General features: G+C 52.2%; 6 protein-coding genes across 10 annotated transcripts in view; 5 read left to right on the top strand and 1 right to left on the bottom strand.

Annotated features, from left to right (window-relative positions):
* The window catches only part of POLA2 (DNA polymerase alpha 2, accessory subunit), a 25,432-nt gene extending 8,294 nt beyond the window's left edge, over positions 1 to 17,138 (top strand). The window contains exons 6-18 of the mRNA XM_079708587.1: positions 2,211 to 2,404; positions 3,027 to 3,115; positions 4,362 to 4,517; positions 5,440 to 5,502; positions 6,210 to 6,252; positions 9,674 to 9,798; positions 10,380 to 10,418; positions 11,113 to 11,186; positions 14,136 to 14,244; positions 14,521 to 14,627; positions 15,451 to 15,510; positions 15,774 to 15,900; positions 16,650 to 17,138. Of these exons, the coding sequence (XP_079564713.1) occupies positions 2,211 to 2,404; positions 3,027 to 3,115; positions 4,362 to 4,517; positions 5,440 to 5,502; positions 6,210 to 6,252; positions 9,674 to 9,798; positions 10,380 to 10,418; positions 11,113 to 11,186; positions 14,136 to 14,244; positions 14,521 to 14,627; positions 15,451 to 15,510; positions 15,774 to 15,900; positions 16,650 to 16,799 (1,336 nt within the window). The 3' untranslated portion in view covers positions 16,800 to 17,138. The remainder of the gene's footprint in view (positions 1 to 2,210; positions 2,405 to 3,026; positions 3,116 to 4,361; positions 4,518 to 5,439; positions 5,503 to 6,209; positions 6,253 to 9,673; positions 9,799 to 10,379; positions 10,419 to 11,112; positions 11,187 to 14,135; positions 14,245 to 14,520; positions 14,628 to 15,450; positions 15,511 to 15,773; positions 15,901 to 16,649) is intronic.
* Positions 17,139 to 37,030: 19,892 nt separating this feature from the next.
* On the top strand, positions 37,031 to 38,184 carry CDC42EP2 (CDC42 effector protein 2; the record flags this gene model as incomplete). Its single annotated transcript, XM_079709231.1, has 1 exon — positions 37,031 to 38,184. The coding sequence occupies one exon, from the start codon at positions 37,031 to 37,033 to the stop codon at positions 37,673 to 37,675; it is 645 nt and encodes a 214-aa protein (XP_079565357.1). The 3' UTR covers positions 37,676 to 38,184.
* A 9,702-nt stretch (positions 38,185 to 47,886) lies between these two features.
* On the top strand, positions 47,887 to 60,017 carry DPF2 (double PHD fingers 2; the record flags this gene model as incomplete). Of its 2 annotated transcripts, XM_079708074.1 has the most annotated exons (12): positions 47,887 to 47,918; positions 52,413 to 52,573; positions 52,952 to 53,059; positions 53,386 to 53,549; positions 54,390 to 54,482; positions 54,662 to 54,740; positions 55,248 to 55,289; positions 56,308 to 56,445; positions 56,573 to 56,701; positions 56,854 to 56,966; positions 57,825 to 57,906; positions 59,941 to 60,017. In XM_079708074.1, 12 exons carry the CDS (start codon positions 47,887 to 47,889, stop codon positions 60,015 to 60,017), a joined length of 1,218 nt encoding a protein of 405 aa, XP_079564200.1. The 2 variants fall into 2 exon arrangements, with proteins under 2 accessions (XP_079564200.1, XP_079564201.1); XM_079708075.1 differs by lacking the exon at positions 55,248 to 55,289.
* A 4,106-nt stretch (positions 60,018 to 64,123) lies between these two features.
* TIGD3 (tigger transposable element derived 3) lies at positions 64,124 to 65,874 on the top strand (the record flags this gene model as incomplete). Its single annotated transcript, XM_079708033.1, has 1 exon — positions 64,124 to 65,874. One exon carries the CDS (start codon positions 64,124 to 64,126, stop codon positions 65,537 to 65,539), a length of 1,416 nt encoding a protein of 471 aa, XP_079564159.1. The 3' UTR covers positions 65,540 to 65,874.
* A 10,039-nt stretch (positions 65,875 to 75,913) lies between these two features.
* Positions 75,914 to 81,017, bottom strand: SLC25A45 (solute carrier family 25 member 45; the record flags this gene model as incomplete). 4 transcript variants are annotated; one of them, XM_079708216.1, is made up of 6 exons in its annotated part: positions 80,930 to 81,017; positions 79,565 to 79,608; positions 79,304 to 79,375; positions 78,825 to 79,010; positions 76,338 to 76,596; positions 75,914 to 76,182 (listed from the first exon to the last, which is right to left on the bottom strand). In XM_079708216.1, exons 3-6 carry the CDS (start codon positions 79,328 to 79,330, stop codon positions 75,914 to 75,916), a joined length of 741 nt encoding a protein of 246 aa, XP_079564342.1. In that variant the 5' UTR covers positions 79,331 to 79,375; positions 79,565 to 79,608; positions 80,930 to 81,017. The 4 variants fall into 4 exon arrangements, with proteins under 4 accessions (XP_079564342.1, XP_079564343.1, XP_079564345.1 ...); XM_079708217.1 differs by having other exon boundaries at positions 79,565 to 79,609; positions 80,991 to 81,017; XM_079708219.1 differs by lacking the exon at positions 78,825 to 79,010 and having other exon boundaries at positions 79,565 to 79,609; positions 80,991 to 81,017.
* A 7,373-nt stretch (positions 81,018 to 88,390) lies between these two features.
* FRMD8 (FERM domain containing 8) lies at positions 88,391 to 110,516 on the top strand. The gene is made up of 12 exons (XM_079708355.1): positions 88,391 to 88,508; positions 88,813 to 88,897; positions 90,340 to 90,507; positions 93,166 to 93,267; positions 93,612 to 93,670; positions 93,800 to 93,966; positions 96,448 to 96,672; positions 99,006 to 99,129; positions 100,057 to 100,200; positions 106,698 to 106,902; positions 109,779 to 109,912; positions 110,352 to 110,516. Exons 2-11 carry the CDS (start codon positions 88,813 to 88,815, stop codon positions 109,895 to 109,897), a joined length of 1,398 nt encoding a protein of 465 aa, XP_079564481.1. The 5' UTR covers positions 88,391 to 88,508; the 3' UTR covers positions 109,898 to 109,912; positions 110,352 to 110,516.
* The last annotated feature ends 28,748 nt before the right edge of the window (positions 110,517 to 139,264 follow it).

Here is a 139,264-nt window from a genome sequence, read left to right as displayed (position 1 = left end):
CTCATCATTAATTCAGCTGCCAGGTAGCAGGCCTGCCCTTCCCTTTCTCTGGTTATCTGGTGGCGGCTGACTCTACAGCGTGACTTAATGAATATGAGTGGACGGTTACCTCTGCAGTGAGCTGGCTGGAAAGCCTACGGCTGTCTGCCCTCCCTGCTTTCTTGTCCTGTGTGGAAAATTACTGTTTCTTACGGTAATTAAGGAAACTCACTTTCCACCCGCTTTTCTGGGGCTCATTTCCTAGATCAGGAACTGATATCTTCTACTGAAAACAACCTGTCTATTCAGAAGTTGGGAGGCCTTCGAGTCTTGCCAGTAGAGGCAAATAGGTTTCCACTTGCTTCTGTTAGTTCGTGTGTTGTCGGGTTTCTTTTTTTCTTTCATCTGAAGTATTTATTTTTAAAAAAGAAAAGCACGTATCTTTGTTCATAATGTTGCGTAACCTGTTTTTTGTCCCTCACTCGGGTTACAACTAGTTTCTGAGAGTTTTCTTGTCACTGTGAATCTACACCAACTTAATTGGTATTTTATCTCTGCCACCTCTGCACATAAATCCACAAAGATCACATGTGACTTTTGGACATTCATAAATGACATGTCTTCTGTGAGAGAATTCCATAGATGAGAGCTCTACTGAGGAGAAGAAAGGTTTCTAGGCACTGCCACATCAGGATGAGGCAAAGGAACAGTAACGTTAACCAGTTAGGGAAACACTTGGCTGCTAGGAGTCATTTCTTCTAGACTGAGCAGAGCTTAAGACTTTCTAGCCCTGTCACATTAGAAAGGAGATGATAGGGAATTCCCTGGTGGTCCAGTGGTTAGGACTCGGTGCTTTCACTGCCGTGGTCCTGGGTTCAGTCCCTGATCGGGGAACTAAGATCCCGCAAGCCACGCGTCATGGCCAAAAAATATTAAAAAAAGAAAAAAAGAAAGGAGGTGTTAGCCGTCATTCAAGCTGAACGGTGGTTGGGTTCTGAGGGATGATGTGACTTTAGTGTGGTCCCCTCCTGCTTTCGGGAGTTTTCAAACTGCCTTCCGAAGTGAGCTTTCCAGACTTAGAAGGGCATCTTTGGATGCACAGAGATGGTTGGTGTGGTGTACAGAGATGGTTCTCATAGGTGCTGGCACCATGACAGCAGTTCTATCCTCTCAACAAGCAAGCCTTTGCAACTCGTAGATCTGTCTACAGCTGACCCCCTGTGAGTGACCCTCTGCATTAAAGGGCCGGCTGTAACGCCCACCCCGTGGAGCTTCACAGGGAGGAGCTTGGAGCAGTAGGCGATGTGCCGCCTAGTCATTTTTTAATGCACGCCAGTGAAGCTGACATTAGAAACTGGCTTTGTAGTTTATGAAAGTAACTTCTAAATTATTCAGGTAGAGGCAGCATTGGAGATAGAGGTAATTAATCAAGCTCACTTTCTGTAGCCTCCCTGGAAAGGAGGAACTGGTGGCACCCATTGCAACGGTGCCCCCATAGAACTTGTTCCTGCAGAATTTCGGAACATTAAATGAAGCCTGTTTTAATTGGACCTCTCTGTATGCTGTGTTCATGACCGAAGGGTTAGAAGACCTTGCTGTCCTCTAAGCAGATCCGCAATACCCGTGTGTCCTTGGAGGTGGAATTTATCAGTCACTGAGTGGAAATATGAGAACTTGTCGGTTGAGACTCGGAGAATGGGAGTGTTTGTTCACCAGCTGACAGAACTCATTATGCGTCCACATCCAGAGACACTGGGGAAAGCTGATTCATTTCATTTAACTTCATTTCATTGCTGTTTCTACCTTGCACTATATCATGAGGTCTTATGTGTATGCACAGCAACTTTTGGCTTATCCACAGTTCCAGGCTCTGATGATGTTCTAACAAATGCTAAAAATTCATAAGAAAATAGTACTCGGAACTTGCTTTTTAATCAATTCAGAGTTTTGTTTTGTTTTACTTTGTTTAGTTTTAAGCCAGGAGAAGACCTTTTAAAATGTGTCCTTGCATCTAAACTTCTCTGAACACGTTTGGTATTCCTTAACCCCCGCATTCCTGAAATTCCTTAAAGGTCCAGAATGTCCAACCCCATTAAGCTGATTAGATTTATAAAATGTGAGGCCAGCCTGACGTTCCTCCAAATCTCCATTTTCAAAAGGTAACCTCATCCTATTCCTCTCTCCTTTTAGATATGAACACACTAACACTAATGTCTTTTGCTTCCAATTAGTGCTACTCCCTCTCAGAAATACAGCTCGAGAAGTAACCGAGGAGAAGTGGTTACCTCCTTTGGCTCAGCACAGGTGATGTCTTGGTCCGGGAGAGAAGGAGCCAGTAACATCAGCCTGAAGGTCTTGGGGTATCCAGAGCCACTAACCGGGAGCTACAAATCCATGTTTCAGAAGCTCCCAGACATTCGAGAAGGTAATTGTTTTTCTCTTTGAAATTCTGGAGGATATAAAACCACCCGGAAGGGTCTTGAGTCAGTAGCAAAGCTTCAGCTAGGCTGGTAAAACAAGTTTCAAGGTTGCCTTTGATAGATGTCCTCCGGGTGCCCCTATTAGTAAAAGGGTATGAGATGATAACTCTCAATAATTCTCCCAAATCACATGACTTTGCTAAAGAGAAAGCACATAACCATTTCCCAGTAACAACCACTTGAACTGTGTAAAGAAAGCCAATTAAAGTGTTAAAGGAAGCAAAGACATTTATGGCTTCTTCCTTGTGAAGAATGGAAGGCTCTCCAGGTTGGGCTTGGCTTCCCGTATACCTCCCTGACGACCTGAGTGAGAAGAAGGCTAGGGTGGGAGCCGGACTGACTCTGGGGTTGTGCTGCGTGACCCCCTGTGGCCAAGTGGAAGGCCGGGTTCAGCAGCCCGATATCAGGATATCGGCTCGGCCTTCAGAAAGTTACAACCGGCCGGCGTCCTAGGTACCCTTCCTGCTTCTGTAAAATGACTGACTTTAATGTTTTACGAGGTGCTATGTTTTCTCTCCTCGGCAAGTAAAATGTCTTAAACACACTTTCTGCCCTCTGGGATTTCAGTTCTGACCTGTAAGATAGAAGAACTTGGCAGTGAACTCAAGGAGCATTACAAGATTGAGGCTTTTACTCCTGTTCTAGTCACAGCACAAGTAAGAGTTGTTCTCATAATCTTTCCTGAATGATATTGTTTTTTTAAATCAATGATGAAAAAGCAGCCTCCTGCTTCCTTTTCACTAATCGTCTGCCTTCTAGTTAGAACATCTATCTGGGATGAATTTGGTAAAATGGGTTATACGTGCTCTCTGGTTTTGTGACCAGAGAAAGTCATTTCCTTTGCACTTGGATTAGAGTCTTGCATGTAAACGAAGATTGAGGGCCTCAAGCATTCAAGTGTCAGGATATGAGGACAACAGCAAGGTGAGGATCTCCAGAAACGGTGACTCACAGTGTCTCCCCTTCTCTGGCCTCTGTCATTAGGGACCAAGTGTTGTCAACCGTGTCTTTATGTCATAGTTTAATCTGGCACGTGCACCAGTGCTTTCTCTCTAGAACGTACTTTAAGGGGAGACGTGTTCTCAAAGATTCTTTATGGTGCCTCTGTCATGTGTTTGCATTCAGAGAAGAATGGCCAGTTGGGGAAGATAGGCAAAACCATGTCATATAAGGAAGTTTTGGGGGAATTTGGGAGGAAGTAGTGGAGGGGAGGCTGGGATGTACGGTCTCGTGGGGAAAGATTAGACTTCCTCAGTTTGCCCCCGGGAGTGGGAACAGGATAGAGGAAGCCACAGAGAGAAATTTCAGCTCAGTTTAACGAAGAACTTCCTGTTAAGAGGCACTCTGGTGTGTGGTTCAGGATATGGCCCTGGAGCCAAACTTCTGGGCTTCAAACCCAGGCTTCTCCCACCGTTTGACCTTGAGTAAATTATCTAACCTTTCTGTTACTGGTTTTTCTCATCTGTAATATGGATGCAGTAATAGCATCCACCTCCGGTTGTTGTGAGGATTAAATGAGTTAATACACATAAGCCTTTAGAACGGTGCCTGGTGTTTAGTGAGCTCAGTAAATGAGAGCTATTGTTAACGGTTATCCAGGGATGCGGTGCGTGGGCTGCTGGGGGGGCGAGGGGGCAAGTTCCCCTTAACTAGAGGTGCTCTGGCTCAGGCAGCCACTTAGAGGGGCTCAGGCATTAGGTGGTGGGCAGACTAGATGCCCTTTAAGGGTCCTTCCACCCCAAGGAGCCAGTGATGATTGTGGTCGCCTCAGGCTCAAAATGATGCCCCGACAAAAAAAAATGTGTGTTGTTGTTTGAAAAGGTCTGTTTTGCTCTTCATCACTTTGACCAGATTTTGAGCTCCTGTCCCAAAGACTGTCATTCTTATGTGTACCTTTGGCAGGAGCCCGTCACCCTGCTGGGCCAGATTGGCTGTGACAGCAACGGGAAGCTGAACCACAAGTCGGTGATTCTTGAGGGGGATCGGGAACATTCCTCAGGCGCTCAGATTCCAGTGGATCTATCTGAGCTCAAAGAGTATTCTCTGTTTCCTGGACAGGTGAGATCAGGGGTGTCTCCCACTGGGCACGGGCGTGCTTGTTTGCTCCGTAGTGTGCGTAGAGGGCTGTGGCTCCCAAGAGTGAGCGTTCCGTCACTGGCCAGCTGCCCCTCGCTTGTGACGTCTGATGCCGTGAGGTGTAGCTGGAGCTCAGGCCCAAGAGGGGACACCAGGATAGGGATTTCAATCTTCCCCCATATGCTCGGACCTTGGCTCTGGGATCTGCTGCCAGGTTCAAACCCCAGCTCCACCCCACAAGGCGGGTGATTACAGAGATGTTACTAACCTCTCAAAACCAGAGTGTCCTTGCCTGTGAAATGGGGATGATAATTCCTACCTCACAGGAGAGAGGTAAAATGAGGTCACTCGTGTAAAGTACAATTATTATTACGCCAACATAACCCCCTTGACTTGTTTTCTAGAAAAATACCTCCAAGTTTACAATTACAGAATGAGAGTAGCTGGACAGTACTTCTTTTTTTTCCTGGCTATGTTGGGTCTTCGTTGCTGCGTGCGGGCTTTCTCTAGTTGTGGCGAGCAGGGGCTACTGTTCCTTGTGGTGCGCAGGCTTCTCATTGCGGTGGCTTCTCTTGCTGCGGGGCACGGGCTCTAGGCGCACGGGCTTCAGTAGTTGCGGCACATGGTCTCAGTAGCTGCGGTGCGCGGACTCAGTAGTTGTGACTCGCGGGTTCTAGAGCACAGGCTCAGTAGTTGTGGCGCATGGGCTTAGTTGCTCCGCGGCATGTGGGATCCTCCCGGACCAGGGCTCGAACCCGTGTCCCCTGCATTGGCAGGCGGATTCTTAACCACTGTGCCACCAGGGAAGTCCTGGACAATACTTTTAACTCTATCAGTGTAACTTATTCCAGACCTCCCGTTCATCTCCCCTGTGATGCAAGCCTGTCTGCTGCCTGTCTTTCAGGTTGTGGTTATGGAAGGAATCAACACCACTGGTAGAAAACTTGTTGCCACCAGACTCTACGAGGTACCGGTGTCCCCTCACCTTCCCCCCCACTCCCCCCCGGTTTGCTGCAGGCACAGTGTGTGCAGTTCTGTCTGTCCTAGATCCCGTCCTTTGTAATGGCCCATTTATTTGCTTCTCAATTCTCTGTCTATGGAGTGGGACTTACCTCTAGGTCAGGGCCTCGCAAACTGTTCCCCTAAAGGGCCAGACAGTAAATATTTCAGGCTCTTGCAGGCCATATAGTCTCTGTCACAATGTCAGCTCTGCCATCGTAGCACAAAAGCAGCCATAGGCAACCCATAAACCAACGAGTGTGCTGTGTGCTAGTAAAAGTTTACTTACAAAAACAGGCGGTAGCCAGATTTGGCCCATAGCCCGTAGCTTAGCAGTCCCTGCTCTAGCAATAATCCTCCACAGATTTCCAGAGGATGCAAGGAGAAGTAGCAGGATCCTACTCTCCCATCCTCGCCTAGCAGGACCTTGATCCTACAGGCACCTGTTTTGCTCCTGCTTTTTGCTGGGTGTTTTATGAGTTTAGCTGTGACCTTGTGCTACCCAGGTTTCTTTGCCACTCAGTAAAGAAAAATGGCAGGACCATCAACTCTCTGGGCTTTTAGCTCCAAGGGGCAAGACACCCGCAAACACAGCACCATTCAGTGCTCACCCCATTCCTGACCAAAGACGATGCCGGGCGCAAGACCTCACCGTAGCTTCTCTCCTGTTTGAAGGGCGTGCCACTTCCGTTCCATCAGCCCACTGAAGAGGATGGAGGTAAACTTTGCTTCAAACATTATTTTGCTAACAGTGCGGGTAGAGGGTGGTGGACAAGGGTACAGGAGCGCAGTTCCTCAGGCCCCAGGGAAGCTACACAAGCTGTTTGAGAGCACCATGCCGGAGCTCCAAGGGCGACTGTGAATTGGTGGGTTCACTGGCCCTTTGTGGAAGGCCAGGGGTCTGAGCCTACATGGCTTTGTCAGCATTATCGCCTGTGCTCTGACTCCACAAGGCCTGTCGTTTAAAGACTAATGTTTAACAGGTATTTGAAGGTAGCTTTGAAAAGGGAAAAGAGCAGCTATTTATTTAAATTAAAAAAAATTTTTTTAAAGAGCAGCCATTTTTAAAAGAATTTCTGTAAATGCCATGTGATCTCCTGGACTAGATCCTGGAAGAGAAAGGGGACATTAGTGGGAAAACTAGTGACATTTAAATAAAGTCAGGAGTTAGCAGTAATATACCAGCATTAATTCCTTAGTTTCAACAAATGTACCATAGTTATGTAAGATGTTAGCATTAACATTAGCGGATGCTGGGTGGAAGGTGTACATGTGGGAACTCTGGACTATGTTTGGAACTTTTCTACAATTCTAAAGTTATTCCAAAATAAAAAATGTATTTAAAAATTAGACAAATTTCTCAGGAAGCCTAGAGTTATTTGGTCACTAACCTAGATGGGAAAAGACGAACATTTTAATAAACTTTGCTTCAGAACAATTCCAAGCATTTTTGTAAGCAAAGCAGAAGACTGCTGAGGATTAGCAGGGAGATGACTGACACTAGCACATTGTCAACACCCTCTCCATGTTAATATCGTGTGAGGTCATTCTTAGAGGCGGCCTGGAATCAGGAACGAAATCTAAGAGTTTGTGACATTGCACATTCTCTCAGAAAATAAGTGTTTACGGAAGCAAGAGTGCTGGTACTGGATCGACTTCAGGTAACGAAGAAAACAGACAGGGCTGAAATGCCCGGAGCCTGAGCTGTGCCAGGGAAGCCTTTGGAAGCAGTTGAGTAGGTTGTTAACAGACAGTTTGTGAGCAGCGTCTGGGCTCACAGCACCCTGGGTGTGGACACACAGAACAGGACATGAGCCTGGCCCTCCTGGCCCTCACCGTTTACCTGGGATTGACGTCTCCTGTAGGCGCCTCAGAGCCATTAGCTGTGTCCCCTGCCCCAGCACGGCACTGCTGGGTGTTGCGAGTGTTACGCTCCCCCTTGAATTCTCTGTCTCAGTTGAGTTAGTGCCGCTCTGGTAGGCGAACAATGGTCCTCATTCCTGGAATATATTCCTGAACATATTACTTTATATGGCAAAAGGGACTTTGCAGGTGTGACTGAGTTAAGGCTCTCGAGATGGGGATTGTCTAGGTGAGCTCAGTGTAATCACAGGGGTCCTGATAAGGGAGGGCAGGAGAGGGTGAGAGTCACAAAGATTAGAAATGTTAGGCCGCTGGCTTCAAAGGTGGGGGAGGGGCCGTGAGCCAAGGACTGCAGGCAGCCTCTGGAAGCTGGAAAGGGCAAGAAAACAGATTCGCCTCAGAGACTCCAGAGGAATGCTGCCCTGCCCACCCCTTGATTTTAGCACTTCTGACATCTAGGACTGTAAGATGATAAATGTGTATTGTTTTAAACCACGAAGCTGGTGGTAATTTGTTACAGCAGCCATAGGAAACTAATAAAACTGCCTGTTAAGAGGTCAGGGGGGCTTCCCTGGTGGCGCAGTGTTTAAGAATCCACCTGCTGATGAAGGGGACACGGGCTCGAGCCCTGGTCCGGGAAGATCCCACATGCCGTGGAGCAACTGAGCCCGTGCGCCAGAACCACTGAGCCTGCACTCTGGAGCCCGTGCGCCACAACTACTGAAGCCTGTGCACCTAGAGCCTATGCTCTGCCACAAGAGAAGCCACTGCAATGAGAAGCCCACACACCTCAACAAAGAGTAACGCCCGCTCACTGCAACTAGAGAAGGCCTGCACGTGTGGCAACAAAGACCCAAAGCAGCCAAAAATAAAATAAATTAATTAAAAAAAGGAAAAAAAAAAGAGGTCAGGGATCTTTGGGTTTTGTTGTTGTAAGCTACAGAACCAGGTTCAGACTAACTTAAGAAAAAGAGAATTTGTTAGGGGAAATCCAGGTAGCTCACAGACTGGACAGGTGGCTGGAACAGGCTTACAACCCGGATTAGGGCTTAGTAACTCTAGGTGTCCAGGTAGCAGGGAGTCCCCCGCTGTCTCTTCCAGGCACCTCTGCTGGGATGGGTCAGCGCCAGTCTTTTTCTGTCCTTGGATAGTTCACCTTGAGATTCCAGAATCCAGAGGAGAGTGTGAATGGCTTAAGCTGGGTCCCGTACCTGCTCCTTGGCTAGGGGAGGACAGTGCACCTAATTTACAGCGCCCCCTGGTGGAGGGGGGCGCTTATGGAGGACGAGGCTGATTCTCCAAAAGGAAAGTAGACGCTATGAGGAAAAGGGTGCCCCAAAACAATGGCCCTGCACCCCATCACACAAGTCTTCTGTCCCAAGCCTTGCACCCCAGCCTGTCTTTCTGGACTCCTCGAGGTACGAGATTCTCTAGCTGCACTCACCACTGGATGATCCCTTACACTGAGCACTCAGATCTCAGGGCCATCGGGACCCTGCCTTGCCCTGGCTTCCGGCACACTCTACTTACAAGTGTAAGCAAAGTCACAAAAAGGCAAATACCACGAGATTCCCCTCAGACTAGGTTCCTAGAGCCGTCGGAATCATAGAGACAGACAGTGGGAGGGTGGGAGCCAGGAGAGGGGAGCAGGAGTTAGTGTTTAACGGGAACAGGTTTTCGGTTTTACGGGATAGAGTTGTGGAGAGGGGTGGTGGTGAGAATTACACACCGTTATGAATTTACTTCAAACCACTGAAATGTTTACTTAAGATCAGAGGGAATTCCCTGGAAGTCCAGTGGTTAGGACTCCGCTCTTTCACTGTCAAGGGCATGGGTTCGATCCCTGGCTGGGGAACTAAGATCCCGCAAGCCTCTCAGCGTGGCCAAAAAAAAAAAAGGTTAAGATGGTAAGTTTCGTGTTATATGTATTTTACCACACCCCCAACCCACCCCCCGGAAGTAAATGTTGGGAGGAAAACCATGTAAGCAAATGCCACTTTGATCAAGTCTCTCCAGACTCCCACTTCCCTACCATGCCTCATGCACTGCTGCTAAGTATCTATCGAGTTCTAGTTGTTTGCATACTTACCTGTCTCTGCCAGCCATGGAGGGTTCTTTGAGGGCAGGATGAGGTCTTGCTCCTCCTGGATTCCTGGAGTAGCACACGTAAGGAGACTCTCAGTGAACTGAGTCCTGTGGCATCTTTCCCTAATTGTCCTTTCTCCCACCATCCCAGTGTCCTCTCATCAGCATCTTAACCACCTTTTCTTTCTTAGATTCTGAGCAGATCATGGTCCTGGTGGCCTGTGGGCCATACACCACATCTGACAGCATCACCTTTGACCCCCTGCTCGACCTGATCACCATCATCAACCGCGACCGGCCCGACGTCTGCATCCTGGTAGGAGGCCCTCCTGGGACAGCTTCACCGGGGGAGGCGCCAACGGGAAAACTGGGGGGTCAGTCTTAGAAAAAGGTCTGATGAGGTTCTAAATTTTTAGGAAGAGTGTGGGACTCTCCTCCTTTTTAAAAATATTTTTTAGTGCTCAGCCTACATCTTTGGCGAGGTGAGGTGTGCATGGAATTAATTCAAAAGCCCAAGCTGTCTTGCCACCCTGCGTTGACTTTACAGTATTCTCGCCTCTGTCTCATTACTCCAGTTTGTGAACTCACCTCTTCTGAAAACTCAAAATACAACTGCATGGAGGTAGATTTCCCTTGCTGGGCTGAGAAAGAAAAAAGCCCAGTATTGTAGGAGGCAAAACAGCTAGCATCCAGGAGTCAGGTCCTTCTGCCTGTGCTATTAGCTGGACGCCTTTGCCCCATCTGCTGCCTGTCCCAGGCTGTACAGATGGCTCGGAGGGACAATGGACCCTGGACAGAGAACTGCTAGGAGAGGATATGTGAGGGCACTCACAGACACGTGTGGTTCTGATTTGTTCTTTTGGTACCTTTGTTTCCCCCCCTCGGGCTTATTTGCAGTTTGGACCTTTCCTGGATGCTAAGCATGAACAGGTAGAGGTGAGTGACTGGGGTTGGGAGGGGGAGGTACCGGATACTCACATTCAGTCAAGCCCCCACTGTTACTTTCGTTTCTTGGAGTTTATCCTGCATCTGTAACAACCTAAATGAATCCCTGTGGCTGATCAGGAAAACATTATCACAGGGCATTTTAAATAAAGGTACTGAATTTGAGGGCTTCATTTCACCAGAATACAGAGCTGTTTGGAAGCTGGGGGAGGGGGGTCCAGATATCCGAGTCCCGGTCCTCCTCGTGCACGACCGACCCTTGGTGCTGAGGCAGGTGCCCGCGGGTCCCAGACGTGCGCCTGTGAAAGTACCTTCCTGACTGCTACCCTCAGCTCCATGACCCACATCATCTTGCCATCCTTTGAACTTAAAACACGAATGACCCTTCTGAGGACATTTCTTCCCTTTGTCTCAGGAGGTTTTACCTGCCACAGAAAAGATTTCAAAACGCTCTTCTTCCTAGTCTTCCCCTCGGCTCACTTTCAGGAGGACTGATCTTCCCCCGCCTCCTTCCTGCCCCCAGCTAGACTCAGCTCCTGGAGCCCAGAGACCACGTCTAGTGTATCTTTGTGACTCCTTCAGCTCCTCGCTCAGGGGCCGGCCCCCAGGGTCATCTGACAAGCGCTCAACAAGTGAATAAACGCCAAACGTCTCCCCTGTAAACCTGTCTCCTCTTTTCTTGCAGAGCTGTCTACTGACAAGCCCATTTGAAGAAGTTTTCAAGCAATGCCTACGAACGATTATTGAAGGCACACGAAGGTCAGAGTTCAAAATACTGGGCAGAACCTTACGCTTCCTAAGTTTCTCCAGGGCTTCTCGTTAAGAAACTGAAACTGTTCAAAAGTCGTGGTAGTTCCCATCCTTATATCCTTTTGAACTACAAAGATCAGATAGAACCCTTGAACTTCAAGTGCACAGATGCTGAGTGAAGAGGCATCTTTGTAAAACACAAAGATAAACACACTTGAAAAGGCTGCACAGACTTTCGCTCTTCCCTTGCTCGCTCTTTACTTCCTTCCTCCTCTCACTCCCTTTTGTATAAACTCATTCCACGGGAATCTTCCCAGGGTGGTGCTGAGGAGTGTTGGATGACTTACACCACAAAATCCCTTGTGTGAGTGAGAGTTTGGGGTGAGCCCAAGTCCTTTCCCGAGTCAGTGCTTCCCTCGTTTCACGGGCGCCGCCGCCGGCTTGTATGAGCCATTGTAGAAACTCACGAGGGTGGGGATCTTGAATGCTTGCCCCAGACCCTAGGGACGGGACTGGGAAAGGTCATAGCCGTGATGAGAGATGGGCAGTTCTAAATTGAGAGAAAAGCCTCTATTCCAGGAAGAGTCTAAGCTAGAAGTAGAAAGTTTTTCAGGAAGCTGACACCTCCACTTCCTGTCCCTTCCCTCCAGCGCCAGGGTTTGAGAGAACTCGCCCTTGGTGATGGATCTCCTCCTCTGGGGATCTGCCTCCCTGTAGCTGAGCTCATCAAAAACAAACATTCCTGAGGCTAAGCTTTTAAAAATAAGTCTGTAACAAAGGTGGTTTTTAAAACAAGATGTATAATCTTCTGCCCCTTGGCCGTGAGAACTGATCTCAGGCTTGATTAGCTGTAACTCTACCTTCTTGTGCCAGCAGCACGGGGCCAGTGTCGGACTGGGGAAAAACACCCGCAACTGCCCCAGAGTCAGGGGGCTTGAATCGTGGGGATGACAGCCTGCAGCTGAATCTGCCCCTCCCTCCCTCCAAGTGAGATAACATAGGTGCCTTCCCTCTGCCTCCCAGGTTTGTTGTGACCCTGAATGAGTTTGTCAGACCTGGAGGCTCCTAGCACTCCTCAGGGCTGGTGTCCTTGTTTTATCAGCCCTCAGGTCCCCTCCGGGATAGGCAGGGACTGCGGGGCAGTGCCCTTGCGCTGGCTGGGTGCTTTCAATTTGAGATGGGGTTCTGTTTTTGGTTCCTCACCCCATATGATATTGACAGCAGTGCTACAAACAAAGAACAAACCAGGCATTGTTACCCTGGGGGTGAGCTCCCAGCACCACCAGGCACTTTCATCTGAGGCCAGTGTGTGCCTCGGGGGAGAGGGGCTGCCCCACCCTTCCCAAAACAGTATAAAAATGGCCCTCCTTTGGGGGGAATTTATTTTTATTCTGAGAGGTCAGAAACGCAGAGCATTAAGCTGATTTATCAGTGAAAACCAGAGCCAGTGGGGAAGCACCTCCCCTCGCAAGAGCCCAGCAGAGCCTGGGGAGCTTGAGGGAGCTTGAGGGAGGGAGCGGCTGCAAGGCCCCTCCCCACCGTGATGTATGAAGTTGTGCAATGCTCAGCATAGTTGGAATTTTCTCTCAGATCCCTCCCCCTACAGCCAGCCTATAACCCTGAGCCAGAGGCCCGTTTCCTCCTTAACTGTTGCTCTGCCAGAGCCTGCACAGAAGCAGAGCAAGTCCATCTCTTAACGGCGGCCAGCCGTGCCTCCGCCCTTCGTGTCCATTACGGACTGAGCCCCGGGGATCTGAAACACAGACTGTCCCCTTCGGGTCACCCCCCGGCCTGTCTGCCAGACTTCAGCACCCAAATCTGTAGACTTGGCTACTTACAGGGACTTAACTTTCAATGTCAAAGGGGCTATAACTAATTCGCAAAGTGCCTTTGGTCTCAAGACTCTGAATTTCCGCTGCAGAAGTCTCAGTTCACGCTTTGAGTGGGCATGACAAACAAGTGACAAGTGTGACAACCATCACCAACACCTTTATCCCATGTGAGAGGCAGCCACATCCCTATACCTGCACAGGTGCCTGTACCTGCCTCTGGGAAGCCACTGCGTCTTAAGCAAGAGAGGGTGCTAGAAGTGAGAGCTATTGGTGGCTGTTAAACTCGCCCCAAAGTAACACTTTCCGTCTTTACAATAGGCCCCACCCTGCCAAGGACAGGTTTCTTTCCCCCTTTCTTCTTTTGCGTGGCTGGAGAGGTTAAAGAGTTGGCCCCTAGAGTTACGGGGGTTTTCTTCACTCACATCTTGTAACCCTAGAGATTCTCCTGCCTCCGTCAAAGGAAACGTCTGTCATCTCTGCTTTTACTGTTGCTGTTAGATATTTCTTTCATCTTTGTAAGACAGGCTGCTGAGAAAGAAAAACCAAGGGCGTTGATTCCCTGTGCGGGAGGGGAGGGCGGGGTGGGCTCTTGGCAAACCAGAACCTGCCGTGCCTTCCCCTCCCAGATCTGCTCAGCCTGCCGGGTCCCTCCCGAGGGAAGAGGCCCCCAGCCAGGGAGGCTACGTGACGCCTAAAAGCCACGTCTGTTCACACAGTGTGAAGAGTCAGAACTTTGGCTTCAGATCTGGCTCTGAGGATTTTCAGTCAAATCCTTCTTTCCTGATTTCCTAGATCTCCATTTCTTCTCCCCTTTTTCTACCAAACAGTAGTCCTCTTCCTCTCTCGAGTAGAGCATCATACGAAGCCAGGAGAAAGCATGTCCTGGGAGAGAGCCATGAGCCCCATCGAGGTGGTTGTGTGTAAATTAGGACAGATCGTCTCTCGTTCCTGGTGTCCCATGGGGAACGGCACCCCCCCCCCCTTCGTAGGAGAGCTCCATTCGGAATTCCTTCCCTGAAAGTAGGCTCTTGTATCCAGCTCTGACCCTTTAAGCCTGTCGCCCAGCTATGCCAACTCAGCTGCACTCATTTTCCTTCCTGTTCTGATGCTTTTCTTGGCAAAGTAGCTCCGGCTCACACCTCATCTTCGTCCCATCGCTGCGAGATGTGCACCACGAGCCCGTGTACCCACAGCCGCCCTTCAGCTGCCCCGACCTGCCTCGGGAGGACAGAAAGGTACCAGTGTCCCCTCCTCGGCCAGGCAGCCATAGTCGAACGTGCCCAAGGCGACCCAGCTTGTCCCAGAAGCAGAGGGCGGGGGCGCCTTTTTGAGGCACACGTGGTTGCCTGCGTCTTAAGCTTCTCTTTGTAACAGGCAGACGTGTGATTTACTGTCCGTTGGGTTGGTCCCCCTTTCACTGGTCCCCCCAGCCCTTGCAGACTCCCCATTTTCATGGGGAAGAAGTTTCTAGCTTCGGTGTGCAAACGTCTGTCCCACCCTTCTCATTTTAGCGAGTGCAGTTTGTGTCCGAGCCCTGCACGCTCTCCATAAATGGAATGATCTTTGGCTTGACATCCACCGATCTGCTGCTCCACATGGGGGCTGAGGAGATCAGTAGGTGAGAAGGGTTTTTCTGTCCCGCAGGCAGTTCCTCTGGATCCTGGTCCTGTCCTTGGCCAAGGGGTTGCTTGGCGGGGTCGAGAGGGCAGCCCCTAGAGCAGCACTTCCTGCCAAAGCCTTTGGCCACTGAGTTTCTCTGCACCCAAGGGGAGCGGTGGGATGCATGTGTTTCTGTTACCACTTGTTTCTGTGGTGTTTGAGACCCTGAAGGACCACATCCGTTCTGCCTTTGCACTTAATTTCTAGTCATAGAAGTTCATCTACTTTTCTTTGTTTGCCACATTTGTGACCTAAACAAGATGTCCCTGCTTGTAGAGGGTGACTGTGAATTTACCCCGCAGGGCGTTCCCCCTTCCAGAACAGTGTGTAGCTCTGCAGAGGATCAGACACAGCCAGATGTGTTGAGCTGAGGCTCAGCAGTTCACTTCTCGCATCGCTGTGATGGGAAGGAGTGTGGAGCGATTTGCGTCTTAGGCGAGAATGGGTGTGTGTTTGTTGGCTCCGGTTGGAGGTGCAAGGGTCACCCCGGCTACAGCTGGCCTCGTGCCGGGACAGACTCCACATTCTCTGGCACGTTGTGGAGCTGGTGACAGCCTGCCTGGGCCCTGATCGCAAGGGATTCCTGCTCTTTCCCTTCTCAACCCAGTGTCCTGCTCGGCAGACCGAGCATTTGCGGGCCGGTCTTTAAACTTCCCCAGAGGTACCTTCTTGTCACGCGCCTTGGCCACGTCGCTTCTCTCTAGTTTAATAAATCCTCCCCGAGGAGAAACAGGCACTGATAAACAAGGTTCCACTGTTTCTTGCTTTTCTTCCTCCCCTAGTTCTTCCGGAACTTCAGACAGGTTCAGCCGAATACTCAAGCACATCCTGACCCAGCGGAGGTGAGCCTGCCCGACGGAGTAGCTGACCGTGAAGAGAGTGCTTAGGGGTCAGGGAGCTCTGACAGATTTGACCTCGAGACCTTCCCCAGGCCACTACCAGGGAACTCCACCCTGGGATGACAAGCCCGCGTCCTGTCCCCTAAACACAGAGGAAAGGGAGAGACGGTCTGTGAAACCGTGGAAACCAGTGACATAGAGGAAATCCATCTGGGGGGGTGGTCCCTGAATCAGCAGCTGCTGACTGTCTCTCTCCGTCTCTGCAGCTACTATCCACTCTACCCTCCCCAGGAGGACATGGCCATTGACTATGAGAATTTCTATGCCTATGCACAGCTGCCCGTCACCCCCGACGTCTTCATAGCCCCTTCAGAGCTGAGATACTTTGTGAAGGTAGGTTTGAACTCCACCATTTCCCAGAAACGCCAGAACCAGTCTCTGACTTTCCCTTCTGGACCCCTGGCACTCAGACCTCGCGGGTCTGCTGATGGGGACGGTGGCCTCATTTCTTTGGGGGAGGGGGGAGGACTAGAAACCAAATCTGTTAGTAAAACGCATAAGTAAGCGGCATCCCCTTGCTGCCCTCCCCGCCCCAGGGCATGGTACTCAGTCAGCCCAGCCTGGGAGCGCCGGAGACAGGTAGGAAGGCCCTCAAACCATGGTTCACACCTGAGGCCACCTCAGGTGCCCTGGGCTTGCCTGCCCCCTCCTGAATTCTGAGATGACCTCCAAGCAGCTCTTGGTCATTCTCATCTCTGCCGCCTGAGGCCCTGCCCGGGGATCGGGTCCCTCACGGGGAATCCACCTGATCAATCCCCTCTTGCCAAACCAGAGCCAGTTCAACCTCGAGAGGTAAACTTTTTTTCATGTTGGGAAACAAATAGATCAAGTTTGTCTCCAAGTTTGGGAGCTGATTGTCACCCTGCCGAGTCATCTTCTTTATTTTGTTTCAGAGACTCAAAAGGTTCTGAGTTTTCTAATAATAAATTAACATATTTGACTTAAGATGCGTTTTGTTGGCCTGCATTTCCATTTTATAAAGTCCTCTTTAGGGTCTAATCGTTAGATGAGTCCAGCTTTTTCACATCAGTCCCGATGGTTTTGGCCTTTCCAGACCCACAGTCTTTCTTTCCTTCCCCCAGGACATCCTTGGCTGCGTCTGTGTGAATCCCGGGCGCCTCACCAAAGGGCAGGTGGGGGGCACCTTCGGGCGACTCTACCTCAGGAGGCGGGCTGCGGGCACCGAGGGCAGGCGGAGCCCATGTACTGCCGCCCAGGTGGTCAGGATCTGAGGCTCGGTCCTCTGTCATCCCCCGTCGTGCGGGCCTCCCAGACACCGAGAGCCCGGGAGTAGACCTCTGCCAAGATCCCACCCGTGGAAGGAGAGGGGGCAGCCAGCTGGGGAGGACAGGGCTGCGGGCCGGGGGCCCAGCGGGAAGACCCTGGGCAGCTGGATCCCTGCTCCGCATCGAGCTTCTCTGGAAGGAAGCTGTTGTTTCTTCATGGACGCTAGGAGCCCAGCGAGAACTGGCCGTGGACGCAGTACGCTCAGGAAGGTCAAGGCTTTGCGATTTCCTACTGAGTCAGACATAGAAACAACTTTTGGAGATATGAAAGTAAATTCTGTGACTTCTGAGTTTAATCTTTCTTCCGCTCCGTCTTTTTCCTGGTAGTGAACAAAGAATGTTGCCCTCCTGGACCTCTGTGCAGAGCAGGCAGAGCGTCTGTCACACTGGGTTCCGCCCAGCCCCAGCCCGGATCCTCCTAAGGCTGCTCCCAAGGCCCCCGCAGCCTCTGTGCTGAGGAGGCGCCGGGCTCGGGCCACGGAGCGAGCAGCTGGCTGTGGGCCGGGCCAGCCCGCTGTGGTCCCAGCCTGACCCCTCTATCGGGAGGAGGCGGCCTCCCAGAGCTGCGCCAGAGCTGTATTCCCAGCCGAGTCACCAGCAGCCTGGGGCTCACCTCTAGCCCAGAACACTTGGAAGGCCAGGCCTTCTAGGGTCCCCAACATGTCCCCGCACCTGTGTGTCCTGGCATCTGGGGAGAGGCTGTCGCTGGCTAAAGGTGGAGTGGGTTTCTGCCCTAAGCTGGCGGCCGTCCTGCCTCACACGCCAAAGCCGAGGCTGGAAACCTGCAGCTGTCAGGCCGAGGGAGCAGCCCGTGCCGATGCCTTGAGTCAGAGATAAATAGGTAACCTAACAGTGTCCAACCTTTGCCTTCCTCCTCTGATGGTGAAGTGGAATCCACAACAGATCGGACTGGGCTTGGGTAAAACTGGTCTGCCTCTGAAAACAAGCAGTTGCTGCTTTGTTTCATTCGTTTTATAAGCGCCTCCTCTCAAGGCAGGAATTGGAAACAAGCCCCAGCTTGGGGAGCTGATTTTCCCTCCTCCCCAGGATCCCCCACACAGGAAGCATCCAGCCACAGTCAAAGGTCCACTGTGACTTAGCAGCCTCGGGATGTGGCATTGTTGGAGCCTGGGCCCCTCTTCCACAACCTGATAGAGTTGCTGCAGTTCGAGAATGTCATTTGTATTTCTATCAAGCCACATATCAGCTAAAAACCCACCCCTCCGTGCCTTGGAAAACCCTTGCCTGGGAAGATTACAAGCCTTTGGCCACAATAGACAAGGCTCCTCCCTTACTGTTTGAGCCCATGTGTGGCTCCTTGAGTGTCACGGCTCTGGCAATTTTTCTTCTGTTGCTGCTGAAGCAGCCTTGTGGGGAATGGTAATGTCTTGGTGCCCATTTGTCAAGGATGATCCAGAGGCCCCAGTGGGATGGGGCAGTTTACAGAGGGGAGAAAAGACCTGTATCCTGGTGGGAGGGAGGCGTGTGCAGGGCAGGCAGGCGGTGGTGTGTGGCTTCCCGGGAAAGAAAGCTGGTGCTCCGTGTGAATGGGAGCAAGAGCCCGTTGCCTGGATACAAGTCGCGTGACTGTTGGCAACGCTCTGGGAGGACCCAAGCGGGCATTTAAAACACAAACAAAGCAGGATGAGAACCCCAGATTGCAGACAGGTCTGGCGACCTGTGCCCCTCTGACACCAGACGCTTCCCTTTTGCTCTTGGCGGGAAGTCGGTGCCCAGCGACTACCAGCTGACTGCTCCTCGGCCCCTCTTCACCGGGGTCACCAGTTTCCTGAAGCCTCGTCCCACTTGCTCGTGGGGGGATCTCTTCCCCCCTCCCCTCACTGGGGCTCAGGACTCTGAAATAAGGCTCTGGGAGGGGGCACTGGTGACGGGGGTGGAGGAAGTGGAGGAACCTGGCTGGGCCTGGACTCCTGGGGTCCACCTCCTTCAGAATCCCCTTTGATGACATCTTCCCTCGTCCTGGTCGTGCCCTGGGCCTTCAAGACACAAGCCCAAGGATGAAGCAGATGGTTCTGAAGAAGCAAAGTCCTGCCCTCTTACCACGTTTGCCTCCCAGGCCTCGATGCCCCAGCCCTGCCCAGCCCTGGCCTCGGTGTTTCCTTTCCCTTCACTCAGGGTCACCTAGCCCGGCTCAGCCCAGCCTTGTGGCTTCCCCTAGTGCTGGGCGTAGCCATTTGGGCTGATTTTTCTCTTCTCTATTTGATACATGCTTCCTTTCCCCCGATCCTGGGGCTCCTGGCTGAGCCACCTGAGAGCCAATTCTGGTTGGACACACGTGGCCTCTCCCTCCAGACGGCCCTCTAAGTAGATGTGAAAGGTCCTGACTGACTGGGGTGGGGGTGAGGTAGGGGTTTTTTTTTTTTTTTACATTAAAAAAAAATGTTACTGAGATATAATAATAACACGAATTTCACCTTTTTTTTTTTCTTTTTTTTTTTTTGCCGGCGAGGTCTGTGGGATCTTAGTTCCCAGACCAGGGATTGAACCCGGGCCCCCAGCAGTGGAAATGCGGAGTCCTAAACACTGGACCGCCAGGAAATTCCCAAATTTCACCATTTTCATGTGTATAGATTGTTCAGTGGCTTTTAGTACATTCACAATGTTGTGCAAACATCACTATTTCTAGAATATTTTCATCACCTCAGAAACAAGCCCCATACCCACTAGCACTCAATCACCATCTCCACCCCACTCCCATCCCCTGTCAAACGCTAAACTACTTTCTGGCTCTATAGATTTACCTATTCTGGGCATATCATATAAATGGAATCATACAGTACGTAGTCTTTTGTGTCTGGCTTCTTTCACTTAGCATAGTGTTTTCAGGGTTTGCCCATGTTGTAGCATTGTCAGTGCTTCGTTCCTTTTTATGACTGAATACTATTCCACGGTACAGATAGACCATATTTTGTTTATCCATTCATCAGTTGATGGACATTAGTGTTGTTTCCACTTGGGGGCTATTGCGAGTAGTGCTGCTATAAACACTCTGTACAAGTTTCTGTGTGAACATGTTCTCAATACTCTTGGGTATATTATATACCCAGGTATGGTAGGGGAAGGGGCTTTAGATTTATGGAAGAAGGGAATGCAAGGGAAGGGAGAGAGAAGAGAAGAAAGAAAAGAAGGAAAGAAGTGATGGGCCTGGAACTGTGCTTAGGAGCCAGATGACTCAAGGAGTCTAGACTGCCTTGCTAAGAAGTTTGGATCGATTCTTGTGCCTTGGGGAATCTTTGAAGGCTTCTGAGTAGTGGAAGGACAACATCCAATCTGTGTCTTAGGAAAGGGCTGGCAGTGCCGCGAAGGGCAAAGTGAAGCTGGGAGAGGTGGGAGACGGGAGACACTTTCAGAGCCATCAGAGGATAGAGCCCCCCCAGCAGTCTCTCCCTGTTCCTATGGAAACAGTACCCCAGTTCCCCTTTGGAGGAACTGCCTGTCCTCCCCCCACCTCCCTTGCCCAAACCAAACCGCACGTTGCACTTCTCTGGCCTCAGTGATTGGCCAGGTATAGGCACAACCTAAGACATGCCAAACACAATGACTCTAAGGCTTCTGCTGGAGGTGGGAGAAAAGACACCATAAGGGTGGAGCTGCTGCAGCCATCTTGCCACCATGAGGGGAAACGCCTCCTGAGTATGGATCAAACCAGAGGTCAGAGAGCCAGAAGCTGGGGAGAGAGGTCAGCACCAGGCTACAGTGTCCGAGCTCTGGCGAAGTGAGCCTCCTGCTCCCAAACCTAAAGCACAAATACCAACCCCCCTTTGCAACAATGTCTGTGAACCTAGAGAATATTACGCTTAGTGAAATAAGTCAGAGAAAGACAAATACTCTATGTTAGCACCTATATGTGGAATCTAAACAATAAAACAAATGTATATAGCAAAACAGAAACAGACTCAGATACTGAGAACAAACTAGTGCTTACCAGTGGGAGGAGGAAGGAGGAGAAGCAAGATAGGGGTATGGGATTAAGAGATGAAACTACTATATATACAATAGATAAGCAACAAGGATGTAGTGTGCAGCAAAGGGAAATGTAGCCATTGTTTTGTAATCACTTTAAATGGAGTATAATCTATAAAAGTACTGAATGACTATGTTGTACACTTGAAACTAATATTGTAAATCAACTATACTTCCATTTAGAAAACAAAAAGAGAAAGAGCAAATACCACCACCACCATCCGGGTTTTGTTTGTTTGTTTTGGCCATGCTGCCCGGCTTTCGGGATCTTAGTTCCCTGCCCAGGGATTTAACCTAGGCCACGTGGTGAAAGCGCCAAGTCCTAAGCCCTAACCACTGGACCACAAGGGAATTCCCCCCCACACCCCTTTTTTTTTTCTTAAGTTTAAGTTGAGGAGGAGAAAACACAGCTTGGGTAGGAAGGAAAGGGAATTACCATTTCTGAGGACCCACTGTGTGTACTTTGACATAGAGATCACATCTAACCCTCTGGCAGGCTCTAAGAGGTTCAGGATCACCGGCTGAAGTAAGCAATGGGGCTGGGATTTGAACTCCAATCCCTTGTCTCTCCTCTGTGCCATACTGACCAGCTTGGCCACCCAGCAAGGACAGACTTCAGAGGAGTCCCAGGGAGCAACCCAGGTGCCTGGGAGCATGTGGGAGGAGGGGGTGCCTGGGTCTGTTGGGGCAGGTTGGGATGAAGGGGGCACCCAGGTGGGCCCAGCCTCCCAGGACATCAGGGATGACAGATCCGGGCTCTGGTGAGGCGTGAGGATTGGAGGGGTTGATCCAGGGGCCGGGTCGCCTGCGTAGAACTCATTACGCTCAAGAGAACCCGGAGCACTGGGAGTCTGGCCGAGGAGAGGGGAGACCAGAGGGGGAGCTTACACGCCTGGCCTCAAAGTCCGGAGGTTGCTGGGGTGGGACTTAATCACCCGCGCTCAGGCATTTGGGCCCCTCTGTCACCCTGGCCTCATCATTCTAGATCTTCTTTCCCTGAGCGGCCAGGCCTATCTATCTATGCTCCCTCTGGGTCTGCCCTGGAAATGCCAGGGCCCCATGGGCCTCAGGGCTGGTCTGCTCTAGGACCCACTGGGCCCACGGCCAGCTCCAGACTCCCCACCCAGACCCACCCTCCTTCTCCTGTCAGCACGGAGCCCGCCTAACAGCTGAGAGCCGTGCAGCTGCCGGGGCCCAGGGCCCCTCAGGGGTCTCGGGGACAGCTGCTGGTCCGTGACCCTGCTGACCCCTGTCCCCGTGCACTGCTCCCCGAGAGCCTGGGCATCTGCCCCGAGCCTGGCGAGGCCCCGCAGAGCCCCATCTCTCCTGCTGGCTCCCGTGGCTCCCAGATCTTTCCAGGGTCTGAGCATTTCTCACTGAGAAAGAGAACTGAAGGCCTGCAGGGCCGAGTCAGCAGGCCCTACCCCCAGGAAAGGGAAGGGGAAGAGCAGGGCGGGCAGAGGCAGTCCCGTAGCAGCCCCTTCCGGCTTCGCCGCTCCAGGAGCTGGAGGAGCCCTGGGCCAGTGTCTGGAAGGCTCAGCCATGCCTGAGTCCTGGGGGGCTGCCCCCGAGGCCCACTTTCCCTTGAGATCTGGAGTCCTCTTCAAATGTTCTTCTTCTTAGCTTAACTTCCAAAATATACAAATAGCTCAAACAACTCAATAACAAAGAAACAAACAACCCAATCAAGAAATGGGCAGAAGACCTAAATAGACATTTCTCCAAAGAAGACATACAGGTGGCCAACAGGCACATGAAAAGATGCTCCACATCGCTAATTATTAGAGTAATGCAAATCAAAACTACAATAAGGTATCACCTCACACAGGTCAGAATGGCCATCATTAAAAAGTCTACAAATAACACATGCTGGAGAGGGTGTGGAAAAAAGGAAACCCTCTTACACTGTTGGTGGGAATGTAAGTTGGTGCAGCCACTATGGAGAACAGTATGGAGGTTACTAAAAACAGAACTACCATATGACCCAGCAATCCCACTCCCGGGCATATATTTGGACAAAACGATAATTCAAAAAGATACATGCACCCTTATGTTCATAGCAGCACTATTTACAATAGCCAAGATATGGAAACAACCTAAATGTCCATCGAAAGATGAATGGATGAAGAAGATGTGGTATATATGTATGTATGTATGTATGTGTATATATATATATATATATATATATATATATATATATATATATATGATGGAATACTACTCAGCCATAAAAAAGAATGAAATAATGCCATTTGCAGCAACATGGATGGACCTAGAGATTATCACACTAAGTGAAGTAAGTCAGACAGAGAAAGATAAATACCATATGATATCACTTATATGTGGAATCTAAAACATGACGCAAATGAACTTATCTACGAAACAGAAACAGACTCACAGACATAGAGAGTAGACTTGTGGTTGCCAAGGGGAAGGGAGGTGGGGGAGGGATGGATTAGGAGTTTGAGATTAGCAGATGCAAACCATTATATATATATATGTATAACTGAATTGCTTTGCTGTACACCAGAAAGTAACACAACATTGTAAATTAACTATACTTCAGTAAAATAACTTAAAAACAAAATAAATGAACAAAGAAACCCCAAATGTTCTGACCTTAGAATATTTCCAGTCACAGTGGTTTACCTCTGGGGATGGGTGTTGGAGAACCAGGGGTCAGGGCTCGGAGAATTATTTGTCGTGTCCATTCTCACATCCTGTTTGACATCTTTTGCCATGTGCATGGATTATTTTAAAAGAAAGAAAAAATGATGTGTGTGTGTGTGTGTGTGTATACGCACAACTCTCTTGCCCCTCGGCTCCGCAATGCCGCTCACTGAGGGCAGGGACCCTGTCCCGTCCCTGTAGAGTGCCTGGCGCACAGTAGGCCCACAAGAGATACCTGCTGAAGGGATGCCTTGTCATGAAACATCCACCTGGGCCCCAGCCCATCAGTTCCCACGCCTGTTCCCACGCCTGCTCCTGTTCGCAGACACTTGCAGTGGTGCCGGCTCTGTGTGGGGATCTCTTCTCAGCATCGGGATGCAGACGTGTACCACCAAATGGACAGAATTCCTGCTCCGCCTAGAGGGGGCGCCAGGGAAACACCGAGAGCCACTGTGCCTCCAACAGAGGTAGCCCACTCCAGGGTCTTTTTTTTTTTTAGCTGCATTGGGTCTTTGTTGCTGCATGCAGGCTTTCTCTTGTTGCGGAGCACGGGCTCTAGGCGCACAGGCTTCAGTAGTTGCAGCACGTGGGCTCAGTAGTTGTGGCTCTCGCTCTCTAGAGCGCAGGCTCAGTAGTTGTGGCGCCCGGGCTTAGTTGCTCCACGGCATGTGGGATCTTCCCAGACCAGGGTTGGAACCCTTGCCCCCTGCACTGGCAGGTGGATTCTTAATCACTGCACCACCAGGGAAGTCTCAACTCCAGGCTCTTTTACTTCCTAAACCCTCGTCTCCTATTTGCCCCCTGTTTGCTACCCATGGTACCCTGCCCTTCATTCATTCATTTGTTCATTCATTCACATTCATTGGCATCCACTCTGGGGAGGCAACAGTGGTTACAGTCCGGTGGGGGATGGACATGAATCAGATGACGATGGCTCAGAGAGGACCGTGGTCTGGAGTTTCTCTGAGTGAACTCGACATCGATTGGGGTCCGGAATGCTTCCCCGAGGGGAGATACCATGGCTGAGACCTGCAGGAATCACAGGAGGCGGCCAGTGAAGGGAAGAGCCGTGTAAGGAGCCCGTCCTGGAGGCTGGGTGTGCTCAAGGCCGGACAAGAGGGAGCCTAGAGGTGGCTTGAGGCTAGAGGCCAGCAGGGTCCCTGACCAGGGTTTGTGGCCACTGAAGCATGTGAGCAGGGGCGTGTGGCCATCAGGTTGGTGTTTTGCATCAGTCACGATGTGGGGTGGAGAGTGAGCAGGGCCCCTGCTGGGATCCTCCATCTCCCTTGGTGGCCCCACTGTCCTCCCTTTCCTCCCTGCCCCCGCTCGTCACCCAAGTCACCACACTGGACCGGCCTGACCCCGGTCCTTCTTCCCTGGCCACTGTGGCCCATCTGTCACCAAATTCCAATCTTTCGACCTCATCATCTCCAGCGCCGTCTTTCACACTACAGCTCAGAGCCAAGTTCCGTCTCTCTCCTGATCCATCCACCCCAAAGTGGCATCTGCCTCCAATCAGGCTTCCCTCCACGTCCCCTTCTCTGAATCAACCCTCTTAAGCATAATTCTCTAATTCCTTTTCCAGTTCATGGAAAAGGAAATAGAAATGGCTCTGAAGCCTATGAAAAATGGCCAAACTCACTTATAAGAGAAACACAGATTAAAGCCACACTGAGGCTCCTTTGTCTTTAGTTAGTGTTTACCTACCAGAGAGACACAAATCAAAAAGGCTGAGAACCAGTTGCCAGTGAGGCTGAGGAGAAATGGGCCCTGTGGTCCCTATGGGGGCCTGGACCTGGCACATCACCTGAGAAAGACAAGTGGACAGAGCTGACCAAATGACAACAGCGAGTGTCCTGTGACCACCAAGTCCCTATGAACTTATTCTTCAGCTGTGCTCACACGAGTGTGAAACAGCATCTGTGCAAGATGACACATGGCAGTACTGCTTGTCACAGGAAAGGGCTGGGGTCAACCTAAACGTCCGTCAACTGAGGCCATGGGGGTGGCTGCTGGGCTGAAAGGCCCTTGTCCGGAACAGAGGGAGTGGAGAGGGGGCTTGAGGCTAGAGAGGCCATAATTTGCATAAATTATGGTACACCCCATGCGAAATACTACGCAGCTGTGAGAAAATGAAAGTGACAATATACTCTGAACTGACGTGAAGTGGTCATAGATATAACGTCAACTGAAGAAAGGAAGGTGCCGGACAATGTGAATAGCAGAGGCTCAATAAAACGTGGCTTCCCATGGCTCCTGCAGAGTCACCTCCATCGCCCCCCGCAGGGGGGCCTGTCCTCCCCCCACTGCCACCAAGGTCTGCCGTACTTTATGGCTCTACTTGTCTAAATATTGCCATTTGTGTAAAAAAGATGGGTGGGGCTTTGCTTGCGTGTGCAAAGAGTATCTCTAGAAGTGTTTACAAGAAACATAACACTGGCTGTTTGTGGAGAGGAGAACTGGTGCCTGGGGAACAGGGGTAAGAGGGAGATGTTTTGTCTCTTGTGATTTCTTCTTTTATATTTTTATTTATTTATGTATTTATTTGGCAGCTTCGGGTCTTTAGCTGCAGCACACGGGATCTTTGTCGCAACACGCAGGATCTTTAGATGTGGCGCACGGGCTCTTCGGCCTGCTGTGATTTCTAAATTGTGAACCACACGAAAGCATTACCATGTCAAAAAGATAATTTAAATTGAAAAAAATGCAATTCCAGTCATGTCGCACTTCTGCACAGATCCTTGATTCCCTCCCACAGCATTCGGCAGCTATCGTGAGCTATTGTCTGCTTTTAAATATTCTTTAATGGGCAAGTGACAGAAACCCAATTCCAACAGGACTAAACAAAAATTGTAAGTTGTTGGTTCATATAATGGATGTCTGATTCAGGCATGGCTGGATCCAGAAGCACAAGCAATGTTATTGAGAGTCATTCTCTTGGCTCCGCTTTTCCCTGTGCTGGCTTTATTCTCGGACAAGCTCTTCCGTGAGTTGACAGCCCTGAGTTGACATCTTGGCATCTGTCACCCTAATAGTCAACGCAAGTTCCCAGGCTGAAGCCCACTGTTGACATGCCCATCCCTAAACCATCCTGATGACTCAGATTGGGTAGGCTGGGGCCTCAGACCCACTTTTAGAGCTTGGAGGCAAGGTCAATCACACTGGAGACTCTGGAAAACTGAGGGGTGGTAGGAAGAATAAGAGGAATGGGAGCTGGGCAAGGAAAATGGTGCTCGTCCACTACCCTCTTGGGTCTTTCCCCCTCTCCTATGCCATGGTCTGCTGGACATACGTATCTTGTTTCCCGCTCACACCATGCATCTACTTGCACTCCTTCTGGGCTTTGCCTCTGCCTCTGCCTGCTCCCCCTGAAATATCCCTTCCTTTCTCTGCCTGGCAAATTCCTACTCATCCATTAATACCCTGCTCAAATATCACCTCCTCCTGAAGCCTTCCTAACTCTTCCCTCTGTTTCCCCACCTCTAACAGAACAAATCCTTCTTACTGCTGTTCTTTTTGGTTCTTCACTCAATCCATAGTCGCTCATTGAGCCTCATCTGTGCTGCCTGGGATAGAAAGAGGAAAATCAGAATTGGCCTCTGCTTTCAAGGACCTTCATTATGGCACAGAATATGCTGTTTTAGAATTGGTTATTTGTTTCACTCAGGGTATCTGTTCTCTGAGGGCTAGGCCCAGCCTTGACCATCTGTGTCTTCTCCAGTCAGCACAGCTCTAGGCACAAAGTAGATGCAAATGAGTTTTCAAAATGAATAATGACAAGGTGCCTTGAAGGGGTGGGAAGTGTTGAAAACAATCCCTGCTAACTCTGTGTTCCCCAGGCCAAAAGACAGCCATGTGGCTTGGATGCTCCCAGAGGCCTCTGGGAGGAAGTGCCTCAGTCCCTGCTAGGACAGGGCTGTCACCACTCTGGAAACCCCCATGGCCCTGGGCCTGGGGCCAAAAATCCAGACCCAAAGGAAAGTCCCCCAGTAAGGCCCTGCCACCCAACTACCAAGGAGGGGTCCAAGGCAGAGGCAGAAGCTGGGGGTAGCTTCGAAGGGACTCTCATCTCGAATCCCAGCCTCTGCCGGGTCAGAGTTCTATGAAGGCAAGTGAAAAGTGAGGAGGGCAGGGCTGGAGTTGGCAGGAGCCCAGGGGAGGAAGGAAACAAGAAACAATCAAGGAAAAATCCAAACCAGGCCTGGGGTTGGCTCAGGCCACGGAGCCCTGCAGGCTGAGCTCAGGCTGGGGCGGAGGGAGGAGGCTTCCTAGGGGTGGACAGAGCTCCCGCCCTGCTCCCTGTCTCCCTGTGGCAGGGGATCGGGGTGGAGGGGGCTGAGGCCCTTCCAGAGACCTTGTCTCCTCGCACTGCCCCCTAGACGCCCCCAAGAGTATCACCACCCTTCCCTTGTGACTCCCTGCTCTCAGATCTGTCCCCAGACTCCTGGTCCCCCTCATCCCACCTGCCTCCCTAGGTCCCCGGGTGGGTGGGGCCGAGGAGAGCTGGCTCTGGCCTGGGAGTCCTACCCCTCCGGCTCAGTTCCTCCGTTTTTCCAGGCTAACCTCGGAGAAGGGGGCCTTGGACTCTATCTCCCAGGGCCTTTGGGGGCTGGGGCTGTTGACGTGGGTGATTTTCAGGAAGAAGAGGCTGGGCGGGGAAGGAAGGGCTGAGTCAGTCCCTGTGTGGTGATTACAGGTCCTGTGTGTGGCGGGAGTAGCTGTGGGACTGGGGGGCAGAGGGGTGGGGACTAGGCCTATCTCAGGATCAAGGCAAGGCTCCAGGCTGAGAAGGAATTTGCATACCGCATTCGGGGCTTTTTAAAAAAAATTTTTGGCTGTGCCGCACAGCATGTGGGATCTTAGTTCCCCGACCAGGGATCGAACCCATACTCCCTGCATTGCAGGCACAGAGTCTTAACCCCTGGACCTCCAGGGAAGCCCCTTGGGGCACTGCTCCACCCAGGCTTCCTTGCCTCTAACCTGTCCTGAATGTCCCTCAGGGTCCTACCCCCTCAGACATCAGGGTGTCCAGGAGTCCTTCCAGCAAGAATAGTCCAGGCCCTGGCTGAGGCAGCAGACCCTCAGTCAGGCTGGGCAGGGGGCACTTGGCCTGAGTGTCTACTGGGTCAGAAATGCAGGACACCCTGGCCCTCTGGTTCAGGATCCCAGCCTCACCATCCATACTTGGGCCTTTACACACTGCCTGAGAAGTTGCATAAAAAAGTCAGTTTCAGTCAATGAAATCCTGTTTTATAAATGCTCATTAATTGCAGGGCTGCCATGGCAACACTGGGCGTATCTGCAAAGATCCTGTCCATTCAGCAGAGCTGAGAGCTGCCAGCAGCTGGATCCCTAGGGATTCCTCAGGCCCCAGCCAAGTGACATGACCGCATCTGTGAATGGGGGGAATGAACCACCTACCTGAGTGCTTGTAAAGCACAGAACCCAGTGCCCGGCACAAAGTGGGACTTGAATGTGGCTTTGTGGAGGCCGGATCTCTGGCTGAAGGCAGGAGAGCAGCACAGGGAGCCGGCACTGGGCGGAACCACGTCACAGCCAGGTGGGCTTAAAACGGTCCCCAGAGCGCGGTTCCTGTGGCTTTGGGTCCTGGTTGGGAGGATGGCTAGTCGCTGAGGGAGGGGTCCGGGGGTTGGGTCAGGCTTGGGGGCCAAACCTGCTGCTCTCTATCCATCCCCCAATGCTCCCCAACTGCACACACACACACACACACCAGAACCTCTCCAAAGTGCTCTGGAGTTCGTTCCTGGCTTTGAGTGACCTTGGTTGAGGGTCTTTGCCTCTGCAAGCTTTCATCCCTGTAACTTTGTTTTGCCACCAGCCCTGAATGGAGCTCCTGACCTTCCCCGAGCCCCTTCCTCCAATGGAGGACGCTCAGCTGATGGGCAGGGCTGCGCCTCAGCCTCACGCTTGCAGGCTCAGGGGAGTCATTATTAGAGTCATCTATGCATCATTAGACTCATTCCAGGTCAGGTGGCAAGGCCAGTTGCCACCCCCCAAAGCTCATGTTATGTTTCCATGAAACTCCTGCCTGCGGGGACTGTGTGTTCCCATCAACAATACACGCGTAAGTCCCTTATCTTGCTTCGGACTCATGTAATTCCCATTTTACAGGCAAGAAGGTTCAGAAAGGGACTGTCCTTTCTTCGTCTGTGGCCACAGAGCAAGTCAGCAGCACAGCCAGCTCAGAACCTGGGTCTGTGGCTCAGAAGCAGTGCTCAGGGCCTGGCACCTAGCTGTCCCCCTACCTGGCTGTGTGTGGGAAGGAAGGCAGGGTGGGGGGTGACAATGGCTGGGTGAGAAGACTGAGTGGGGACGAGGGCCCAGAGCCAGCATGTCTTGCCACTTTCAGGCTAAGTAGATCACTGTCAGGGCCCGAGCTTCGGTTTCCATTTCTGTAAAGGGGGATAGTGATGCTGGCTCTGCCCACCTTGCTGGGCTCTCAGAGGATTTGAGGAGCTCAGGGGCAAGAGGCACTTGGTAAAGGACACAGGCAAGCCTGGGTGGGTGGGTGCTTGGCAGAGCCTGGGTGGCAGGAAGGGAGAGAGGTACAATACTTAACCACACACACGACAGTTTGGCCCAGGGCCCCATTCCTCCACTGTCCAGGCCTCAGTTTTCCTCCGAGCCACCAGGCCAGTCCTGGCAGAATCCACCTGACTGATGCTCCCCCGGGAGTTAAAGGAGGGGCCTGGAAGGCTCAAGGTGAAAACCTGAAACTTCCCTGTATTAGTTTTCTATTGCTGCTGTAACAAATCACCACAAACTTGGGGGCTTAAAACAACACAAATTTATTAACTTACGGTTCTGTTGATTTGAAGTCCAACACGGGTCTAAAATCAAGCGGTCAGCTGGGTCATGTTCCTTCTGGAGGTTCTGGAGGAGAATCTGTTTCCTTGACTTTTCCAGCTTCTAGAGGCCACCCACATGCCTTTGTTTGTGGCCCCTTCCTCCATCTTCAAAAGCAGCAACACAGCATTTCTGTGTCATCACATCTCTTTCTCTGACTCTCCTGTCTCCCTCTTCCACTTTTTGTGTGTGTGTGTGTGTGTGTGTGTGTGTTACGCGGGCCTCTCACTGTTGTGGCCTCTCCCGTTGCGGAGCACAGGCTCCGGACACACAGGCTCAGCGGCCATGGCTCATGGGCCCAACTGCTCCGCGGCATGTGGGATCCTCCCGGACCGAAGCACGAACCCGCGTCCCCTGCATCGGCAGGCGGACTCCCAACCAACCACTGTGCCACCAGGGAAGCCCCATCCCTCTTCCACTTTTAAGGACCATCATGATTACATTGGGCCCACCCAGATAATTCAGGATAATCTCTCTATTTTAAAGTCAGTTGATTAGTAACTGTAATTCCATTGGCAACCTTAATTATTCTTTGCTGTGTAACGACATATATTCACAGGTTCCAGAGACTGGGACATGGACATCTTTAGGAAGGGGCCATTTGCCTACTCCACTCCCCTTCTCCCCATCCTTCCCTCCCTTCTGACTTGGCTGATCCCCACCTCCACCCCCAGCATCCTTCCCTCCTTCAGGATGCCTTCCTGACCCCCTCTCCCTAAGAGTCCCTCCCACATTTACAGTATGGAAGTTTTCATCATCCTGGTCACATTGTACGGTCACAGCTGTCACCCTCCAGAAAGCAAGGTCCCCTCACCTCATTACCATCCCCCTTTCCTTCGCCCCACTCTTCTTAGCACTTTCTCCCTCAGAAGGGTATCACAGTCTACTTGGGGACTTGGGTTTCCTCCATTTCCCTTCATTGGACAGTAGGTCTCAGTCCGGAGGGGGCTGCATCCCCAGCGACAAGAACAGCTCCTGGCACCTATAGATGTGCAAGTATCTGCTGAATCACTGAAAGGAGCAAGGGCAGAGTTCCCTTCAGTCTATCTCCAGCTCCTGTGTAGGGCCTGCCCTTCAGTAAATGTTGCTCGTACTGAATGAATGAAAGAATGAATGAACCAACCAGCCAGCCAATCAACTAATGTTGGAATGAGTCTAAGTACGGGTCCCACCCCAGCCCCGGAAGCCACTTAGCCTGACAGCAAATACGGGCATGGCCCGGCCACTCCGCCCGCACACACCCTCAATGCCCTCTTTTCTAAGGGGCGGCAAACTCCTGAAAGCTCTCGGAAGTCTGTAATATTTTAACATAGGCGCCTCTAAGGCCTCATTCATTTCCTTAGTAGTCACTGAATACACTTGTGCGGGCGCCTCCCCGGACCTGGCCCTCCTAGAACCGAGAGTTTTGGGTCCGACGGGCACAGCCAGAGTCCGCGGAGTCCAGCCCGGGCACCCGACGCCGCCTGGCCCGCAGCCGCCCGAGCTTGGACTGGACCCCCGGGCCAGCGCGGCTGCTGGACCCCCGCGCTGCGCCTCCGCTGGACCCCCGCGCTGCGCCTCCAAAGGGTGAGCCCAGGCGGCCCAGGGAGTAGGGCGAGGCTGTGGGCGGGGCCTGGTTGGGGCGGCCCCGGCATTGGCTCCGCGGCAGGGGGCGGGGCTTTAGGGGCCACTGTCAGCACTGTAAGTTCACAGCCCAGGTCTGTCCCATCGCCGCGCGGTCCAGCTCCTGAGCTTTCGCCGCCCGCCGGTCAGTCGCTTGAACGCGCTCAAGGTGAGTTCAGGCCGGGACTCTGCGGCCCGACCGCGGCTCCTAGGAAGGCCCATCCTTGAGGCGCCCCATCCCAGCTCGCGCCCCGGCCCCCGACTCACCTCCACGTAGATCCTTTCCCGGGTGCCTCGGGCTGCACCATGTTTCCCGCCCGCGCCTTGGTCCCGGCGGCCACGCCCGCTTCCCCCTCGGCCTGCGGGGCGCCGCGCATCCCGAACCTGAACTCCCGGTCCAGCCCTCCACACTGCGCCAGAGCCCCCGCCCCCCACCCCGGGACCCGGGAGTGCCCTCCCGCCGCCATCCCCGCCCGGGCTCAGGGTCGTATTTTTAGTCGATGGTGAGGTGTCCTCCTATCTTTAGCCGTGGCCGCGAGTGTCCTGAAACGGATCCGGACTGCGCTGGGCTGCACTCGGGCAGAGGGCTGGGAGGGGTCGGCGCCGGAACCCGAGCTGGGGCTGAGGAGCCGGACCCACGGGAGCCAGGGGCGGGGGCTGCACGCCAGAGCTCTGGCCCTGAGCCGAGCGGACACTCGAACATCGCCCAGGCCGGAAAGCACGGGGGAGGCTCCTCCCTGAGTTTGGATACCCGGGCAGGGTCCCGGATCTCTCCCTTTTCCCCCCTTTGTCGGGTTGTGAGACCAGAACCCCCCAAGAGAAGAAGATCCTGCAGACAATCCTCACCTGGTCCGTCAACGTGCGGCTCCTTGCGGGACGCCCGCCTGGAGCAGGAGACGCTCTGGAGACCCGGGTGCGCGCCGGGAACCCCTCCGGGACGAGGGGCAGTAGAGGGAGAGCGCGCGCCACCTAGTGGCCGCGGGGCCGAGCGCCGCTCCGCACAGCGACGCTGGGAGACCCTGCTGCCAGCGAGGGGGACTCTACGCAGGCAGGCTAAGTCCTGGCTGGCAGGCGGAGGCGGACCCCTCCGCTCGGGGGCTGTTCATTTTTGGTCTTGTTTGAAGCACTGTCCCCGGAGAACCAAAATGCTTGAGGAGGGCCCTACAGCTATTTGCTGAATAAATATCGGGGCTGACAGTGACCCGCTAACCCTGTCTTTGTACATCGGCGCTCTCTCTCACTTGCAGTATGGCAGTAGGGTCTCCAGTAGCCCCCTGGTAATGGCTTTATTGTCATCCCATTTCATAGACGAGGAAGGTGAGGCCCAGAGAGGAAAGGTGTCTTCCCAAGGTTAGGGTGAGTTCCAGGTAGAGATGGGTTCAAGGTCAGAGGCCTGCTTTTTGAACACTCCTGGTGGAGAGTGGCCTAGTATTCCTTGCGACAGGAGGGGTTCTGCATCCAGGAAGTCATTTTCTCTAAAGGAGGCCCCAGGCTCCTTCCAGAGCAAGCGCACAGAGCTGGGATGTCTCCCATCTGCTCCTCCCAAAGCTGCAGGAAGCCCCCCGTCCCAGGCCCCCAGAGCCTTGTCCTGATGGAGAACTCATTCTCGTATGTCTGGACGCTTGCAAATTGAGAGAGGGGGCCAACCAAGAGGCAGGACTTAAATGGAGGAGGCCTGGGGACCCGGTGGCCCCAGCCCAGGTGGGAGCCTATTTCTCTCCTGCTCCCCAAGCAGTTCACAGAGGTCAACACGGCCCACTGCATCGGAGCCACTGGGACCCAGCTACGTATTAGTGCCCACTCTTCCTCTTACTAGCTGGGTGACCTCAGCAGAGTTGCTTAACGTCTCTGAGTTTCAGCTCCTGCCTCTGTAAAGGCCAGTAATGACACCCACCGTGCTGTGCCTGGGACGTTAAAATGGAAACCATGCAAGGGTAGCTGGAGCCTGGGGTCTTATAGTTGCCAAATCTGAATACTTGGGGCTTGACGGTTGCAATTCCCAGCTCTCCCCTGGTGGTTGAGGCTGACCCAACCCTTCCCCCCAGCCTCAGTTCTCCCCACATCTGGAATTGGGTGGGTACATCTGGCTCAGAGCAAGAGAGCTGTCAGGGACGCCGGATTTGTTGTGGAAACATTCAGGCTGTCTTGGCACCCCTGAATGATGGGAGGGAACTGGCCCAAGTTCTGGGCAGATCCCATCAGTTAGCCCCCCCTCTCCATGAGTGAAAAAGAAGGAAAAGCTACCCCAAGACTTCTCCTGCCAAGGGGACAGATAGGATGTGTGTCAGCATGCCCCCAGGCCTGGCATGGTGGGCACAGATAAATGTTTGTTAGATAAAGGAGTGAGGGGAGTCCAAGACTTCAACTTCAGAGCACTCCCTGCCTCCCTCTCCCTCTCTCCAGCTCCTTCCAAGCTTAGCTGGAATTCTGCCACGGGAGAGTCATTCCTTTGTTTCCTATTAAGCTGCAGGTGCTCTGGGAGGGGCAAGATGTCCGGTCTCTGTGGCTCAGCTCGACTGACCCAGGGTGTCCGGTCCTGGGGTGGGGTTTCCTGAGTAAGGGCCTGGTCTGGGGGTGGGTGTGGCTGGGACTCAGCCTCTCCTGCATCCTCTTTCCTCCTTCCTGCTCCCTCCTGCCAGTTCCCTCACACTTCTCTCGCCCTGCCCAGCCTGGCCCTGGGTGAAGAATGGGGCAGAGGAACTGGCAGAGGCCTCCCTGCTGCTACTCGGCGCTTCCCCAGTGATTTCCCACCTGCTCAGCCCCTGTTGGCCTGGGGAGAGTGGGCTCATCTAGTTACCTGCTGGGTGACCTTGGACAAGTTTCTTTGCCTTCCCTGCTCTGATTCTACACATCAGGCCAATCCCCCACCGTGGGAACTAGAGGAAGTGCTTGCTCCGCTTCCTTTTTCTGTCAAACCTGCACGACACCCCTCCAGAGTGTATTTACTTTTTCCACATTTAAAATATCTTTATTTTTTCTGACTACATGAATAATATGTGCTCATAAATAATGCATGCTTCTTATTAAGAATTTGAGCTTATAGGGCTTCCCTGGTGGTGCAGTGGTTGAGAATCTGCCTGCCAATGCAGGGACACCGGTTCGAGCCCTGGTCTGGGAAGCTCCCACATGTCGTGGAGCAACTAGGCACGTGAGCCACAACTACTGAGCCTGCGCGTCTGGAGCCTGTGCTCCGCGCCAAGAGGGGCCGCGATAGTGAGAGGCCCGCGCACCGCGATGAAGAGTGGCCCCCACTCGCCACAACTAGAGAAAGCCCTCGCACAGAAACGAAGATCCAACACAGCCCTAAATAAATAAATAAATAAACAAACAAACAAATAAATAAAGGAGTTCCTTTAAAAAAAATTTTAAAAAAAGAATTTGAGCTTATAAAAGTATGAACAAGAAAGAGAGGGAAGTCACTTGAAATTCTACCACTTTGAGAGAACCACCCTCAACATTTTGGTGACCATCCTTTCATATTTGGCTTACATATATCGCTTCTTAGTAATGGGCCCCAGATATTAATTTTTTCTGAGGACAACTTTCCTCCCATGTCACAAGCCCCACACCCCATCCCTGCCCTCTACCCCAGTCTAGGTAGCCCATATGACAACCTAGTGCCAGCCTTCTATATTCTTCTCTGTTCCTATATCGAATATAATCCTATGCAGACCTGTATATGTAGGTACACATACATGCATGTTCAGGGAGTGGGGAGGAGAGCTGGTCAATGTTTTCACAAAATGGAGTCTTCTAGACTACATTTTTTCATTTTGCTTCTCTCTCTCTGCAATGCCTTATGGGAATCCCTCCAAAATGTCTGATAGCTCTAATTTTATTTATTTATTTATTTATTTATTTATTTATTTGGTGGCTTGTGGGATCTTAGTTCCCCGACCGGAGATTGAACTCCGGCCACAGCAGTGAAAGCGCCGAGTCTTAACCACTGAACTACCAGGGAGTTCCCTGATAGCTCTAATTTTAAAATGGGAATGATAGGAGGGTGGTTGTGATGATTAAATGAGATGTGTGTGCAAAGAACTCAACGAAATTCCAGGCACAGAGCAGAGCTGCCACCCCCTAAATATTTGTATCCCCCATTCCATCTTCCCCTTAGGCGCTGGGGCAGGGGGGGAGGGGCAGAAACTACATTAAGCTTAGGCCCTGCCCATAAGGAACTCCTAACGGAGAGGAGGAGAAAACGGAAGCTCTGAGCAGGTGACCTCACTTCCAGTAGGATGTGATTGGGCCAAATGGGAGGTGTGGGTCGTTAGGCACTGTTGGCTGAACTCCTGCTGTGCCAGGCCTGGGAGGACGGGACAGAGGTTACAAGATCTCAATCCTCCGTCAGTTCGGGAGCTGAGACAAATCTGTGAGACCCCCAGACAATTTGGCACTGGTCATGTCTTGGGCACAGTTGAGTGCAGACCACAGTAATGAGCAGAGCTGGGGATTCAGGGCAAGAGACCAGAGCCAGGGCTTCGTATGTGACTCCAGTCCTGTCACTTCGGTTCCCCACTCGCGGAGGGAGGGGCTTGGCACTGCTGATCCAGGCCTTGAGGTGCAACAAGCCCGTGAGTGAACACAGGCTTCGGCCAGGAGGGCTCCCCACGGGAGTGCAGCCCCACGTGGGCTCCCAGGGCTGATGAAAGAGACCCAGAAACGAGACGGATGCCTCTGCCTTTGTCCTTCCGTCCCTGACTTGTACCCTTGATGTTTCAGCTCCTCAGCCCTGGACCAGAGAGAAGCTGGCGAGGACGAGCGCAGAGAGCACCACTGCCTACGAGCTCTGAGCCTTCCTGCTTCCAGTTTTCAGACGAGTTTTCAACCCTCTTGGGAGAAAATGATTTTTGTTATCTCGATCCTCTGACTTCATTGATCGTTTATCTTTCTTTTCCAAATTCCTTGGGCCAACTTTGGTCACACCACACGCACTTGGCAAGTGTTTGGTGTCTGGAAACCTCCCTCTAGGTGTTTCTTGAGGGTGGTGAGAGGAGGCAGCAGAGGCCGCGGTCCTGCGAGCAGACCCTCCCGGCCTGGGTGGTGAGGTCGCGATGTCCACCAAGGTGCCCATCTATCTGAAGCGCGGCAGCCGCAAAGGCAAGAAGGAGAAGCTGCGGGACCTGCTGTCCTCAGACATGATCAGCCCTCCACTGGGGGACTTCCGCCACACCATTCACATCGGCAGTGGTGGCGGCAGTGACATGTTCGGTGACATCTCCTTCCTGCAAGGCAAGTTCCACCTCCTGCCGGGGACGGCGGTCGAGGAGGCCGAGGAGGATGGTGGCTTTGAGCTGCCCTTCCAGTTCACGCGCACGGCCACCCTGTATGGGCGGGAGCTCCCTGACGGGCCGTCCCCTCTGCTCAAGAACGCCATCTCCCTCCCGGTCATCGGCGGGCCCCAGGCGCTCACCTTGCCTGCCGCCCAGGCCCCACCCAAACCCCCTCGCCTGCACCTGGAGACCCCTCAGCCTTCCCCACAGCCCTCCCCGCAGGAGGCAGGGAGTGTGGACATCTGGCGGATTCCAGAGGCTGCCTCGGCCCACAGTGGGCTGAGCCCCGAGTCTGGGGCTGAGGAGCCCTTCCTGTCCCACGCCAGCTCCCTGCTCTCCCTGCACGTAGACCTCGGGCCTTCCATCCTGGACGATGTTCTCCAGATCATGGACCAGGACCTGGGCCACCTGCAGATCCCCACATAGGACCCAAGAATGGCCAGGCTGGGGTGAATGCCAGAGGCAGTTGGTGGACACGGCCCTGATCTAGAAGTCGGGGGCCCAAGGTCCCACCTGCGTGGTTGCTGGCCAGTGATTTCTCACTTTGAGCCTTTGTTTCCCTCCCTCCCACCCTCTCCCCGTGGACAGAGTGGCCTCTTTGCTTTCCCCTAAGCCCCACGAGGATATGTGTAGACGTCAGCCCAAAGTGCCCTGTGCCTCTTGGACCACGCGGACCCCCACTGCCAACTGCTCCTCAGACCCCTTGGACTAAGGCTCTGCTGAAATGGACTCTGCTTTTCACCTCCCTCTGCCTCAGCCCCATCAACGCCCTGCTAGGAGGCGGAGGGTGAGGGAAGACGTGGGGCACAGCCAGCTGGATCTTTGGCTCTGTGTCCTTAACTGGGAATATGGCATCAGTGACCGATGTCCCTCCGCCCCACCCCTCCCACATGACCAGGGGATTCTGGTTGCAATAAAACTTGCTGCTGCTGGTACTTGTGCTTGCCGTACCCTGCCCCTAGGCTCCTCTTGAAGTCAGGCCAGGCTCTGGGAGCTGTGGGCTGACCCTGGGGGAGACTCCAGCCCCAGAGGGCCTTGAACAGGGCGGGGCCTGCCTTCTGGAAGATGGTACCTCATTCCTAGCCCATAGTGAGAATGAAGCAGGAACGAACCGAGTGCCAATTGGGGATATTCTGACATTAATTCGGGTGTTTGACAAGAGGCGGCCAAGCACCGGAGTAGGCCAGGAGCTGGCCCTGGGGGCTGGGCTTTGTCAGGGAGGCCCAAGAACCAAGGAATAACCACAGGCCTGGTGCAGTGGAACCAACAGCTTCTCAGGCGTCAGAGGACTGAGGGAGCACACAGGAGGGCGGGCTGGGCCTGGGGCTGAGAGGGATCAGCCTTGCCCGTCAGCAGACCCATCTCATCAGTGCTGCTTATTGAGCACCTGCAGTGCATCAGACATGCTCCAAGAGCTGGGGCACCAGACAGATGCAACCTCTGCTCTCCCGGAGCTCACAGTCTAGTGGGGGGAAGGATATCAAATCTGTAAGCAAGTAAATTTCCAATAGTGTTGAACACTATGAAGAAAACACCAAGATCGTTATTGTCTGGGGCAAGGGTGCGGTGGTGTCGTGATTCTGAGCCAAACCTGAGCTGGTGGACTTATGCTCATGCATAAGCAAAGGCACTGAGGCACCAGAGTGAATGACAGAGAGGATCTGACACGTGGCAAAAAGAGCAAAGGTCTCTGAGTCCAACCTAGCCTTGTGAGGCTCAGTTTCCCCGTCTCTAAAATGCAGTCAGTGATACCTACCTAACAGCCTTGCAGGGTTGTTAAGCAAATCAAGGATAACGTTTATTAGCTTGCACACGGAAGGTATTCAAACATGGTTATGGTGTGAGACATAAAGGAACCCGGGGCTCGGGAAAGGCAGGACTGTGAAGCTGGAAAACTGGGTCGGAGTCGGCTTAGAACAGTTCTGCTTGCAAGGCTGAAGCTGAGGCCATGGGAGCTGCTGAAAGAGTTTAAGCAGGAGAGACGTGGGGTCAGACCCAGGTTTTAGAAGGGTCACCAGCCAGGCCGAGTGGGAGACGGACCAAAGATCAAAGAGGAAGGAGCCGTTGCAGGAAGAGGGCTGGCTCCGCGTGGGGACAGTGGGGACCGAGAGGAGGGGAAGGTGCTGGGGTGGGGCTTGGTGTCTGACTGGTACAGACCACGTGGGCAGCTGGAGGCCAGTGCCAGCCTCGGTGATCCCCTCTTCCATTCTCTGCTGGTTCTTTTCCATCCTTTTGACCCTACAAATCTCAGACTCCCACCTCATCCCCCGCCTTTTCTACCTCTAGGCAGAGATTTCATACCAGAGGCAGAGGCAGAATTAGACCAGGAGGCATTTTTCTTGACTACGCTGATTTTTTTTTAAAAGGTGATGCGTTTTTTTAATTCTGGTAAAACATATATAACATGAAATTTACCATTTTAACCTTTTTTAAAATTTATTTATTTATTTATTTATTTTTGGCTGTGTTGGGTCTCTGTTGCCGCATGCAGGCTTTCTCTAGTTGCGGCGAAGCACGGGCTCTAGAGCGCACGGGCTTAGTTGCTCTGCAGCAGGTGGGATCTTCCCGGATCAGGGCTCGAACCCATGTGCCCTGCATTGGCAGGCGGGTTCTTAACCACTGCGCCACCAGACAAGCCCCCATTTCAACCATTTTTAAGCATATGGTTCAGTGGCATTAAGTACATTCACATTATTCTGCAACCATCGCCACCATCCATTTCCAGAACTTTTTTCATCTTCCCGAAGTGAAACTCTGTACCCATTAAACACTAACTCCACATTTCCCCACACCCCCTGCCCCGGCCCCTGGCAACCACCCTTCTACTTTATGTGTCTATGCATTTGACTACTCTAGGGACCTGATACAAGTGGAATCATACGGTATTGAGTTTGGGGGTTTGTTTTATTCTTTTGCCCGAGCCTCACGGCTTATGGGGTCTTAATTCCCAGGCCAGGAATTGAACCAGGGCAGTGAAAGCACCGGGTCCTGACCACTGGACCACAGGGAATTCCCTATTTGTCTTTTTGTGACTGCCTTATTTCACTTAGCATGACGTCTTCAAGGTTTATCCGTGCTGTAGCATGTGTTGAAATTTCATTCTTTTTAAAAGCTGAGGACTTCCCTGGTGGCGCAGTGGTTAAGCATCCACCTGCCAATGCAGGGGACACGAGTTTGATCCCTGGTCGAAGATTCCACATGCTGCGGAGCAGCTAAGCCCGTGCGCCACAGCTACTGAGCCTGTGCTCTAGAGCCCGCAAGCCACAACTACTGAAGCCCACGCGCCTAGAGCCCGTGCTCCGCAACAAGAGAAGCCACCGCAATGAGAAGCCCACGCACCACAGCGAAGAGTAGCCCCCGCTCACCACACCTAGAGAAAGCCCGTGCGCAGCAACAAAGACCCAATGCAGCCAAAAATAAATAAATAAAAAATATTTTTTAAAAAGCTGAATAATATTCCATTGTCTGTATATTCCACATTTTGTTTATCCATCCATCCATCAATGGACACCTGGGTTGCTTCTGTCTTTGGCAATTGTGAACAATGCTGCTCTGAACGTGGGTGTACCCATATCTGTTTGAGTCCCTGCTTTCATTTCTTTTGGGTGTGTACACTGAAGTGGGATTGCTGGATCACATGATCATTCTATATTTAATTTCTTAAGGAACTGCCATTTTCCATAGGAGCTGCACCATTTTACGTTTCCACCAAAATTTTTGTTTTTAATCGGAAATTTTTGCCATCATTTAGAGATTTAGAACCCACTGTGAGACCCCAAAGCCTGTACTCAACTGCAACCCTCTCCCCCAACAGGGGTTCAGTTTCAGACCCTGGTAAAGTGTGAAGGCAAAGGGTGGGGAGCTTAAGGCCAGCACCGTCTTACCTGCAGTTTCCCCCTCAGTGCTCGGGTGGCTTGTCCCCATCTGCCCATTTCTGCCCAGACAAGAAAAAGGACACCTTCCTTATAGCTTCACCCAGCTGGAAGAAGGCACCTCAGCTTGGACCTGAGGTGAGGACAGAGTGGCCATGAAAGAGGGACATTCTTGTCCTGGGTCCCCTGGAAGTGCTCCCCACCTACCTTGCATCAGGCATCAGACCAAGGACCCTGGGAAACCACTCCGGGTTGCCATGTCTGGGTGGAGAAAGGGGACTAGATGGCGAAACTGAAGCATCAGACTAAACTCGGGATACCTGCTTCACCAAGGCAGCCAGAGGCGGAGTGAAGGACTTTCCCTCTTCACCTTGGATAGTGTTATACATATCCTACAGGTACCACCTCCCACAAATAGGAGGACAAGTTGTCGCTGGACGGCCAAAAAAATGACAAATATGCCACGGGAATTCCCTGGTGGTCCAGTGGTTAGGACTCTGCGCTTTCGCTGCTGCGGGCTCAGGTTCAATCTCTGGTCAGAGAACTAAGATCCCGCAAGCCTCACGGCACAGCCAAAAAAAAAAAAAAAAAAGACAAATATCCCTACGGTCCACTGTTTTAGATGTCCAACGTCCATGCATGTCCTTATTCTAGTATTTACTCTTAAAAATATCATAGGTATTGTTCTATATATATATATATATATATATCATCCCTGGTATAATACATCTATGCCTCTTTCTGTCCAAAATACATTCACTCATCTCCCAAAGGGAGACAACTCACAATCTTGTCAATGATCACATCCACTTCCAAGTCCAGGATTTTGAGACGATGTCCATTCCCCCTGCAATTCCTTTACCAGCCCATCTCAATATTTTGCAAACTATAAACTACACTGTAAAGTTAATTACCACCAATATACCCTATACACAAGAGTGGAGAGAAAGAGAGAAGAATGGGAGAATTAAAATATATAAAAAATACACTTGACACAACAAGAAAAGAAATATATGTAGACTTTTCTACAACAAAGCTTTGTCTGGTATGAATAACCTCCCTTCTTCACTACCCAGTTCTTGATACCTTTGCCTTCAACCTGCATCTTGCCTGTTCAGGCTTCTTTACCAGGTGACATGTCCTAAACCTTCTTTTTTAAAGAATTTGAGTTCTTGGAGGATCTCCCTGAATAGACACTTCCCCGAAACTTTTTATTTTGGAGCATTTCCAACCCATAGAAGTATTAGAAGGATAGTACAGTGTACACCCGTACACCTTCATCTAGATCTGCCAGTTATTACCATTTTGCCTCATTTGCTCTATCTCTTTAATATAAAAACTTTTTTCCTGACCTTCTGAAAGTAAGTTGCAGACATCATGACACTTCAGTATTTATTTCCATTGTCTTTCTTTAGCTTGCTTGGGGTTTATTTGGCTTCTGCAACGTGTGAATTTGTGTATTTCATCATTTTTGGAAAATTATTGATCACTTTCTCTTTAAATATTGCCTCTACCCCCTTTCTTTCTCCTTACCCTCTGGGACTCCAATTAAATGTATCTTAGATCTCTCTATATATCCTCTATGTTTCTAGTCTAATTCTGTATTTTCTTTTCTTTTGTCTTCCATGCTGTATTAAGGACAAGACAATGTCTTCCTATGTATCCTGTAGTTCACTCATTCTCTCTTCAGCAGTGCCTAATTCGCTTTTTCATCAATTTATTGTGTTCTTAATTTTGGTGTTGGTATTTTTCAGTTGGAGGAGTCCTATGTGGTTCTTTAAAAATTCTGTTGTTACACTTCTTAATGGAAATTTGTGGCCTGCAGATATTTTTACACTTGTCTTTATCTTCTTTAAACACAATAAGCAGTGTTATGTTACGGTCAGCATCAGATAATTCCAGCATCTTAAATCTGTGTGGGCCAATCTGTGCTTTATATTGTTTGCAGTTAGTTTTTTTTTTTCTTTCTTAATTTTATTTATTTTTAGCTGTGTTGGGTCTTCGTTGCTGCGTGCGGGCTTTCTCTAGTTGCTGTTAACAGGGGCTACTCTTTGTTGCGGTGCGTGGGCTTCTCATTGTGGTGGCTTCTCTTGTTGCGGAGCCCGGGCTCTAGAGCGCAGGCTCAGTAGCTGTGGCACATGGGCTTATTTGCTCTGCTGCACGTGGGATCTTCCTGGACTGGGGTTCAAACCCGTGTCCCTTGCGTTGGCAGGCAGATTCTTAACCACTGCACTATCAGGAAAGGCCTGCAGTCAGTTCTTGTGCAAGGTTTCTTGTTTCTTTGTGTGCCTGATTATCTTTGACTAAGAGCTGGGTATTGTATCTGAAAAAGTATTTTTAGAAATAATTTGAGGACTTGGATGACAGTACATTCTTTCAGAAAGGTTATTGCTTGGTCCCAAATATGCTTCTTTCTGCTAGGTGACTAGGGGCATTATAAGGATGGGTCCACTTAATCCAAGTTCAAGGCTTGAGCTTCCCTGGACCACCTGGATAATATGATTCTGGACCTACTAGTCCACAGAAGTTAGGATCCCATCTTAAAGTGTGCATGTATTGGTACTAGGGTATCTGACTTCTACCTTGGGCAGGCTCTGGGTTTTGATTTTGACCTTCCCCACCAAAGACCACCAAACAACAGCTTAGCTTCACAGTTATATCTTCCAGATCAGTAAATGTCCCCAGGACAAAAATTGCCTTGAATTCTGGGCTTATAGCTCTGGGCTTCAACCTCTTAAATTTTAGCTCAGGCATTCGTCACTATATTACTAGCTTGTCAATGCTTTTAAGTTTTTTTCACTTCCTCTGTTTTTTTTAGTTTGTATTCAGTGGGAAGGTTGGAAATAAATACCAAATCAGGTGGGAAAAAAAAAATCAGGTGGGCTTCCCTGGTGGTGCAGTGGTTAAGAATCCGCCTGCCAATGTGGGGACACAGGTTTGAGCCCTGGTCTGGGAAGATCCCACATGCCGCGGAGCAACTAAGTCCATGAACCACAGCTACTGAGGCTGTGCTCTACAGCCCCCGAGCCACAACTACTGAGCCCGTGAGCCACAACTACTGAAGCCCACGTGCCTAGAGCCCGCGCACTGCAACGAAGAGTAGTCCCCGCTCTCTGCAACTAGAGAAAGCCCGCACGCAGCAACGAAGACCCAGCGCAGCCAAAAATAAAGAAAGAAAGAAAATAATTTTTTTTTTTTTTGCAGTCTGCGGGCCTCTCACTGTTGTGGCCTCTCCCGTTGAGGAGCATAGGCTCCGGACGCGCAGGCTCAGCGGCCATGGCTCACGGGCCCAGCCGCTCCGTGGCATGTGGGATCCTCCTGGACCGGGGCACGAACACGTGTCCCCTGCATCGGCAGGCGGACTCTCAACCACTGCGCCACCAGGGAAGCCCCAGAAAACAATTTTTTGAAAAATACCCAATCAGGAGCCTGTCTCCCTGAATGTAATTTTTTTTTTTGGCCGGGCAGCTTGCAGGATCCTAGTTCCCCCACCAGGGATCGAACCCGGGCCCTCACAGTGAAAGCGCCAAGTCCTAACCACTGGATCGTCAGGGTATTCCCATCCCTGAACATAATATTAAGCAGGTCCCCTGGGTTTTGTTTATATTTCTCCATGCCCCCACTGGGTAACAGCAATCCTATTTACCCTAGAGAATTAAAATCAGTCACCCCAGCCAACAATGGTACCCACTTTTTACTTTGCCCAGTGGCAGGCGGAACTCAAAATAGCCCACCGGCAGTCTCAGATCCTAATTCAGAGAAAACATTTTTGCGCCCCCTGGTGGAAGCATTCCTTCATTGGGTCCTAAAGGCTCTAGATCAGCCAGAGCCCTGAGCGGCAGAAACAGAAAACAAACATTTTGCGAAAGAGTCATTAGTTGAGATTGCAAGAGGCTGCACCCCGACTTCCACTCCTTGGTTCCTGTCTGTAAGAGTAACACTATATATATATCGGTCACTGGTTCAGAGCATAGGGAGTATCTGTTGTTCAGTGATAGAGTATTTCTTAAAAGAATCCTAAAAGAATCGAAAGCCATTGGTGCTGGGCTCATAAACTGCCTTTCCAATAATAGAGAACTAGCCTACTTATCATTTCTAATATTTTTTATTTAAAAATTTTTATTGAGACATACCTACAGAGAAGTGCACAAATCTTGTGTAGGTCAATGAATTTTTACAAAGTGAATAAACCTGTGTAAGCCAGATGAAGAAAAGGAACATTACTAGCCACAGTGCCCCCCTGCTCCTTGTTATTATCTTCCACAGGGAACCACTTTCCTGACTTCTATCCCCATAGGTTAGTGTGTCTGTTTACATAACTTGATATAAATGGAATCATATGATATGTCCTCTTTCAAAATTGGTTTCTTTTATTCAAATATTAAATTTTTTGAGATTCATTCGTGTTGTTGTGTAGCAATAGTTTGTTCTTTTCAATGTTGTTTAATCCACTCTAGTGCTGTGGGCATTTGGGATGCTCCAGTTTGAGGCTATTACAATTAATGATGTTGTGAGCATTCTCATACAGGCTTTCCCATATATGTATCCATGGACAGAATTGCTCAGTCATGGGGTATGTGTGTGCTCAGCTTCAGGGCTCGCACACTGTCTTAGACAGTTCAGGCTGTTGTAACAAAGTACCACAGACAACAGACATTTACTTCTCACAGTTCTGGAGGCTGGGAAGTCCAAGATCAAGGTGCCAGCAGATTTGGTTCCTGGTGGAAGTCCATTTCCTGGTTTGTAGACGTCTGCCTTCTTGCTGTGTCCTTACATGGCCTTTCCTCATGGAGAGAGATATTTCTGGATTCCTTTTCTAATTAGGGCACTAATCCCATCATGAGGGCCCCACCCTCAGACCTCCTCTAAATCTAATAACCTCCCAAAGACCCCACCTCCAAATACTATCACACTGGGGGTAGAGCTTTAATATATGCATTTGGGGGTCACAAACATTCAGGCTGTAATGCATACTTTTGACTCCAGCTTTGGAGTCACCTGTGATACACACAATCATTTGGGGGTACAAGAGTGCACCAGGATTGTTGCTGGGTGTCCTTCCAAGCCGCTGATGCCTATTCTGCAAGTTTGGTGCAGGGTAGGCAATGAAAATACCTCTCAACTCTCATCTGCCAAACACCATTTAAAGGCACAGTGATGGTAAGATGTGTCCTAATTCTGAAATATTAAAATGGGGGTGGGGTGGGGAATAGGTGCATCTTAGAATTGCTGAAATAAGATATATTACCAGGACCAAAGACCAAGCCCTGGGGGCTCTGACAGTTACAGGCGGAAGAGAGGATGGAGAGCCAGCAAAAGAGGCTGAAGGTGAGCCTCTGTGATAGGATAGGATAGCCTCTTTGTGAAGGTGTGCCAGTGTGATAGGGGGACAGCCAGAAGAGTGTGTGTCTCAGAGACCTGGAGAAGAGTTTGAAAAAGAAGGGAATGGTCACTGGTGTCATGGGGGTTGATAGGTTGATAAGGACAGAGAGGAAATCTCTAAATCTGTTGAAATGGAGGTCGTGGTGTCTTTGTTAGATGTTTCAATTAACTGGGGGAACAAAATCCCCATTAAACTGGGCAGAAAGAGACTTGGAAATAAGTCAACAGAGATATGGAGTATAAACAGAATATGTGTATTTTATAGGGTGAAAAGAAATGGGGTGACAATCAAAAGCAGAATGGGCTTAAGGAAGGGCTCTGACTTTTTTCAAAGATGATACTAAGCCATATTGGTTGATGAATCTGCATGATTCAATAGTGAAGGAGAAATGAATTGTACAGAAGATAGTTGCAGGAGGGAAGTCCTTTTTTTAAAAAAATAAATTTATTTATTTATTTTTGGCTGTGTTGGTCTTCATTTCTGTGCGAGTGCTTTCTCTAGCTGCTTCGAGCGGGGGCCACTCTTCATCACGGTGTGCGGGCCTCTCACTATCGCAGCCTCTCTTGTTACAGAGCACAGGCTCCAGTCGTGCAGGCTCAGTAGTTGTGGCTCACGGGCCTAGTTGCTCCGCGGCATGTGGGATCTTCCCAGACCGGGAATCGAACCCGTGTCCCCTGCACTGGCAGGCAGATTCTCAACCACTGCACCACCAGGGAAGCCCAGGAGGGAAGTTCTTCATGGAGGGAACGAGCTTGGAAGTAGGAAGCAAGGGAGAAGAGGCGGGCATCTATTAAGTTGGTGGCTTGATATGGTGGCAGGAAGGTGGGGGAACTTCTGTCAGACCCCCAATATTCAGGCCAAAGATCTGTCAGGTTCTGAGAGTTAAATTCGCCCTCCCTAAAATGGGCACATGTTTGGCAGCCCAAGTGGACTGTTCACTCCTCTTATCTTTGAGTACCCACCAACCCCTGGCCTGTAAGTGAGGGTAAAGGGTTAACCACGAGGTTAAAGAAAGGTCGGCGAGGTAGCAGGACGCATGAACTCTATCTAGGCCACCTCTGGGCCTGCCAGTTCTCACCAACCTCTCACCTTCTCATTTTTGGACGGGCCCAGACCCTCCCTCTCTCCTCCCACTGCACCAGGTGGAAGAGGGAGAGCTGGAACCGGAGTCTCGGGACGCGCGCCCGTCTCCGTCGCGCCTGCGAATTCGTCCCTCGTCTCCCTGGCCCGGGAGAACCCGCAAGCTGCTTGTTCTCCGTCGCTCGCTCTCGGGCGCGCGCGCCCGGGCGGCGCCTGCGCAGAAGGACGAGTCCCCGTGCGGCCCCTACGCCTGCGCGCTGCGGGCTCCGAGCCTCCAGGCCTGAGGGAGAGGAGCCGGGAAGATGGCGGCTGTGGTGGAAAATGTAGTGAAGCTGTGAGTGGCCGTTTCGATCTCTCCTAGGCCGGGAGGTCTTGTAAGGGGCCTGGGAGCAGGGGGCGGTATGGGAAGGGACGAGGCGGAGAGAGGGACGTGCCCGGGAAGGCATTGTTGCGACTCCTAGTGGGGAGGGCAACAGGAGACTCCAGAGAAGACGTTGCGCTTCTTTGGAAACTTGTGGAGGCCCTGAGGGTGGCCCACGGGAGCCCCTAACGGGCAGCCTCCCTGTGGGGCTATGCGGTCTGGGCGCTGCCTTCATGCTGAGGGTTTCCAGAGTATGGCGCCCCTGTTACGTACGAGAGACGGTCCCGGGTTCGCTCCCGAGACGCCTCAGTCCGGGGGAGCCGGGCAGAGGGCGGACCCGGGAGTGGCCCGGCCGCCGACCCCTTCTCATCGGCTGCACGCAACCGGCCCTGGAGGAGCAGGCTCGGCAGCCCTGGCGCTGTTAAGCACTCTGGGCTGTTTTATTCTAAACAGCCCCGTGATGTTCCGGGGAGCGGGTGGTCCTTGAGTATCAGGTACCCGAGACCAAAAATATTCTTGGGAAGAATTTGTTGAGGAGCAGATACAGAGGGAAAGAACTTCAGGGAATAGGGCCTTTGCGCCGCCCAATCCCAGCCATCCAAAAGCGGGCATTGGACGGACGCGGTCCAGGCCGCCCTGCCGCCCGGAGGGGCCTCTAGGCCGGCCGTCTTCGCTCTGCAGTACTCTTGGGCTAGGCAGATTTCGAGCAAGGTTAAAGTTAATGGTTGTTGGGTAAATGGAGAATGGCCTGTTCGCTGTGAGTTAAAGATGCCTTGGGACTTGATGTAACCCAGCCTCCTCCCTGCAGAAGAATCTGAATGAATTTTGCAATGGGTTCCTGCCCCCCGTGGGCGAATATCGCAAGCTCCTTTAATGGGTAAGTTTGGCTGGCTGCAGAGGTAGGAAAATTGAGAGCTGTCTAGGTGTCTAGTTTTGGATTTTGACTGAATGACAAGGTAAAGGTTTGGGAAGTCTTCTAAAGGACTCACAGCTTCTCATCTGTCTTTGTGGTGGGCTGAGCCCCACTCTTGCCAAGAGCCCTTTTTAAGGGTACATTTGCTTCTCTCCCTCCCCCTGCCTGGAGCCTTTTCTTTGAGAATGCTTTCCCACTTCCATTAAACTAAGTGCCTTCTCCCTCTCCTCTTGTGGGTTGTTTTTTTTTTTTTTTTAACTTGCTTTCAGCTCCATCCTGCTGCCTCTTTCAGCCACCCCTCCTCCCAGCACTATTATCTTTCTCTCTGATCTGCCCACTCCAGTTTCCCCAGCTCTCTCTTCAAGCTGACATTTCCCTCAATTTAGGAATGATGCTGTTGATCCTTATATAGTTATCCTTCCTGACTCAGATGTTCTTTCTTTGTTTCCCTACCTTTCTCTTTGTTGACTCCCCCCGTCCCATTGTAAGGGGAGGTTTTACACAAGTTTCATGCTTCTCGAAAAAGAATCAAAGCTTCTACCTTGGAAACCTTACTGTACTGGGGGAATGTCAGATTAGCCTAGGTTTAAGGGTTACACGTAATGAGATTCTTTATGTTGGAAGACTTTCATCTGGGAAATAGGGTTAGCAACCCTTTTGTGTGATGTTAGAAATGAGGGTTTGGCCATTTAAATAGAGCGTGACTTTTTACTTCTCTTTAAAGAACTGTAGAGATCGTGAGGGTCACCAGCCACTGGTTCCTGAATACCAGTAATGAGAAACCAACTTTCTCCTCCTCAGTTCTAGTTGTAGAGAGCTGTGGACCACAGTTAATACGTTTCCCTACAGAACTTGCCCTTTAAGAAGGGACTTGCAGTCTTCCTGTACCATTCTCATCCTGGAAAGAGGAGCTTTTCTGGCGCTTCTCTTGATCATGGTGTGCCTAGTCTTCTGACAAATGAGGTTATACATCGAGGTCAGGACTACTAGCTCATCTTTTCTGACTTGCATCTTGTTCTGGGAGAAGAATTTCCCTGTTTATAAATTTTCTGTCCCTCCCAAATGCGGTGTCAGAATTGAAACAATCTTTAAGGGGTCTTACTAGGGCAAAATAATAGTATAAAATAGCTATGGTTGCTGACTGGTTTTGAAATCCTCTGAGTTAGGTAACGAGATCTGGAGAATGATGTTACCTTGAAATTTCTTGAAATAGGAGCCTTAGATTCTTAAGGATCTCCCTCCTTCTCTCTCACTCTATCCTCATCAGATGCTTTCTTCCTCCAACCGGTGTTTCATTCTCAGCTCTCATACTCACGACACAGTTGGCCCCACCTTTCGAAATCCCACTTAACTCACAAGAGCTTTGATAGAACATCTCTCATCCATCCCCACCAGCTGTTTCCAGCTTCCTTGTTCTGACTTTGCAGCTCTCAGCCTGTCTAGCCCTTCCTTCCATTTGACTTACAGTGTCAGTGTCAATTCCCATCAGTGGAAACAAAGGAGCTGCTGCACTCAGCCTTGTTTATCCAGTTTTCCTCTGTTTAGTGAGGACATGGCTGCCTCCTAAAGGCGAGCAAATATGAGCCTGTTCCCTTCGCTCTACTCTTCAATACAGGATTCATGCCTACCTCAAATTACAGTCATTACGGTGCATTGAATCAAGCCAGGCTGTCTTGTGGTGTCACAAGATGTGTGTTCAGTGTGTATCTTTTTCAGTTGCTGGGAATGTGCTAAGCTGTGCCTAAGTGGTCTATTGTGGCTGCCTAGTGAAAGCCCCCCTCAGATTCCAGAGAAGGGTTTGTTGCTGTAGCGTGAGTTATGGACATAAACAACAGAGGACCTCGGTTCAGCTTCTCTTGCTAGGAGTCTCCCTCTTGTGGAATATGTCAGAGCTTATCTAGTTCAGCCTCCCCAATCAATAGCATAGGAACGTGAGGTCCAAGTAGGTTGATTAAATGTCCACGTTTATGTGGTGCCTTGCAGCCAAGCCAGGTCTTTTTACTCCTTAGTCAAGATGTTTCAGACACCATCGTGGGTACTGAGGATATTGTGGGAAAGAAATCATCTCTGCCCTCATTTTGTTTATTTTGAGATTGATTGGATATATAAATGTGAATATAGTTAAGGTTCCCATACTAAAGTACTTCTTAAACCCTGAAGCATGAGAACAAGATTGGTTCTATATACATGCTTCTTAATTTATTTACTTTTATTTTTGGCTGCATTGGATCCTCGTTGCTGTGCGCGGGCTTTTCTCTAGTTGCGGCGAGTGGGGGCTACTCTTTGTTGCAGTGCGCGGGCTTCTCATTGCGGTGGCTTCTCTTGTTGCAGAGCACGGGCTCTAGGTGCACGGGCTTCAGTAGTTGTGGCTCGCGGGCTCTAGAGTGCAGGCTCAGTAGTTGTGGCGCACAGGCTTAGTTGCTCTGCGGCATGTGGGATCTTCCCGGACCAGGGATCAAACCCATGTCCCCTGCATTGGCAGGTGGATTCTTAACCACTGCGCCACCAGGGAAGCCCATACATGCTTCTTAGAACCAGATAACTCCTGGCACTGTGCAGCTTTGCAGCTTTTTAAAGCACTTTAAAAAATCAGATTTCAAATTGAATCTTTTGAGTCCAGGAAGTTTCTTCCCTAAAAAATTTGGTGGTGTGAGAATGGAGAAGGGCCTAGGATAGGCCTTTGAGCAAACAGGTTTTGTATCAGTGTAATGGTACTCAGTAGAAAGTAGGCTTCGAGAGTGTTCAAGTATTTTCTGATGTTTTACGTTGATTGTAAAATTAGTATATAGAATTAGTTAGTTGGCTAAACACCTAGTTTAAAATTCAGAAGATATAAAATGGCACATAGGAGAAAGTCCCCTAGTCACCTGGTTTTTCTCCTTGGAGGCCTACAGTTTCTTTTCCTCCAATTGGCTACATAAATGGTGGCATCCTATAACACTCCTCAGCCCTGTACTTTTTTTTTTTTTCTAGTTATCTTGGAGATTGTTTAATGTTTGTACACGAAGAGCTTCCTTCTTTTTTTTTTTTTATGGCTAAGTAGAATTTCATTGTATAGATAGTTTGTATAGATAGAGTTTGTATAGAGTTTGCTAAATATAGTTTCATAAGTCCCCCAGACCTTTTTGAATTCTTTTCTCATTTGTAAAAAGGAGCTAACCTCTGCTTCTCAGAATCCTGAGGGTTAAGAGAAATAGCATCCTAGCTAGCACAGGGTTATACTCTTGAGAGGCACAGAATGAACATCATTTTCTTCCCCTCTTTGTGGGTTAGACTTAGGTCCAATTAGACACATGATGAAATCCTGTGTTCCTGATGGTAATTTATTTGTAAAGTACCTTTCCTCATAATGGCTTAGTGAAGGGGCTTGGTGTCCCATGAGGCAGAAATGGTAGCAAATAAAAGCAGAGCGACACTCTCCAAGTCCCTTGAGCCTTCTAGAGAAGCAGATGGCAAGTGAAAGGGATAGCTCAGCACCAGCCCAACACATACACACACACACACACACACACACACACACACACACACACACCTGATCTTTGTCTTTCCTGCAGCCTTGGGGAGCAGTATTACAAAGATGCAATGGAGCAGTGCCACAATTACAACGCCCGCCTCTGTGCTGAGCGCAGCGTGCGCCTGCCTTTCTTGGACTCACAGACTGGAGTAGCACAGAGCAACTGTTATATCTGGATGGAAAAGCGACACCGGGGTCCAGGTGAGGGTCCACTCAGGAGCACAAGGAGGAAGAAGGTGGCTCATCTTAGGTGATGAGCCAGCTGAAAGGGTTTTCCTTACTGCTTTCCACCCATGGATGATTATAGTCTTCCCATGATTAGAAGCCCAGGGAGGATGAAGCATCTTTGTTTCCTGCCGGGCTGCACTGCTGAAGCTCTTGTTGGGCTTCTGGAGAGCTATGTGTTAGCCAAGGCCTCTGAGCTTACATCTGTTTTTCTTGTCCCCACCCCGTCCCCAGGCCCTCACTGTCCATATTCCTCCCTTGCTCTAGAACTCAGTCAGGGCCTACTCATGCAGAAAGTGTTTGGTATTATTTTCTAGGGTTAGGTCCTGACTCCTCTCTTTTTCCCTTCCACAGGATTGGCCTCTGGGCAGCTGTACTCCTACCCTGCCCGGCGCTGGCGGAAAAAGCGGCGAGCCCACCCTCCTGAGGATCCAAGACTTTCTTTCCCAACTATTAAACCAGGTAAAGCACACTCCTCCCTGAGCAGGGGCATAGCCTGCTGTGTAGTAGGAGGCCTGCCAATCACCTGTTACGTACCAGGCCCAATGCTAGATCCTAAAGATACTAAAATGAATGAGATGTGATTCCTTCTGTAAAGAACTCAGTCGAATAGAAGAGACAGGTAAACAGATAAGTTATGGTGCCAAGTGAACCACGGTATCTTGGTTCCTGGGCAGCCAGAGACCAGAAGACAGTGACTGGCTAGTGGCTGGTCTAGCACTGTATACACCCAGAGAGGTCTGCTTTCAGCCCTTCTGAGCCTCGCCTCCTCCTGGCCTTGCCTGCAGACACAGACCAGACCCTGAAGAAGGAGGGGCTGATCTCTCAGGACGGCAGTAGTTTAGAGGCTCTGTTGCGCACCGACCCCCTGGAGAAGCGAGGTGCCCCAGATCCCCGAGTTGATGATGACAGCCTGGGCGAGTTTCCTGTGACGAACAGTCGAGCACGGAAGGTACAAGATTAACACTGTGGTTAAGGGAACTTTGATGGAAATCAGTCTCCTCTTCATCAGAGGCCACCCAGTAATCAGAATAGAAGTAGAAGCTGTGGGCCTGGAGGCAGCCACCTGGAGTTCTGTTCCTGCTCCATTCCTTAATGAGAACTTCACTGTTACCTTCCAGGCTTTCCTGCTCCTTTCCTTCTAACTACAGACTCTCATTCATCTTCTGTTGCCACCAAAGTTTTTTGGTGCCTGGGGTTACATGGGTGATGCAGACCTGGTCTCTGCCAACAAGGAAAATAAAACTGTACATAAAAATAATAAGAGCTAAAAATATACCAGGCACTGTGCTAAGTGCTTTTCCATTATCATCTCCAGTCTCTACAACCTTACGAAATAGGTATTGTTGCCCATTTCACATATAGGGAAGCTGCAGCAGATCAGTGAAAAAAAAAAAAACTTCCCACCAGGCCACCCACGTAAGCAGGAAGGCTCCAAGTTAAATCTGGGAAGTGAGGTGTCGGAAGGGAACCACCACTAACATGCACCTAAGGTGGCAGATCAGAGGCAGGAGAGGCCACAGCTACTTGGGGTATCAGGGAAAGTTTTATGAAAACATGGGGAGATGGCCACTTGGAGATGATGGGAAAGGCATTCCAGGCTAGGGGAGCAACATGAAGAGAGGTGCAGAGGAAGGAGAGCCCAAAGCACTGAAAGAACAGCAGTGAGGAGTGAGGCTGGAGTGGAGGGGCCAGGTCACAGGAGGTTCTGGGCGGCCTTGGCCAGTCCCATCACGGGGGAGCTTTTGGATGTTCCTTATTTCTGCCCATCCTAATCTTCCTGTCCACTCAGCGGATCCTAGAACCTGATGACTTCCTGGATGACCTCGATGATGAGGACTATGAAGAAGACACTCCCAAGCGTCGGGGCAAGGGGAAGTCCAAGGTGAGGGGCCACGTGCTACCTGCAGCCTGGGGGCTCAGGTAACCTGCAGAGTCCCACTGTTTTATTGCTTGTTGTTGCCATTTTCCCTCTTGAGTGAGATGAGCAGCCAGCTTCCAGGAGAGTCTAACTCCTCAGGCCTAGACACCTTATTAAGGGCATCTTTTTGCTCTTCTTCACAGGGTAAAGGTGTGGGCAGTGCCCGTAAGAAGCTGGACGCTTCCATCCTGGAGGATCGAGATAAACCCTATGCCTGTGACAGTGAGTGCCTCACGAGTGGGTGGGTAGTCCTTGCCTTGGACCCAGCTCCTCAGGATATGAGAGGAGGGAAGGTTGTGTCCTTGTTCAAAGTGGTAAAACAAGCCTGGACTCTTGTCCTGCCTGCTGACGGGTTCCCTCTGAGATCCCTGAGAGGCCCTGGCCTCCGCTACACGTTGGGTGAGCCCTGCATGCTCTGGGGGAGATTGCTGTCCTCGGGGTGGGGGTACCCGTGAGGGGCACACACAGCAGGCAGGGTTGGCCTCAAATAGGTGGCATCCAGGTCTGCTGGCCCCAGTCAAGTCAGGGCCCCAGGAGTCCACCACTGACGTCCTCAATGTCTGTGCTCTCTCCCCCTTCTCCCTCTCTTGCCCCACTTCTGTCCCTCCACCCTGGGAGCACCATCACCGCTGGGGTTTCTCTCTCGTTTGCTCCGCTTTCCTGCTGCTGCCGCACCTGTCTCCAGTGTATCAAGGCCTTCTTCTCATGACTTTTCTTTCTGTCTTTCAGATAGTTTCAAACAAAAGCATACCTCGAAAGCGCCCCAGAGAGGTAGCTCTCTCAACTTTTCAGACTTTTGGTTTTCCTATCCCTTTTTCCCTCCTCCCTTGTTCCTGCCTTTCTCATCTGTGATGCTAGTTTTAAAGTCTCTGGAATGGCATGGGGACAGGAGCAATGGGCCTTCTATTGTGCTCCACTCCTCACGGTCCTGGAAGCTGCCTTTACCACTGCTTGTCTCCCACAAAGTTGCTCCTAGGGCTGCTCGGGCCCACTGCATGGGGTGGCTTCAAGAGCATTATAAGGAACCCGTTACAAACAGATCCCTCTGCTCCCCCTTCCCCAAAACAGACACACAGTGGTCAGCTAACGTTCCCCACCATCCCGCCACCCGCTCCTCCCATCCTTTCCCTGTTCCTTTCCTGCTGCCCCTGCTCTTCTTGGTATCACGGCTCAAAACTGCGAGACGCCTCATGGGGATCTGTTTTCCTTGCTGGGTGGGGGGTGGGGGGTTGGGCAGGGCACTGATGTGGGAGTGTCTTTGAGTTTCTCTGGGAGACAGCTACCCCAGCAGGCTCAGTTGGTAGGTTACCCCCAAGAGATCCACCCCCTAGCTCCTTTATTTGGGCAGAGATGGGCTGTGTTATATATGGAGTAGCATAAGCCTCCTTCATTTACTGAGAGGTAAAAAAGTTTGGAGGCTCTGCTACCTTTCATCCTTCCTGCCATATTGCAAGACTATAGAGATTTCCTCTCCCTCCTGACCTGGAGCTCCCCAGACTATTCCCAGGGCAGGCGGTGATGGGGCAAGGGCTCAGCCTCCCAGACAGCCTACGTGGAGGAGTGGAGGTGGCCATGGGCTGGGGTTTAGTAGGGAAGAGCCATGGAAGCTGGAGAGCCCCAGGCCTGATGTTCCTGGCCATGGGGAGGCGGCTGTCACTAAAGGCCTGTCCCTGAGCAGAGCTGATGGGGGTGATTACCTCTGCCTCAGGTGGAGCCCACAGCTTAGAGGGGCAGGGATGGGGCACTCTGGGATCCTGACACCTTTCTCTGCAATCTTCTCCACGCTTAGTTTGTGGAAAACGTTACAAGAACCGACCAGGCCTCAGTTACCACTATGCCCACTCCCACTTGGCTGAGGAGGAGGGCGAGGACAAGGAAGACTCGCAGCCACCCACCCCGGTTTCCCAGAGGTCCGAGGAGCAGAAATGTAAGCTGGTGTCAGAGGTGGGGCAAACAGGAGTTGGCCTGGTTATGAAAAGCCCTCCCTGCAGGGATGTTGAGAGACCCAGAGGCCCACATGGGTATCATGAAAGTTCTTCCCTTTCTCCCTGTAGCCAAGAAGGGTCCCGATGGATTGGCCCTGCCCAACAACTACTGTGACTTCTGCCTGGGGGACTCCAAGATCAACAAGAAGACAGGACAGCCCGAGGAGCTGGTGTCCTGTTCTGACTGTGGCCGCTCAGGTACCTCCAACCCAGGGCCAGGGCAGCCCTAGCCGGCACCCAGTCCCCGAGGGGCTCGTGGCTTGCCGGCATCCAGTGGCTGTCACAGTCAACCAGGTCACCTCGCTTCTCCCCGATCTCCGGCTGCCTGTTTCACTCGCTCCCCCCCACAGGGCATCCGTCCTGCCTCCAGTTCACCCCCGTGATGATGGCAGCAGTGAAGACCTACCGCTGGCAGTGCATCGAGTGCAAGTGCTGCAACATCTGTGGCACCTCCGAGAACGATGTGCGTGTGTCGTCCCGTCCCCCCCGCCCCGCCCCCAGCACGCTCCTGCTCAGCTTTTCCTGTACTTTCCACCCGTGGGAACTTTGATTTGTTTGGCAGGTGTTCACTGAGTACCGACTTTGTGTCAGACACTGTTTTAGGCAATAAGCACGCTAAAGACAAGCAAGGTCCCTGCTTTCATGGGGTTTACATTCTTGCGGGAACAAGCAATAAGCAAGGAAGTGGGTGACGTTTTTATACTATTCCATGAAGAAAATGAAATCAGTAATGTGGAGAGAGTAACTGGATAACTGATTTAGATAGAGAGGCCTTTTCTGAGGAGGCGATGTTGGTGTTGAGGCTTGGATGATACAAAGGAGACAGTTCAAGAAGATTTGGAGAGAGAGTATTCCCAGGAAAGAGCAGCCAGCACAAGGCCTAAAGGTGGGCACACTGGGTGGACTGAGGCCACTGTGGCCGGCTGGAGCCCTCCTGCAGTGGGAGAGCAAGTAAAGGATGAGACTGGAAGGCAGGTGCCATCAGGTCTGAGAGTTTAATCAGGAGTGATGTGGTTTGTCTTACATTTTAAAAAGGTAACTTTGGCTGCTCTGTGGAGAACAGATGGGGAGGGAACAATGTGGAGGCCATGAGATCCGTTAGGCGGCTGGTGGCGTCCAGGTGGGATGACAGTAGTGACTCTGTCTGGGTGATTTTCTGTCCAGAGGGTCCCATGTCTGTTCTTACTGCCGTCTATCCTGCCCCTCCTGGAATTAGCAGCCGTGTCTGCAGAAGCCCTCCTTCCTGCCTGTCCTCAGCGGCCCAACTGAGGCCCATTAGTCATTCACCTCCCCCCTTCCTCTTCCATCTTGCCTTCTCTAGGACCAGCTGCTCTTCTGTGATGACTGCGATCGTGGCTACCACATGTATTGTCTCACCCCGTCTATGTCTGAGCCTCCTGAAGGTAGGTTTCCCTGATCTCTTACTCAGAACAAGTATTTTATTAGTAACTTGGAAAGTCACCTGTATGGTAAGTGAGTTCTCGTATCAGTGATACATTCTTTCAGATTAGGGAGTAGGCGCATTGCCTTCACTCGGTTCAGAGTGCTTTCCTCGCATTGCAACTTTGAGGCTTTAATGTTTGTACATTGTCACCAGATAACATTTACAAACACAGAAAATCGACAGCCTGAGAGAAAACAGATGCTGAGCAGAGAATAATTACCAGAAGGAGAGATTTGTTTTCCTCCAACAAGTCTAAGAAACTCAGTTCGTAGTTTGTCTGACGCGAGACTAGTTTTAGCACTCCATTCTCGACAGATGTGAGCGTTTGTTTCTGCCAGTGTGGGGGAGGGAGTTGAACCTGGAGCCTGAGTGGGTCGCTCTGGCTCTCCAGCAGTGCTTAACGATGCTTCAGGTTTATGGAGGGTCTTCGACAAAACCAGGGATGACACCAAAAAGTGGCTGCCTCGCTGCAAGTCCTCTTCCAGCCAGGTGTCTGTGCCGAAGCCCCTCCTTTATAGAAATTCAGAAGCTGACTCAGGAGGACACAAATGCCTAGTAGCTGTTACTGTGACAAAGGATGTGGGCCAGCATTACAGGCGAGAGAAAGTAGCTCACTGTGTGATGTGGGCTGACTTGTAGTGTAGGTCAGACTGCTGTCACCCCCTAGAGGAGGAGGCCACTAACAGAGTCTGAGGGTCCTTTAGCAGCTGCAGGGAAGCTCTCAGCTTTTTCCTCTGTCATACCGCGTTTATAAGTTTCATCTGTCATGCCATGTTTGAGGAGAAGTAGTGTGTTTTTTGGGGTTTTTTAACCATAAAATATCAGTTCACAGGCACCATTCTACATTAACTGTAGAAAGGCTTTCCTATTGAAGTGCTGTCAGACACTGAGGTAGTGGAGAGTTGCAGGCAGCTCGCGGGGGGACCCCGTAGAACCATCAGATGGTCTAGGCTCTAGGTCAGGGGTTTGCAAACTATGACCCTCTGGCCAAACCTAGCTGCAGCTAGTATATATAGCTCACAAGCTAAAAATGACTTACATTTTTAAAGAGAGGTTTTTTTTTAAAAAAAAAAGATATGACTGAGACTGTATGTGGCTCACAGAGCCTCAAGTAGTTAACGCTCTCTGGCTACTTACAGAAAAGCTTATCAACTGCTGCATATTTACCTTTGGGTCAGAAAGGATCTTACCTTTTTGAGAGTCACATGTCTCTGAAGAGCTGATAAAAGCTGTGGATTCTTTCCCCCAGAATAATGTTCGAATACACATATGTACAATTATGCTTATAACTTCAAGGCATTAAGGGCTAATTTTGTTTCTCAAAAAAAAAAAAAAGCATAGAAGAATCCAACCATAGCAAATATTAATAAACAAGGTACGAGCTAGTTATTTTTCTTATAACGGACATTATTTCCTGTTTTTCTATGAAACCAGACTTGGGTCACAAGTTGGGTCATCATAGTTGGCCCCCTTTCCTCTGGGTCCTCAGCCTCTGCTCAGGCACCTAGTGACGGTGGGGAGCCCTTCTCATCTTTCCGTGGTCTTCACAGAAAGCTGTCTTATGTGGAGTCAATATGGATTTATCTAGAGCCTCTGTTCATGATCTTTATTCTAACCTTTGGGGCCATGAGAATGAAGTCTGGTTCTTCTGTAATCACAAGTTTAAAGCTTTTTAAAGCTTTAAAAAAGTTATATCTACCCAGGTCCTCTTTAGTGATTCTGATTTAATAGGCCAGGAGGGCCTGGGCGTCTGTATTCTGAAATAGGCGTCCAGGCGATTATTTCTTATATCTCCATTGAGAATTATTTTTCATGATATTTGAAGACCTAGAGTTCCTCCCTGCTCAGGATAACTGTGAAACTTGGCTACTGCAGAACATCTCCCGTCCTACCTGTAGCCAATCCTGCTGCTGGAGGTGAGGTGTGGGGAGTAGAAGAAGAGCAGATGAGGATTGTGCGGGGCCCCTCCTAACCCCGTTACGCTTCTCTGCAGGAAGTTGGAGCTGCCACTTGTGTCTGGACCTGCTGAAGGAGAAAGCTTCCATCTACCAGAATCAGAACTCCTCTTGATGTGGCCACCCTTGATCCCCCATACATCTAGGGCTGTTTCTCTCCTGTTTTTCATACCCACCTTCCCTTCCTAATCTCTTTCACAAGTCCAGAGAACCTCGGGGAGGTCGTGCCAACCTGCCTTTGGCAGCAGCAAGCTGAGGTGGCAGCTCTGACCGCCTCTGGCCCCAGGCCCTCAGGGAGAACGGAGCATCACACTGCCCCAAGGCATACCTGTGGGCCCAGCTTCTCACTGTTCTCCATGAAGTGCATTCACTCTGTCTGCCTTGGGCCCCGGCCCTGGTATTCACAGGGTTCAAACCGTGTCCGAGAAAGAGTGGGAGAGCAGCTCACTTCTCTCAGCTCTGCCTCCACTATGGTCCCCAGGGTTTTCCCTTCCCCTGGAGGTGAGCCAGGCTGGGGCCTCTGCCAGAGCAGCTGGGAGTGAGAACTGAGCAAGCTTGCAAGAAGCTTCCGGTGCCCTCTGTGCTGCTTAGTCTCACAGCCTCCTTCCCCCAGAGTGGCTCTCTGCGGCTCTCTGTTCCTGCTACCCAGGATCCTTTGCCTGAGCCAGGATGTTCTTGGTCACCCTCCTGGCTCTATCCCATTCCCACCACCCCACCCAAGGGGGAGTAGCAGCTTCACCTGATTGTTCCTTGTGCTTGCCTGGCTCACTGTCACAGGCCCTGGTCTCTAGCGACTGAAGCATTCCCCACCCTTGTTATTTCCTGTCTTCTGCCTCCCCTCCTATTCCCTTTGGTTTTGTGGGGAGAGGGGCCAGGCCAACAGCTTGGGGGCCACAGGGAGACGTTGGATAATGTGCCTGTTTTTTAACTCGATGAAAAAGCCTACCTCCGAAACCCCTTTTTGTTCTTCCTGGACCTGGGCATTCAGCTCCTGCCCTTAACTGAATTGGGAGCCTCTGCCTCCTGCTCTGTGTATCCTGGCTCCTGGGTGGTGGGGAAGCCACATAGACATCCCTTTCTTCCCTGGCACACTCGCTAGCAGCTGGTAAGGTCTTCGCACCCTGATTCTTCAGTTTTCTGCCTGGTGACACATTAAGTAGTGGGGCGGGGACAGTCCCTGCCAGGACACCCTGGAGTGTCCTTCCCCTTGGCTGTGGGCAGGCCCTAATTCACTGTCACTTTGGAGTTGAGGTGTCTTTTTTTTTTTTCTTTCTTTCTTTAGTTCCTGTATTCTAAGCATTAGTACAAATAAACATTTTTACACAGAGCCCTCTGCTGGATTGTTTATCTCCAGACTCCCTTCCCTGGTTAAAGCCACTTCATCCTAAAACTTTCTTCCTTAGGGCAGTGGCTTTTAAATGTTTTGAAGCATAGCTTTTACCCAAATTAAAATTTTTGCTTAAGCTCAATAGATTAAGTTGATATAAAGTTGGGTATTTGTTTAATTTCTTATGTAAATTAGGTTATAACAATTTTTTTTATAAAGAACAATGAAGTTTTGATTAATACAAAATTTGGGTTAAAAGATAACTTTAAAATCCTGTTTATTTCTGTATTTTTGTTGGTTTGGAGGAAATTCTGCTGGATTTGTATATGCAAGTGGTGACAGGTTTGTAACAGTTAACCTTGCGATTTCAGATACTTAAAAATAGGTCCAGAAGCTTGATCATAATGACAGGAAAATTAATGACATCACATTGAAACACATGAAACCTTTTTGCACGAGTAATGAACATGAGCAGAGAGACACTGCAGCCTTGCTTGCCTGACGTACTTTCCTTGTATGCAGTGTGCATGAACTCGGCCCATAGCGCAGCACCGCAGCCTTCCTGCAGGCATATATACGTGCACAAAAATGAGTGTCCTTTTCCTGCAGCCGTTTTAAAGATTTGAATCAGTTATGAACCCCCTGAAGTATCTTTAAGGTTTTCTGGGACAGTCTGAAAGCCACTGTTTCCTACTGAAAGGTGTGGCCTGGGCCCTTGTGTTCAGTTAAGTAAGCAGGGTGCTCTAGTTTGGGAACTGTGTTAGGGACAGCACAGCCCCCATCCTCATGCCTTTACGTGGAAGTAGGCCTGGAGCAGAGGGAGGAAAGCAATGAAATGATCCTTGGTGGTTCAGTAGTCTAAGGCCGGAACAGATAAAAGAAAAATGTAAGAAATGAGAATGCTGATGAGAACACTAACAGGCATAAGTGAGAGGAAATTTGGAAAGTTTGCAGGCGGTGGATTTAGGATGGCATCCAGAAGGATGGAAGAGGGATCAGGATTGGGATGGGAAGGGAAGCCTGTGAGAAAGCGGACTAATCTGTGGCCCCAACCTTCCAATCAGAGCTGTGAAGGGAGAGGAAAGCAGGCTAGATCTGAATGGGGAGCACTAGGCCCCAGGTTAGAAAGTATATTTGATTGCAAAGAACTGAAGGCTACCAAGGAAGGGAATAATATTAAATCTTGAGTTTAGGAACTAGAATCTTGCCAACAGGTACCAAAACTAAAAAATTAGTCTTTGGGACTTCCCTAGCTGTCCAGTGGTTAAGACTCCACGCTTCCAATGCCGGGGCACGGGTTCAATCGTTGGTTGGGGAACTAAGATCCCGCATGCTGCGTGGCATGGCCAAAAAAAAAAAAAAAAAAATTAGCCTTTTCTCACCCTAAACCAGAACTGGCCCCAAGCAAGTAGTTTATTGTAGCCGGGCTGATAGACGTGAGGCCCGTGCTGTCCATGGTAACATCTTTTGTGTAGCTTAAAACCTTCCATTTTTAAAAAAACCACTCGATGAGGGCTATTAGACCTGTTTGGCAGATGAGGAAGCTGCCTAGGGTCACGGCTAGGAAGACCTCTGGCGTTCACGCTGCCCAGAGTCTCGTTAGGACCCGAGGGCCGAGACGCCTGAGGCTGGCGGCGCCTCCAGGACTCCCGCCGCGTCCGGGATCCGCCTCGCCGTCCCTTAGCACTGGAAGCTCCGTCCCCCGGGGGACCCGGCGACCCGCCACTTTCGCGATGTCCAATGAGACTTAGCCAGGGGCGGGACGGGCGCCACCGAAGGCCAATCTAATTGGGCCAGGGCGGGGCTGAGGCGGTGGGAGCTGAACTGCGGACCGCGGTCTTCCCTGTCGGGAAAGGGCCCGGCGCGGGCGGCGCGCCCGGGGCCCTGCTGTGCGCGCGCCCGCCACCCGCGCAGCCCCTCGGTCCGCTCCGCGCGTCCGTCCCCTGCTCTCCCGTAGCCGGCGGGATAGGGGCTCGGGAGCCGGGCCGGGGCCGGGGCGGGAGCCGCGGGACGAGTGCCTGAGGTGGGTGCGGAGCGGGAGGCGGGGAGGCGGGGAGGCCTGGAGGCCCGGCGGGCGGATAACTGGGTCCGCCCTGCCGACGGACCCCGGGTCACCGTGGGGAGAGGCCGGCCGGGTTGCGGAGCCCGACTCCCGGCCTGCCTGGGTCCCGGACGCTCGTCCCCGCGCCGTGGTACCCCTCCCAGGCCACGACCCTCCCGGCTGAGGACACCCCTCCCCTCTCGCTGACCGCGGCCTCCTAACCCCTCTGGCCCTTTGTCGCCTGTGCACCTGCCCTTTCGGCCTTGTGCTCCTACTCCCCTTCCAGGCAGGACCCTGGCCCAGCCTTACCTGCTCAGGGCCCAGCACCAAATTAGACTTGCTCCTTCAGCCCCCAATCCGTCCCTCTTTGTCGTCTGTACACCTGTCACCTCAGTTCTGTTCATTCACTCCACCACCCTGCCCCGAACATGTTCATCTAAATCCAGCCTAGGCCATCATCCCCCTCCCCCTCTCGGGGATTCCTCCCCTCTGCACTGTCCCCTCGGCTGTATTCATCCTTCTCCCCAAACCCCAGCCCAGGCTCCCTTCTCCCTCTGACTGGGGGGCCACTTCCTCTGGGCTCTGTTCTGTCATTTCTCCCCATCAGTGCCCGGCCCACTGCTCACTCAGCCTGGCCATTTCCCTTCCTTTGAGCCCAGCCTTCTCATCTCCTGCTCAGGGTACCCTCACCCTCTTCCAGCTGGTCCAGTCTTCCCTGGCCTCTCCCCCCACACCAGCCTATCTCCCAGCCTCATATATCTCTTTTCTTACTGACCTCCTCTCCCAACACGAGTGGCCTCCACCGTTGCCCCCGCTCACCGTTTCCTCCCCACACAGGTGCTGTGGAGACGCCATGGAGCTGTGCAGCAAGAAGAAACTTCACGCCCTGTCCCTGGCCGAGAAGATCCAGGTGCTGGAACTCCTGGATGAGTCCAAGATGTCCCAGTCGGAGGTGGCCCGGCGCTTCCAGGTCTCCCAGCCCCAGATCTCCCGCATCTGCAAGAATAAGGAGAAGCTGCTGGCGGACTGGTGCAGTGGCACGGCCAACCGGGAGCGCAAGCGCAAGCGGGAATCCAAGTACAGCGGGATCGATGAGGCTCTGCTCTGCTGGTACCACATTGCCCAGGCCAAGGCCTGGGACGTGACGGGGCCCATGCTGCTCCACAAAGCCAAGGAGCTGGCCGACATCATGGGCCAGGACTTTGTGCCCAGCATTGGCTGGCTGGTCCGCTGGAAACGCCGAAACAACGTGGGCTTCGGGGCCCGCCACGTAGTGGCGCCTCCGTTCACCCCTGAGCTGCCTCCCCCAGCTCCCACGCCCCAGGCCCAGCTGCCCCTTTCTCTTAAAGATTTCTCCCCAGAGGACATTTTTGGGTGTGCTGAAGTGCCCTTGCTATATCGGGCAGTGCCCGGCAGAGTGGGTGTGTGTGATCGGGTACAGGTGCTGCTGTGTGCCAACAGCAGGGGCACAGAGAAACGGCGGGTGTTGGTCAGTGGGCTCCAGGCTGCCCCAAGATGCTTCTTTGGGGTCAGCAGTGAGGCCCTGCCCGCCTCCTACCACCCTGACCTGGCCATCCCCTGGTCAGAATGGTTGGCACAGTTTGATCGGGACATGGGGCGGCAGGGCCGACAGGTAGCCTTGCTGCTGGCTGCCCGAGTGGTGGAGGAGTTGGCAGGCCTGCCCAGGCTCGGCCACGTGAAGCTCTTGCCTCTGTCCGCTGCTAGCACCACGCCTTCCCTGCCCAGCTCCGTGGTCCAGGCCTTTAAGGCCCATTACCGGCGCCGTCTGTTGGGCAAGCTGGCTGCCATCCAGAGCGAGAGGGCTGGCACATCGCTAGCTGAGGCCGGGGCAGGCATCACAGTGCTGGATGCTCTACACATGGCAGCAGCAGCCTGGGCCAAGGTGCCTCTCCAGCTCATTGTGAGCAGCTTTGTTCAGGAAGGGCTGGCTCCAGGCAAAACGGCCCTGGCCCCGCACAAGGCCTCGGAGATGCCACCCGTCCCCGGTGGGCTGAGCCTCGAGGAGTTTTCCCGCTTTGTGGACCTGGAGGGTGAGGAGCCTGTGTCTGGAGTGTGCAAAGAGGAGGTGGGCACCGAAGACCAGGAGGGGGGCGGAGAGGACGGCTTGGAGCCCCTGCCCACCAAAGCCGACGCCCTCCGGGCCCTGGGCACGTTGAGGAGGTGGATTGAGTGCAAGGGCACCGGCCCTGAGCTTTTTGCAAATTTCTACGCCTGTGAGGAGGAGGTGGAGCGACTCTGCTGCCTGTGAAGGGCCCTTCCAGCCGGAGACCCTCCTCTCCTGTTTCCCATGGAAACGCCCTCTCTCAGAAGGCAGATTGGGGGCTGGTCTCTTTCCCGTGGAAATGGAGCTTTTGTGAAAAGCATTGAAGGGAGACAAATTGGGTGACTAAAAGTCTAAGCTCTGAGCGAAAGTTCTCCAAGCCCTGAGAAGAGGGTCTAAAGATGGGGTGTCAGGGAGTGAAGCTAGGCTGCATGGTTTCTGAACCTCTGTGGAGTCAGGGACTTGGGAAGGTGGAATTCGGGCTTTACAGACAGGCCGATCCCTTGAATTCTGTGTTAAAAACAGTTCTGCTTCTGGAAATAAAGTTTTTAATCAGAAAAGAGGCCACGGTGTTATTTTCATGGGAGAAGGGTGAAAACTTTCACCTCAGATTTTTAAAATTAATTGCCGAGGGTTGCTGCAACGCGGCTGTCCGAGCTGTGTGCGGATGACCAGTAGTGAAACCTCTTCTGGCGGGAGGGACTCCCAGGACGTGGGGACTCCTCATGGGCAAACAGGCAGATCCCAAGTATTGCCCAGGACATTCTGCTGCTCTGATTTCTCTCTCAGATTGCCATGGTAGGGGTGGTGTCTGAGAAAGGAGGGGACAGGCTAGGGACATTCTAGGGGAAAAAAAGGAGCCAGGGGAATTCCTTGGTGGTCCAGTGGTTAGGACTCTGCACTCTCACTGCTGAGAGGGCGAGGGTTGGGTTCGATCCCTGGCACGGAACTAAGATCCTGCAAGCCGAGTGGCCAAAATGAAGGAGCTAGGATTTGGAATAGCCATTCATTTTTTCTTTTCATTCATGTGATCATTTCACAACATCTCTTCAGCAAGGCCTCCTGCGTGACAAGGTTGCAAAGATGGTGTCCCTGCCAGGCAGGACCTTGCAGACAATGACAGTGGAGTGTGATTAAGGGTCGTCCTAAAGGCGTGTGCACAGTGCTGTGGCCCTGGGGAGCCTGGGGAGCCTCTGGAGGAGGTGAGCTTTGAGCTACAGCAGAAGGACAGACAGAGGAGTGGGAAGGATAGTCCTGGCAAAAGGGCAGCAGGCGAGGACGCAGCAGTCCCGAGAGAGCGCGGGGAGGCCCGGAGAGCAGGAGGCGCCTGTAGCCCCCCAAGCCTGGTGGTGGGGCACCCCCAAAGGGTTTCACTCATGGTGGGGACAGGTCATTTGTGAGGTTCTAGAACACTGAGATGTGGAGGGTGGGTCAAAACATGAGACCTAGAGGCAGAGAAACTCCCACTGGTCCCAGTGGGAGATGGGCAGGCCTGAGCCAGATCCCTTACGGGAGCAGGATGGAAAGAGGACGGCCCACCTGGAAAGGACCAGGACTTTGGACGCAGACAGACTCTGGCTGCTGAGGAGTGCAGCTCCAGGCCGAAATCCTACATGAGGCCTTTCAGGCCGACCGCAAGAATCACAAGCCAGGGCGGTGTGGTTTTCTGAGGAGCATCACAGTCAAGGACTCAGACCAGCCCAGGGACCTCCTTGTGCGGCCTCAGCTCAGGTGCTTTCTAGGGGCTTTGCCAACACCTCCTTACTGGGGGCGTGGGCTGAGACCCTTCCTCCTCTTTTTTTTTTTTTTGCGGTACGCGGGCCTCTCACTGTTGTGGCCTCTCCCATCGCGGAGCACAGGCTCCGGACGCGCAGGCTCAGCGGCCATGGCTCACGGGCCCAGCCGCTCCGCGGCATGTGGGATCTTCCCGGACCGGGGCACGAACCCGTGTCCCCTGCATCGGCAGGCGGACTCTCAACCACTGCGCCACCAGGGAAGCCCCCTTCCTCCTCTTTGATGTAGTATCTTTCACTCCCAGCGCTTCTCTCCCTCCCTTCCCCCACTCCCCACCCCACTCCCACAGTCCATAAAGAGGCAGGAGACCGTGTCATCTGACCCTACCCAGTGCTGTTCCATTGGGGAAAATGGACCCCTGGGGACCTGATGCCTCTCGGACAGTAGCGGTCAGTGAATAAGACCGACTGTTCTTTCAGGTTGGCTCATCGTCCTCACTGACCATCTCAACACCTGGCAGCCCGACAGTGAGACGAAGGTGTGTCATTGTCCACTCACTTTTAAACAGTTCTGAAGCTGCCTGCTGGCTTTCCATTTCTGCCTAAGGTCCCAAATCATTCAGCCTTTCCCCACAGATTCTGCTTTCCTACCTATATTCTTTTTCTTTCTTTCTTTCTTTTTTTTTTTGGCTGTGCTGGGTCTTCGTTGCGGGCTTCTTTAGTTGTGGTGCAAGGGCTGCAGAGCTCGCAGGCTCAGCAGTTGCAGTGTGTGGGCTTAGTTGCCCCGAGGGCTGTGGGATCTTAGTTCCCCGGCCAGGGCTCAAACCTGCATCCCCTGCATTGGAAGGCAGATTCTTAACCACTGGACCATCAGGGAAGTCCCACCTGTATTCATTCAAATTGTCCTTTTTCTGAAGTCATTCCAGTTCTGACACATCTCTTTTTAACTGTTGAAGCCAAAAGTTACATGATCTCTAAAGGCCTGACCAAAGCAACCGAGAGGCAGATAAGCAATCTGTTCTCAGATGTGTCGTATTCCTGTTGGAGGAGCGGGATAGAGCACAGGTTTTTCTTGCTGACTTCTTTCCAGAGCTTGTTTTTTTAAAGCCACCAGTCCCCCCCCAAAAAGGGAATTCCCTGGCAGTCCAATGGTTAGGACTCAGCGCTCTCACAGCTTGGGCCCCAGGTTTGATCACTGATCAGGGAACTAAGATCCCACAAGCCATGCAGCGCAGCTGTAAAGAAAAAGCCACCAGTTATCTCTTCTTTTCTTGCACTGATATCGTGTATTGTACTTACCTTTTGGTGGGTGGCTCCATGGGACCATTCAAGCCGTATTTACTGAACGCTTTGCTTGTGGAGCAGGTCCTGTTCTGGGACCTGAAGCTAGTGCTGAACAAGACAGACAGGATCCTCCTCGCTAAACCCTTCCTTTCTGGTAGAGGGGATAAAGAAAAGACAAGTCAAGAAATAAACACGGTGATTTTGGACGGCAATAAGTGCCAAGATGAAAATAAAACAACCATGTCCTAGAGAGTGACTGGGAGAGGGAGTCAGGGAAATGTTGGGGGGAGTTGTGACTGATAAGAAGGGAACACCCATTCTTCCAAAGGAAGAGTGTTCTCTGCAAAGGGAACAGCAGGTACAAATATCTAAGGTGAGAAACCGCTTGACAGGTTTAAGAAACAGAAAATGAGAGAAGCCCAAGCAGAGGAGGAGGGCAGAGAAGTGGGCAGGGGCCTCTGAGCTGGCAGCACTTACATTTCATTGGAAGTGAGACAGGAAGATTCTTTTTTTGGGTGGGGCGGTGGGGGAGAGTGGGGAAATTTAGGCAAAGGAGGAACATGGTATGTTTTATGTTTGAAAAAATCTAATTCTAGTTGCTGCGTGAAGAATACATGGCAAGGTAAGGGAGCAAAAGTAGAAACCGGAAAACCAAGTAAGTTAGGAAGCTACTGCGGTTGGTGGGACTTCCTCACGCACTGGGCATAAGGTGTAAGGAGCCAGAGAGGGCGAAGAGGACTTCGGCTACTCCCAGCAGACCTCATGTTTTTAATCAAGGTCAGGCAGTCCTATCCAATTGTGCAGGTGTTGCCGCATGCAAAATAGGGGACAAAGAAATTATGTGCATTATTTCAGTTGATTTATAAGTTTCTATGTTCAGAAGGCATTCAAGGCTCCAGGGCAGCAAAGATGCATAAGACACAGTCCCTGTTCCTAAGAGGCAGAAATGATATGGGTCAGTCATGAGAATTAAACAAATTAATATTTATAAAATGTTTACTACTTGCCAGGTGCTATTTTAAGCACTATATATAGGTTAGATATTATTGTTATTATTATTATTATATTCATCAGCAGCATCAGTCTTGAGAAGATGATGAACGGGATCCAGAGAGCCCCAAAGCAGAAAGACTGGTTCCCCATCTTTTTAAATCTCTGCATTGCACTCTAATTTCTCCCAATCTACCTCCCAATTCTCTTCAGCTGTGACAATTCTTTTTCTTTTTCTTTTTTTTAAAATATACATAATCAGGGAGTTCCCTGGTGGTCCAGTGGTTAGGACTTGGTGCTTTCACTGCTGTGGCTCGGGTTTAATCCCTGGTTAGGGAACTAAGATCCCACAAGCTGTGCAGCACGGCCAAAAAAAAAATATATATATATATATATATATATATATATATATATATATATATATAGTCATTTTTATACTGTCTTGTTTCTTCTCTTAATTCTTTTATATATTTAGATATGTTGTGCACGGTTATTTTACATTCTGTATCTGATAAATCTAACATCTGAAGTCTTTGGGGGGATAAATCTGTTGCTTTTGTTTCTCCTGAATTCATGGTGACTCTTTTTTCTTTGTGGGTCTGGTCGCTTTTTTGTCGTGGGAATTTTTTTATTGGTTGCATTTAATTCCTGGAAAACCTGAAGATCCTGATTTGGGGGCGCTCCTTTAGAAAAGCCTGTAGTTACTCCTTCTAGACACAAGGTGGCGCTACATCATGATAAATTAATTTCTGGTGGGGGAGCTGAAGGACAGTGTGGTAGCAGGTGCCATGGTTCACAGGAGCCCGTCTTATTCTTAATTTTTCCCACCACAGGGAGAGGCAGTTTTCTTTGTAGGTTCCCTTTACTGGTGGGTGGAGATTTTCTGGTCTACTCTTTCACTAAAGGTATAGCCCATTCCAGGATCTTGACTTAATTTATCAATCTTGGGTTCAGCTACCTTAATGTCTGGGCCACAGTCTAGTCTTCTGTGTGTTTCTTTAATCTTCAAGGTTGCAGTGTTAGCATTTGCCCCAAGGGCTGCACAGTTCCAACACGCGGTTTACACTCACTTCCTTGTTTTGAAGGGGACTTTGGGAAGTTCCCTTACTTCTTGCAAAGTCAGCAATGGTTTTAAAATCATGTTATAATGGTTTGGAATCTAGTTGCTTTAGACACATGTAGCCCTCGTGTCACTATACATGTAAATTAGTCTCCTGCAATTTCTCCTATTGTGATCGGTGCTGTAAAAATAAGTATAACATTCGATGACACGAATCCAATGAGACGCTATTTAACATGTTTGCCCAAGTTATAAACCCTTTATGTGGGACTTCCCTGGTGGCGCAGTGGTTAAGAATCCGCCTGCCAACGCAGAGGACAGTGGGTCGAGCCCTGGTCCGGGAAGATCCCACATGCCGCGGAGCAACTAAGCCCATGTGCCACAACTACTGAGCCCGTGTGCCACAACTACTGAAGCCCGCGTGCCTAGAGCCTGTGCTCCGCAACAAAGAGTAGCCCCCGCTCACCGCACTAAAGTCCATGCACAGCAACAAAGACCCAACGCAGCCAATTAATTAATTAATTAATGTATTAATGTATTAAAAAAAAAAAACCTTTACGTGTGACCCTCAGACACCACCCCCATTTTCAACCTCAAGGCAGGTTCATTTACTATTTCCTAGCTCTCAGGGACTCCTCTCTGAGTCTCAAATAATGATGACCTCTAATAACATCTGTTAATTCCTTAAGGAATTTAACAGGCATGTTCTGAGACCCTGCTGATGTAAAAACATCTGGCTTTTTAAAATATCTTCGGCCATTTCCTGCCTGATCTTTGTTTGTCTTTCAATCCTCCTTTCCAAGAGGAGTGAGTTGTTTTCTCACTAATCGTGCCATGCTTAACCCTCAACTCACTGCAGCACTGTTCTCCGGGCCCAACTAGCAGCCCTTGCCATAGGCCAGTAGAAGCAACTCAGACCTGGGACTGCATGGCCCGAGGGATGCCGGCCATTCTCTCTGGTTCTAATGAGGTGCATAAAGAAAAGGAGCTCCAGCCCCTGCACAGATGCCTCTGGACAGAACCAGAGAGAGGAGACAGAAACCCATGCCCAGCAGTGCAAAGGCAAGCTTACAGGCGTCATTTCTGCCCCCCAAAGGACTTAATTAAAACAAAATCAAAAAAGGATTTTAAAATGTTATTCTCTTGCTAACTGGTAATGTGGTGAGAAATGACAAACTACAGAGGATCACTCTGACCTCCTGATCCCTCCTTGCCCCGTTTCTAAGAGCCACCTTCTGTTTCACATGCATACTGCTTTCTCCCTTTGAACCAGCCACCAACTCCCCTGAGATGTTCCAGTGACTGCTCCCCAGCACTGCTGTGTCCGGCCTAAAATCCCTGACACCGTGGTGGTCCTGGACTGGCCACTGGGGCCCAAAGATGGACCAGTTGGAAGGGATCTCAGAGGAAAATGGGGCACAGAAAGGGCAGTGACTGTCTCAGACAGACCCTGTTCTTTCACACCAGGAACGTAGGCTTCTTGGATCTGTGCAGGAGTGGAGGCCACCAGAACTGGAGTCTGAGTCAACTTCCATCAGACTCATAACTTCCTCAGCTAGAATGGGCAGTGTATTTCTTCTATTAGAAGCATCCAGGGACTTCCCTGGTGGTCCAGTGGGTAAGACTCCATGCTCCCAATGGAGGGGGCCCGTGTTTGATCCCTGGTGGGAGAACTAGACCCTGCATGCAGCAACTAAGAGTCCACATCCGCAACTAAGAAGTTCGCATGTCTCAATGAAGCTCCCGCGTGCTGCAACTAAGACCCAGCACAGACAAAATAAATAAATAAAGTAAATAATAAATATTTTTAAAAAAGAAGCATCCAGAACACCATTTCTTTTTTTTTCTTTAACATCTTTATTGGAGTATAATTGCTTTACAATGTTGTGTTAGTTTCTGCTTTATAACAAGGTGAATCAGCTGTACGTATACATATATCCCCATATCTCCTCCCTCTTGCGTCTCCCTCCTACCCTCCCTATATCACCCCTCTAGGTGGTCACAAAGCACTGAGCTGATCTCCCTGTGCAATGCGGCTGCTTCCCACTAGCTATCTATTTTACATTTGGTAGTGTATATATGTCCATGCCACTCTCACTTCATCCCAGCTTACCCTTCCCCCTCCCCGTGTCTTCAAGTTCATTCTCTACATCTTTATTCTCTGAATCTTTATTCCTGTCCTGCCCCTAGGTTCTTCATAACCAATTTTATTTTTTTTTAGATTCCATATATATGGGTTAGCGTACGGTAATAGTTTTTCTCTTTCTGACTTACTTCACTCTGCATGACAGACTCTAGGTCCATCCACCTCACTACAAATAACTCAATTTCGTTTCCTTTTATGGCTGGGTAATATTCCATTGTATATATGTGCCACATCTTCTTTATCCATTCATCCGATGATGGACACTTAGGTTGCTTCCATGTCCTGGCTATTGTAAATAGAGCTGCAATGAACATTGTGGTACATGACTCTTTTTGCATTATGGTTTTCTCAGGGTGTATGCCCAGTAGTGGGATTGCTGGGTCGTATGGTTCTATTTTCAGTTTTTTAAGGAACCTCCATACTGTTCTCCATAGTGGCTGTATCAATCTACACTCCCACCCACAGTGCAAGAGGCTTCCCTTTTCTCCACACCCTCTCCAGCATCTATTGTTTGTAGATTTTTTTCTTTCTTTCTTTTTTTTTTTTTTTTTTTGGCTACGTTGGGTCTTTTTTGTTGCTGTGCGCAGGCTTTCTCTAGTTGCAGTGAGCAGGGGCTACTCTTTGTTGCGGTGCCTGGGCTTCTCATTGCGGTGGCTTCTCTTGTTGCGGAGTGCAGGCTCTAGGCATGCGGGCTTCAGTAGTTGTGGCAGACGGGCTCAGTAGTTGTGGCTCACGGGCTCTAGAGTGCAGGCTCAGTAGTTGTGGCACACGGGCTTAGTTGCTCCGCAGCGTGTGGGATCTTCCCAGACCAGGGCCCGAACCCGTGTCCCCTGCGTTGGCAGGCGGATTCTTAACCACTGCGCCACCAGGGAAGTCCTGTTTTTTGATGATGGCCATTCTGACTGGTGTGAGGTGATACCTCATTGTAGTTTTAATTTTCATCTCTCTAACGATTAGTGATGTTGAGCATTCTTTCATGTGTTTTTTGGCAAGTTGTATATCTTCTTTGGAGAAATGTCTATTTAGGTCTTCTGCCCATTTTTGGATTGGGTTGTTTGGGTTTTTTTGATATTGAGCTACATGAGCTACTTGTAAATTTTGGAGATTAATCCTTTGTCGGTTGCTTCATTTGCAAATATTTTCTCCCATTCTGAGGGCTGTCTTTTCGTCTTGTTTATGGTTTCCTTTGCTGTGCAGAAGCTTTTAAGTTTCATTAGGTCCCATTTGTTTATTTTTGTTTTTATTTCCATTTCTCTAGGAGGTGGGTCAAAAAGGATCTTGCTGTGATTTATGTCATAGAGTGCAGAACACCATTTCTTAAACTTTAACGTGTGTAAAAGTCACAGGGAGAGCTTTGTACAATGCAGATTCCTGGGCCCCAACCTCAGAGATTCTGATTCTGTCAATCCAGGGTGGGGCCTGGGATTCTGCATTACTAACCCCCCAGGAAGTCCTCATGCTACTGCTCCATGGACCACGCTGGGATCACCCCTGACCTCGAAATGGGCAGACCCTTACCTACTGTGTTAGTTCGGGTGAAGGCTACAGAGACGTCAGAAGGCAACAGCCCAGGGTGGATAGTCAGCTGTGCTCCCAGAGTCCCTGGGTTCCAGGCGCCTCCTGTATCCTCAGCAGTGGCCCCCAGGGGTCACCATTTCCAGCCAACAGTCAGGAATCTCCTTTTAAGCAAGCGATGGGCAATTTGCAAGCGACACTTTTGCTCACATTTCTCTAGTAAGAACCCAAGCACAGCTTCCCACTGAGGGGAACGTAGCCTCGCTCAGCAGCCACATGCCCTGCGGCCACGCTATGACCATGGAAGCAGGGAAGAATGCCACCGTCTGTGACACACAATCCAGTAAACAAGAGCTCCGAGGAGTACGTGGGGAGGCTGATGCTGTACGTCGAGCCCGTGTGAAATTGAACTTAGGTGACTTGTGGGGGACTGTCACAAGCCCCAGGTAGGGCAGGGTAGTAGAGCACCGAGGCTCTGGAGGTGGAGGCTCAGATGCATCCAGGCGAGCTGTGTGACATACCAGCCGTGCGACCTGGGGTGGGTTACATACTGTCCCTGAGCCAAGGCTGCCTCCTGTGTGAACTGTGATGGTAACATCGTGATGCTTGGAGTCCCAGTAAATGGCAGGCATTCCAGACGTTCAGGTCACCATGAGGGGGGCCCGGTTTGATCTCAGACCACATCAGGACATGAGTGGGTACAAACTCTGCCCCCTTTATTGCCAATTAAGTGAACAATTTCAGCCAGTTTTTAACTCCCATTAAGCAGTTAAGACGGGTAAAGAAAACAAGTGCCACTGATGGGCAAGGCAGACACTACTGCACTGGAGACCCCGAGAGGGGCCCGGACAGGCAAACCTCTCAGTGGAGATGGGGGTGTGGTGATTGGATTCGGGGCCAGAGGTCGGGAGTACACTTCATTTAACAAGCACTTACTGGGCTGCTTCGAGCACTGGGCTCCGTGCTGGGAAACGATCAGAAGTATGACCCCTGACCTCAGGGAGCACCCAGTCTAACTGGGAAGCTGAGAAGTAAACCCACAGCCATAATAAAGGATAGGCGAGGGCTATGATCAAGGCATGGGGGTGAGCAGAGAGGTCTTTAAAGCCCAGAGTCAGATCTGGGCAGGAGGAGGTGAGCAGAGGAAGGGCTCCGGGAGACAGTGCTCAGCCTGGGTTGGAGCCACTCAGCCCCAGGGATGCGGGAGTCACCCTGCAGCCACCGCCCACTGCTGGCCCAGAGGGAATGGACCTTCTAGGTGGGAGGCGAGGGCATAGCTTGTTCAGGGACCTCAAGCAGGACTGGGCTGCCTGAGAACAGAGGGAGAAGCAAGCTGGGGGGAAGGGTAGGCCAGGAGGAGAGGGAGTTTGGGCTTTTTCCCGAGGGTGACGGAGCCACTGAAGGATTCTGGACTAGAGGAGACCAGGCTACCCTCAAGTCATGCGGGGAGAGGTCTGAAAGGAAGTGAAGGGGGAGGCAGGTGAGGATGTGTCACCGGAATCCAGGGAGCTAGGCGGTCAGTACCAGGCAGCCAAGCAGAATCTCTGCGAGTGTGCGGGCTGGAATGTCACCAGCGCCCCTGGCTGTGAGTTTACTTCACAGACTGAGGAAGCAAAGGAATCAAGGCAGTGCTGCTGGGAGGCCCACGCCAGCTTTGGAATCTGGGTGGAGTCCAGGTCCCCAGGTCTCCTGCTCCCCGAGGCGTCTCCCCGGCCCCCTCTGCGTGCTGGAGGTGCCTTGATAAAGAGGGGCGCAGCCTCTCGCATCAGAATCACAAGCTGGTGCTTTCACTTGGCCTCCAATCTGGGCAGGTGGGCGGTGGTCTCACTGGGGAGCTCATCACCCAGCCAGGCTCATCCCCGGGAGTGGAGGAGGTACTCGTAGCTGAGGAAGGTGACTGCGTTGACGGGAATGGCACGGGCACTGTTGATGCTGAGCCCCCGGAAGAAGACCCCCAGCCCTTCCCGCCGGGCGCTGCTCACCATGCAGTCCAGCAGCCCCCGGTGCACCCTCTGCCTCAGCCCCGCCATCTGCATCCGGGACTTGATCACGTCTAAGGGGGTGGCTGTGACCCAGGAGGTGATGCCGGTAAAGCCCCCTGCCACCAGCACTGTGCCCGAGCCTGGGGTAGAGGAACTGGGGGTGAGGGGTGTCAGACTGAGGAACGAAGCACCCTCCCGCGTCCGCAGGCTCCCTCCCCATCCTCCAGGGCTCAGTCCAGCCCCCCCGCCCCCGCATTCCTCTCTGTCCTCCACCCTCTCATGCCCCTTCGCTTACTGGGGTTCTGGCCATCCAGCGTGAATTGGCGACACAGCCATTCGTAGGTGACAAAATAGATTCCCAGGGTGGGGTTGTCCCGCAGCGTCAGGGCCCAGGCTCCCCGGAACAGCCCCCGGGGCCCCTCGGCCTGGAAGATGGAGGCCGCGCAGTGCACGGGCCCCTGGTACTGGGGTGGGGGGCTCCCTGACTTCCCCTTGGGCTCTGTCTGGTTTTGTAGCCAGACTTTGATGAGGTCAAAAGGGGCCAAGCAGTAGGCCTGTAGGGAAAGAAGCATGAAGGGCTGGGTGGAGTTTTGGACGGGAACAGTCCCTCCCTCTGATCTTAACGGGGGGGGAGGGGGGAGGCAGTGGGCAGACAGGGCAGCATCTTCCTTCAGAATCTCGCCCGCTCTCAGCCTCTCCCACGCGCAGTGGGGGATGGGCCAGAGCCCCCTCCCTTAGCACCAGGCCCCCGACAGCAAGGGACACTGCCCCTCCCCTAGGCCGAACTTGCCGGCATGCACGCGGTGCTTAAGAAAGGGAGTTCCCTGGCAGTCCAGTGGTTAGGACTCGGCGCTTTCATTGCAGTGGCTCAGGTTCAAAAAAAAAAAAAAAAAAAGGATTCAGTCTTTCAGTCTGTGCCCATGAAACAGCAGGGGACAGACCTCTCCCCAGGGGGAAGGAGGGCACCTCACCTTCATAGATTCCCCCTTCCCCACCTCCTGCAGGACACCTCTCAGAGGCCCCTGGGTGGAGAAGCGCCTCTCGCAAACCCCCAAGCACTAGTGTCCCAGCAGAAGGTGGGTGACAGGGTGGGATCTGCGGGTCCTTGAACTTTATCACCTGGCTGGGGCAGACAGGACACAGATTCGGGGTAATGTTGGTGCTGGGGACGTGGAGGGAGGTTGTGGGGAGGGGCCGAGGTGTGGGTCAGGGACGCAACCAGGTCAAGATCAGCTGTGAAAGTTCAGGCGAGAATTGAGGTCCAAGCTGAGGTTAGCATATCATTTATGGACTTATGTGGTTTTGGTTTTTTTTCTTTCGTGGAAGGTACACAAGCTCAGTTCCTCAGCCCTGGAGATGGCTGATGGTGGTGGAGGCTGGCGGTTGGCTCCGGTGATCTTTAGAGGGTGGCAGTTTGCTTATCTCCTCCCCTGCAGGAAGGGCAGCGGGCTGGGGTCCCCCCCCGTGAGATGGCGCCCTGATGGCACCCTCCCAGCAGAGCCTGCGGGCAGTGCTGAGCTGAGGGCTGCTCCAGGGGGGTAACTCCTGGGGGTGAGAAAATGGCTGGGCGGGCTACGGCCCCTCCCCTTCCCATCCTGTGCCCACAGGGGCAGTGGGGACATCAGACGTTGTTGCTCTGTACAACGGTGTCAGCCACTTTTGTACACAAAAGAGGTTGTCATTCCCTGCCCCGTGCTACAGAGTCTTCCTCGCCACCTCCACGTGAAAATACATTTTCCGTTCCAAGACCCTGTTAACCAGAGCCGTGCGCTTGGTGGCAAACGGAGCTCCAGCTGGTCCCTGGACCCCATCCCCATCAGTGACCCGACAGGGCCCAGTTCTGCCATCTGTTCTGCTTTCCAAGGAGCCAGAGGGGAGGAGGACGGAGGAGCTGGGCCCAGCTGAGCCTGACTCAGGCCACTTAGCCTGGGGGCTCCTTCTCTTCGTTGTTTTTGTGGGGTGCAGGTCTCAGGGCTTGGGAAATATGCAGGCATGAGCCCCACACAAGGGCAGAAGCCAAGCCAGGGCCTTTTGGGTCTCATGAATGATTAATTCATTTAGTGAGCTCCTAATTCTGTCCTTTGTCCTTGCTCTGTGCCTTGGGACGTGTACAGGGGCTTCAGGGCAGGTGTCGAGTAGAGGGTGACCTAGGGCACTGGCTGGATTGTGGGATGCAGCCAGGTGCACGCCCTCTGCCTCTGAGCTCAGGCCCTCACTTAGCTGGGGATCCCCCTGGTGCCTGGAGGCCCCTCTTCCCTCCACCCCACCCCTCGAAAGCCCAGTTTTTAAGCGCTGAGAACAAAGACCAGAACCAAATGATTAGAGTCACTTAATGATTATAACACCCTGAGCCTCTCCCAGCGAGATTTGTGGACAGGCTCACAGATTGAAGCAGACCCCTCCAGAGGTGGGCGAGCCCTGCCAGCCTCAGAGGGCAGCATCAACTGCTTCTCCATCACGTCCTCTTGGCACTGTCTCCCCCCCACCCCAGCTCTACCTTTTTTACCCCCTCTGTTCTCCATGACCCTCCCCTCCAGACCTGCAGCCTGGAAGGCCACAGCTCAGCCAGTCAGGGTCTCGGGGAACAGCCAGGAGCAGGCCATTCTCCCACAGCAACTCGTATTCCCTTCGGGAAGGCCTGGGGTCTGCAGCCGTGGGTCGCCAGAGGGGGCTGGGAGGGAAAGGAGTGAACTGGCCATCACTGTGCCTGTGCCTGTGTATGTGACCACGAATGTGTGCGCTTGCCCCAGTGTGTGCACGTGCCCCCATGCCGCCCCCTCACCTGCAGGAACCCCCCTGTGCAGCTGGCAATGAAGACGTGTGTATAGCTGGGTGGCTGGGCCCGCCGCTCCTGGTGGGAGCCGGCTGTCAGTGCCAGCAGGGCGTTGCTGTAGACCCCAAACAGGACAGAGTTGACCACAGCTATGCTGGCGATGGGGAAGCTCATTCCCTTGAGGAAGCCCAGGAGCTGCAGAGAGACACGGGATGCTAGCTGGGTCGGTGCTGTGGGAGCCTCACCCTTGCCCTTTCTGGGCCTGGCAGGGCCTCCTCTGGCTGGAAACTGCTCCTGGGCCTGGCCACAGGGAGGTGGAAGGAGGCTAAGGCTGGGGGTGGCCTCAGCTCCACTTTGGGGGCATTAAGCTACTGCTCAGCTCCCCAGTGGACCCAGATTTGGGTGAGCAGAGTTCTGTGGGTGGGGAGGGGAGAAGGACTGCCCACAGGTCTCCCGCCCCAAAGCCCCCCAAAAAGCCAGCCACCCACCAACTCGTGGCGGTAAGTCTTGACCATACAATCAATGATGCCCCGGTATGTGGTCTGGGTCTGCAGCCGCACCTGGACAGGGAGGACAGAGCAGGTGGGCAGGCTGGGCCTCCTGCCCAGCTCATCCCTCGGCCCCTCTGAGCGGGATGCCAGCAGGGCAGGAGAAGCGGGAGAGAGCCTCCGTCAGCCAGGCCCTGCTCTCTCCCTGATGTCTGGTTCAGGCGACGTCTTTCATTCCTTGGGTGCCTCCCCTAGACTCACATTTACAGTGTCAAAGGGGTGTCCCAGGACCAAGCCCAGAGCTCCTGTGGTGACAAGAAGGTGCTACGAGTGAGGACCCTCAGGCCAGGCCGAGGAAGCAAGTTTGTATCCAGAGGGGAGTGGAATTCAGGCAGGAGGAGGAAGCGGGGCAGGGCTTGCCTGCCAGACTCCAAAGAAACGCCAGCTGCCCCTTGCACCCTCTCCACTCCAGGCACTGGGTTAGGAAGGTGTAGGGACAGGGGACAGCGGAGAGAACCCTGGCCCTGCCTGGAGGGCGTGCAGGCAGAGGGGAGGAGCCAATCCCAGACGCCCAGTGTCCTCACCCAGACCTGACGCCCGGGCATCTTGCTGACTTATCTAACTGGGGGACTCCGGGGCTCCTGCCTCGCTGCCAGCTCTGTTCCCTCCTTCTGCTGTCCAGGGCAGGGCCCTGATGCAGGACCGGCCCTCTCAGCGCTCTGCCCTGTAGCCGGCAGTGCAGAGCTGGGAGCCCTTAGAGGAGTCTTTTATTTTTTTAATTTTTTTTTAAATTAATTAATTATTTTTGGCTGTGTTGGGTCTTTGTTGCTGCACGCGGGCTTTCTCTAGTTGCGGCGAGTGGGGGCTACTCTTCCTTGCAGTGCACGGGTTTCTCACTGTGGTGGCTTCTCTTGTTGCGGAGCACGGGCTCTACACGTGTGGGCTTCAGTAGTTGTGGTGCATGGGCTCAGTAGTTGTGGCCCGCAGGCTCTAGAGCGCAGGCTCAGCAGTTGCAGCACACGGGCTTAGTTGCTCTGCGGCATGTGGGATATTCCCGGACCAGGGCTCGAACCCGCGTCCCCTGCATTGGCAGGTGGACTCTCAACCACTACGCCACCAGGGAGGCCCCCTTAGAAGAGTCTTACTGGCACCAGGGGCCCCCAGTGTCTCCCCACCTCCTGGTCCTGCCCTACATAGCGGACGCTGGTCCCCGAGCTTTCGGTGAGGTCACAGCCCTGGGAGGCAGGTTCGGATGTCTCTTTCTCCAGAGAGAAATGTCACCCGGACGGTGGACTGGGTCCACAGCACAGCTGGCCTCAGGGCACGTTGCCAGGTAGGGCAGAGGCCCAAAGGGGAATGCAGGACAGCAGGTGAGGTCAAAGGTGAATTTCCTTTCTGAGCCCTGGAGAGTGGCTCCGGCAGTGCAGGTGAGTCTGGGAGAGTGCTCAGCATGGCACCTGGGCACTTGGCAGGTATCCAGGTTGTTGGGGGGGCAGCCTGGGGACTGGGCAGCAGCACCCACCTCTCCTCTCCTCTCCAGCAACTCCCAGGAGGCTCCAGGATGGCTGGCTCTGGGTGTTCTAAGGCCACCAGGACTTTGGCTTCAGCTCCTCCTATGTCACCCACCTTCCCCAGGAAATGACCCGTAATTGGGGTTACTATGACAGAAGGAAGAAAACTGTCTCACCAGAGACCAGCCGGCCACAAACTCCTCCACGGGCCTTGTCTGGCAGGGACGGGCACTGGTGGCTCCAGCAGAGGGGACGCTGGTGAAAGTGTAATTCCACCCTCCCCCTGACCCTGGACTGATAATCTGCTAGTAATGTTTAACCCTGGTGAGGGCCCAGTGCCAAGACCAGGATGGGAAGGGAGCCAACGCAGGCGGCCTGGTGGCCTGGAGCTGTACGGAGCGTGAAACCTCACAGGGCAGGGAGGATGGCCCACGGTGGCCTGACCCCCCTTGCCAGCCAGCAATGGCCTCGCAGTGTGACTAGGCCTGGCAGCTGGGCTCAGGCGCTGGTGGGACCCCTCCAGGGCTGCCTCAGTCAGCCAGGGTTTAAGGAGCCAGTCCGGCCCGGCCCAAGCGAGGCCTGCGGCGGTGGGGCCTGGCCACGGGGAGGCAGGCCCAGCAGAGAGGAGTGACTCACCGGGGCCCAAAGCCGCCTTCTCCAGGGGTTGTTTACGACTGACTCCCCCGCGTGTGTCAGAAACAGCCTCCCTCGCCTTCCCCTCCCCATGCCTCTTCCTGGGGGGAGGCTGGGGACTCGGTGTACAAAGGGTGGTGTGTCTGTCTGCCTGGCGGTGACCGGGCTATGACTTCCCACTTCTCTTCGGACAACCCAAACTGACAGGACAGGGACCTGAATCCCTCCTTTCCTCTCTGCTTCCTTAGACCAACTTCCTCTGTCGCCAGTTCATTAAACAAGTGTTATAGCATGAATGATTTTTTAAAAAATTAATTAATTTATTTATTTTTGGCTGCGTTGGATCTTTGTTGCTGCGCACGGGCTTTCTCTAGTTGTGGTGAGCGGGAGCTACTGTTCGTTGCAGTGTGCGGGCTTCTCACTGCGGTGGCTTCTCTTGTTGCAGAGCATGGGCTCTAGGCGCGCAGGCTTCAGTAGCTGTGGCACGCGGGCTCAGCAGTCGTGGCTTGCAGGCTCTAGAGCACAGGCTCAGTAGTTGTGGTGCATGGGCTTAGTTGCTCTGCGGCATGTGGGATTTTCCCGGACCAGGGCTCGAACCCGTGTCCCCTGCACTGGCAGGTGGATTCTTAACCACTGCGCCACCAGGGAAGCCCCAGCATGAATGATTATTCCACTCACCCTCTTGCTCTGTTATGAGCTGAGTTTGGTTAAATACAGTTACTCTTTGTTTTGAAAATGCTATTTTGTATCATTCAAACATTTGTTGCCACTTTGCTGTACACCAGAAACTAACACAACATTGTAAATCAACTATACTTCAATTAAGAAAAAATTTGTTGCCTCTTTTTATAAATCAGATGATTGCTCACCTGTTGTGCTTTCCGTGAAGTGTCTGGTACTTTTATTTTTCCTACTCTGTCACCTTTCTGTGCCCCAGAAGGGCGGCAGTGTACATGGAGTGGAAGCAGCACAGGCTTTGGCATCTTCTAAACCGGGTTCCAGTCTCAGCAGCCCCGGGCAGCCAGGTGATCTGTGGCCAGGCACACACTTCGAGGTTCTCTGCTCCCATGTCATTTGGGAGGCTTGGGAGGTCATCAAAGGGGGTTTCCAGGTGTTATTGAGGAAAATAATCAATACACAATGTATAACAGGAATTGAAAAGAGTTTTATTTGAGCCAAACTGAGGACTATAGCCCGGAAGACAGTCTCTCAGATAACTCTGAGGGACTGCTCTGGAGAAGCATGGTTTTCAGCACAGTTTTATGCCTTGTCAGAACAAAAAACATCAAACAAGTCAGGGATACATTCCTTCATGGTTTCAAAAAAACAGATCAGCACGTACACAGAGAGTCAGTATGGCCTTGGCGCCTGGGAAGTGAGACTTATCATTGAAGGAGCACCAGCACTGGCGTCCCAGGAAGAGAAGCACTTAATCTTTTTATTTATTTATCTATCTATCTATCTATCTATCTATCTATTTATTTATTTGGCTGCGCTAGGTCTTAGTTGCAGCCTGCAGGATTTTTAGTTGCGGCATGTGAACTCTTAACTGCGGCATGCGAGATTTAGTTCCCTGACCAGGGATCAAACCCGGGCCCCCTGAATGGGGAGCGTGGAGTCTTAACCACTGGACCACCAGGGAAGTCCCTAATCTTTTTTTTTTTTTAAAGGAATTTTGCCTTTTTTTTTTTTTTTATGGCTGTGTTGGCTCTTCATTTCTGTGTGAGGGCTTTCTCTAGTTGCGGCAAGTGGGGGCCACTCCTCATCGCAGTGCGTGGGCCTCTCACTATCGCGGCTTCTCTTGTGGCGGAGCACAGGCTCCAGACGTGCAGGCTCAGTAATTGTGGCTCACGGGGCTAGTTGCTCCGCGGCATGTGGGATCTTCCCAGACCAGGGCTCGAACCTGTGTCCCCTGCATTGGCAGGCAGATTCTCAACGACTGCACCAACAGGGAAGCCCCCTAATCTTTATTTTTAATGTGGACATTCTTTACTTCTGGTCAATGTACCCTTTTCTCTAATAATTAAAGCAGACGTACAGTGTATGTTTGATAGGCCACAAACAGGCTGTTCCAGTTAGCATCAAATTCAAGTTAACTCAGGTATAAGCCATCATGACTTCCCCACACCTCAGTATGTGAGCATTTCTTTTGTTAGTGTCCACGTTCAGGACATCATCCAGGGCCATGTTTTTGACTTTCTCTGGCAGCCTCACATCGATTCCTATGACGTAAGGCCCGGGAGACAGCAGTGGTGGGGATGTGGTGGCAGGGTGGGATGCACACGTGCTACCGGAATATGGGGCAGGACAAGGGGGCAGACCCGTGGAGGCAGGCAAGGTGCTGACTGCACGTTTGGCTGCAAACGCGGAGAGAATGGTGGCGTACAGATGGAACGCGTTCTTCACGTCAACAGCCATAAAATATTCCGTCAGATTTCTATTCTCAGGAATGCTGGGAAGCTGGGGCCTGGGGTGGGGTTGAGGAGGAGGGGGTCTTCTCTCAAGGGCACGGAGATCCAGGGCTCGGGCACCACGGCCCAGAGAAAGCTGTGAAGTCCCCAAACGTGTCACCAACCCCTGGCGTTGCCTTGACCCCTCCCTTTCTCTCAACCTCACCGCCATTCCGTGAGGAAACTGCGTTCATACAACCTTCCAAACAGGTCCCGAGTCCAACCCCTCCTCACCTCCTCCACTGCTACTGCCCTGGCCCACAGCCACCATCACCTCCACCTGGATTCCTGTCCACAGCTGGCCTCCCTGCCCCCGCCCTGTCCCTCCCACCCACCCACTTCCCCTTCCGGTCTGTCCTCCACAGCAGTCAGATGACACAGTTGAAACTGAAGTGGACCGTGTCTCTACCCTGCTCCACACCCTGCAATGGCCCCATCCTGTTCAGATTCAAAACCAAAGCCTTCCAGGGACTTCCCTGGAGGTCCAGTGGTTAAGACTTGGCGCTTCCACTGCAGGGGGCGTGGGTTCCATGCCCACTCGAGGAACTAAGATCCCGCAAGCCACGCGTCACCATCAAAAAAACCCCAAGAAACAAAAAACCCAAAGCCTTCCTAGGCTCCAGGTGGCCTCGAGGTGCCACCCCTACTCTCTGACTTCCTCCGGCCACCCGGGCTTCCTTTTCTTCTTCCAACAGGCTCCCGCCCCCAGGCCTTCACACTGGCTCCTCCCTCCGCCGGTCGGCCTCCTCTTGCCTGGGCTCAAACATCGCCTGTGCAGTGAGCCCGCCCTAACTGGCTCGCTGAATACTGCCATCTGCCCCACCTGCCCAGCATTCCAGGTGTCCCTTCCCTGGTCCAACCTTTTCTTTCACTCATCACCTTCTGACACACTATGCAATTAACTTGTTGTCTGTCTGAGCAGGGATCTCTGGCTGTTTTGTCCACTAATGTTATCTTAAAGGCTTAGAACTATGTGTGTGTGGCACAGCGTAGGCAATGAAGGAGAAATGAACGAGTGGACAAGTGAGGGAACAGCATTAGTGAGCTGCCCTGCAGCCAGCCCCGGGTCTCCAATTCTCTGTCCCCATCTCCAATGGGCCCCAAAGAATGTGAAGTCCTCCAAATACCCCCAACCTGCCCCTCCAGATCTCTTACAGCTCTTAGTTTCCCATCAAATGCCCAAGGACCAGTCCTGCTGATACTTCTCCTCTCCCGCTGCTGCCCAAGCAGAACACGTCCACCCCCACCACATTCTCACGGGTGGACAGGTTCTAGGAAGCAGGGTTCCATCTCTGACCCCCTCCCCCTAGAGCTGCCCAGGGCCCCTAGGGCTGCCCCCAAACACCTTCCCGAGTACTGGTCTCTCGCGGAGGGCTGGGCTGTTATCCTAGCTCTGCAGCTCATTCTCTCCCAAGTGATGCCGGGCAATCCCTCTGTGGCCCTTTACTGTTTGCAACAGTAAAGGACCAGCCCAGCAGACTGCTGAGTCTAAGGCCTTTTGGCTCTGAAGGCCTTCAGGCTGCCCTGTCACTTCAGAATGGGTCCCACTCTCCTCTCTAATCCCACCACACCTCCCCAGTTCAAGGGAGACCCATTGCCACTGCCCAGAGGCTGGCAGTAGGGCAGCCCCACCCCTGACTACCTCTTCTCCAATCCTCCAGCAAGGTCCACCAGCGTGACCCTCTGTCTGCCGGAGCAGAGCCCTGATCTTGACATTCTGTACCTCACGACCTCCAAAATGGCCTCACTGTCTGCTAAACCCACCACAGCCCTACCCCTGGTGTTCATGCCCGCCCCCCCCCCTCCAGGTGCAACCCCACCTTCCCACCTGCTGTGCTCTGATGGCCCAGGGCTTCCCTGGTGTCCTAACCATGCTCCCACACCTCCTGCTACCTGGAATGCCTTCAGGAATCTCTTCCAGCGCCGCTCCTCGCTGGATCTGGGTTCCAGTCTCCTCACCACCACCACACTTGAAAATGCATTGAGACTGGTACATCCATCTGCGGTGGGTCGAATAAGGTCTCCCCACAAAGATGTCCACGTCCTAGTGCCCAGAACGTGTGACTATTACCTTGTATGGCAACATGGACTTTACAGATATGATTAAGTTAAGGAACTTGATATGGGAAGATTATCCTGGATTATCTGGTGGGCCCAATGAAATCACAAGGGTCCTTAGACAGGGAGGTGGAAAATCAGAGCAGTAGGATCCAGGAAACGGAATCGACAGGTTAGATGATGCAAGGAAGGGGCCAGATGCCGAGAGATGCGGGTGGCCTCTAGGAGCTGAAAACGGCAAGGAAACTTTGTTACTGAACCTTTCTGATCCTGTTTTCTCATAAAATGGAAATATAATACTCACCTCTTAGTGTGTTATAAAGACTAAAGCACTTAGAAAAGGGTCCGGCACATTGTATATGCTCCGCAAACGGCAGCTACTATTTTTTTTATTTAAAAAAAAAATTTTTTTAATTTTATTTTTGGCTGCGTGGGTCCCCGTTGCTGCATGCAGGCTCTCTCCAGCTGCAGAGAGCGGGGGCCACTCCCCGCTGTGGAGTGCGGGCCTCTCACTGCAGTGGCCTCTCTTGCTGCGGAGCACGGGCTCTAGGCGAGTGGACTCAGTAGTTGTGGCTCGCGGGCTCTAGAGCGCAGGCTCTGTAGTTGTGGCGCACGGACTCAGTTGCTCCGCGGCATGTGGGATCCTCCCGGACCAGGGCTTGAACCTGTGTCCCCTGCACCGGCAGGCGGACTCTCAACCACTTCGCCACCAGGGAAGTCCCATGGCAGCTACTATTGTTCTCATCTCCACTCCCAAGGTCCATGAGGATGACATGAGGAAACACACGGGAAAGGGCCCAGCATACAGCAGGTGCTCAGGAACTGAGGATGCTGCTCTTCCTGTTTGTGACATTTTATAGCTCTTAAGGCAATTCTGTCATCTTATGTAGCTTTCAACATGCATCTCTCGGGACTTCCCTGGTGGTCCAGTGCTTAAGACTCCACACTCCCAATGCAGGGGGCCCTCGTTGCATCCCTGGTCAAGGAACTAGATCCCGCATGCCTCACGGCAAAGCCAAATAAATAAATATTTAATTAAATAAATAAACATGCATCTCTCCTGGGCTTCTTTCCCTCTCCTCTCTCCCTCCACACTCCCCAGTGAAACCCCTGAGGGCAGGGGCCACGTCTCACCCAGGCCTCCATCCCCTGCCCCAGCCCAGGCCACACACCCAGTAAGCACTCAGCACACTGAACTGTGTTCACACTTCAGTCCAGTTGGTTTAGGGAGGCCACCAAGCCACCGTGGCCCGTCCCAGAGCTGAGAACCTGGAGGGAGATACCGATTCCCACTGCTCACGTCTGAGCTTCCTCGAGTCCTCAGGTCATGCTGGGAAGGAAGACATGATGTAATGGGCCAACTGGGGGGCAGTGTGGGTCCCGCAGGTCAGGCAAAGAGCTGTTTCAAATACTGAGGAAACTTGGACTGGGTTAGGAGCTGGAGCTGCCTTCCAGTGCGCTGGAATCAGGGCAGGGCGAGCCCTCTACCTCCCCCCCACCCCCCACCCTCCTGATCCCCCAGCCCACTGTTGTCACTTCGAACAACCTCTGGCTACTCTGGCTTAGGAAGGTGCCGTATGGACCTGTTTTTCTCTGAGGCACCTCTACACCTCAGGCACACACATACTGGCTTTACCAGGACATACATGTTAGTGACATGACCCTGGGGATAAGTGGATTTACACCTGCTTCTTCGGGGCCCCAATGCCTCTCCCAGCCTGCGAATGACGCAAGGTGTCCCAGGCTGTGTGTCCAAGATAGTGAAGGCTCATGTGACTGCTCCCTGGAATAACAGGTGTGCCCAGCCTGGATTTCTGACATGTAATTTGAGGATCTCTGGAGGTCATCAAGTACAACCTCTTCATTTTACAGAGGAGGGAACTGAGGCCCGGAGGCGAAGGGTCTTGTCCAGGATGAGCCGGAACAGGGACCCTGTCCCCTGACCACCGCGGAGAGCCTATCACCACCCCTCACGGCCTCGAGGCGCTGCAGTACAGGCGGCGGCTTGCGTCACCTTTACCCAACGCCCAGCACAGTGTGGCTCCATGATACGCACCCACGAAGCATCTCCCTTTTACAGGTGAGGGGACCGGCCCAAAGTCACACGCGTTTGAGCACCAGAGCTCGCGCCCCCATTCCCGATTTCCTTGAACCTTGGCCACACCCTGTTACCGGCCAACAGACGGGACCCTTGTTTGTGTGGGCCACTGGCGCCCCAGTCACTCGCGTAGGTGGCCAGCTAGTTTCGCAACGCAGCCACAAGAAGCTGGAGGCGTGAGGCCGGGATAGGCGCGAGCGGCCTAAAGGCGGGAGCGCGTGGGCGGCAGGCAGGGCGCGTGCGCGGCGGCCCCGAGCTCCGATTGGCTCCTGCGGGCCGGAGAGGCGGGGCTGTGTGCGGCGCTTCCTCCGCCTCTGCTTCCGCGTAGCAGCCCCGGGAGCTGGAGCCGAAGTGGGATTCAAAGTGCCGGCGGGCGGTGAGGCCGGGGCCGCAGCTGGCGGCCGGGGTCAGGGCAGGAACCTGGACTGAGGCGGCGGGCGCTGCGTCCCTACGAGGTGAGAGAGCGGCGACGCCCTGCACGGGCCCCCGCCCCGGACAGGGGTGCGCCGTGCCGTGCCTGGGCACCCCGGCGAACCGAACTTGACCCGTCTTCTGACCACCACGGCCCCGACCCCTTCCACCTGCCCCGGCCTCCAGTTGGCTGGGGACTCCCACCCCTCACCCCGCTAGTCAGCACACCAGTGCCTCCAGCCCTGGTTGTTCACCTTCGTAGATCAGTTCGGGACCCCTTCCTTACTCAGTGAGAGCTTGAAGGGCTCCGGACTCTCCAGTAGCTGCTTTTTCTCTTTCCCTCCGCAGATGGACGGGACAGAAGGCAATGCTGGGCAACCCGGCCCCGCTGATCGGTCCCATCGAAGCAGCGTGTCCTCCGTGGGAGCGCGAGGTGGGTCCCTGTCCCCAGTCTTCTCCCCGCTGTACCCTCCTAGGGCCCCAGCCCTGAGGAAGTGGCCCTGGCTTGTCATCTCTTTCAGTGAAGAGAATCTTATTTATTAATTAACAAATAAGGTCTGTTGAGGTGTGGAAAAGTGACAAGTCAGTCCGGGGACCTGGGCTCTGTCACTAGGCTACTGGCTGAGTTGGGTACCCTTCTTGAATATTTCTTCACTTGTAAAATCTTAGATAGCCATGAAATTCAAACGAAATCTCATGAATGAAAAATGACACATTCACTTTCTTTGTTTGGTAAATAGCCTTTTGAAAGCAGAGATCATTATCTACATTTTATAGGAAGGAAATTGGGCCCTAGAGAGGTTAAGTGACAGGATACTGGAGCCTTCACTGTCCCAGATTTCCCTTTGAATTTCAGCCTCCTGGACATTATTTTATGATCCCTCAAGGGAGTAGCTGTTAGAGCAGGACAGACTGGGGGTCCAAAAAGCACCTTCATTTGTGTTAGTAATAAACTGTACCTTTGCATTTCACAGGCTTCATCTTATTTGATTCACAGAAGCTGTGTGTGGCGGGGGGAGGGATGGTATTAGCTGTACTTTGCACCTGAGGTATTTGACACACTGACTTACTGAAATCAGTCAACTAGCCAGAGGCCAGGCAGGATTGGAACCCGAGTATATTGGCCTCGAAGCTGAGTGCTTCTTCATGGTACCTGTGGTTCCAGTGATGGAGATTTGAATCTGGCTGCTCTTTCAAGGGTCTCCTTTTGGCTCCAGGCTCCAATTAGGCATCCCACAGGCTGTCACAAGGGAACACTCAACTTTTTGGATTGTAGTTCTGTTTAACACTGAAAGGCCATCATGTTGAGTCCTGAGTCTTACAGGGTCCTAAGGAAGCTGAGCCCTGGAACTGGCTTTACCCTGGGGTGGCCTTGAGAATCCTCTGTCCCCATGTTAGCTTGGGCCAGAGGGAGATAGTGATTTGCTTAAGGATAATAGCTCTCTCCCTCCCTGCTTGATTTACTAACTACGGTAACCTCAGGATGGGTTCAATCTATCTCTGCCTCAGTCCCACCTGTAGAATGTTCTCCTTCGGGGGAGAAGCACACCAGAGTCCTTGGGGCTGCCAGGGGAGTGTGTGTGGGTGCAGCAGCCAGCCCTAATTTGAACTTCTGGGGGTTAGGGTGGGTCTAGGCTGGTCCCTGGGCTGGAATTGCTGGGTTTCTGGGTGGTTTGAGGGTCTTCAGTAAGTCCTAACAGACAGCACTCTTCACGGGGTCCTTAGGGGATGCTGGGGCTCTGCCTCTGGAATGTAGCCTTGGTCACCCCAAGGGGTGCAGGGTGGGGGCTGCAGCCCCAGAGCGGGGAGTGGAGGGTGCCTGGTTGGCATGCCTGGGCAGTGGGCCCATCTGACACTGCCTGGCCTCCATTGCAGCAGCCGACGTGCTGGTGTACCTGGCGGATGACACAATGGTGCCCCTGGCCGTGGAGAACCTGCCCTCGGTCACTGCCCACGAGCTGCATCAGGCCGTCCGTGAGGTCCTGCAGCTCCCGGATGTTGCCCTGGATGCCTTTGCGCTCTGGCTTGTCTCCCCTCTGCTAGGTAAGACTTGGCAGTGAGAAGCCCAGGGGGAAGGGCTGGAAGGGCGCTGACCAGTGGGGAAGGAAGGGGCAGCTTCTGGAACCTCTGGCCGCTATACATCAGGGGAAGGTGGGACTTGTTTGTGTCCTGGAGCTGGCCATGGCTTTCAGGACCCAGAGCCCTGAGAGGTGGCCTGGCTCCTCTGCCCCCGCCTCTCCTTTCTTTGTGCTGGAGGCAGAGGAGGGTCCAAGCCTACCCCTCAGCCTCAGTGCTGCTGGAGCCTGCACATCAGGAGGAGTGGGGGCGGCGGACAGGGAGGGAGGGGGGCGCATGTTCACCAAGCACGTGGTCTGTGCCACAGCCTGAGCTGGCATTTTGCAAGCAGAGTTTCACCTTATCCTCATGGCCCAGCCTGGTCACGCAGATGAAGAATTGAGGTTTGGAGCCGTGGGACCAGTGAGTGGTGGGACCAAGATCAGAATGGAAGCCTGGGTGGCCCCCAGCCAGCCTCCTTGAGCTACATCCTGCTCCGTGGAGGCAGGGAGGAAGGTGGGACCCGGCCCAGGAAGCAGCGACCCCTGAAGATGGGATTTTTCCTGAGGGTGGGGAGGATGAGTGGGAACCCAGCTTCTCTGCAGGGGGCCTCCAGCCCTGCCTGGTTGCTGGCCCGTGATCACCCTGTCCTGCCCTTTCAGGCTGAGATCCCAAGGCGGGCGGGTGGAGTGGGAGTGAGGGCAGTGGGAGCCCTCCAGCCCGCAGGCCTGGGGTACTTGAGGTAGGGGGAACGGGGAGCTCCCTGGGGCCTCAGAATAGGGCTGCTAGCCTGCTGGCTTGGTCAGGAGAGGGGCCAGGAGAGGATGCCCCAGCTGGTGCCGGGACCAGGCATGTTTTCTGCACTCATTCTCCTCCCTTGTAGAGGAACAGGGGCAAGAAGGGTGTGACTGGTCCCTGGGCCCCTAGGAGTTTGTGCCTGTGCCCTGGAGGGAGGGTATGCCTGCTTGGTAGGAGAGGGAGTGCCTGTCTCCCCACCCCCACCCTCTAGTGGGAGCTTCCTGCCCAGCTGCTGCTCTCGCCCACCCTCTTCCTGCTGATCGGTCTCTTTCCGCCGCTCCCCACCCAGCTCAGCTGCCCCTCCTTCACCCTTCTGGCTGTTGGTCAGGACCGCGGGCCCCTTGGCTTATGTCTCTGGAAAGCTGGGGGTGGTTTCATGGGGCCTGTGCCCTGCCTCGGGCTCCCTGTGCCTGCAGTGGGGAAGCTTATTTCCTCCCCCACTCCCTCGTCATCGCATTCCTGCTCCCCCCTTCACCAGAACATGAATGGGCTGCCTGTGTGGCCCGTGGGTCACCCTGGGGCACCGCCCCATCCCAGAGGCCCCAGCACGGAATCAGCGCCCACTTTGTTCCCAGGCTGGGTTCAGGAAGGCTGAAAGGCCACTTCAGCTTTGACTCGGGCCCTCAGAGCTCTTGGTCCCGTGCCACGCCCGGAGTGGGTGACATATGCCCCAGGGACGGGGTGCCGTCTGCCGGAGCCGCCCTTCAAGCTGGATGTTTGGGAGGGTTTGACCTTCTCCATGCCATTGTCACTCTGCATGGAACAGGGCTCCAGGGACTGTCAGTCTCGTTGGGGTGACAGCCTCCAGGCAGGAAGGCCCCATCTGGAAGCGTGGGACGGCAGGGTCAGCGCAGTCCTCTTCTGATAATGGGAGTCCTCTGAGCTGCTGGGGCTCATGGGGTGAGGCTGGCTGGGGACCGTGGACAGTGTGCCGGGGTCCCAGCTAGCTAGTTACCTCATTCGTCTCGCAAGTATGTGCAGAGCAACCCGCCCACAATCTCGTGCTGGGCGGAGAGCTAGATGCTAGGGGTCCCGTGGGGAACAGGAGTGAAAGTGTCCCTGCCCTCTGGGGACTCACGGTCTAAAGTGTGCTGGGAAGGCTTGCCAGGAGCAAGTTGCCAGGAGTGCTTCCTGGTGGGGCCACTGATTCTGGCGGCAGCTGGGTGGCATGGCGTTGAGGCAGGGAGCTTGCAGGATGGAAGATCAGCTGGAGCCCGGAGCCCCTGGGGGAGTTGCTGGGGTGGAGGCTGGCCGGGGAGAGGCCCAGGCAGGGCCGGGAGCAGGGGAGAACAACTCCTTGGGCCTTTGGGCCTCAGTTACCAGCTTTGGGCTCTGCTTCCTCACGGCCCCAGCACCTTCCGTCTGCCACAACCTCTCGGCTCCAGCCCATCCTGGCCACCGTAGGGAACAGTCAGAGACTGACTCTGCCTGGAACCTGACCCCCTCTCACTTGCTGTGTGGCTTGTTTTTTTGTTTGTTTGGGTTTTTGTTTGTTTGTTTCTTTGGCTGAGCCGTGGGGCACGCGGGATCTTAATTCCCAGACCAGGGATCTAACCCGCGCCCCCTGCAGTGGAAGCGCGGAGTCTTAACCGCTGGACTGCCAGGGAAGTCCCTGTTGTGTGACTTTGGACAAGCACCTTAACTTCTCTGAGCCTCATTTTCATTGGATGAAATGCGGGGAGGGTTATTGCAGGGCAGTTGCCTTTAACCACTTGAAATGGTTCTGGACACTTTGTACCTACTTCAGTTAATATTGGTCATGACTGCGTCATCGGTGCATTGTTGTTGTTAGTGGGTGGCAGTCGCGCTGGTCAGGGCTTCATGGCCGCTTCCCCTCTCATCCTGCAGAGGTGCAGCTGAAGCCCAAGCACCAGCCCTACAAGCTAGGCCGCCAGTGGCAGGAACTGCTGCTGCGATTCACCGACGCTCCGGACGATGACGTGGCCATGGGTCAGTGCTGCTGCCTGTGCATCTCTGTCTCAGGCCCACCGGGGTCTGGAGCATGGACCCCGGGCCCAGCCAGCCCTCCACTGGCAGGTGGAGCTGCCCTGGCTGAGAGGCAGGGCCGGCATCTCCCCGAGAGGAGGGAGGGATCCCTAAGAGGAGCCCAGGAGGGGTGGGCTGGGGGGACAGTGAGCAGCTTGAGATAAGCCACGCCCCCATCTCTGGACAGCCCCGGGGGTTTTCTGAGTGGTGGTGGACGAGGCTTGGGGACTGGAGACTGGGCCAGTCGGGGAGAGGGCAGAGCTGGCTGCATGGGGCGGCCGGCCGGTGACCCCCTCCTCTCTCCCCAGATGAGCCTTCCCTGCAGTTCCGGAGGAACGTGTTCTTCCCCAAACGGCGGGAGCTCCAGGTGAGGCAGGGATTCCCAGGCGGTACCACCCAGGTCTGGTGTCCTGTGTCCAGCCTCCCCTTGTCCTAACCCCTGGACACTGGTGCCCCTCCCAGCTGAGCCACCCTTCCCTGCCACACCGGCCTGCAGATCCACGACAAGGAGGTCCTGCGGCTGCTCTACGAGGAGGCCAAGGGCAACGTGCTGGCCGCTCGGTACCCATGCGACGTGGAGGACTGCGAGGCCCTGGGCGCCCTGGTGTGCCGCGTGCAGCTCGGGCCCTACCAGCCTGGCCAGCCCACTGCCTGTGCCCTGAGGTGAGGGCCACCGTGACCTGAGGCAGGGCCCCGAGGTGGGGAGGGTGACCTCGGAATCCTGGTTACAAGTGGTCTTGCCAGGTCCTGGAGTCAGGAGGCCCTGATGCTGTGTGACCTTGGGTGAGTCACCCCACCTCTCCGAACCTCCTTTTCCTGGTCTGCTCTGGGCTGAGGGGCCTGGGCAGTGGGAGACGGGGTAAGTGACGTCCGTGAGAGGACCCCTAGGGGTGTGTGAGGGTGGAGCCCGGCCTCCGTGTGAGGTCAGGGGGAGTTGGGCTTGTTCTTTTTGGGGGTCGCAGCCAGGGAGTGGCCAAATACTGGGTCCCAGTTGTCAGTGACAGTCTCACTTAGTCTCGAACTGCAGGGACGAGGCCCCATTTCTGGATGCTCCAGTATGCCGGCTCTGTGCTTCCTACCTGTATCTCTAGAAGCCGTGCTCTTTGCTGTGTGAATTGGCAGGGCCTGGGGTCGTGACGATTGAGTCACCCTGGAAGCAGACCAGGCTGTCTCTGACCTCCGGACAATGATCTTGAGGTTTAGAGATATTTCCAAAGAAGACGAACTTTTTTTTTTTTTTCAACTGGTAACAGTTATGTAGTCTTTTTTTTTTTAATTTAAAAAAAAATTTTATTTATTTTATTTATTTTTGGCTACATTGGGTCTTCGTTGCTGCACGCAGGCTTTCTCTACTTGTGGCAAGCGGGGGCTACTCTTCCTTGCGGTGCACGGGCTTCTCATTGTGGTGGCTTCTCTTGCTGCGGAGCGCTGGCTATAAGGTGCGCGGGCTTCAGTAGTTGTGGCGCATGGGCTCAGTAGTTGTGGCTCGTGGGCTCTAGAGCACAGGCTCAGTAGTTGTGGCACACGGGCTCAGCTGCTCCGCGGCACGTGGGATCTTCCCGGACTAGGGCTCGAACCCGTGTCCCCTGCATTGGCAGGTGGATTCTTAACCACTGCGCCACCAGGGAAGCCTTGAAGATGAACTTTGAACACAGCCTGTCCTAGACCCAGGGCTCTGACCCACACCAGCCCTTCAGGGTACAGTTGTGTTGAGGGGGGAGGATGCACAGGCCCTGTGTCGGGGCCCAGCAGGGGCCACCCTGGGCTCAGTGGAGCCTGAGTGATCCCAGCTGAGCTGGCTGGAGGCTGGCAGCCTTAGAAATCCTGGCTCTCGTGATGGGCATGTCTGGTCCTATTGCAAGTGACAGCGAATCCAGCTGACTATTTGGACTTGAGGGACTTTGTCAAGAAATGGACGGATCTGGGGTGACTGAGGTGCAGGGGCTCCGGTTGGGTACCCCCAACCCCAGACCCTGTCCTCACTCTCCTCGCCCAGCCCTGTGTCCTCTGGGCCAGCTCTCAGTCAGACAGGCTCTTGCCTCGTGGTGCCCAGGTGGCCACAATAGTTGCACGTTGGCAAGGAGAGACCTCGTCCCTCACGTGACCAGAGTCCTAAGACTCATCTGGTGACTGGGCCCAGGTCCACCCAAAGGAGACAGAGTGGCCAGAGTGCTGATTGGCTGAGGCCCAGATCTTCCCTTAGGACCTGCCATGAGCCTGCACAGACGCTGTGGACTGAGAGTGGGAAGGCGGGATTTCCAATGATGAGTGGGCGCTGTGGCTGGAAGCAGGGATGTTGGGGGACAGATGATGAAGGTGCCTACGGCAGCCCTGAGAAGTGGGGGCAGCCCCCTGGATGTCCCTCCTCGTGCCGCCCTGCAGTTGGGCCTCTCCGGGCATCAGGGTCCTTCCTTGCGTCAGCCCTGCTGCAGGGCCAGCCATCCTTTCCCATGGCCTGGGGTGTTGGTCCTCCAGAAGCCCCTGCGGGGACCTCTCCCCTCTTCGGTGACACTGACAACCTCGGCCATATTTGTTTGGCACCCACCACCTGCCAGGCACATGCCGGTGCCCGTCCATGTGAGTAGGGATCCGTGTCCTTATTTAAACGTGGAGACGTAGGCTTGGAGAAGGCGCTCACTGCTCGTAGGCTGGGCCCCGGCTGCAGTCCACCTGGAAGGGCCAGTGCCTGGCCAGAGTCAGGGGGCTGCCTGAGGGGGAAAAACAGTGCGGTCACACCAGGATGCTTCCCGACTCGGTGTGTGTGATTGAAAACGCCCTTTCCTTCGTGAACCTGTGCTGATGAGTTGTAGGTTGGTGGTCTTTTTTACCTCCCTATTTGGCAGAACAGAACATTCATAGCTCTAGGTCACTTGGACCATTTCTTGGTTGTAAAATCACCAGTTTAGAAATCGAAACCTTCCTCTGGCCACAGTCTGCTTCTGGGGTGGGCCTGGTTTCAGCTCTCATCCCGGTCTCCTGACTTCTTCAGGCCTCTCATGCTGCAGGGATCTCGGCACTGGGCTCTCTGGGGGTCCGTGTGCAGGGCGCACCCTGCCCTCCCCACGCCCTGGGAACCTCGGCGCCTCCCCAGCCCGCAGGCATGGAGCCGTCCTCATGCCGGGCCCCGTTTTCCTTCCTCCACAGGGAGAAGCTGGACTCCTTCCTCCCTGCCCACCTCTGTAAGCGGGGCCATGGGCTCTTCGCTGCCCTCCGGGGCCTTGGGACCAAGGCCGGAACTGGCGAGCAGGGCCTGCTGAACGCCTACCGCAGGGTGAAGGAGGTGGCCGGCAGCGAGAGCGGGCACGAGGCCTCCCTCAGCCCCCACTACCGTGCCTACCTCCTCAAGTGCCACGAGCTGCCCTTCTACGGGTGAGCGGCTCCCTGGCCGTGGCCACAGCCCCAGGCCCACTGTCCCTCCCTCGCGGCCCGTGAGCCCATCTCCGTTCCCGCTGAGCTCTGTCTTCACGCGAGGTGTGTCCGGATACCAGCACCTTGGGCCCTACGGGTCCCAGGCTGGACACTCGTCCTCCCCCTTCCCCATCACGGGCTAGGACACTGGACAGGTCCTCTCCTTCCTCCTGCCGCAGCCACGTGGTCCATGGACCTGCCCACCTCCCCCTCAGCCAGCTCTCATTCATGCAGGCACGTTTAGCCAATAGCTCTTGTGTGCCTGCTGTGCGCCAGCACCCTCTGGGTGCTGGAGACACCTTAGTAAACAAAAGAGACCGCCGTCCCTGCCTGTGAAGAGGCCGTGCTAGTGGCGAGAGAGACAGCGAGCAGTAGAAGCAGAGAACAGGGGGGCAAGGGAGCAGCAGGATGGCCCGTGAGGACAGTGACCATACTCCACAGGGTACTGTGGCTCAGGCCGCATGGTGTTACCGCAGGAGGGGAGACACGGCCAGATTCCAGAGACCTTGAGGGTGGAGTTGAAGGAACTTGCAAGATGTGCATGCAGTACAGGAGGTGAAGGAGAGCAGGCAGAGAGGACTCCGGGTTTCCGCCTGAGCAGCTGCAGGGTGGCGTTGTCATCAGCTGAGACAGGATGGTGTGTGGTGGGGGGCAGGTCAGGGAAGGTTGGGGGCTTGTCCTTGGATGTGTTGATTTTGAGACGCTCTCCAGCGACCCAGGTGGCGATCCTAGCGGGCATTTGGGTTTCTGAGTCTAGACTTGGGTAATGGGTGAGTCATCAGCGTGCAGGTGCTGTTTGAAACCAGGAGCCCCAGGAAGTGAGTGTGGACCAGGCAGAGAAGGAGCCCGGCCAGCAAAGCGGGAGGGTCTACACCAGCCCCGCGAAAGGAGATGTTGAGGAGGAGGGAGTGACCGAGCCTCAGGTGCTGCTGCTTCAAGGTCAAGTTCAACAGGTCCCCAGTGGCTGATAGTTGACCTTGGCTCCAGCATCTTGGGGGAAGCAGTAGGTGGAGGACAATGAGAAAAAGAATCAGTGAGTGTAACCAGCTCCTCAGGAGCTGTGCTGTGAGATGGGGCCCAGAGGCGGAGCAGCAGTGTGGGCGTGGGGCGGCAAAAGGTCTTTAGCTTTAGCGGGCAAGTGGCCGCTCTTTGGGTTGCTTCAGTTTCCTCAGCAGATTAGGAGTCCCAGCCCTGAACCAAGCCTGTGGGAGTCTTCCTGGAGTGGGAGCACCGGGCCGTGCTCGGGGCTGCTCTTGGAACTGAAGGTAGAGCGTGCTTGTCTCCAGTCCTGTCCTCGGGGCTGCAGGATTTTTTTTTTTTTTTATAAATTTGTTTTATTTTTTAATTATTTTTGGCTGGGTTGGGTCTTCGTTGCTGTGTGCAGGCTTTCTCCAGTTGCAGTGAGCGTGGGCTGCTCTTCGTTGTGGTGCGCGGGCTTCTCATTGCAGTGGTTTCTCTTGTCGCGGAGCACAGGCTCTAGGCACGTGGGCTTCAATAGTTGCAGCACGCGGGCTCAGTAGTTGTGGCGCGCGGGCTCTAGAGCGCAGGCTCAGTAGTTGCGGTGCACGGGCTTTGTTGCTCGGCGGCATGTGGGATCTTCCTGGACCAGGGCTCGAACCTGTGTCCCCTGCGTTGGCAGGCAGATTCTTAGCCACTGCACCACCAGAGAAGCCCGGGGCTGCAGGATTTAACTGGGGCTCTGGCTTAGCCAGGGGTGAGGGGGCGTGTGGGCAAAGGCCCAGGGCAGCCAGAGGAGAGGAAGAGGCCGTGGCAGGGCAGGATGGAGGGGGGACAGCTCAGCGGGTGGGTGTCCTAAGGCTGTTGCACCCTTTCCCTTTCTCGGTGTCGAGTCCTGAAGCTGCTTCCCTGCCTGGGCAGCCCCTGGGGGACGGTGGGCAGCGGGGCTCTCCCAACCTCCAGCAACCACAGCCCCCAGACCCTGAGCCCTTGGGCTCCTGGCTGTTCCCTGAACGTAACTTGCTCTGTCCCACACCCGGGTTCATGCTCTCCCCTCTGCCTGCAGTGCCCACCTTTCGCTGTGCCACCCAGTTCCTCCTCCTGCCTGATCAGCTCAGATGCCACCACCTCCGCGAAGCCTCCCTCTCGCCGCCCCCTCAGTTTCTCCCTCCCCTGGGGTGGGTTTCCATTTAACCTTCGGTCACCCAAACAGCTTAAGCTTCTCAGGTGCCTGGGACAGGGCCTGGCCAGAGCATTCCCTGGTGGGTGAACCCAGACCCTGGGCCATCTGTTCTCACTGCTGGAGGGGACAGCCTAACACCACTTTCCCTCCCCAGGTCTGCCTTCTTCCACGGCGAGATTGACAAGCCAGCCCAGGGCTTTTTGCACCGGGGCGGGCAAAAGCCAGTGTCTGTGGCCATCAGTCTGGAGGGCGTGCATGTCATTGACAGCAGAGAGAAGGTACCTGCTGCTCCTCAGGGTGGGACCTGGGGTGGGGGCCTCATTGGAGAGGAAGGGAGTGGGCTCATTACCCAGGCCTTCCTGGTTCCCTTGGGCTTCTGGTTGGCCTGGGAGCAGGCTGGGCGGCCTGTCTGGCCTCCTTCTCTCAGATGTCCCTGGGGCTTCCACTGTCATCCTGGGGGCTCTCCTGGGTCTGCTGTGGGTCAGCTTTTCTGCTCAGCCTGCTAGGCAGGCGGTGGCCGGGACAGGGGGAGGCTGCAGCTGGAGACAGGTGGAGAGAGTCTGGTAGGGCCTGGCTGCTCTGCCGGGCCAGTGGCTGGAGACTAGCTGGTGGTTTTCCAAAGAAGCCCTGCGACTGGGAGCCCTCCTAGCTGGCTGCATCCTGCCCCGCCTCCCGCATTTGGTGCTGGTTGTCTCGGCTGCCTGCATAGAAGGTGGTGTCGGCAGCCTGCCCTGTGGGCCTCTCTGCACCTGGGCAGGGGTCCCTGCTAAGCCAGCAGAGGAGTTTGGGGGAGACTTCTGGTTGTCCCCAGAGAGGGATCCCAGCCCTTCCTGGGCATCTGTGCCCCAATATGCCAGGCCCAGATCCGGCCTCCTGCTGAGATGCTAACCGGCTGATCGCAGGGGAAGGCCTCCCCTCCCCACCTTCCTTCCCCCGAGTCACTGCCCCAGCTGTCAGGAGCTTGACCCGCTGATGAGAAGTGCGTGGTTTAGGGGGTCTTACCCTCCCTGGACCACAGCCTCCTTTGAGGGTCTGATGGAAGCGGGGCTTCTTCTCCTGAGAGAAACTGACACCTGAATTTAGGCTCAGCCTTGGAGGTAAATAGCCTGGCCAGGTGTGTCCTCCTGGTGATGCCCGCGTGGGACGGGGCAGGGGAGCAGGCCTCTGCCCAGAGGAGTCCAAGCTGTGTGTCTCCCGCTGGCCAGCATGTCCTGCTGGGCCTGCGCTTTCAGGAGCTGTCATGGGACCACACCTCTCCCGAGGAGGAGGAGTCTGTCCTGTGGCTGGAGTTCGACGGGGACAATGAGGGCACGCCGGTCAATAAGCTCCTCAAGATCTACTCCAAGCAGGTAGTGGTGGGTGTTGCCTGCACCGGGGGTGGGGGTGGGGGTCGGGGAGGGTGGGCTTAGGGGGTCCCAGACTATTGGAGGCTCCAGGCTGGGTGGCAGGGAGGTGAGAGGGCTGCTGAGGGCCTGGGGACCAGGGGGCCGGCTCCTGCTGACCGGGAGCCACCCTTGCGGGTTCGGAAGGCCTGGCCAGGTGGTGGGGCAGTGGTTGGTGGAGGGCTGCCCTGTGCTGTGTGACCAGCCCGCGCGGGCTCCCTCGGTCCTTGCCACAGCCAGGCTTCTCCCGCTGCTCCCTCTGCGCCTGCCTTCCCACTGCTGCCCCCACTGCTCCAACCCCAGCAGCCTCTGCCCTGCCACACCCGCTGCCGGGTGCCTGCTCTCGCTCCTGCAGGCTCCTCTCCTGGGCCCTGCAGTCCCCTCCCGCCTCCTGCCCTTCTCCCCCGGTCTCCCCTGCTGGGCCCCCTTTCCAGGGCCTCGCAAGGGGCTTCTCTCCCTGTCCTAGCTCTTCCCTCTCTCGTCTTTGAACACTCGGCTGTCCCAACCTTTATGCTGATGACATCATATTTTCTACATCACTCTTAGTTCCCCGATCAGGGATCAAACCCATGCCCCCTGCAGTGGAAGCGCGGAGTCCTAACCACTGGACTGCCAAGGAATTCCGTAGACTTCTTTTTTAAATAAACATTTTATTGAATTATAATATACATGCAGAAAAGTGCCCAGCTCTTCTTATTTTTAATATATAAATCTATTTATTTATTTTTGGCTGCGTTGGGTCCTGGTTGCTGTGCGCAGGCTTTCTTTAGATGCAGCAAGAGGGGGCTACTCTTCGTTGCCGTGCGCGGGCTTCTCATTGCGGTGGCTTCTCTTGTTGAGCACGGGCTCTAGGCGCGCGGGCTTCAGTAGTTGTGGCACATGGGCTCAGTAGTTGTGGCTCGCGGGCTCTAGAGCACAGGCTCAGTAGTTGTGGCGCACGGGCTTAGTTGCTCCTCGGCGTGTGGGATCTTCCCAGACCAGGGCTCGAACCTGTGTCCCCTGCATAGGCAGGCGGATTCTTAACCACTGCGCCACTAGGGAAGCCCCCCAACTCTTTTTTTTTTTATTTATTTAATAGGAATCTTATTTATTTATTTATTTATATTTTTGGCTGTGTTGGGTCTTCGTTTCTGTGCGAGGGCTTTCTCCAGTTGTGGCAAGCGGGGACCACTCCTCATTGCGGTGCGCGGGCCTCCTCACTATCGCGGCCTCTCTTGTTGCGGAGCACAGGCTCCAGACGCGCAGGCTCAGTAATTGTGGCTCACGGGCCTAGTTGCTCCACGGCATGTGGGATCCTCCCAGACCAGGGCTCGAAACCGCGCCCCCTGCATTAGCAGGCAGATTCTCAACCACTGCGCCACCAGGGAAGCCCCCGCCAACTCTTAATCTCAACAAATTTCCCCAAAGAAACCAATGTAACACCTTTCAGATTAAGAAAGACCCCTTGAGGCCCCTCTCAGCCTTGCCCCCCACCAAGGGACCTCCGCATCCTGACTTGTGTCACCCCAGAGTCGTTCTGCCTGGTTTTGAGCCTTAGGGCAGTGGGTTCCCACAGTGTGTTCTGTTCTTCCCGGTGTCTCGCGCTCAGCCCTGTGTCTGTGACCTCCGTCCTCGTCCCCACTGCAGGCGGCAGTGCTTTGGTCTTTCATGCGGCTCTCGGGTGTTCCCACATGTGAATTTGTTACTGTTGACTTTTCCATACCATAGCGGATGGGCACTTGGGTCTCCAGTTCGGGACTGTTGCAGACAGTGCTGCGTGGTCGGTGTTGCACATGTCCTCTGCGTGCACACCCAGGTACGCGCCCAGGAGCTGACAGGCCGGGTCGTAGGCAGGCGCTGTGCTCGGCGCTCACCCGCGGTGGCTGGATGCTGGCTGCTCCAGTAGTCAGTATTGTCATCTTGAACGTTCAGCCAGTCTGGTGGGTGAGGAGGGGTATCTCCTTGTGTTTTTTTCCTTTATTATTTAGTCAACTTTATTGAGGTATAATTTACAGTAAGAGTGAGTTTTAACACGTTCACACACCCTTGTAACCACTGCCACCACAGGCAAGCTATGGAGCTGCTTATTTGTCGTCCATGTATCTTCCTAGAGGGGAAATGTCTATTCACATCTTTTGCCCATTTTTTAATTGGCATTATTTCCATCACCCCCAAATCTTCTTGTGGTTTTAATTGGCAACACACACACACACACACACACACACTAATGAGGTTGAGCATCTTTTATGTGTGTATCCACCATCTGGATATCCTGTTTGTTGAGGTCTTTTGCCAATTTTTCTTCGGGGTTGTGCTTTTTTTTATTTAAATTGTTTTGTACATTTCGCTTCTGATTTAAGACTCATCTCTTCACCTGCTACTTGACAGCTTCCCTTAGCTATCCCTAGAGTTTAGCTTTCTCCAGAATGTCATATAAACACATGGATCATACTTACCCAGGAGAAATGGAGATATATGTCCACACAAGACTTATACTGAGATATTCATAGCAGCTTTGTTTGTCATAACCAAAGAATTGGAAACAACATAAATGTCTGTCAACTGGTAGATAGATAAACAAATAGTGGTCCAACCCTACAGTATATATACTGTATGCAGCCTTTTGACCCTGGCCTCTTTCACTAAGCTTCATGCTCCTGAGATTCATCCACATTTCATGGTATAACAGCTGACACTACAGGTCAGCTCTTCACCCACTTGTCTGGGTTGTTTCCAGTTTGGGGCTTTTGTGAATAAAGCTGCTCTAAACATTTGAGTACAGGCTATTGTGTGGGCATATGCCTTCATTTCTCTTGCATAAATACCTAGGAATGGGATTACTGGATTGTATGATAAACATATGATCAGCTTTACTAGAAACTACCAAACAGTTTTCCAAAGTGACTGTACCATTTTGTCATCCCACCAGCAATGTCTGAGAGTTCCAGTAGCTCCACATCCTTGCCCAGCACTTGGTGTTGTCAGTTTTTGTTTCCCATTCTAATAACTGTATGGTAGTGATAAGTCATTGTGGTTTTAATTTGCATTTTCATAATGACATGATGTTGATCATCCATCCATGTGTTCATTTGCTATCCATAGGTCTTCTTTGATGGAATGTCTGTTCAAATCATTTGTCCTTTTTTTTTTTTTTTTTTACTTTTTTTTTAAACATCTTTGTTGGAGTATAATTGCTTCACAATGGTGTGCCAGTTTCTGCTCTACAACAAAGTGAATCAGCTATACATACACATATATCCCCATATCTCCTCCCTCTTGTGTCTCGCTCCCACCCTCCCTATCCCACCCCTCTAGGTGGTCACAAAGCACTGAGCTGATCTCCCTGTGCTATGCGGCTGATTCCCACTAGCTATCTATTTTACATTTGGTAGTGTATATATGTCCATGCCACTCTCTCACTTCGTCCCAGCTTACCCTTCCCCTCCCCGTGTCCTCAAGTCCATTCTCTACGTCTGCATCTTTATTCCTGTCCTGCCTCTAGGTTCTTCATAACCAATTTTTTGTTGTTGTTTTTAGATTCCATATATATGTGTTAGCATACGGTAATTGTTTTTCTCTTTCTGACTTACTTCACTCTGTATGACAGACTCTAGGTCCATCCACTTCACTACAAATAACTCAATTTCGTTTCTTTTTATGGCTGAGTAATATTCCATTGTATATATGTGCCACATCTTCTTTATCCATTCACCTGTTGATGGACACTTAGGTTGCTTCCATGTCCTGGCTACTGTAAATAGGGCTGCAGTGAACATTGTGGTACATGACTCTTTTTGCATTATGGTTTTCTCGGGGTATATGCCCAGTCGTGGGATTGCTGGGTCGTATGGTAGTTCTATTTGTAGTTTTTTAAGGAACCTCCATACTGTTCTCCATAGTGGCTGTATCAATTTACATTCCCACCAACAGTGCAAGAGGATTCCCTTGGTCCATTTTTTTTTCCTTTGTCCATTTTTTAAATTGGGTTATTTGTTTTCTTACTGAGCTGTAAGAGTTCATTATATATTCTGCCTACCAGTCCCTTATCTGATATATATTTTGCAAATGTCTTCTTTCAGTCTATAACTTGATTTTTTTCCTAAAAAAATGTCTTTTAAAAAGATGTTCTTAAATCTTCCAGTCCAGTTATTTTATATCTCCAGTTATTTGTCTTTGATTTCTTTCACTAACATTTTATGGTTTTCAGCATACAAGTCTTGTGCATCTTTTATTAGATTTATCTCCCCCTCCCCCTTTTTTGGTGCTACCAGAGATGGTACTATTTTTAATTTCAATTTCCAGTTATTCATTGTGGTGTATAGAAATGCAGCTGATTCTGTTACCATATATCCTTTTATCCTGTAACCCTGTTAAACTCACTCACTATTTCTAGTATCTTTTTTGCAGATTCTTTGTGGTTTTCTGTGTGGACAGTTGCATTGTCTATGAACAGGGACAGTTGTATTCTTTTTTTTTTTTTTTTAATAAATTTATTTTATTAATTTATTTTTGGCTGCATTGGGTCTCTGCTGCTGCACGGGCTTTCTCTAGTTGCGGCGAGTGGGGTCTACTCTTGGTTGCAGCGCATGGGCTTCTCATTGTGGTGGCTTCCCCTGCTGCGGAGCATGGGCTCTGGGTGCGTGGGCTTCAGTAGTTATGGCACGTGGGCTCAGTAGTTGTGGCTCTCAGGCTCTAGAGCGCAGACTCAGTAGTTGTGGCGCACGGGCTCAGCCGCTCCACAGCATGTGGGATCTTCCCAGGCCAGGGCTCGAACCCGTGTCCCCTGCGTTGGCAGGCAGGTTCTCAACCACTGTGCCACCAGGGAAGCCCGGGACAGTTGTATTCTAACTTTCCAGTCTGTATGCCTCTCAATTGTCTTGGCTGATAGCTCTGCCTCGGACCTCCGTTACGGTGGTGAGTAGGTGTGAGCAGACATCCTTGACTTGAGGGGAAAGCATTCAGTCTTTTTTTTTTTTTTTTTTTTATAAATTTATTTATTTATTTTTGGCTGTGTTGGGTCTTTGTTGCTGTGCGCGGGCTTTCTCTAGTTGTGGTGAGCGGGGGTTACTCTTCGTTGTGGTGTGCGGGCTTCTCATTGCGGTGGCTTCTCTTGTTGGGGAGCACGGGCTTCAAGCGTGCGGGCTTAAGTAGTTGTGGCACGCGGGTTCAGCAGCTGTGACGTACAAGCTCTAGAGCACAGGCTCAGCAGTTGTGGCGCATGGGCTTCAATAGTTGTGGTTCGCGAGCTCGAGAGCGCAGGCTCAGTAGTTGTGGCGCACGGGCTTAGTTGCTCCGCGGCATGTGGGATCTTCCCGGACCAGGGCTCGAACCCGTGTCCCCTGCATCGGCAGGCGGATTCTTAACCGCTGCGCCACCAGGGAAGCCCGAGCATTCAGTCTTGCTCTGAGTAGGTGTGGTGTTAGCTGTGTGTTTTTCATAGACGCCTGTCATCAGATTAAGGAAGTTCCCATCCATTTCTAATTCACTGAGTTTTATCCCGAGTGGATATTTCATTCTGTCGATGTGTCTGAGGTATAATGGCAGCGTCCCCGAACCTCAGGAGCATCAAGCGGTGTTAGAGAAACTCAGAGGGCTCAGGACCTGTCCCCACTGGCTGACTGCCCGCTGCCCAGCGCCCCTCTCAGCTCAGCGCAGTTCCCTCAGGGAGGAGAGGAGGCCTGTGTGGAGCCCGGACCCGCCTGTGCACGGTTCCCTCTCCTGCTCCCCCTGCGCAGGGCGGCTTGTGTGGCTCTGGGGAGGCCTTGGACCACCTCATCGGGCAGCTGGACACCTGCTGCCCCCTTGGCCTCTGACCCTGCTCCCCAGCGGGTTCTCTTCTAAGGACACGTGGCAAGCATGTGTCCACCTCAGTCCCTGCTGTGTCCTGCCGCCTGCAGCGGGGTGACACTTCATAAACACATGCTGCCTAAGCTTAGACACCACCTGCTGGCAGCTTTCTGTCTGTGGGTCTGCGATGCCCTGCCATCCCCGCCATATGGTGCCCAGACCGTGCCCGCTGACATCTGGTCACATCACCTTTTATGTCAACATGCGTAACGTTTCCAGTCTGTTGAGAAGACGTCACTTTAGAAGAACGTGCCCAGAGGGAGCCGCCTTCCCCACCCGGTGACCTCACCACCGCCTTCTCCTTGGCTGCGGGTTCTTCTCTCAGCAAACGCACATGCCCAGAGAGCCCTGCCCCCTCCTCCCTCCCGACCTGCGCCTCCTAACTAGAGTGTTCCTTCTTTCCCACCCCATCTCTGACCCCTGAAGTCCCCCCACACGGGAGGCCTCCCCTGCCCCTGGCCCACAGAGCACACCCCCCTTCCTTCCTTGCGTAAAGGGTGTTGGTTTCCTCGTTGCCTCCCCGACCAGAGGGCAGGGGGCTGTGGGTTCGGTTCATCTGGCTCTGCAGCAGGTAGGGAGAGGCGGGCCTGGGCCAGGGCTCCCCCCGAGGCCTCACGCCGGCCCCCTCTCCTCCCCAGGCAGAGCTGATGAGCAGCCTCATCGAGTACTGCATCGAGCTGAGCCAGGCCGCGGAGCCCGCCGCCCCCCAGGAGACCGCGGCCGGCCCCGCCCTGGCCCCTGGCTCCTCACCACCCCCCACTCAACGCCCCCAGCTGCGGAGGCAGGGCAGCGTGGTGTGCAGTCGGATCCAGCATCTCTCCACCATCGACTACGTGGAGGAGGGTGAGTGACCCCCTCGCGGTGTACACGTGTACCTACACGCGTGCACACGCACGCCACGGGGGGCTCTGGAGGGTAGGGAGGTGGGGAGCAATTCTAGACCCAGTGAGTTAGCCTCCAGCGGCAGGACCTGGCTTGGGGCGTGGCAGGCAGGCTGGGCACAGGTGTCCTATCGTCTGAGCTCTGCGACAGGGAATCTGAGGCCTCCGGGGCTCCGGCAGTAAGAGCCCTTCTCCGTCCCTTCTCACTGCTGCGTCCGCAGACGTGTCCAGATGTGAAAAACGAGAAACTACTGGTGTTTGTTATTAAAGGTGTGGGCACAGGAACGATGGGTCCACACCCTGTGGGATCAGTGCAGCTGGTAAAGAGGCCATACGTACCCTAGTGCACTGTGGTGTCTTGGATCGAGTCCCAGAACAGACAGCGGACATTGTGGAAGAACAGGTGAAATCTACAGGTTTACAGCTTCGTTAATAAAGCTGTATCAGTGTTCTTAGCTGTGACACGGACCGTGGTAACAGTCGGACCGTGCTAACACAGGAGAGGCTTATGAGGATATGCAAGAACTATGTATTATCTTTGCAACTTTTCTGTAAGTCTAGAATTATTCCAAAATAAAAAGGGGTTTTTTGGGTTTTTTTGGTTTTCAAATGGCAAGATGTTCACAAAATAGCACTGAGTAGAAAAAATCAGGTACTAGGAGAAAATCAGGTACGAGTACTAGGTACTAGGTGCTCATTAGCATGCGAGACAGCATCCACGTGCACAGGGAGGGAGAGACCCCTCTGCCTCCATCAGCTGCTGTAACTTTCCTTTTTTTCTTCGTGATTCTTTCTGGCATTTAAATTTTTACAAGCATGTCATTTTTATCATCAGAAAAAGCAAAATAATTTATAATTTTTCTCTGACACGCTTGTTACCACAGTTGCCGTCTTCCTCTCCTAGTGAGCTCAGCCCCTCCCCCCCATCCCCTGTTGTTGGACATCATAGTTACAGTTGACCCTTGAACAACACCGGTTTGTGCTGCGCGGATCCACTTACACGCGGGTCTTTTTCAGTAGTAAATACTGTAGTACTGCACGGTCCATGGTCGGTTGAATCGGTGGATAAGGAGGAACCACGGGTACGTGAAGGGCCAACTGTAAGTTATACTCAGATTTTCAACTGCGCAGAGGGTTGGCACTGTCCGAGGGCTGACTGCATTTCTAGTTCTCAGCTGCTACAAACAACAGACCTGTAGCCAGATCCTTACCTGGAACCTGAACTGTTTCCTCAGGATAAATTGCTAGAAATGGGGTTGCTGGGTCAAAGTGTGTGCCCACTGTACCCGTCCCAGGAGGAAAGGAGGCACCTGCCTTCCCCACCCTCACCCACGATGGGTGTTATCATCCTGAGGGGCAGAGAACTCATTGGAGTTGGGGTTTGGATGCTGGTGAAGTGGGATCATTTTTACATGCTTGATCACGTACAGTTTCTTCATGCGTTACTGTTCATTTCTGTTGCCTGTTTTTCTTTTGTTGCTTGATTTTTTAAATTAACGTCTTATGTTAATATGGTGTATTTGTTAGAATTAATGAACCGATATGATGCAGTATTATTAACTAAAGTCCTTAGTTTTAACCTAACGTCCTTTTTCAGTCCCAGGGTCCCATCCAGGACACCACACTACATTTGGTTATCATGTCTCCTTAGGCTCCTCTTGGCTGTGACAAGTTACTCAGACTTTCCTTGTTTTTTGATGACCTTGACCGTCTTGAGGCGTACTTGTCGGGGATATCGTAGGATGCCCCTTTATTGGAATTTCTCTTATGATTTTCTCATTATTAGATGGGGTTATGGGCTTTGGGGAGGAAGATCACAGAGGTAACATGCCATTTTTACTACATCATATCAAAGGTACCTTATCAACGTGATTTATGACTGTTGATATTAACCTTGATCACCTGGCTTAAAATTTTTAACTTTTTTTTTTTTTTTTTTTTTGCGGTACGCGGGCCTCTCACTGCTGTGGCCTCTCCCGTTGCGGAGCACAGGCTCCGGACACGCAGGCTCAGCGGCCATGGCTCACGGGCCCAGCCGCTCCGCGGCATGTGGGATCTTCCCGGACCGGGGCACAAACCCGTGTCCCCTGCATCAGCAGGCGGACTCTCAACCACTGCACCACCAGGGAAGCCCGAAATTTTTAACTTTTAAGAAGTCTTTTTAGGGACTCACCTGGCAGTCCAGTGGTTAGGACTCCAGGCTTCCACTGCCGGGGCCCTGGTCAGCTAACTAAGATCCTGCAAGCCTCGCAGTGAGGCCAAAGAAAAAGAAGTCTTTTTATCTCATTGAGGGTTACCTTCAGCCAGTAGTATATGTTATAGGTATTTTGTGGTTTTGGTCTGTTCTTTTTTTCTCCTTCTTCTTTTATTTTTGTAATTGAATTATAGTTGACATACAATATATTATATATTGTGATATATACAGTGATTTTGACAAACACAGTGATTTAGTATTTTTATATGTTGCAAAATGATCATACGTCTAGTTACCATCTGTCACCATACAGAGTTATTACAATATTATTGACCATATTCCATATGCTGTAAATTACATCCCTGTGACTTACAGCTGGAAGTTTGTACACCTCTCTGGTCTCTTCTTGAACAGGTTTAGACAGCACAGCAGGCCCAGCATCAAATGCAAACCCTGGTGGCCTCTGATTTGGAGGCTAGCCACCCACCCCACGTGTCCTGTCTCTGGTGGGAGAGCTGGGGTGGGGCTGAGGCTCACAAAGCCGGCAGGAGTGAAGAGGAGAGCTCATCCTGAACAGGCTCCAGAAGGGGCTCCCCTGGGGCTGGGCCCCCTCCCCTCAGTGTGTCCCTCTTGCTCCCTGACAGGTGAGCAGATCAAGCGGGTGAAACCGAAGCGCAGCACGTCCTTCTTCAGCCGGCAACTCTCCCTGGGCCAGGGGAGCTACAGCGTGGTGCAGCCCACCGAGAGCCTGGAGCAGGGCTGAGGGCCGCAGTGCCTGGTAGGAGGGTGCGGGGGCAGCCCCCGGGCCTGGCCCAGCATCATGCTACCTGAGGGGGAGCACTGGGAGAAGGGCAGCCTCGGCATGTGGACAAGTCACTTCTGTACCCGGGACGCTGCCCGGGCTGCGCTGTGCAGAGCCAGCTGGGGGCTTCCGCAGGGTCCCTCCTGCAGTCTGCCTGCCCTCCCTCCGGACGCCGGGCCCTGCTGCAGTCTCAGGACCAATCTGACCAGGCCCCGGCCGCCCCCTCCCACCCAGGGACTCGCCTTTGTGCCCCTCTCAAAACGGACAGTATCCCCTGCCCTGAAGTCCCCGCTGGAGGCAGGTGTCCCCACTGGAGGAGGAATAGGACTCAGGACACCTGGGCGTACTGTGTGTCTTTGGTCTTTCCCCTGGACTTTGGTGACCACATCCCCGCATTCCTTCTGCTGTATTCCAGCCCACACCACCAGGCTGGGACGTGGCCCTGCGGGGAGAGGGCAGGGGGCCTCCCTGGATTGAAACACAGCAGGAACAGAGAAGGTGAGGCCCCCACCAAGCCCTCCCCGGCTGGATGGAACTGGATGGCCCCTGCGCCCCTCACTCAGGCCTCTTTTGCGGGCAGGAGACACTCTGACCAGAAGGAAAGTGTGCTTGCTCATCTTTGGTGATGTCACTGTGCTGGGAGCTGGCTGTCCTGTGGACCAACAAGTCCACTGGACCCACACTCCACACCCGGAGGAGCTCCCAAACCCCCTTGGGCTGCAGGTTTTAGTTTTGATCTTTCTTTGTCTGCTTTGGTTCCATGAAGCCTGTGAACTTGGGCAACTCACAAGGATGCTGCTGCCGGCCTCAGAGCTGCTGGCGCTCCTTCCAGGATGGCGCTGTGGTTTCACCCAGCCTGAGCCAGGGGGCCGGCCCATGCGCGGGAAACCCCAGGACGGAAGCGGTCTCCTCCTTCCCGAGGACCTTGTAGGTAGACTGGATGTGGCCTGGGCATGGCTCTTCCCACACCCGCCTGCCTTCCCCCAGATGAGCTGGCCTGGGGGAGGGCCTCCCAGCCCTCGGGCTCCTCCGTGGTAGGTCCCTGGCTTTCCTGAGTGCTTCCTGGCACTTGAGGCAGTCCCAGCTCAGCACAGGCTTGGCTTTGTCTTCCCTTCCCAGGGGAGAATGTGGGAGAGGAAATGTGAACCTCTTGTCTCCGGATTTCCAGTCACCTCCTTCTCCCTTTGGTGACTCTTGAACACTCCAGATGTTTTGAGGTGGCTTGCCTTTCAGCAGTAGGGACTGTTATCTGTCAATACATAGGCGTCTCCAGTCTTTTGGAATGTCCTAGCCAAAGGACACCTCATCTCTCTTCCTGGAGTCCCTCCCTGGCCCCCAGCCCTTTGGTTATCTCATCCCACTCACTGTTTTGATGCCAGGTGAATTCTTATCTGATGGGTTGAGGGGCCTGGGGGTGTGTGTACACACAAACTACTTGTTTTGACTCTTCAGCCTCTTTTTCCTATTTTCTTAGCATCCATGTGCCTTAACTTTTTCTGCCTGCCCTTTCGGACAAAGCAGTATTTTACTAAGTGTCCTTCGAATATTCTTACCCTTTCGTATCATGTGACTTATTAATAATAAAATCAATTTCCAGCAAATTTTGGGGTGGTTTATGATGTGAAATAACGAGAGTGTGTTAATTACAGCCTGGGAGTTAATTATAAGCTGTGTATTTGCTTTTCATCAAATATGCATGAAGGGATGCAGCCCGCTGGGCTTGCCAAGCTAGACACAGGTGGAGAACCCAGAGTAAAGCTGTTTAGTCTCAGCGGTTGGTGAGGGACTCCCAGGGTGGGAAGGTCCAAGGGGGTTTTTGGGATTCATGGTGGGAACCAAGGTGACAGCTCCGCAGGGAGCAGGGGAACAAGGAGCTGGCGGTGGGCAGGCAGACGCTTTGTCCCTGTCCAGTGAGCCTAACTGGCCCGGCCTGCTGGACGCTGTGCCGTCAGCTCGCACCTCACACTCTGGGCTTGGGACCCAGGGCCCAGTCTGGATGCCAGTGCCTCAGGGGAGAGGCCAGGAGGTCTGGGGGTTTCTCCTGCCAGCCCTGAGGTCTCCTCGTGCCCCGGGCTTGGCCAGGAGGCAGTCTGTTTCCCACAGGTGCTGTTGGCGGGTGGGCACGGGACAGCACGAGACCCACACACCAGAGCGCTGGGAGCCCCGCAGGAGGCAGCAGTGATAACTGTGGGCTTTGGCCCTGGAGGGTGGGCACTGTTTGGGGGCTTGGGGTTCACACTGAACATTTCAGGAGCTGGAAGGAGCAAGCCACGTGTCCCAGTAATTGTGCGGTTCCAGGACTAGGGCCGCTCCCCTTGGGCGTCTGTGACAGTGAATGGGGTCCTCTGCGTGGCATGGGCAGCAGGACACCATGGTTGTGGGCACTTACATGAGGCATCTTGAGCCCCTTCTTGATGGGAATGATAATAGTACCCACCTCATAGGGTTATTGGGGTGCTTCAGGGTCTGGTGTTGACAGGCACTCGATAGGCATTAGCTATTTTCATCATCTCTAAAAGTCCTGTATCTGGAAAGCTGGGTGGGAGAACGGGATCTACCTGAGAGGCCAGGCCCTGCCGATGGCACACCACCACCACCACCCCCCGCTGTGGTGGGGAAGGGAGCGCCAACAACCTGGGATCTGGCAGGCCTGGAGCCCTTCCTCTCACCCAGGCCCCTCTGTCCTCGCCACCTGTGCTAGTTTCCTAGGGCTGCTATAGCAAATGACCACGACCTTTTATTTTAATTTTTTGGCCGCTTGCGGGATCTTAGTTCCCTGACCAGGGATTGAACTTGGGTCCACAGCAGTGAAAGCTCCGAGTCCTAACCACTGGACCGCCAGGGAATTCCCAACCATGGTCTTTTAAAACAACGCACAGTGGGGACTTCCCTGGCAGTCTAGTGGTTGAGACTTCCCCTTCCAATGCAGGGGGTGTGGGTTTGATCCCTGGTTGGGGAGCTGGGATCCCACATGCCTCGCGGCTGGGAAGCCAAAACATAAAACAGAGGCAATGTTGTAGTAACTTCAATAAAGACTTCTAAAATGGTCCACATCAAATAAATAAATAAATAAATCTTTAAAAAATAAGTAAAACAACACACTGGGAATTCCCTGGTGGTCCAGTGATTCGGACTCCATGCTTTCACGGACCGGGGCTGGGGTTCTATCCCTGGTCGGGGAAGTAAGGTCCCACAAGCCGTGTGCTGTGGCCAAAAAAGTAAATAGATAAATAAAAATAAAAACCCACATTCAGGATCTCACAGTTCTGGACGTCATAGTCTGAAATGAGTCTCCCTGGGCTGAGATCAAGGTGTCGGCAGGGCTGTATTCCTTCTGGAGGCTGCGGCGAGAATCCATTTCCTTTGCTCGTGGCCCCTTCCTCCATCTTCAAAGCCAGTCATGTAACCTAACGTTCACAGGCTCTGGGGTTAGGACGCAGACATCTTGGGGGGCCTTTTTCTGTCCACCACACCACCTTCTCTGCCCCAGGGACCCAGGGCCCAGTCTGGATGCCAGTGCCTCAGGGGAGAGGCCAGAGAACCCAGGAGGTCTGGGGGTTTCTTCTGCCAGCTGGGCCCCCCTGCTTTGTGCTCCAGGCAGCGATGCTTGCCTCTTCTCTGCCCGGCTCTGACAAGGCCTCCCTGCGCTGTGGCCTGGTTGTCAGGTGAGCAGGAGTGGCTGCCGGTCTGTGCGAAGGCTCAGCAGACTCAGGGACCCCTTCCCAGGGCCATGGAGGAGCTTCTGCTCCAGGCTGGCCTATCTGTGGCTAGCTCCGCCCAGGCCTCCTCTCCAGGACCACCGCCCAGTCTCCCCCTAGTTGTACAGGTGTTCCATGGGCATAAATTCAGAACGTGTCTCTCCCACCCCACAGGTGCGCACCATTTCAGTCACCAGCGGGCTCTCCTCCACAGAAGGGCCTTTGTGCTCTCCTGTGCCCACCAGGCTGGCAGAAGGAGAGAAGGAGGGCACTGCCCACCCAGACCACCTCACTGTGCTTGTCGTTCCCCTGCCCCGCCCCCTTCTCCTAGGCTCAGTTCAGCCTTCACTGCTCGTGGCGTGCCGGCCACGGCCACTGTTCCAGGTGCAGCTGGAGAGAGACCGGCCAACCCCTGGAGACCCCGCCTTGTGTCCTGGAGGGGGACATGCACACGTGAAGATGGAGAAGCCTCTTGGTTCTCTGAGGGCCGGGAGCCCAGGATCCCAATTCCATGCACCCGTGAGATGGCCAGAGGGGACAGGGGAGGGAGCCCCACTGGGAACCAGATCCTGGTGGGCAAACTGGCTCTGCGTGGCCGGCAGGGTGGGTCCTGCAAGGTCCCCTGGGAGTCAGCTTCCTGGTCTGTGACGCGCTCTGGCCCTCTCCCTTCCATGCAGGTGGGGTGTTTTCCCACCTCCCCCCTTGGGCACCCCAAGGTCGGGCCCTGGTTTACCCATCCCCATGAGGCAGCGCTGGCCCCAATCCAGTCTCCATCGGTGCTCAGCAACGTGGCCAGAGCAGTGAGGGCAGCAGCATCAACTCCGGGCCTCCCTCCCCAACCCCCTGCACACAGACACGGGCCTGCCTGGGGCTGAGTCACCTGGACTGAGTGACATTCAAGCTTCAGGGCCTTTCTTTGGCAGGAGTCTCTTCCGAGTCCCTGGGAGGGCCTAGCAGTGTGTTCTACGGTTTTGTAAAATTTTTGAAAAAGTAGGATTTAAATAATTTTTTTTTTTTTTGGTCCACGCCGCGTGGCTTGTGGGATCTTAGTTCCTTGACCAGGGATTGAACCCGGGCGCCTGGCAGTGAAAGCGCTGAGTCCTAACCACTGGACTGCCAGGGAATTCCCTAAATAATTTTTTATTTAAAGGGGGCCCCTAAAATTATTTAAGCTTCATTCAGGCCATACAAGTCCTGGATTGGTCCCTACCCACCAGACACACTGGCTCCACTTGTTTCTAAAACACGCCCTGCAATCTCCCTGCTCTGGGCCTCTGCTCTCCAGTTGCCTCCCCATCTTGGCTTCTCAGCACACACAGCCCATTCCCTTCACCCTGGCTTGTGAGACTGGACGGCTGTCCTCCCCTGGGAACAGACTGGTCACTCAGTCACCCTATTTATTGTTGTCTCCTCCATCCCTGCTGTGCAGCCTTCGGCGAGTTACATCACATTTCAGGGCCTCCATTCCCTCATCTCTATACCGGGGTGACACTACCTACTTCTTCAGGCTAGTGGCGGAGGTATGATGCCTAATGGTTTCTTCTCCCACCCCCCAAAGGCAGAGTGTGGTGCTCTCACACATCTGCAAATGAGATGCAGGCACCTGGTTTCCAGAGGCGGGGGAAGTGGTCCGCAGGGTCAGCAGCCCCTCTCACCGTGTGGGGCCACAGGTCAGCTCTCTGACCTCAGTTTCTTCATCTGTGAAATGGAGACAATCACCCGCTTTCCAAGGTTGTGGGCGACATTGGGTGACAGACGTGAAAGCATCTGTGGCCTGCATGGCTGCCTCTGTGTGTGATCATGTCAAGTTCATTCAGTCACTGATCTCTTAAGACCCACCTTGCGCCAGGGCTCATTTTCATGCACCCTTCGTTCCCTCCTGGAAGAGTTTCCTGGAGCTGCCATGACAAAGCACCTCAAACTGGGGGCTGAAAACAAGACATTTATTGTCTCAGGTTCTGGAGGCTACAAGTGCAAAACAAAGGTGTTGGTTGGCAGGGCCATGCTCCCTCTGAAAGCTGTAGGGGAATCCTTCCTTGTTCCTTCCAAGCTTCTGACACTTTACTGGCAATCTTTGGCCTTCCTTGGCTTGCAGCTGCATAAATCCAATCTCTGCCTTCATCATCACATGGCTCCTCCCTGTGTGTCCATCTTCACGCGGGGTATGTCTGTCTTTTGGGGGTCGGGGGGTATCGTATTAGTTTGATGGGCTGCTGTAATAAAGCACCACAGACCGCGTGAACAGAAATCTATTTTCTGTCTTTGGGGCTAGAAGTCCGAGATCAAGGTGTCGGCAGGGTTGATTCCTTCTGAGGCCTCTCTCCTTGGCTTGCAGATGACCGTCTTCTCCCTGTGTCATCACATGGTCTTCCCTCTGTGTGTGTCTGTGTCGTAATCTCCTCTTCTTATAAGGATGCCAGTCATGTTGGATCGGGGCCCACCTTACTCCACTTTGTCTTAACTAATTACATCTGCAAGGACCCTATTTCCAACTCAGGTCATAGTCTGAAGTCCTGAGGGTTAGGACTTCAACTTTTTTTTTTTTTTGGTGGGGAGGATACAATTCAAAATACCACCCTAATGGTTTATTGTCTTGGTCTTCTTTGGGGCTTTTCAGAAGCAGTAGTGGCCTACCCCAGCCAGCCTGGCACATACAGCCTGGCTCAGCCAGCACCTGGCTCCAGTGGCCCCCCCAGACCAGAAGAGGCCCAGCCGAGGCCACCCATGGAGGTTGGGGCAGTGGGACAGGGTCCTCCTGGCCCCCAGACACCCCCTAACTTTTCAGGTAGCAGAGATCACTAGGACAGTCAACACAGGCAATCCCGTTGTCCCTTCTGAGGCTGGGGCATTTCTGGGTCATCCTCCACAACTTACAGCCTCTGGGACACTCCTGTAGGCCTTCCCATTTGTGGCCTCTCTGGGCCAGCTGGGTACAAGCAGCCCTGGCCACACTGCAGCTCACCAGGAGGCCAGCTCAGATCCACCCACAGGAGGAGGGCTTCCTGCTTTGAGCTGCAGTGGCCCAGCAGCGTGCTGACACATGAAGAGATCTACAGGAGGCCGGAGGCCCCACTGGATTCAGAAAGGCTACAGCTGGGCAGCCAAGGAAGCTTACACGCTCAATTTGAAAAGATAAAGTCTCAAGAGACAAGATCATATAAAGCTGGGAAGGAGTGGGCTGGAGTGACCGTGCCAGGGAAGTCTGACACGTGTTAGTGGGTGACAAGGATTCTACATGCCCCTGCACAGGGAGTTGCAGAATTAATGACCAAGTTGCCCAAGAGGATGTCAGCTCAGAGTTCAGTCAGCTTTTCAGGGGACACTGGGGATGGGAACACAAAGGACCAGGAAATCAAGCCACTTTGCACATACGTGATAGCCCTGATAGATGAGTGGGCCACACCCAACACAGGACAAAGGGGAACAGACAACAGATGGGGTGGCAGTCAGTGATCAGGGAAGGCTTCCTGGAGGAGGGGGCCTGAAAGTTTCAGTAAGATAGAGACAAGTGGAGCAAAGTGAGAGGGTAAGGGGGCAGGGCAGTGGAGCCAAGCAAAGCCTGGCTGTGACCTTGATGCTGATGGACACTGAAAGCTCTGAGCCAAGGAAGGACAGATTCTCACTGCTCCTCCTTCTTCCAGGCCAGAAGGATGCCTTAGAGCCACCTGGCCCTTTCTCCCTGTCCAAATCAGCCCATTTCAGAGAAGGCAGGCAGGCTACCCAACATCACCCAGAACTGGGGTGTTGGGGCCGGGCCTGGGTCAGAACTTCAGTTTTAGGCAGTAAGTCTGGTGCCCCGTGGTCCCCTGCTTTTCTGGCCCCCACCAGTTGACAATTCCTGGCAGAGGGTTGGGGGGTGGTGTTTGGAGGGGAGTTGGCCACGGTCACTGTCTGTAGGGTGCTGGTCCGGCTGTGGCCGGCAGGGGGCAGTTGAGCCCGCCCTTTCCTCCTCCAGCTCAGCTGCAGAGGTGGAGCCGGCACTTCCTGTCCGGATCTACACAGCCTGGAACCCAGGGCAGAATCTGGGGTCCTTAGGTCTGGCGCTGCATGCCCACCCCCTCTCAGAGTGGGACCCCTGGCTCCTGACCGCTGCCACCTTCCTCTGGTCCATGATCGGGGGTCCTGGACCTCCAAGAGCACCAGAAAGAGGGTTTTTCCCCTGTGGTCCCCAGTTGGTGAGGGGACCCACATTTTCCAAAGATCAGGATGCATGTCCCAAAAACAGATTCTGCTTTGGAATTTTTTTTTGTTTTTTTGTGAAATGAAAATCGAGTCAAAATATTTAAAACAAGGGCTATATGGGGGAATCCGGGAAGTGGGGTGGGCACACCCTGGGGCTAGTCATCTCCCTCCGGCTCCACAGCTTGCCCACAGGAGCTGACTGTCCCAAGCCCCTGCCCGCCAGGCGCCCCCCTTCCCAGCAGTCCTGCCCCTCTCTCAGCACCTCCTCCCCTCCCCCCCCATACTGAGTTCTTCAGCTGTTTTATTTTATTTAAAATTATTTATTTATTTACTTTTGGCTGCACGCGCGTGGGCTTCCTCTAGTTGCGCAAGCGGGGGCTACTCTTCGTTGGGGTGCGCGGGCTTCTCATTGCGGTGGCCTCTCTTGCGGAGCACGGGCTCTAGGTGCGTGGGCTTCAGTAGTTGCAGCACGCAGGCTCAGTAGTTGTGGCTCACGGGCTCTAGAGCTCAGGCTCAGTAGTCATGGCACATGGGCTTAGTTGCTCCGTGACATGTGGGATCTTCCCAGACCAGAACTCGAACCCATGTCCCCTGCATTGGCAGACGGATTCTCAACCACTGCGCCACCAGGGAAGTCCTCTTCCGCTATTTTAAACTACTTGTCAAAGGTATAATTTGCAAGTGGGAGAATAATAATAGTCCCAGCTCTTCCCAGGACTTCTGTGTCCCCTGCCCATTTGACCTTTGCATTTGGGAGGTGGACCATGACTGCTGACTCTCTGGGTCAGTAAGAGCACAGGCCTCCCTCAGAACATTAAGGTCAGCAGCCTCCAGGGGCAGATGGACCACTCGGAGGGGTTCGCTCTGCCCACAGAAGCCACGGCACCACACATCCGTCTCTCGCAGATGCCACTCAGTCAGGCCAAGGGGAGTCAGAACAGAAAAGTCTCCTTCAGAGGTTCAAGGACAGTCTGAACAACCAGCGCCGCAGTGGGGTCACGTGGAGGAGAAACAGGCTCGGGCGTGAAGACTTTTCCATCCACGGGGATGGAGCTGAAGCGGGCCCCGGCAGCGGGGGAGGCAGGCGGGCCCAGGAGATGGAAAGTGTTTCCTGGGGGGCTGTGCAGCCCTAGGCGTGGGAGGTGGCGCGTGTCAGCACCACCGGGCTCCTGAGCCAGAGGAGCTGTTGCCAGGATTCCTGATGGGTAGGGCTTGGGGCGAGGCTGGCAAGATGGACACAGGCCAAAGGGTGGGGCCTACAAAAGCTGGGACTTGCTTAGTCTGCAACAGGAAGGCTGGCCGAGGAGGTCTGGGGGCCACTGGTGGGGCAATGCTTGTGGGACCAGCTCCCTCATTCCACAGGCCTTCCCAGGGCTGGGGGCGGGGGGCTGGGGAGTGAGGACACAAGCGCTCGGCATCGGGTGGGGGAGGGGGACAAGTGGGTCCGGGGCGCACTTATGGGCAGGGGCTTCAGGACACAGGGAGGTGACCATGAGACAGCGAAGGTGCTGGCAAGAGAAGGGCAGTGTGAGCTCCAGGCAAGAGGCCAGCTGGGGCAAGGCTCAGGGACAAGGGTGGTGGGTAGGAGGGCTGAGGCACCAAGGGCCTGATGCCCTTGCACGGGGCAGGGAGTCCCAAAGATCAGATGCAGGAGACTGACACCATCAAAGTGATTTCCTGGAGGCGAGGCCCGAGGCCCGAGGCCCGAGGCCCGAGGCCTGGCCCTAAGCACAGGGGGCTCGCAGTTGGAGCTGCAGCAGTGGCTAGGTAAGGGCTTCAGGAACCCAGAGCCCACAGGCCCTGCGACCCCCAGAGGAGGCATGGGTCACATATGTGAGAAGCCCTCTCCTAACTTAGGATACCCTCGCTGCTTCTCCCCTCTCTTTTTTTTTTTGCCGTACTTGGGCCTCTCACTGTTGTGGCCTCTCCCATCGTGGAGCACAGGCTCCGGACGCGCAGGCTCAGCGGCCATGGCTCACGGGCCCAGCCGCTCCGCGGCATGTGGGATCTTCCCTGACCGGGGCACGAACCCGTGTCCCCTGCATCGGCAGGCGGACTCTCAACCACTGCGCCACCAGGGAAGCCCTCCCCTCTCCTTTTGACACACATGGGCCCCAAAAATGAGAGTATGAAATGCAGGTGGGCTGGCCCACTTCCTCCTCTGCTTTATAAACCAGGGCCTGGGGAGTATCCACCTCCAAGCCCTCTCCCTCGAATGCCTCCTGCCAGCGTTGGCCAAGAGGGGAGCCCTGGTTCTTTAGCTACGCCAGCCCCTTCAGTGTGAGCTGCTGGGCCCAGGCCACAGGGAGCAGCGCCTCCCCTTTCTCCTCCTCTCCAGACCTGGGAGTCCAGGGCTGGACAGGCCCCCAGATCTGGGCCTGTCATGGAGTTTGTGGGCCTGCTGCTGACCTGAGAACTCATTTCCTTCCTTCAATCAGTCCAGAAACATCACAAATATTTACTGAGAGCCTCACAGCGGACAGTGACCTTTACTGTAACATTGATGATTGTTTGGTCAGCACATTGATGGAGGTCTGCTCCATGCCAGGGCCATTTCACGGACCTGCTGGACACAGAGATCCGGGGGAGGACAAAACAGACACAAACCCCTCACTTGAGGGCCCTCAGTGAGAAGGTGACCTCTGAGCAGAGGCCGGAAGGAGCTGAGGGAGGGCTGGGCCAGGAGGCCACTGGGTGAAGCGCTTTCAGGCAGAACAGTATTCCTCAGAATTATGAAGTGAGAACAACAAGGAAAGCACGCTGGGGGAGGTTAAGGGCCTGCCAGGGTCATGCTGCAAGGTGGGGGTGGGGGGGACCGGGCCAGAGCCCAGGCTGAGGCCCTGCTTCCTGACAAGGCAGGAGAGGCCAGTGGGCGCTGGGCGGGGAGTTCCTGTTTGTTGTTCCCGCTGGGCTGCTGTGAGGCGAGCCAGGGCAGGAAGGGCTCTCAGCCAGCACGCGGTGACTGTGCAGTTCCTCACCCAGGCTCACCCGGGCCCTGAAACCAGGGGCCTCAGGGCTCAGAAGGAAAAGGCCCCAGACAAGAGTCTCCTGTGAGTGGAGAGCCCAAGGTGATCCAGGAGGCCACGGCTCTGGAACCGGACCTGTGGCACATTCTCTAGTGGCAGCAGCAATACTGTCATCCTTCTATCCATCTTGAACCTCAAGTATCACCTCTTTCTCAAGCTTCCTGGTTTTTTTTTTTTTTTTTTTTTTTTTTGTTGTTGTTGTGCTGTGCAGCTTATGGGATCTTGGTTTCCTGACCATGGGCTGAACCCGTGCCCTGTTCTGTGGAAGTACAGAGTCCTAACCACTGGACTGCCAGGGAAGTCCCTCACCCCTCTTCTTCTGTCTCCTGGGTCCTTTCTCAGGCTGATGTGTGTTCGGAAACAACAGAGCTGAGCTAGCTTCAGAACAAGAATGGGAGGTGACCACGGCTGTGAGAAAAGGCTTGGAGCCTGGGTCCTGGCCCTGAAATCTGGATGTTGCCCAAGGGGTCCTTCCTCTCCTCCTTACCCCTGCAACCCTGAGCCCCTAAGTGGGCTGCCCAGGAACCAGCAGGCTTCCGCCACCCACCTGGGTGGGGCAGACCTATCACCACCCAGCCCCACCCAGGGAACCAAGGTCCTCTTGTTTACTGCTGTTTACTGGAACAGCTTGTTTTGATCTAGAAAAATCTGCTGACGCACTGGCTGCCCTGCCCTTCCCCTCTGTCAGGGTGGAAGTATTTTTAGCCCCATTTGCAGAGAAAGAGGCAGAACCCAAGCCCCACATTTATCCACCTTACTGTGAGTACTGCCTTGGCCCCTTCAGGCAGGACAGAGAGGTCTCTGTGTGGTTTTCTACCCTCATCTCTCCTCAAACACATTCCATCTCCAAAGAACTCCGAGGCCAGGAGAAACTGAAACCAGGACCCACTGAAACTGTGCCATTTTGTCCTTGAAAATGGAGTCGGGGCCCCTCCAGACACAAGGGCACAAAGCAAGGCCTCAGTTCCTTTCGTGTTGGGACTCCTAGGCTTTGTAGTATCCTAATGTTTTGTGTGTTGCTAATTCCACTTACGCCTGCTCTAAATCTAAGATAGTTTGTTTCTGGAATTTGGGGATAATATGTGTGAATGAAGAAGGTTATTAGACCAGGTAGAGAACAGCAAGCTAAGACATCAAGTTGGGCCTGGGAAGCTGACACACAGCAATGACCACCTCCTCTCAGGCGCCTCTGTGTAGATAAATAAAGGGCTGAGCCCACAGTCTGGCAGCACAGTGACACAGCAGAGAAGGCACTTGCTTGATATTACACACACCTCCCGGCCTTTCTAGAACACTCTGACAGGCAATTCCCTCTTCCCACACTGTTCTCTCAGGCCAAGTCTTCCCAACCCACCCCTAGCAATGTTGCCAGTACAAGACGGATGAGGCAGATCTTGGGGAAAAGTGAGCTGCCAGAATCTTTCCCTGGCAGGAGAGGGCAGCTGAGCAGCCCTGTGAATAATCCTGGGCTTGCCACGTACTCGACGTTCTGTGGCGAGGGTCACAGGAGAGTCACCAGTTTCCCAAGGACTCAGGGAGGGTGCCCCAGCTGGGCCCGGCCCCGCCTGCAGATGCCATCTCGTAGAGGCAGGGGAAAAAACCTGCCCCAGTTTCCCCCTTGCTGCCAAGGGAGCCTGTTGTCACAGGCGGGTTTGTTTGGGGTGTGGGTGGTTATCCCGGGAGGAGACAAGCCCTTCTCAGTTGTTTCGCACCACTGTCCTTCCCGCTGTGCTCAGGGGGCAGGGCTGAGAGGAGGCCCCGGGTGGGGGGGAGGCCGCTAGGGCTGGGGCTCCTCCTCCCTCTGGTCCCACACTGGCAAGGGGGACGCCAGCGACCCATTTCAAAATGGGTCACCTTGGTGGAGGGGACAAGAGCTCACCGGTTTGCTTTTGCCTCCGCTTTGGGAGACCCAGGTTGGGGGCCTGCTCCACGTGGGCAGCCAGCGAACAGTGCCCCCAGCAGCCACCAGACGGGCTCCCTGAGGACCATCACGGGCTGTAAACTGACCTGGATAAATTAGTTTTTCCCCCCAAATCTCCTTTTTCCCCACCTCCCAATCCAAAAGGAAAGCGGGTTGAACCTATATACTCTTTTGGTCTTGTTGCCACGCGATTACACGTATTGTTTTCTGCACAAACAAGATCTTGCTTTTCACTACCTTGCATCTGCCTTTTCCCATTTAATACATACTGAAAAATCATCAAGTATTCTTACCCAGCAGGGACAACTTTTCTAAGGAAATACTTCAAGCCTCCAAGCCCCTGGTGACAGAGAATAACAAAGCCACGACACACGCCCCTCAAGCTACCAAGCAGCAATGCGGTGGCTTAACTCTTTTTTTAAATTTATTTTTGGATGCGTTGGGTCTTGGTTGCTGCACACGGGCTTTCTCTAGTTGCTGCGAGCAGGGGCTACTGCTGCGGTGCGCAGGCTTCTCATTGCGGTGGCTTCTCTTGTTGCAGAACATAGGCCCTAGGCGCGCGGGCTTCAGTAGTTGTGGCTCACGGATTTAGTTGCTCCGTGGCATGTGGGATCTTCCTGGAGCAGGGATCGAACCTGTGTCCCCTGCATTGGCAGGCGGATTCTTAACCACTGCGCCACCAGGGAAGCCTGGGGCTTAACTTTTTTTTTTTTTTTTTGTGGTACGCGGGCCTCTCACTGTCGTGGCCTCTCCCGTTGCGGAGCACAGGCTCCGGACGCGCAGGCTCAGCAGCCATGGCTCACGGGCCCAGCCGCTCCGCGGCATATGGGATCCTCCCAGACCGGGGCACGAACCCGTATCCCCTGCATCGGCAGGCGGACTCTCAACCACTGCGCCACCAGGGAGGCCCCATGGGGCTTAACTTTTTAATGAACTTTTAAAATTAAAAATCACAGCAGGGTTTCTTAACCAGAGACACTAAGCACAGCTATGGCTGCGGCTCCCCGTAGGAATGTCCCTGGATCCAGCCTCGCGGAGCTCGGGCCGCCCTACCCCCACCGCAACCGGCGCGCCTCTGCACTGACATCACAGGCGATCACGAGGCCCAGCCGACGCCCGAGGAGTCACGCGCCCCCGCCCCACCCCCCACCCCGCCGCGGGGAGTGATGCGCCCTCTGCAGAGATCCCTCCGCCGCAGCCTGGAATTTTCCAGACGCTCTGCCGGCCCTTCTTTTGGGCTTCTTCTGGGCGGGGTGACCTGAGGCGACCCCTGAAGTTCCCTTCGACTCGAGAGAGCAGCCCCAGCCTGCCTCCGCCATCTAGCCCCCCTCTCCAGGACCGGGATGCCTCCCCACCCCTGGCACCATCACCGGCCGAAAAGAGGGCTTACCCCCCCCCCCGTTGGAATCCGCCTCCCCAAGTGACCTTGAGATCTGTCGTCGATCTCAGGAAGCACTTGCTAAGGAGAGTGGGGGATAATTGGGGAATCCGAGAAGGTGGACACCCCGGAAGAGCGGGAGCCGCCCCGAATCGTCTCCTTGGCCAGGGTCGGGGAGGGACTTTTTTCCGGTGGCAGTGGAGGAGTCGGCCCGTTGAGCAATGCCCCGGGTGACGCGGCCCAGGCCTATAAAAGCAAAAGTTGTGACCCGTCCGGCAGGAGTTAGCGACAGGGAGGGCAGGGGCCCTGGGCTTAGTTTTCGGGGAGGAGGTGGCCAGTTTAGGGTCTCAGGGGACAGGTGGGGCTGGGCTTAGTTTTCGGGGAGGAGGTGGCCAGTTTAGGGTCTCAGGGGACAGGTGGGGGAGATGGCAGAGTTAGATGGGACTGGAGGGGTGGGGGGTGCCAGGAGAAGGAAGGTTGAAGGGGACACTAGATGTTGGGGGAACTGTGCTGGGAAGAGGTGCGTCGGAAGTGCCCACAGTAACCCGGGGGGCGGACAACACCCCAGGCCTGGCTGTCGCAGCTGCTTGCTGGAGAAGGGGAGCCTGACCTCTAGGAGGGCGCCGCTCCTGTGTAGGCGCAGCGGCCCCCAGTACCCTGGTTTGTATGGAAGGAGGAAGGCAGAGAGACAGGAGGAGGAGGCTGATGGTCTCGCGGCCCTTGCTGGAGGCACACTTGGGCAGTCGACGCCCTGAAAATGAGCAGGAAGGAAGGCAGTGGGGTACGGGGACACAGATGGGCAGGGAGGGCAGAACTTGAACTTGTCAATACCAGCAGCCCCGTTTTTTTCCAGACAGAGGGTTGTGAACCCGCCTGGGGATGAGGCCTGGTGTTGTGGAAACTGAACTTAGCTTCGCGGGGCTGACAGTTCTGGCCCAGGGTGGTATGTAATTCTGGCTCGGCCTGGGACAGGGTCCAGCCAGGCCCAGCTGGGTGGAACCCAGGTCTGGGTGTGAGAGGGGGGTCTAGGGAGTGATGGAGGTCAGGTGCCACCCTGAGCGGTTACTGGTATGGCGCCTCGTGTATCTGACAGGCGGGAACTGTAGGCAGACAAAATTTGACGCCCACTTTGTTTTCCAGGTGGCAGTGCACCCCCTTTGGACTTTTCCTCTAGGTTCCATGCTTACCTCTTCTGTGACCTCACTCTGACCCTCCTCCTCCCTCTAACTCTCTCGAGGTTACCCCTTCACTTTAAACGTTGCTTCTGGTAATCTGGTAAGCCGGGAAAGTTGCTGGAGTCCCTGCCGGAGTCGGTATTGTCGGTAATCCCGAAGGAGGAGAGGCGTCCCCAGCGGAGACTCTGGGTGGGCGGGTTGGTCTTGCTTGCCGGTGGAGAGGGTGGGGATTGAAGGTGCACCCTTGGGTGGGCCCACAGCGATGGTACCAGCTGAAAGCTACAAAAATGCTTCATAGACCGTGGTTTGTTACTATAGTGTTCATCATGGCAAGCTGATGGCACCAGGAGAAATGGAGCCCCTGGCCAGTGTGAGTCGTAGCAGTGCAGGAGGGGAGACCCTGGAGGAGGAGAGAGCCCGCCTAAGTTGATGTCTACAGATTGAATTTCCAGAGGCTTAGGAGGAGTTCTCCAATGTCCTGTTTCCAGGCCTTGCTCAGGAAGCCCTGTATTCATTAAGGAGACCATCCTTTAAGGTTTTCAGATGAGCTTATGAGGGGGCAATCTTTAAAAGTCCAAAGCAGATGCATCCGGGGCCTTCAGCAGATGTGTTTGAGTGTGTAATCCGGGAGCAGCGATCTCTGGGCACGTGAATGCCAGCAGGCACCTCTCCTGTTCTGGGGTGGAGGTTTCCAGATGCTGCATCTTCTAAATTCAGCCTCCTGTTGTACTAGTTCTGTGCTACGAACCTTGCTTCCAGAGGACTCTTAAGCTGTAGAACATTTTAACGCGATGCCACAACACAGAGTGCTGCCTTGTAGATGGAGCTTGCAGATGGATCCCAGTGACCCTCTCATCTACCCGCCTGCCTTCCTGTGCATTGGTCGGAGGAATTCTTAGTGTGATGATATAATCTGTGTGTTGGGAAAGTGTTCAATATTGAAATGCCTTAGGTAAATACTTAAATGAGCCAACTGGCAAACTGAGGGGGGTCATTGTACTGTGCTGGAGGTACGAGTTGGTCATGCCCAAATTGTGATAGAAATGGCAGGTCTAGTTTTGGCATTCCTACTAAGAAGGGAGTGGTCAGGGTACCGATAGTGATCTTTGATTCATCTTGCTCTATGTGTGTTTTAACTTCAGTTTTACTTGATCAGATTTCAGAGTAATCTTAGTGTTCAAATGGGAGGACCCTGAGGTGAGGGGTGGTAGGGAAGGAAAAGCCTGCCGCAGGTGCTGGGAGGGGTGGGCGTGAAGAAAGGGAGAAGGGGGAGGAGGGTTGCGGTTAGGTGTGGGTTGTAGAGGGTGGGAGTGGTAGGGAATGTGGGTTGAAGGGAATTCTCTGGAGAAAAGATCAGTAGGCAGAGCTCTGGGGAATTATATAGAGCTCATGGGCGAAGAAAATACTAGTTAATAGTAAATTGTTAATGCTAGTTAAATTATCGCTTTGAAGCACAAAAAACAGTTGCTTGGAAACTTTCTAAAATGCTTAGAACTCTGCTAAGTGCTGGGGAAAAAGCAAAATTGTTTTGCTTTGCTGCAAGATGGGGAAGACTGAAAAGGTAACTGAAGACCTGGTTATCGGTGGCTTGAAAGATTGGTGTCAGAAACTTGCATCAGCAGGTTAACATCCTTCACTGCTTTTAAGCTTCTTACGTGGTTTATCTGGAGATGTGTGGTATTTGGGAGAGGTCTTCGAAGACTTTAAATACCCATATTGTGGGCTTTTAAAGTAAGCTTGAGATTTTGGAGTGCACTTAAGATGGTGAGATGTAGTCTTCTGGGTTTGCAACATTTTTTTTCACTGAGGTTTTGCAGTTGAAAACTTCAGCCAAGTGAAAATGCAATGATTTCTAAAGGAATTTTGTGTTACTTCCTGCCTTATAAGCACATCTCTTCTTTGTGATGAGTATTAGAAACAGCAAGAGTATTTACTTTTCGTCGTCATTGTAACAAGGAGAACCTAATGACTTTTTGTGATCGCTGTAAAATTACTGTAATATTTGGTAGCAAACAATCCATGGAGGCGCACTAAGGTTACAGCTAATAATCCACTGTATCTTCAGTTTGAATGTTTGTGTTTTTTAAGTGATAACCGTACTGGAGGGGAAACTATCAGCCAAAATCAGTTTGGGAAATAAGCAAAACTGGGGATGGGGAGGTGCTTTATTGCTAGATTATGGTCTGTAAAAATTCAGGGAAAGATCTGAATCCTTTGTGATAAAGTAATACCAGTGGCTTCTTTATCATGTCCCTCTTCCCATTGAATTTCACGTTGAAAATTTTAAATCCCCCAATATTTATACACTTGGGATCTTTCTAGGTTCTCTTTTTAATGTTTAAAAATATGTTGACATGATAGTTCAGTTCTTAACCCGTGATTTGGGCATGATACAGTAACTGTCATTGGAATTTAAAGAATACTAGTCATGCATGTATGGGGAAACGTGTTCCGGTAAGCTGTTGTGAAATTGAAACTGTAAAAGTAGGAGGAAAAAGCACTTTTATGTTGCTCTGTATGGGAAGAACCAGTCTTGTTACACCATGTATGTGACTACTAATCATTTTTCTTCCCCTTTACAGCATGAATAAAGGTTTGAGTTCTAAACTCATTAGAATTGTTTGTATTGCTATGTCATATTTTTTCAACCCTGATCTTGTCTGTATATCAAGTTGCCTTCATAAAGAGACTGTGGAGTTAGGTGCCCACCAGCAAGCTGCCTGTGCGGGGCTCACGGCCCTGCCAAGAGTGGGCACCGCTGATCTTGTCTGTGTATCAAGTTGCCTTCATGATGAAGTTGAATGTACCTTCATATTGTAGATTTAGGCCTAGATTCACTGAAGTAGCTCCAGATTGAGGGCGTTGAGTGGAGTGTGGTAACCTGAAACAACTGGTACATCCTGAATGGCCTGCAGTCTGGTGGGTGGGGAGGGGCTCTGCTCACTGGGAGTGTGTGATGGTTGCGCAAAATGTGATGTCAAACCACCAGGCCAATGAAGGTCAGTGTCAAGGTTGGGGAGTACTTCGTAACATCCTGGGATTTTACCTGGTTCTATTTCCAAATGGTATTGTCAAAAAGGGGACCGCTGTATTCCTGTTTGCTTGGAGGAAACAAGCTAAATAGAACGGACATGTAATATGTATTTGACGTATTTCTGGTCTTTGGGAGGCTGGAATGTATCTGGGATTTGGGTTTAACGCACATAATTCTCATTTTACTAAAGAATTTGACGTTGGCTTAAATTTTTTCCTTTTGGTGAGTGATAAAAGAATTTGGGCTAAGTTGTGCCTAAGTGCTGTGCTAAGCAGGCCAGGACTACACCCAGGGCGTGAGTAGAGCGTTTGGAATCCAGAGTATGTGTTGTGATTCTAAGTTGATCCTGTGTCCTGGGTGGGGAAGGCGCAACAGCAATGCATCCTGGGAGCTCATTCTTGTACCACTGTTCTGTGTTCATTCTTTGGGGCCATAAGGTTTTGCTTCCCAGGAGACAAACTTTGGGCTTGGAATAGAAACCACTGCCAGCCTCCGCTGAGGCTATTGTTTCCAAGGGAGTGGAAAGGGGAATGGGACAGGCTGTGCTGTGACCAAAACAAAGGCCTGGGAGAGCAGCTGTTGTCCTCACTGGTGCCTCCTGTTTGCCCGCCTCCTCTGTCCACGTGAACCCTCACGTGTTTGCTCCTGAGACACTGTGGAGTTAGGTGCCCACCAGCAAGATGCCTGTCCGGGGCTCACAGCCCTGCCAAGAGTGGGCACTGCTGTGCAGCTTCGAGGATCCTTCCCCTGCTCGCCACCCCGCTCCTCAATTCCCCCAGAACAGTCTAGGCTTCCTTTCCTACCTTACCCTTCTTGCTTTTTACCCCGTCCTCCTCCACCTGCCTTGCCCTCTTTTCAGAACTTGTTTCTCCTCTTGTTTTTATATGGTGATTACTAAACTCTTGCTTCCAGACTTGAGGGTAATTGCTACCAACGCCTCTGGGTACTGTTTCTTAGCGACTGTGGTGGGCTGATAAAGAATTTCTCCACAGGGGTATAAATGTTTGTCATTGGAAGGTGTTGTAAAGTGGGGCCTGATAGTACAGGCACACAGCAGGCAGCTGAAGGCTATGCCCATGCCCTCCTGGCCTCTGCTCTGTCTGGGGCCCCTGAGCCTGTTCTTTACCCTTCATTATCCTCAGGTAGGGTGGGATAGGTCGCAGGTGTTGATGGCAGTGTTGGTGATCTTTGCTAATCAGCTTGCATCCTCATATGTAGATCTGACCTCAGCCTTCCCTCTGAACTCTCAGAGGTGATGGATCGTACAATGAAATTCAGTGAGTGGGCTTGTGGAAGTTAGGTAGAGAATGGTGATCTGATGCAAATTAAAAGTGACGGGGTATAAGAATAGCAAGAGTTGAATTTGGAAGTTCTTTCAAAAAGGAATAGCCTGAGAGGAAGTGTTGGTTGAGGCTCCTCTATGGGCCCAGGTTGGACACACTAACTGCGGAAATGGCCTGTGTTACCAAAGGGGTTGGATGGTAACTGCCCTTCCCCACCCCACCACCTCACCCCGTTGTCTGCCCTTGGTTTGTCTTACGTCCGTGAAGGGACTCCTAGGACCTCTTAGGCATGCCAGGGCTAACCTCTCTGACTGTACTTTAGTTTCTGGAGGAAATGTTAACCTCTGACCTTGAGCAGTACTTGTTATTGTGCTGTGCTGACATTAAATGAAATGCCAAAACAGGCTTCAGGTATTTTTGGTATATTTCAAATGTTCATATTTAACACAGAAATACACTGATGCAGTCTGGAAATGGCAAGAGGAAGATAGCAAAAATAAGAAAGATGTGAAGATGTGTGTCCCAGGGAGCATGGCCTTGACCTTCCTCTGGGTGAGGGCAGCCCCCTCTACCACCTTGTCTTCTGCGTAGGACACTGCCTGCTGGAGGCCTCTACCCTCCAGGACCCCTCAGTGCTGCACCGACTTCCCTCTCTTTTCTTTTAAATAACTCTTAGTTGAGTTTTCATGTTGTAAAAAGGGTTTATTATTGTAAGGTTTACAAATAAGAAAATTGATATAAACAAAATCCTCAGTAATCTATTGACAATTGTTATTGGCATCTTTGCTTCTAGAGGTTTTTTCCCCTATGCATAGGATATATGCCTTTTTATACAAAAGTGGAATGATACTGTAAATTCTGTTGTGCAACTCTTTTCACTTAATATACAATGAACATCTTTTCCAGGCACTGGAAGCATCTTTCATAGTGACATAATGTCTATTGTATGCCTCTATCAATTTTATCTCATTTAGATGACATAGGAGTTATTTTCCAGTTTTTCTTCTCTTAGGAAGTAATGGTGTGATGACCCCTGTAGCTCAAACTTTTATCACATCTGATATTTCTTTGGGATACATGAATACATTTCTACACGTGAATTGCCTATGTCAGACTTCTTAAGACTTTAGGTTCCTATTGCTAAATTGCCCTCCAGGGAGGGATTTTGTAAATTAGCATTCTCACTCTTGAGGTAAACCGAGCTGTCTCCCCTTTTTCTCAGAGTGGTTAGTGTCAGCCTAAAAACCTTTGCTTCCTGGGTGGATCCAGGCTGCTTTACCAGTGGGTGTGAGCACTGTTGTTAGTGACACTGAATATCTGTGTGTTGATTGGCCATCTGCAGTGTTGTTATGTGCGTGCATGTGTGACTTTACACTTCTTAATGGTTCATTTTTCTATTGATTGTTTTGTAAAAGCACTTACATATTAATAATGCTTCGTATGTTTGATGCAAATATTTTTCCCAGTTTGTAGGTTGCCTTCTCATTTGTTTATTGTGTTTCAAACATACAAAATTTACAGTTTTTCTGAGGTTGTCAATCTTTATGGTTTCTGTACTCGTGTTATGCTTAGATCTCTCCTACCCCAAAAGTATATACATATTAATCTGTATTATTTTGTGACAGTTGTATGGTTTCATTTTTTACATTTAAACATACAATCCAACCGGAGTTTACTGTGCAGTCTGTTGTGTGTGTGTAGTAGGGGAGGCTTGCTCCCTCCCAGTGCCCACCTCCCTGTGGCCAGATGATGGAGTGGCGGAGAGCGCCCTCAGCTGGGAGGCTTGTTGTCGCAACGGGACGGTTCACCGGAGACCTGAGGGGCAGGTGGCTGCTGTGTTAACTGCGCCCAGCAGGCAACCCTGGGTGGGGGTGGGGTGCTCAAAAGCAGGTGCAGACAGACAGATGTGGTTCTACTCCTGACTTGGGAGCCTTATGACTGGGAGCACATTACTTCGCCGGGCCTGTTTTCCTCACCTGTGAAATGGGGGAAATGGACGTGTATATTTCAGCCACTCCTCACTGAGCACGTACCGTGATTCCTTCTTGTCCTTCATTGCCCAGCCTCAGATCAATCTGCTTCCTTCTGGTTCCCTCTCCTCGTCCTCTAGTTGCCCGCCTTGCTCTGGGCCTTTTATGTAGTGTAATCCGTGTGCATGTTCTGGACTGTTCTGGTATTACACTTAATTTTGTTTGCATCCACATTTCCGTATATCAGCAGAGTCCACAAACTCATTGGAAGTGGTTTTTTTCTCAGGATTGTTAAATTCTCCCACAGGAATTCCATGGAGGGCTTCTAGAGGTCTGTGAGTGCTCTGAAACTGTATGTGCATTTTTCTATGGAAAACATACGCTTGCTGAAGGGGACCATGACCTAAAAAAATATCATTCAGTTGCATTATTTTATCCTATTGTGCTTATGCTCTAGGATGTTGAGCCGGTCTCTTAAGTTGTAAACAGTGTTTTGACTATTTTCGATTGTGCTGCTATGAGCATCTCTAAGTTTTGTGAAAATATGTAAATATGTATTGGTACAAGTATATGCATACACTTCTGTTCTCTAGGGTGGCATTGCCTGGTCACTGAGTATGCATGGTTTTCTAACTCTTGCCACAGACTCTCAGATACTCTCCAGAAACCTCACACTTCTCTTGTGAGTTTATCCACTTCCCTTCATAATCGCTAACATCAGGTTTTTCTATTTTATTTATTGCTACTTTCTTAAAAAATGTGTGGTAAAATATGCATAATATGAATTTCACCATCTTAACCATTCTACTGTACAGTTCAGTAATGTTAAGTATATTCATATTGTTGTGAATATAACCAATCTCCAGAACTTTCTCATCTTGCAAAATTGAAGCTCTATACCCGTTAAACTCCTCATTCGTTCCCTTTGCCCCTGGCAACCACCATTCTACTTCTCTGTTTCTATGAGTTTGACACTGGGTACCTCATATTAAGTGGAATCATACAGTATGTGTCTTTTTGTGACTGGCTTATTTTACTCAACATAATGTTCTCTAGGTTCATCTATGTTGTAGCACGTGTCAAGATTTTTTTTCCTTTCTAAAAGAGCACTCCATTGTATGTATGTACCACATCTTGTTTATCCATTCATCCATGAACATTTGGGTTGCTTCTACTTCTAAGTTATTGTGAATAATGCTGTTATGAACAAGGGTGTACAGATACCTTCTTGAGACACTGCTTTCAGTTTTTTTGGATACACACCTAGAAGTAGTGCTGCATCATAGGGTATTTCTATTTCTAATTTTGGGGGGAACTGCCATACTATTTTCCGTAGCAGCTGCACCATTTTACACTCCTACGGACAGTTTACAAGGTTCCACATCCTCACCAGTACTTGTTTCTTTAGTAGCAGCCATCCTAATGGGTGTGAAATGATATTTCACCGTGGTTCTGACTTGCACCTCCCTAATGATTAGTGGTGTTGAGCATCTTTTCATGTTATCTGGCCATTTGTATATCTTTGGAGAAGTGTCTTTTCAAGTCCTTTGCCCACTTAAAAAAATGGTTTATTTTTTTGTTGCCGTTGATTTATGGGAGTTATTTATATATTTTGGATATTAACCCTTTATCAGATATGTGGTTTACAAATATGTTTTTCTATTCCATAGGTTGCCTTTTCACTGTTGTGTCCTTTGCGCAGAAGTTTCTGATTTTGATGTAATTCAATTTATCTATTTTTACTTTTGTTACCTGTGCTTTTGGAGTCACGTCCAAGAAATTGTTGCTAAATCCAATATTATGAAGTATTTATTGCTACTTTAAAAAGTAGTTTAGTAGTCAATCTGTACTTCTGTAATTACTGTCTATTTTACCACTTGATTTACCATCTGCATTCTTCCTCTGACCATTTACCATATAAAATTTCTATATTGATTTCTATAAAGATCATGAAGCTTTTGCCAGTTGTTGTCAAACTTAATCTCATTTTTTCCTTTTGTATTTGTGCTCAAAAAGTATCTGTTATACAAAAACTTTTTTTAAATTGTTGTAACAAGTCTAATAATAGCAACAAATGAGATGTTGGGTTTGTTTCTGATTACTTTTTCTTTAGTAGCTAAACATGTATGTACTGCCACATTACAATAAATGCTTTTCTCCATTTAAGGAGTTATGAATCCAGCCTATAAAGTGTATCTAAATTAATTACACTGATAAAGTTGAACTATCAGACTTCTACTGAGTAAATCTGTCATTGCTCTTTTGTTCCAGGTCTGTCAATATCAGCTTCTTGTAATTATCTGCTTGAATCTGCTGCTCAAATTTTTAGTCTCTAGTTTTTGTTGTTTCTAATCAAATGCAATGAATTTTACTGACTGCTACTATTCATTATGTTATAAAATCTAATAAGTGGAAGCTATGATACTCCTCTCAAGGCAAGAATATTCTCACTCCTTGTTGGAACTTGAGCACACAGAACTGGGTTAATCTTTTGTTCAAGACATAATATGGCTCTCTTTTATTTGGTTCCTTGATGTTTTTAATAATGTGGCAAGCATTTTTCAATCTTCTGTTCAGTGTATAAACAGGACTTTAGACAGTAACTTCCTCTGCTTGTGTGGTCCTGGTCATCTCCCGCATCTCCCTCCCTGCCTCCCTCTAGGCCAAAGTAATCATCCTCCTCAATACTAGGTTTCTCTTTTACTTGCTTTCTTCTGATATAACTGCAAAAAGAAACTTTATAACTTTGCAAAAAGAAAAAACTTACCTAAATGTGTTTTTTAAACTATAATTTTCATTTCAGTTGTTTTTAACTTTATAGAAAAGGTATTATGTTGTATATAAGCTTACGGAATTATTCTCATTTAATGATTTTAAGATTCATCCTTTACCTTGTGTGTAGTTCATTTGGAGTCTCTATGTGACTATAACACAATTAATCAATTTTTCCCATTGCTTCTCTTACTCTGGTCAGTGTAACTGGATAAGTGGTAGGTGGATGCTCTCATGTTATACAGAATTAAAGCCTGACTGACCGGGGCGGCACTACCAATATGCACCGCTGCCCTCCCCCTGCCTGCTGCGTTTCCTGCCAGACCTTTTTCTGTACGTTTTTATCCACATCTAATATTCAAAGAACATAGGTTATAAGTGGGAACATACTGTTTTATACTGTATATCATTATTGACTTGCTTTTTTCACTTAGCAGTAGGGAGAGTCACATGAGTACATGTAGAACTGCCATCATCGTATTAAGCTGCTGTGTAGTCTTCCTTCACTTGGACGTTCCACGGGTTATTTAGCCATTCCGCTACGGGTGGATATTTACACTCTTTCCAGTCCTTTCGGTTGCTGTGTGATCATCATCACGCGCGCCCCGTGTGCCCGCACATAAGTGCCCACACATGAGAGCAGGTATCAAAAAGTGGAATTGCTGGGTCAGACATTTTGCTCAATTCTGCCCTGTCGTCCTCCGGAGTAGGCGTACCTAAGTATGAAAGTATCTGTTTGTCCATATCCTCTTGCACACTCTGTATGGCAAGCTTTTAAATTTCTGCCAGTTGCCTTCTTTGATCCGTCATGTACTCACAGTGACCCACTGAGTCTTTGATGGGTACAGTGGACTCTTGGCATCTGTGGACTTAACATTTGTGGGCTTGATGCTGATAGGGGTGCCAGAGTCCAAGGCACATAATCATTTGTGATTTTCTTGAGGTATAATTTTTTAAATTACTCATGTCATGAGCGTCCCCAGCCAAACGGTCTGTTCCATGTCACACTATGACTTTGTTCTCCACTTGTCTCTGCATTGCAGCAACTCTCGAAGGGACGAAAGCTTTGCAGATTTGGGTAAGTTCATGGCTCATGTTACTATACTATGTACTGTAGTAATGGATGGGACTGTGGAGTGTATGTTTGTGGCAGAACTTATTTTAATCCCTTTATAAATTACTAACCTTGCATTTAAATTTTAAACACTATGGGAAAACAATGTAGAAGATAAAAGTTTCTCTATAGTTCTTCTCCCAAGAATAATTAGTAATGGCAACTTCATTTATATTCCTTCAGATATTTTCCCTCCATGGATATACAACAGTTTATCCTATTATTATTATGTGCTCTAAAATGGAAACATACAATATGTACTGTTCTGCAACTACTTTATTATTTTCATGACTCTGTAATATTTAATCTTGCACATGTTGGTATAGTCACTTTAACCATTTTCCTGTTGATGGGCTTTTAAGGTTATCTCTAGGGTTTTCTGGCCATAGCAAACAGTGCTGCAGTGAGCGTCTTATAAATACTTCTTCGTGCACATGCTATGCAAGCCCTCAGATCGTGATGCCTGCAGGAAACATGAGCTCCAGACATGCACACCTGCTCCGCACAGCCCTGTGCTGCAGCTCTCCCACCCTGGTGCTGTCGGGGTCTGGGGCGCTCAGTCTTGTGAGGTGGGTTGCGAGTTTCTGCTGCCAAAGTAGAATAATGCTGGCCTTCTCCTAATGTGTTGGGGAATTCAGTTGAAACTGCTTGTCTATACCAGATTTTAGCTTAAGATGGTGTCTGACTTACTTAGCACAAAACAAAAAGACCTAACAAACCTCACAGTCCACTTCCCAGTGTTCTTCCCCTAAGCAGGTTGAAAAACAAACTCTTCTAGGAAAGCAGTTGTGACATTTGCAAAAAGTAGCATTTAATTATGTTATTGTTTGTTTGTTTGGTCTCTTGAAGTCGTTTCACCTGGCATCTGTCTATAGGCGTTTTTGGTCCTCGGGAAAGCAGTGCGTTCAGGTGGGGCACGGGCTGCTCCCTCCTGCCTTTTCAGCACAGGCTTGACTGCTGTCTGATTTAAGTACATGCTCCCTCTCTAAGAGGCCACCACGTGCCAGGAGCACAGGTATGAACCCGCTCTGTCTGTCACTCACCTCTTAGGCTCACGAGGGAACTAGAGGGCGCAAGATCTATCCCAGCAGCCTTATTCTCTCCCCTCAGCTTCTGGGGTGATCCATGCACTGTCCCCCATACTCTTCTGTCGATGAGACAACTGTGTGACCCGCCGTCTGTATGTCAAATCAAGGCCCTGACTCTGCCCTGAGCTGACCCCAAGGGCAAAGGCTCTTTTAATTTGTTTAACTTAAAGGTGTAAAAAATGCTCAAAGTAATACCTGCACATGTTAAAATTCAAACCCTGTAGAAGATACTGTGACGTCTTTCTCTAACCCCTGGACTTCCTTCCCACAGAGGCAGATATAGTGGCCAGTTAGTTGCTGGAGTTTCCTTCCAGAGAATTCTTGTACCTGTTTTGCTGTGAGGTCCTGGTATACCACATGCCCTGTCTTGCACTTTGGGTGGTTCAGTTAACAGTACGTCCATGACCTCACTGTGTATCTGTCTCCGTGGTCTGCCTTCGCTCTTCAGTATCTGTGTGGTAGTGCGTGTTTGAATTATCCATTCCCCTTGTGAGGAACAATTAAGATTGTTTCTAGCAATTTTTGCTGTATATAATGTCTATCCTGAGTATCTTTCTCCGTGTGTTTTTATGTACATGGCAACTATGTCTGTGGGGAACGTTTCCTTTGAGGGGAATTCTGGGCCACAGCCCGTCTACTTTTCCAAACATGAGGGAGCTACCAGCTTACACTCTAGGGAGGCTGTTCAGGTTGACGGTTCCCTACACCTTGTGTTCTTGAACTAGATTATTTGTGTATATGAAAAGTATATGAAAATAGTATTTCATTGTAGTTTGATTTGCATTTCTATTGCGATGTGTACTTAGGGATTTTTAAGAGCTCTTTACATATTAAAGAAGTTAACCCTTTGTCATTTGTGCTGCAAATACTCTTTGTCATTGACCTTTAAATTTTATGCTTTAAAATGTTTTGCTGTTCAAGAGTTTTAAACATATTTATACTTACTTATGTTTTCTTTCATGGCTTCTGGATTTTATGAGTAGTTCAGAAAGACTAATCCAGCTCAAGATTATTTTTTGTTAAACCTCGTGTTTTGCCCAGTTCTTTTAAGGTTTTATTTTTATTTGAATCTTAGCTCTAGCTGGACTTAATTTTGTCATAATGAGTGACTTAGGGATAGTCAGTCTATTGTCCCTACACCATTTACTGATCAGTACACCTGTTCACCATTTAGCCATCTGTTCTTGTGCCAGCGCCGGTTTTAAATACTGTAGTTCTGCGCTTTACTATATGGTAAGGATAGTCCTACCTCATTATTTCACTTTCCTGAATCTTCCCGGCTATTCTTGCATGTTTACTTTTCCTTCCTTATGATGTCTTCATGCTGTTGTCTTCCTGTGCAAGGATAAGTATTGTCCTCCCATTTACTCACGTGTGTTTAATTTGGCTTCATGGGATGTGGAAAGCTGTGGTCAGTTAGGCTGATCTTAGTCTTTCTGCCATTACTTTATTGTTTTCATGGCTCCATAATACACTTGCACATGATCATATAGTTATTTTAACCATATTCCTATTAACGTGTGTCTGGGTGTCCTAACCTGCCTCCTGAGAGCCCCTGACACCCATTCTAATGACCACCCCCATCATAGCACTTCCATGTCTTTTTGCTGTGCCTAATGGTTACTTGTTGCTGTTGAAGTGATAACGTCTAGTTCCGTGGACTTTACAGATGAAATGCTCCGAAACGCACTGCTAAAAATGCCAACACATTTATGCAAACCCAGTGTGGAAAATGAATTGGGCATATTCTAAGAGGTCACGTTCTAGGAGGGGAGTTTGCATTCTAAACCTCCGCCCCTGTGTGGCTGAGTCCTGTCACTGGGACGGTCTGTGTATGTGGAATGTCTAAGTGGAATCCTGTTCTAGTAACAAGCACCTGACCCCAAACTGCCTTTTTCTCCTGTCCACACCTGATGGACTGTTTACAAAATGTCTCGCTTGCTTTCCTGCCTTGTCAGAGAGATTACACAGACCAGAATTTGCCTTTTCTTTGGTGTCTCAAGGCCACCATCCACATAACGTCGTCCAGTCCGGCACACAGCAGTTGCTTCAGGGGCTGCTGAGGTGGCCTGTTTGTCCCCTCACTGACCATCCTCCCCAGCCCGGCCCTTCCTCGGGGTCAGCCCACCCCTCCTGTACTGGGCTTGTGGTGTCTGTACTAGAGGCGAACCGAAGGTGCCTGGAGGTGAGACAACAAAGCCTTCCCTTCAGTTATTTTACTGTTTCACCCGTGTGTCAGTGGTGGCCTGCGTCTCTTCAGAGATGATCCGTATGGGCTTGTTTTTCAACCAAACACAATTCTGTTTTCTAACTATGATATTTTCTGATTTACTGTTGAACTTCACTAGGATGCTTTTTCTCTGTTTTCTAAGACTAATTTTTTCCTTAAGGGAATTTCTTAACAGTGACATTACTGGCTCAGAGGACATGGCCAGTGTGAAGGCTTTTGAGTCACGTCGCTAAGTGCCTTCCTCAAAGGCCAGCACAGCTCAGCCTGGCCCTGCCCTGTTTGTTTTTATCTTGGCTGACCGGAAGTTTAAGCAGGGTCTCAGTGTTTTAATGTGCACATTTTGACTCTGTAAAGCTGAATGGGCACTCTTCGTGTTTGTTAGCTGACCTGTGCATCTGCTTTGTGCTTCACTTTTATTTTCATTGCTTCCTGCGAACTCCTTTTTATGTGGAGGACA

The sequence above is a fragment of the Hyperoodon ampullatus genome, assembly GCF_949752795.1.
Source record: "Hyperoodon ampullatus genome assembly, chromosome: 7".
Taxonomy (NCBI): Eukaryota; Metazoa; Chordata; class Mammalia; order Artiodactyla; family Ziphiidae; genus Hyperoodon; species Hyperoodon ampullatus.
The sequence above is the reverse complement of the archived record's forward strand: the minus strand, read 5'-3'. Positions and strand labels throughout refer to the sequence as shown.

Coding starts and splice junctions, on each gene's coding strand:
- FRMD8 (XM_079708355.1), top strand. CDS start 88,813: ATGGACGGGACAGAAGGCAATGCTGGGCAACCCGGCCCCGCTGATCGG. Junction 93,967..96,447: donor CCCACTGCCTGTGCCCTGAG/GTGAGGGCCACC, acceptor CTTCCTCCACAG/GGAGAAGCTGGACTCCTTCC. Junction 96,673..99,005: donor CACGAGCTGCCCTTCTACGG/GTGAGCGGCTCC, acceptor TTCCCTCCCCAG/GTCTGCCTTCTTCCACGGCG.